The 108,493-nt window shown below is 38.2% G+C and overlaps 1 protein-coding gene across 1 annotated transcript; it reads right to left on the bottom strand.

Moving 5' to 3' along the window:
- Nucleotides 1-33,200: 33,200 nt before the first annotated feature.
- Nucleotides 33,201-98,770, bottom strand: LOC139722949 (rho GTPase-activating protein 100F-like). Its single transcript, XM_071634232.1, has 5 exons — nt 97,178-98,770; nt 42,063-43,103; nt 37,039-37,199; nt 34,769-35,036; nt 33,201-33,822 (listed from the first exon to the last, which is right to left on the bottom strand). Exons 1-5 carry the CDS (start codon nt 98,649-98,651, stop codon nt 33,590-33,592), a joined length of 3,177 nt encoding a protein of 1,058 aa, XP_071490333.1. The 5' UTR covers nt 98,652-98,770; the 3' UTR covers nt 33,201-33,589.
- Between the last annotated feature and the right edge of the window lie 9,723 nt (nt 98,771-108,493).

Below are 108,493 nucleotides of genomic sequence, written 5' to 3'. Positions count from 1 at the left end.
AAGACGGAGCTCCAACCCAGCACGTCCGTCCTCTGGTACCCTCTGATACCCACACACCATGTAAATGTATAATATTCTCATCTTCACAATTAATCATCCAATGCTAATCCTAGCTTCACAGTAAAATGCATGAGTGGGAATGTAGGACTATAACATAAGATGGAAAACATGTATGCAAATGCGCTGCTTGGAGGAGGTCTTGATCTGCGCTCTTAGTGCTTTTCTACTTAAGTTTAGGTTCGTTTGTCTTTTGTTCAACTATAGAGGCGAAAAAACAACAACTTGAGATTGTAAAGCTATGATGTTTATCTCTAATGCATTGGCTTGTTCACGATATAATCCATTTTTGTAATTGATATGAAACATTCATTCATTCATTTATTCACTTATTTCCATATCAAAACATAACATTTACAAAGATCAAAACACCATTGCCTTTAATTGGTACAATTTATACATTTTGAATGGAGGGATCATAGAAAGCACACAAGAGGCTTGTTGGAAATGATCCCCTTGTACAATCAATAGGGCCTACATTTCAACTGAGCACTTATCAAACAAATTCAAATGATAGTAAAACAAAGGTGGAAGATACAATGAAAATAGATGAAAAGAGGCAAATGTGGAAACAACGCATATCTACATACTTATAGTTTCAAGTGCATCAATTTAATCAAAAATGTGTTTTTATATAGGGGCCTATACTTTTGATTGATAGAAGGGTAATGCAAAGAATAGGGCCATTGTAAAATATGGAAGATTAAGTTTTTGAAAAGCAGTTAATGGTGTGCGAATATTTTGAGCATTCCTATAGTGTTGTAATATGAATGGAGCAATTCAGAGTGAATTTATTGTCAAATACTTCAGGAAGAACATGAATATTATAGGCCTGTTCGCAATTTTCCTTCACATTAGGACCCTTTTTGGTATTTTCCATTTAAGCATTTTGCACACGCTATTATTTATGAGTCAATTAACTCAATTGTAAAATATGGAACTCACGAAATTGTTATATTTTAACTACAAAGCATAGTTAAGGCCTAAACTGTTTCAGAATTCAGAGTGATCTTTGAGATGTAACTTTATTCGGCAAGTTATGAAAAAGGGGAACATCGAGTAAAATTTGAATTTATTATACATGCAGATATCATTCTGTGTCTTTCTCTGCATAACAAACCACCGTGGTGAAAACGAAAATTTTGCTCCAAAGTTGTTTCAATATTCATGCAATACTGATTTATAATCAGATCCTGAAGAATTGAGCAGAATATGATCAAAGAGCTTATATAATGAGTATAGGCCTGAGTAGGTATATAGTCAGAAAAATCTCTATAATGTGACGATGGGCTGATGTTGAGTTTTATGAGTAAAAAAACGTATCCAGGCCCGGCACACAAGTTGACAATATTTGTGTATCGATTATGTTAACAACCTGATCGATTATATTATAAACTGATGGACAGTGGGGGCATTTCATGTTTGAAGATTTTGTCCAACAGCTTTGTCGGACAAATTTGCTGTCAGCCAGTCAGACTTTGATGCAAGGATTTCTGTAGCTTTTGTTTTAACAGTTTGTCAGACGAAATATCTGACAAAACGCTTCATGAAATGCCCCCCCCCCCCCCAGGTGGAGATCATATCTATTAGATCGGCAGATGAACACCTTTTGGAAACGAAACGGAAGCCAATGAAAAGGATTTGACAGAGAAGAAGAAAAAATATGAAAAAGGAGAGGAAGAGGGGATAGGAGGAGGAGGAGGAAGAGGAAGAGGAGGAGGAGGAAGAGGAGGAGGAGGAGGAGGAAGAGGAGGAGGAGGAAGAGGAGGAAGAGGAGGAAGAGGAAGAGGAGGAAGAGAAGGAAGAGGAGGAGGAAGAGGAAGAGGAGGGGGAGGAGGAGGAGGGAGAAGAAGAGGAGGAGGAGGAAGAAGATGAAGAGTCGTCGTAGTGGACGTCCAGGACATAGTAGGTCATACGCGTGATATTATAGCGATAATCAGGGAGGTGGAAAGTCTCTTTCCACCTCCCTGGTAGTGAGAACAGATGCTAAGATGCATGGAAAGAGGAAGAGAACATGATCAAAGTAACATTGACGTTATGCTGCATTCCTTTACAAGTGTGTATTTTACTCTTGTGGTCCCCTCCCCCTAAAAAAAAAAAAAAAAAAAAAAAAAAAAAAAAAAAAAAAAAAAAAAAATCTGCTACTTTGCACGAGGGCGGACTCGAGAGGTTTCAGTTCAGTTAAATGCAAGTTTATTTGCATTTCAGACAAAACATAATAACATACATTTCATTCTTTTATATATATCACAAAGGAAAAATACATTATGAAAAGAACAAAGTGTACAACAATGATTGTGAAATATTATCATAGTACCGTGTAATGACGAAACATTGTGATAAATCATCAAGGAGAACAATGGTATTTAGGAAAAACGGGGACACGCTGAAAAGATGTTGCTTGTAATTAAAAGAAAAAGTACTGATATATAACTGGTTTGAAAATCCGCTATAAAACACCACAGACAAGACTGTTATCACCACAACAATTGACAACAGGAGAGGCTAGTAAAAATGCTACAACCAAATTGAGCGACCTGCAGAAGCATATCGAGAAGTGTAGCTGTGGAAAGAAGAAGAAGAAGAAAAAAGGACATGTGGAAATGAAAGACAGAAGTATAACTGCATCGGGAGGGTATGATTTGATAGTAGCAATACAACAAAAAGATTAGGAACTCGAGTCGTGTCAAACCATCTGTAAGTTCAAGTTCAAGTTCAAGTTCAAGTTCATTTATTTGTCTCTCTTCAAGATATCTCAACAAAGAATACACATATTCTTGCAAAAGAAATCCGTGCACAATACAGAAATTAAACAAAAATATACAAGAATGTGGCAGAGTAGAGTTTGAGAGGAAAGAAAGACGATGCAGCCTTGGTTGAAGCAGAGCTTGTATTGTAAGGCTCCTCTGAAAAATACAAGGTATGTGATTTTAAATTAAACCTTAAGTGGTTTAATTAGCAACTGAAAAAAACCGAACATGGATAAATAAAGAATACTACTTATCATAGTACATGCATGCAGTTTAAATAGGCAAGAGTATATTGGCTTAAATAAGCAATCTACACACTACAAACACTATCTGCTTAAACATAAAACATACACTATTATACAAAAGCAAGAGTATAAGAAAGCCTAAAAAAGAAAACATAGATAGTGAAAAAAAGAAGAGATGAAATAGAGATTACAAAGGAGTAAGACTAATGAAAATATTTACAGAGGTCACATGAGCATAAGAAATACTTTATGGGCATTATCCATCCTTTACATGCATGTACGTAGACTTTATAAATTTATATATAAAGTTGAAGTCCTGCAAACATACACAATGAAAATATCATGACTCAACACAATATTTATTTAAAAGACAATATTTTTGTTTACGTTTGAATGCTGACAGACTGCCTGCCTCTCTAAGTACAGAATCAAGAGAATTCCAAAATTTTGGACCAGTAAAAATTAAAGAAAGTGAAAGAAATAAACAAAACAAACATGCTCCGCAAAGCCATTATACACTAGTGTAATCCTTTTGCATCTCAGCTACAAACTAACAAACACCATCTCAACCTCCTCCCAGATCTACTCCTCCCAGATAGACTCTTATAGGCGGATCCAGGAATTCCGCGCCTTTACAAAATTAAAGGACAAGTTCACCTTATACATGTGGATTGAGTGAAGGCAACAATATTAGTAGAACACGTCAGTGAAAGTTTGGGGAAAATCCGACAATCCGTTCAAAAGTTATGAATTTTTAAAATATCTGTGCAATCACTGCTGGAGGAGAAGACTACTACAGTGTATGATGTCACATGCGTACAACGATATAAGGAAAATAAAAAGAGAATTTCACATAACTTGACTTTTTGAATAAAGTGCACATTTCTTCGACTTGTTACTGACTTATGTTAGGGGTAATATTATTCCCCCTGACTTCTGAAAGAGAGAAGTCGAGTGTTCTTTTATTATGTGAGAAAAGTGAGAATATCTTGAATTTTCTTTATATTTTCTTTATATAGTTGTACTCATATGACATCACAAGCTATAGTAGTCTTCTCATCGAGCCGTGACTGAGCAGAAACTTCAAAAATTCATAACTTTTGAACGGATTGTCCGATTTTCCTCAAACTCTCTTTGATGTGTTCTACTAATATTGCTTCATTCTCTCAGCCCACATGTCTATGAAGGTGAACTTGTCCTTTAAAGGGGGGTGCACGCAACCCCTCCATTATTTTCTTTTGTTTAAAAAAAGGGGGGTGCGCCCGGTCCCCCCCCCCTCTCGGATCAGCCACTGAGACTGCCATCTATAAACACAAATACATAGCTATCCTCCTATTGTGTGTTAACATTCTGAGAGCTAATAAAATATATTTTCCTTCATTTATATCATTATATTATTTACATGAATTACACTAAAAATTGCATTCTACTATAGTATTCTATCGTTTCTCTGGTGTTGTGTGAGCCATGCAGTATCTTTGCAAGAGGAAAAAGAATCTGCACTCAAGTCCTATGAATTATTTGCACACAAATCAGTGGTCAATGATACACCCTCAAGCCGGCAATAAGCATCGATAAGGCCGATTGTTGCCGAAAATTTCCGTGTAATTCTGAAGAGTAATGTTTTATGAGCGCCTGACGCTTGGCGTCGTTATGTAATTATAAATCATTTAAAAAAATCAGTACTGTGATAATGATGAATAAATTTAGTGTTTATTATTTTTAAAAGATATATTATAAAATCCATTTATACTTCAGCTTTACGATTATGGTATTTGAATCACTAAAATGTGTAATATAAAATAAATAAATAAGACAAACTCCTGGATGTATGATCTAACTTCTAGACTGGTGCCTTTTATTTCTTGTAAACTCCTTAAGCGTTCTTCTTCGTTGGTTCATATGATAGTGAGACTGAAAAAATCATACACCAATCTTTTAGGTTGTAAACACGCGCGCTGCTCAATTACGGAAATACTGTACTTCCTTGCAGAGCTTTATCGCCGCAGCACCCGGCGCGCCCCGGTTGTGGCAGTGGTTGTGGTCCTGTCTGGAGTGCGCTGAACAGAAACTTGGACGCCGCGCTGGCGTTCCACGCCCACGCCTCCAGGGCCCATCTAACGTTAGTATACCCATCTAACGTTAGTACCCGTACGTTCCCATCTTAGTGCACCCACCAAGCACGCATACAGTCGATTTCGCAACCATCCCCGTCGCGGCCGCGGTCATGTTACCGGTTGTTCAGGAGTCTGACTGCCTCTAGATGAGCTCGTTGAGTGAGCTGAATACCCCACGAGCAGCCCAGGCCGGGATGGACAAGAACAGGGCCTAGGCCAGGCCTACATCTAGGCTAAATCTAGGATCCTACTTGACTGCTGAAAAGCAAGTTGCCACCGGAACTGTGTAATGTTCATTGGAGAGTAGCACACCTGCCTTCTGGGCGTATATAGAAATAGAATGTCTTACTGTTAGTGTTAGTGTAGTGATCGAACGGCAGCTGGCCAATAGGAAGTCTTCAGCTTCCCAAATCTTCAAACATGTCCAACAAACAAGGCCCCGGCGTCCCTGTCACCGACGAGAATTTCTTATTTTGGTTGAACAAAGCTACAGAATGGAGTTCGCCGACAAGAAAGGAGTCGAGTGTAATGATGGACGATGTATCTCGACATGCAGATGAACTTCGGCAATTTCTGTCGGCTCTGCACGACAACTATCTCAAGAAATATGTAAGGGCAAGGCTGCAGGTTCCATCAATACTTTATAGGAATCATTGTTCATTATAAGAATAAGTTAAGCCCCTCCAAAAGGTCATGAATACAAACTTGTTGTACATTAGTAGAATGTATCTATCTGACCCTATAAAAATGTTGTAGAGTAAGTTTTACTACTGTACTAGGCTCTGTAAGTATTTACAATTACATTTCTACACCACATTAATAATAATAATAATAATAGTGAGACTCTTGTAGAGCGCACATTTCTACCTAAAAAAGATACTCAAGGCGCTATAGAACAGAGTACATATTGTGTCATGAGTTTGCTACCGGTACTCGAATCTTTTAAAAGTAACTGTAAAAGTGGATATTTTCGCGCGACTAATTTTTCATGCTTGACTGCGTAAGAAAAGTTTTAAGTGTTTTTATTAAATTCCGCGGAATCAAGACATCAACTACTTGAACATATGGCAAGTAAAAGTATTCGCATGCTTTCATTTTCGTGCTAGCTTCTGGTTGCGCGGAAATTTCCACTTTTACAGTACTGACTACTGTTTAATTGTAATTCTCATTCCACACAGCAAATGACAATGATTGTCCTGTTGCTGTAGACAGTTTTGCAAGCATCATCAGTTTGTTTCTTTGTGGTCTATGCCAAAGATAAGTCTGGTTCCGATTTACAGTGTGTATAAAGTCAAAAAGGATTAGAGGTCTAGAAAATGCAAATATTGCAATAGCTGTTTAATCCAGACAGTTGCTAGAACCCTGTGGTACATTGTAGATGTTTTATTCAAATGTTCCTTTACAATAATTTGTTAACTTTCCTCAAAATTGTTCTATTTTTCAGTTGATCTGCTAACTCTGCTTTCATTTCACAGAATGGACAGACTTGTGTCCTGTCCCCAACTAATTTTGCCCATTCTACACCACCCTACCTAATTTAGCTTATGCACGGATGCACCCACGAAGGCACATTTGGCAAGTGATGGGGTATGGGAGCATATTACAGATCTTGCTCACAAAATGTCTTTCTTTTATAGAGAAAAATATTACAAGGACTACATGTAACTCATGATTAGCCCTAGTTCAGCTAATCCCCATCATAACACAGATGTTTGATTGAATGCGACTATCATTTTGTTATGCAGGAGAGTGTCATGGCTGTGATGAAGAGGTTTCCAAAATTGGGCCATCTGCTGGGCAAGCTGTGTATGTGTCAATATCTTATAACCCATGGTGAGTCATATAACATACACCACATGAAGCAGTGTAGCTCATCTGTTACACAAAAAGAGTAATTCAAATATATACACCATGAACAAGTGTGTTTACACCAGAATAAACACCAAGAATGTGTCAAGAAAAGGGACATGTTGCTTTGCTTGTAGAGATTTTGTTTTTACAGTGACAATAAAGACAGCAAGTATATCTGGAAAAAGACTATCCTGGGCCCCGTTTTATCAAGAGATATGATCGATTATAAATTTCCTTAACACACGTGCTGCCATAGACTTGTGATAGAAATCAAATATGTAATCGATTATAACTCTTCATAAAACAGGGCCCATGTATGTTAAGTTAAGTGTGGATTTCTTTAAAAAGAAGCTATTTCTATGGAAATTATGTCATGTATTTGAAGAATAAGTTTACAGGTATAAAAATGTGTGTATGTGGTTCAGCTGCATTGTGGAATTATGAAAAAAAAAAAAAATTATATGCCTATAGTACACAGCACACTATAGTGAAATACAATGTAGTACTGCTAGGAAAATTATAGACCTCATTTTTATACCAGCATACATAAAACACAGTATATTTGAGTCAAAGATATGAAAATTAAAATTGTAACTTTCACAAAAAGTCCACAAGTTAATGATTTCCTTTCATGGCACATTTTTTTTTTTTTTCACATGCATCTCTGCATGGTATGTTGGTACAATTATACATTTGCTCACTGCCAAGTTACATGCATGGGACTTTAATACACTAATGCATTATCCTTTGCTACTTTATGGTGGTCACTTTTTATGCTGGCATAACTCTAAATTCTTCCAATCTCCTCTCTGAAATATGTGTTGAATTCAAACTATTTTGGTGATAGGGCTCTTGCAAAAAAGCAGCACCAGCATTGTGGAATAATCTCCCCTGAATCATTAGAAACATTACAGACTGATTAATTTAAATCTTTGCTAAAAACTCACCTTTTTGATAATAAATTGTTGATGATGTTATTGTTATATAAATATTGACACTTTATACTCTTGTTTAAAGATGAGAGACTTATCATGTGTTGCTAACAACTGGGTGGTATGTGTGTTGATTTTTGCAGATCCACTCATCTGCAGCCAGCTCCTTCAATGTGTCCAGCTGTTTAGAGTGGATTGTCCCCAGGGCAAGATTGAAAGCAAGGCGAAGGAATGGGCTGAGGTAAATATGTATGGGTCAGTTGTAGCAGTTTCAGGAATGTAGATGGCATTTTCGGGGCAAAATTGTGGCCAAAATGTGGTCAGACATAAGACAGAATGGCATCAACTTCACATTTAATTTACAGTGGGGGAACCCTTTTGGTTTCTCTAAGATATGGGCAAGGTACAATTGCGACATGTGTGTTTGATTACTTGTAGTTTTATATCTGTTCTAGACAGTGGACACACAAGTTGTGTTCAGTAACCTCTTTCTGTCTCATTGTGCCCTCTTGTTTTTGTGTTGACCGGATCGATCAAGGTGTTGCAGGATGCATCTTGCAGTGAAACAAAATTTTAATTTCCAACCTGGTGGATTGATGGTAAATTCTGTACCAACTTTTGTCCGCAGTCACAGATACGCCTCACACTGGGTCTCCACAAGCAGCAGCAGCACCCAAGCTCGACTGTCGCTGAAGCAGTCAGCTACACCCCGCTGGAGTTTAACAAGTTGTCAACAGACATGGTAAAGCTGAACTTTACCCCCATCTGTGCCAGGGATTTTTGGACATTTTGCACTTATAGGGTTTTCCACGCCAGTCGGCACTCAAAGTACACGGAAGGGATAATCTGCAGAGGCAGTTTAATTCAGAGAGACAGAGTACTTGCTTTGTAATAATTTGACAGTTAAAAAAACCCAAGAATCAGTTCTAAAAATTGTTTTCTTTTTTTTTCTTTTTATTCTTTTTTTAAAGATGACAGTCTTTAATTGTTACCACATCAGATATTCATGAAAGTATGAATAAGACAACTAGGCAAACATCAAACTTTTGATATTGAAATCATTCAAGCAAATTTTAATATGACGTTATATTCATCAGATATTGTTAAACACACTCAAAATCATTATGATTAAACATTAAATTCTTCACTTTCTAAAGAGTGTTATCCTTTGAAGGGACTGTGCAGTACTTGTTGAGGTGAGGATTCAGGTTTATAACATTCCTAAGTGAGATAATGAGAAACCTCTTGTGAAATATGAAAGAGCATGTAATTTTAAGGAGGATTCAGCGTTTATTTGATGGAAATTGGTTTTCATATGGCCAAGATATCCCAAAAAGTGATAATAATAAAAGGCGACAGGCCACAACTTTTATTAGGATCTCTTTGTTTCACCTTGTTTTTGGATATCTCAGCCATTTCAAAACCGATTTTCATCAAATAAACTTTTGATACCTCTTAGAATTGCATTCTCTTTGACATCTCATAGAGTGGTTTCTGAATATCTCGCAAAACGTTAAAAGCTAAATCCTCACTTACACCAGAACTGTACAGAACTGTAAGTAATGGAATAAAGTGTGAATCTTTTCAACTATATTGCCATATCATGAGCAAGGTAGAGCTTTAGTTAGTATCAATGACTTGAACCATATGATTTAGTCTGTTCCTGTTTGTGTTGTCCTCTCCATTGTCAGATATCTGTGTATACTGCCAGTGATATGTATATGTTGATTTTTTTTTAATTACTGTTGGGGGGCTTTATTTCACTTCCAGCTAGTCTCATCAATTGAAAGAGACCTTGAATTTTTGGTGAAGCAGCAGCAGCAATGCTTGTTAGGGTAAGTGAAAAACTAGATGAGTTTTGACATTGTGAATTCGTGGAAAGCAAATGTCATAAACCCAAATTCAGTCATTCAAAAGACATTTTGATATTGCAAAATTCCCACATTTTCAGTTGCTGTGTTGTACTGTAAGTCGAATGCAGAAAGTCTGTTCAAATTCCTTAATGCAATGTGCCCTAGGTTGATAGTAAAAGCAGTGTTGTCCAAGAGTAGGCTTCAGTAAAAGCTCCATCTCATGAATGTTTATATCCATTGACGTCTTGGTGATATGGTATGTTTAGAGAATATGACACACCATGGCATACAGTGCTGCAAAGATGAATATGAAATCATAACAAACCAAAAAATATTGTGAAGGATGAAATGTTTTAGTATCAAATGTGAAGAATAAGCAATATGATTCATGACACATTGCGTGAGTGGCAGGATAATAATTTTGGAACTTTGAAAGTTTGACATATATTTAACAAAGGAAATGGTCAGAGAGGGAAAAAAATGTTTATGATAAAGCTGAAGTGAGTTGAGAGATTTTTAGTAAGTTTAAGTTAAGTGCATGATAATCAGTGGCAGATCCAGAGGGGGGCACAACCGGCACACGCCCCCCTTTTATTTTTTTGTTAAAAACAAAAGAAATAAAAAGAAAAAAATGAAGTGAAACCCAGAAGTGGCACCAGAAATATTAGTTGCGCCCCCCACCCCCTTTACAGAATTCCTGGATCCGCCCCTGATAATGTCAAAATCAATTGCAAGTCATTTAAAATTTGTTCAGGCAGCAATGCCATCAACAAAAGGAATGTCTCTGTGATGGTTTTACTTGAACTCTTCAATGCATTTGTTGTTGTTTTTTGCATTCTCTAGACTTCAACCGCAGGGGGCCAGTCTCCACAAGTTATGCGGTCTCTGCCTCCCCCTCCTGACCACGCCTTCCTCCAAGAGGCTGGTGGAACACCTCCTTCGGCTCCATCCACAATCTCAGGCAGACGGCCTCACTGACCTCTTCCTAGAGCGAGTCACACAGATGCAGGCGTCGGCCTACGGTAAAGATTGCACAGGAGGTGAGTCTCTTGAGAAATTTTGGCCAAATATTTGCCATGAACTTTTCTTAGATGTGGAAGGATCATTTGTATTTGGATAATTTCCTAAAGAATTCCATATATTAATAACATAGATGCATAATGGTGATTAGGATACCATTACAATTGGTACTGCAGAATTAAGATTTTCCTTTCATTCCCACATACATTGTATAGGGAGACAAGGTATGAAATGTGATATAGATAGCTTTGGACACAATGGAGGATAGGATTGCAAAAAATTTATGGTGTTCTTGCCTTTCAGGCAAGTTAAGATATTTGATGTATAGAGCAATTGACAGTAATGCATTTTTATGCCTCCGCCACGAAGTGGTGCCGGAGGCATTATGTTTTCGGGTTGTCCGTCCGTCCGTCCGTACGTACGTCCGTACGTCTGTACGTCCGTACGTCCGTACGTCCGTCCGCTTTCGTTTACGCGATAACTTGAGTAATATTTACTGGAATTTTACCAAACTTGGTCCAAGTATGAATTATGATGGGGCAATGATTTGATTAGATTTTGGGTGAAATCGGCTAAAGGTCAAAGGTCAAAAGTCACGGTCAAATCATGAAATTGCATCCGTTTACGCGATAACCTAAGACTGGATGGAGCAAATTTCACCAAACTTTGTTGGAGGATGATGTATGATAGGACAATTACTTGATAAGTTTTTGAGTGAAATCGGACAGAGGTCAAAGGTCAAAGATCAAGGTCAAATCCTAAAATTTATCTGTTTACGTGATAACTCAAAACTGGATGAAGCAGCTTTCACCAAACTTGGTCCAAGGATGATGTATGATGTGACAATTAGTTGAGTAGATTTTAGTGACATTGGCAAGAGGTCAAAGGTCAAAAGGTCAAGGTCAAATGCTAAAAATGTTGCTATTTCCCCCATATCTATGCAATGCCCGCAGTTATTTTCTTGAAACTTAGTGTAGACATGTACTACTGCGTAAAGATTCCCCAGAGAGAGTTTCATGTCATAAGGTCAAAGGTCAAAGGTTAGGTGAAAATGTTGCAATATCACTTTTCTCGCATATGGTTCAATGTATCTTCATGGAACTTGGTACATATGCATGTACTGACTGGCAGAGATTATCTAGGAAATTTAGGGGTCATGGGTCAATCGTCAGGGGGTCAAAGGTCAAGGTCAACTCCTCGAAATATTACTATTTCCCTCATACACTAGTTTATGCAATGATTGCATTATTAGTTTTAAAATTCAATATATGTACATGTATTACTTAATTGAGATTCTCTTGGAAATTTCCAGCCAGAAGGTCAAAGGTCAAAGGTTAAGGGTCAAAGGTCAGGTTTAAATGAAAAAAAAAGATATATTTTGTACTGTAATTACACTCTTTCTTCATACCTTTGAAATCATACTCAATGCATAAACTTATGATAAGGTCGGTCAGAAGTCGAGTAAAAATGTTCAATTCCCCAAATATGTGTACCTGCACTCTTTAATAGACAATTAGAGCAAACCCAGATCATGGAAAGTGAACATTCAAGATATTTCTGACAAACCTGTCATTTCAATATTTTGCCAGTTATGTGAAACTGTCATCACACATTGTGAAGACATTGTACTATACACCTATTGGGAGAATCATGCATTATGGCGGAGGCATCAGTCGCCATAGCGACATTTCTAGTTTTTTTTTACAACTGCTTGATTTATGAGGGATATGTTGATATCATAGGCTCAGAAACAAATTCAAATCTGTATATGAATATGAAGGCCAATCTGTTGAAATGTGACTCCTTAATGCACCGCCACACAGAGATAGGATTGAGTCAGGTCAGTAATCTGGCGACTGAATTGGATCAGGTGTGTTCTGTGACTAGCTTGTACTCCGACCTATGCCAATGTCTTCTTTGAGTCAATGTAACAACAATTTTTGGCGTTGTTTTTGCGTACAGTAGAGTGGAATCTTGCCTATGAGAGCATGGTGTCCCTGTGGCTGAAGTATCTCCCAGCATTGGAGCAAGAAATCTTCCTTCTTCTACGGGCTGCTGTCTGCTGTGATCCTCGGCTGGGCCGGCAAGATGCCTTAGCTCTCATTAATTCAAGGGGACTGGTGAGAGAGTCTATTTCCTTTCATATCTTACTATAGCAGAAACATTGCCTTATCAGTGACACTTGATGTGTGAGGAGTATGACCCATAGATTTTGAGCAGTCTTTGATTGATCGAGTTACGGGGAAAAAAACACTTTACAGTTTACGACATACAATTTGACAGAAAATTAAATGTCAGAAAAATTTTTCGTGCATGATTAGAGTTATCTAACCTCTGAAACGTAGCTTGTGTGAAGTTCTGCCAAAAGGTAGCTGTAAAACCATAAAAGTGAGATGTTTACATATGAGTATGGAGAGAGTTTAGTGCTGCAATATGTTTTGATAGTTCATATTATCGTCATTCAAAAGGCACATCTTTGTGAAACCAGAATGTATTTCTCTGAAAGGCCATTCTTATTCTGATTGCTGTATCAATGTTGTATTTCACAATATCTTTTACGTCAATGCTTTCTCCACTATTTTATCAAGGCAAGAGCGTGTGCTGAGAATAGGGTGTTATATCAGACAGTAGACTCCTGCATCCAGCAGGTTCTTTGGCAGACAGATGGCAGTCAACATGTTATGACGTTCCTGCATATGTTTCAAGTTGCTGTAAATGAGGCTATCAACAACTCATCACAGGTATGTTACAATCCCCATACTAAACACAAAAATGTCCTCTTGCAATACTACCCACATTCATTTCATTTAGATATTTTAATGTACTGAATTGTTGCATGATCCAGTGAATATCTAAGATTAGTTTCATGGTCATATTTAGGGATTTTGGAGCAATTTTGTGATTAAGAGTGGATTGTTCCCTAGCAAATCGAGAAAACAAAGGAAGGGATTTACCAAGACTAAATAATGAGTATATTCACTTTAAACAATGGATTTACTCGAAATCTCACTGAAGATGTGTAATTTTGGGTGATTTTTGTTCTTATTCTCAGATTAGGACTCATTGAAAATCTAAATAGCTTTGAGGTAGTATGACAGACATACAGTACTCAGAAGAATGGAATAACTGTATGACAATGTTAGTTATGTAAATTATGTTTCACCTTTACTTCATTTGTACCATGACCTTTTTTTTTTTTTGTAACTTGTTATTGTTGCTTGATATTTCTATGCAATTGATCCACTGGCATGAAGTTTCAATGGTAATTTTGGCCACTTGTATACTGTAAAAAATTTGATATTTTCGCGCGACTGATTTTTCGCGCTTGGCCAAGTAAGAAGAGTTTTGCGTGTTTTTAATTCCGCGGAATTAAGACATCAGCTACTGGAACACATGACAAGCAAAAATATTCGCATGCTTTTATTTTCGTGCTAGTTTCTGGTTGCGCAAAATGCGCGAAAATTTCAACACTGCGAAAATTTCCACTTTTACAGTAGTCAGATGCATTCTAGTTCATCATTCTCATCTTCTACAAAAAGTATTTGTTTATGTTTGTGTTAATGTGTCATCTCACTCCCCCGTCCCCCATCTTTGATATAGGCTTCAATCCACCCATTGTTTCCACAGCGACTCCTCCCACTCGTCAATTTACTGGCAGTGGAACCAGCAGGTAAAGACATAGGGCAATTCAAGTAGTGGTTTATGTTCATACTTTCTTGTAAGTCTTACAGCATGGCATCGAGGTCTGATATTTGCCCGCCCTTTAATTATTTGCATGAAGATATTCGTTTTCAGCAGTGAAGACACAAGTTCATGATTAATATCTGAAGCATCTCCATACTTAATTGACATTAAATATATGTATGTATATATTCATAGAATATATCATAATTATAGCTTCTCCTTACTAGGTAGTCATATGTGTTTGTATGTGTGGATAAACATTAATCTTAAAGGGAAATGAAAATAAAGACCAGAGAAGTGCTGCTATGCAAATTTTTGGATGCAGACCTTTGTCAAGGAATGACTTTATTGTCCCTGCCGAACGAGTTCGAGCAGGGGACTATGAAAAGGGCTCTGTACGTGTGTGTGTCTGTGTGTCCGTCTGTCCGTCCGTCTGTCCGTCCGTCTGTGCGTCCGTGTGTGATCAAAATGTTCAAAATGCTACTCCTTCGCCATTTCTAACCCGATTTTGATTCTGTTTGCTTTATATGATAGCACTACATGGGAGCTTTGAAACTTCTATACAGAATTTCAGTTGTGACCTTTGACCTTGACCTTGACCTTTGACCTATATTGTACATTTTGCTTCAAAATGCTACTCTTTCGCCATTTCTAACCCGATTTTGATTCCGTTTGCTTTATATGATGGCACTAGGTGAGGGCTTCAAAACTTCTACACAGAATTTTGACCTTTGACTTCTTTGACCTCTGACCTTGATTTTTTACCTATATTGTACATTGCCTACAAAATGCTACTCCTTCGCCATTTCTAACCCGATTTCGATTCCGTTTGCTTTATGTGATGGCACTAGGTGAGGGCTTCAAAACTTCTACACAGAATTTTGACCTTTGACTTCTTTGACCTTTGACCTTGATTTTTTACCTATATTGTACATCGGCTACAAAATGCTACTCCTTCGCCATTTGTAACCCGATTTCAATTCCGTTTGCTTTAAGTGATGGCACTAGGTGAGGGCTTCAAAACTTCTACACAGAATTTTGACCTTTTTTTTTTTTTATTTATTTATTTAGTCATATTTATACAGGGTGGCCCTATCAGTAGTCAACGCACTGTTCTCCCTAGAGGCCCTGTGTCTTCTTTGACTTCTTTGACTTCTTTGACCTCTGACCTTGATCTTTTTACCTGTATTGTACATTTTGCTACTAAATGCTACTTCCGGCGGGGACATATATTACGCACCGCGTAATTTCTACTTTTCCTTGTTGATACTTCAACAATGCACCACAGTGCACACTTAACTTGGTTGCACAACCAAGTTCAGATAATGGCGATGGAAATGATGACACTGATTTTATAGGGATTATGACGATGATGGTTGTCATGATAATAATGTTGACAGCAATGATAGTGATGATGATGATCTTTATGTTGTTATGACAGTGTTCAGGATGACAGAGGTAATTATGAAGATGATGATGGTGATGGTGATGGTGATTATAGTGGTGGTGATGAGGAGGATGAGGATGATGATGATGCTGATGATGCTGATGATGATGATGATGATGATAATGATGATGATGATGATGATGAAGCATTATCGAATCTAAATGCAACTAATCTTTGCTTTCATGCATTTTACTCTTTCTCTCTGATTAAAAATCTTTATGTACAGATTTGCCACCAGAGGCCCACCCCATACACCTCAGCAGCATCAGCTGCATTCTCGCGGCAACCGTCTCCGAGCCGATTGTCACCAACAACCCCCAGGAGCTGTACGCTGTCTGGATGCTTCTGGTCAAGTTCTGCCAGTGGTATCACGCAGCCCTGTGCACCCTGGTTCGGATGTGCGGAGGAGAGCGGGATGGGGAAACGTTGGAGGCTTGCCTGCACCTCATGACGTGGTTCCACCACCCCCTAACGGGAGCCAGTCTGGTGGGCTTCAGGGTGAGAAACATATCAAGGCAGTGGCAGACACTTTCAATAGAAGATACATAGTAGAATGAGCTGGAAAATATGCCATGGACAGCATCACTCCTGGGCTCCATTTCATAAAATATGTGAGGATTGCAACTCTTGCTGGAATGACAACTTCCCATAGCAACAGCCAATCAGGAAGCTGGATTCTTGTTGTTACCATGACAATTACCATTCCAGCAAGAGTTCCTATTACTGTAAAAGTGGATATTTTCGCGTGATTAATTTTTCGCGCTCGGCCGAGCAAGAAGAGTTTCGCGTGTTTTTAATTCCGCGGAATCAAGACATCAACAACTGGAACATACGAGCAGCAGAAATATTTGTACGCTTTTATATTCGCGCTAGTTTCTAGTTGCGCGAAATGCGCGAAAATTTCAACACCGCGAAAATTTCCACTTTTACAGTATATCAACTTTTTATGAAATGGGGCCCAGGAGTCATTTTAAAACTTTTGCCCCTTTAGAATTTCTGCCCCAAACGTCTTTGTTTGCATCTGTAGTTCAAATTTCTTTGTGTAGATATAAGAAAAATCGTGTTGTAGATCATCAAATTGCATTCTGCATCAGTACCAGAGCAGTGATGCCGACTGTTACTTTTTTTCTCAGTATTTCGTACTGCTTTCTTCTTGTTGTTCCATGGAAAATACTGTATTTCCAAAATTATGTTACTACCCATGCCTATTGGAGGAAAAATGAAAATACTGGTTTTTCCACCAAATATATGCCCTTTCAGCCCTCAGAGTACTGCAGTGCTGTTTACAAGTTGGCATCCCTGCTGGAGCATTAATATCTAGGTTGTGCTGTGCAGATGGTACTGTGACTGAATGTTTCTTGCAATCACCAGTATGGTTGGGTATACATTGTACCACATGTCGTCGCCACCCTAACATTCAACCAGTGATTGTAATATCAAAACTGACTGGAAATGTACTCATATTGTGGAGAAAACTCTACAGGTTCCGATGCTGTCCTCAAAATTAAAATTTTAGGTCGCCTTACAAGGATATCACCATAAATCACACGCTGTGTCAGTCTTCTCTCGCTAATTTTTGGTACGCCCTCCCAGAACTTTTACCGAGATTTTGATGTGAAAAAACAATTTAAAAATACCTGATTTTTGCCTCACGAACATTGTAAATACCGTAGGTCCAGATCCCGATCTCGCACACTCATTTGGATTCCACCTACGGAGATATCGTCTTCTAATTGTATTGACTCATTCTATGGCATAGAATAGGTGAACATCTAAGAAAACTGGCTAAATGCCAATTTGAAAACTCCAGAAAATCACAAATTTGAGCAATCTGATGCCTGTTTCCACCTTGTTTCTTAAGGGCAAATCAAACCAATGCATGTTCTCTGCGTATTGCACCCGTCTTACCGCACACTTATTGCTTTGCGCGCAAGCAGCGAATTTATATGCGCTATGACGATATGGGACATGGTGGCGAGATGTGGCTTACCTACCATATTGATACTATCCCTTGCCAAGCTGCAGGCATTTTCTTTGAAAGTTACTGTAAATACAATGTATGTCATCACCTTTCATTGCAGGAACAAGTGTTGGAGTTGGCCAAGACCATCAACAGGTGCATGATGGGAGATACTGTCAAGCTGGACGAACTAAAGATGGCAGTCTCACAGTGCTACAGTTCAAACTGTCTTGGGGCCACCTCCAGACCCATAGCTGAAGTCTGTGTCAGTCTGCTCATGGCTGCCACCCTCCAGATCACATCCCTAACCCCGGAGAATTTACTGGACCTACTCGATTCAGTAAGAACAGGAGAACATTACTCTGGAATAGATACATGAATGACAATATTACTGATAGTCGCCAGTAGTGTGTAATAAGACATGGGTTACCGACTTATTAGAGAACATTTGCCGTCAGAGAACCTTTCTTCTAGAGGTGGCACTATTCAGTTGATTTTTCTTTTTTCTTGTGAGGATCGACTGACATTTATTCTCCCTCATTGTTTATATTTTTGACCAGGGTGTAAATATTGGTGTATGACTTTGCATGGTTGACCAGAGCCTTCTTCAAGAACATTGCCATCTCTGGAGTGAGTGAATATGATGATGGTGATCTTGAGGATCATCATCATCATCACCAACACCACTACCGCAATCACCACCATCACCACCATCACTATTACTGCTATTACTAATTTTTATTGGTAGTGCCATATGCCAACTGAAAACATAGAATAGTGTATGCAGTTCACAAATAATTCAAATGATTGTGTAACGTGTATGAAACCAAATGAAGTAATCCAAGGCAAAATATCTTCCACAGATATTTCCTGCAGTGTCCGTTCCAAGGCACACGACCTCGAAGGTTATGCTCCTCCTTTCTGCTCTGGATGCATACAGGGAGGTCTTAATGGTTTCCGAAGAGGGGTTCAGTGGACTGTCCACAGTGACTGTGTGTCAGACTGTGAAAGCTCTGCTAAACATGGTGGACTGTGATGTTGAGGACAGGGTCAAGTTGAGCATTCTATCAGAACTGACCAGGTGATGCGAGCAGTATCTGAATTTCGAAATGCAAGTTGCAAGCACTTAAAAGCGTCAAAGGTGCTGCAGACTTTTTGCTGACAAAATGTGACTCAAATTGGCTGCGGAGTGGTTGAAGAGTTTTATTGCGATTTTATTGCCATTTTTAAACATTTAAAAGTAAGTCCATCGTCAGAGCAAAATGAAACCTTTCCAGTGATACCTTACTCGTGACATAACAAGGAATATTCTTGAAGTTATGAATAAGAATATCTCATATTTTTATATTATTTTCTTTGTTTATCGACAGCTTTGATGCCAAATATCTCAAATTAGCAAGAATGGACCTAACTCATTTTGGCATCAAATTCTTTGATTTGTAATGTGAGAGACTAGCACAGATATTATTAGAGGATCAGAGTTTCTGAAGAATGAGGGGAGGGATCTTAGAATGTTCATCTTAGAAGTGATATGGTCTTGTGGTAAACAGGCCTTGCTCTTAATCAAGTGGCTATCGGTTCCAAACCCCGGCCAGTATAATGCCAAACATTCTTTCCCCAAGGTGTGCTCATGTGTTTCATCACTCTCTGCCAAAGAGTTGCAAGAAAGTGCTGAGCAAAGGATAAAAAAAAACCTTGTTGTGGAAATCACTTTAATCTGATGTCAGAAGTGACATCTCGGTGTGTACCTGCAAGGCTTCATGTGTTTGTTTCTTTTTTTATTAATTTGTGAGAGTGTGTTTTTCCCCCTCTTCATTGGACTTGCAGTATACATTTCCAAATTGTCGGGTGACCAGTCTGGTGACTGAAATGGGAAACATTTCATTTTTTATATCATGCAAAACTCCTGGCCATGTAGTAGATTCAGCATGTGCAAGGGAAAAAAAAGACAAACTGATCAGCAATCACACTAACAATTCAGCATTTTGTTGCTGGGGTGACAAGACATTGTATCTACAATTTTGGTGAAAATGAGTTGTTGTTTTTTTTTGATTAATGGTCAAATAATCGGTTAAGTGATGTCCCGTGCAAATCCCAACTGTCTTACTCCGAAAATGAAGCCACCACGGCATGTCAAAGGAAAGGCTAGCCCATTCGCCACAGTGCTTTGGCCGCCATGTTTTTTGGCTCTCCTGAACATTTGACATTTTGTAGATACGAGGTTTTATCGCCCCAGCGACGATTTACTTCTTTGTTAAGTCCTGGATCATGATCACAGACCTTACACTCTAATATCACTTTAGAATTTAGTTGATGAAACTTTTGGTCTTTTATTAAACTTGGAGCACAGAAACCACCTTTTAAAAGAATTTTGTGAAATTATATCTCTCCCTGCACTCCCATGAAAACAACTAGCAGCACACAGACAGAACCCTTTCAGATGGCTGAAAGAACTTGTGTGTGAATGTGTTTAGATTTTGTATATGCAAACTCGTTTGTAAACGTGTTTAGATGCACATTTTGTCCTGTTCAGGCATTTTTGTGTGTGTCAGAATGCAAAGCATAGTGACATTTCTCCAATTGTGTTTGGTCAGTGGTGGTCCTGGAAGAGGTGCTGTCCACGTGAATGTTGCATAATCATGAGTGGACATTGGTCATCTAAATTGTTTGACTGCTAAAATGTGTAGCGACGTGGGATGAGCTTACTGTAAAAGTGGATATTTTTCCAGGAGTGACTTTTTGCGCTTGGCTGGGTAAGATGAGTTTCGCGTGTTTTTATGCCTCCGCAACGAAGTGGCCGGAGGCATTATGTTTTCGGGTCGTCCGTCCGTCCATCCGTCCGTCCGTCCGTACGTCCGTACGTCCGTCCGTCCGTCCGTACGTCCGTACGTCCGTACGTCCGTACGTCCGTCCGTACGTCCGTCCGTACGTCCGTCCGTACGTCCGTCCGTCCCGTTTTGTTTTTGTTGATATCTCAAGAACTGTGTGGTGGTTTTACATCAATCTTGGTGTGAGGGTATATCCTTGGGGGATAATACCTTGTGTGGATTTTAGGGTCACAGGGTCAAAGGTCAAAGGTCACAGGTTATTTTGTGAAAAAAAAAATTGAAATTTCATGTTTTTCTCCATATCTCGCAAATGGTTCAAGGTATCTTCATGGAACTTAGTATATATGCTTGTACCGATGGGCAGTGATTATCTAGGGAAGTTGGGGGTCATGGGTCAAAGGTCAGGGGTCAAAGGTCAAGGTCAGCTCCTCAAAATATCACTACTCTCCTTAAAATGCAATATGCCTGAAGGTTTTTTTTTTTTAAACTTGATGTATGGCATGTATTACCCTATACATATTTTTGCGGAAGTTTCTTGCCAAAAGGTCAAAGGTCAAAAGGTAAAAGGTCAAGTGAAAGTGCTAAATTGCACTTTTTCCTCCATATCTCGAAAGTAACTCAAGGTATCATCATGAAACTTACATATTTATGCATGTTCAACCTAACAGTGATTCTCTTTGGAACTGTGAGGTCAAAGGTCAAAGGCCAGGTTTAGATAATGCTATTTTCCCATTTGATACTGAAATTATACTTTTTCTCAATACCTTGAAAATTACTCAATGCATAAACTTATAAAAGGGTCAAAAGTCAAGTAAAAATCATCAGTTCCCCAAATACCTGCACTCTGACATTTTAATCATTCATCCAATTGAACCTAGTTCTAGGAAGGTGAACATTCAGCACATTTGTGTCAAACCTGTCATTTTAATATTTTGCCAATTGTGTGAAACTGTCATTACACATTGTCAAGACATTGTACTATAGACCTATTAGGAGAACCATGCATTATGGCGGAGGCATATCAGTAGCCGTAGCGATATATCTAGTTAATTTTTTAAACATATGGCATGCATAAATATTAGCGTGTTTCTATTTTCCTGCTAGTCTTTGGTTGCATGAAAAATTTCAACATCGTGAAAATGTCCACTTTTACAGTACTTCAATCCACTTTACTGTTACTTCTTTAAAGAAAAAAAAATATGCATCCTTTGGATATACAAACAAGCATATATGTATATTTGTGTATGTAGCATACATGTACTTTTGCATGCATGCTTTTATATAAGGAAAGCTACCCATCTCATTCCCAGGTCAAGAATTTGTGACACACCAGATGTATTGAATATTATATAACGCCTGAAGAGATCCTTATCATCTGATTGGTTGTTTGACATTGATCATTCGGCCCATTTCACTATGACGTCATCATCCGTGCGATTTTGGATCCATACGATTTGCTCCATTGCACGCTCGCTAAGAGCCCGGCACACTACGCGTGTTAAACGCTTGTGTTTGCAGTGTGTGTATGCGACAGCGCGCTAGCGTAAAGTGCTCAGTGAGCACTTTCGCAATCTCAGATTCTCTCTTGTTTCTAAATTGATAAAACATTGAATGACAAGGATCTATTTAGGCGTTATATAAAACAAATAATAAATGTTTTTCATTCGTGCAATGGACAAAATATTTCATTCGGTGAAAGATGAAATGTTTGATCCATTCAACGAGGCTGCGCCTCGTTGAATGGATTAGTTCATCTTTCACCTCATGAAATATTCTGTCCATTGCACTCATAAACATTTATTATTTGTACAAAGTTGTATACTATGGTTTGCAGTGGGCTGGCAGTATCTGAACAGACCCTCAATCTAAACACACCGAGAAATGCATCTCACAAACATTGTTACTAAGGAGATGCTAATCAGCATCTGCCTACATAGATACAGTGCACTCCCGCTATAACGAACACGGTTATAACAAAGTTCCGGTTACAATGAAGTAAAAATTCAGGCCGCAGCATTATCGGCTCTATGTATTTTTATTGTTTATTTATTCGGTTATAACGAAATTTCGATATAGCGAAAGAAAACTGCCGGTTCCGAGGATTTCGTTATAACGGGAGTCCACCGTAGACCCCCACTGGCAGATTGTACACCAAGCTGCAGAATATTGCAACCAGCAGATGATAGACATACAATTGTACCCAAATCTGTGATAACAAGAGACGCTGTAATACCCCTTAACAACATTGTGTAGCGTAGGATGCCATGCATATTTAGACAATGGAGGTTTAACAGGCTTCACAAGTGTGCGAAGTGAGGAGAGTCAATCTGAGCAACACTTTTTATTCTTCTCGGACAAGTGAGCGACGTAAACATTGGGACCATTAAGACCCAAGGACGGCATTGTCTCTGTTTTGGGATAAATACACTGAAGCCCCTCATCCTTCTTTTGATGGTCAGTGTATTGTTGTGAGGGGCGGGTGCGTATCTTCATCCCCAGCCGAGGTCAGCTTATGTCCACCTCTGAAAGCTTGACCATGCAGTGTCTTCAACCTTTTTTGTGCCAGGGACTTTGAACAGTGTATACAATGCTCAGACCTCCCAACCATTCTTGACATGGAGGAAAGACTCTGAATTTTAACCATTCCCAGCTCTTGATTAAATAGCATTTTCCTATTTTTCTTTATAAATTTACTACACACTCTTATGGCAACTGCTCTTTCTTTCCTGTACTTTTCAGCCAAATCATCACTATTTTTCAGTCAGAAAGGGTGGCAGGTCTGAATGCTGTGGGATTTTCTGTTCCAATTGGCGCTCAGAGCACATGAAGCCTGTAATGTTTATAACGGTGCAATAAACGTACAGTGGTCAGTGTTCTTGTTGACAAAACAAGGCACGGTAGGAAAGTAATTTTTGGAGAGGAAAAAAAAACAGTGGTGCAAAGCATCAGTTTTGTGAGAATAGGAGTGAAGAGAGGCTATTGATGTTATGAAAGTCTTAACTTGTCTCATTGTATGTTGATGCACAGTGACCTCAGAATCATGACCTTTACCACTTTGTGGTGGGGTCACTTATGTGTAGCACAGTGTGTTTACTTTAACCAGATCCAACTACTGTATAAAGGGGCATTTTGTAGCCTACAATTTTTACAGGCTGAGACTGCAAGCTGATTGTTGACATAGCACAAATCATCACATTTGCTTCATTCACATTCTTAGAATTTTCCAACAGTGAATAAAGCGACTGAAATTGATGTGAACAATTTCATGCAAATGTTATTTACAAAGAAAAAACTGAAGAATAAGACTGTGTGAATGAATGAACAGAAGAAGGAAAGGTGTGTTTCATTGTCTTCTATTGTGAGTACCTGGTATGCAGCAATCTTCGTCACGGTTTGGGTTCCACAGTATGCCTTTCTCAACACCAAAAGAGTGCCTGGTATGTCAATTTCTGCGTGTACAGGGGAACCTTGTTACGATAGGGGCTCAAAAAAAGATGACAATTACCTTCTTATATCAGGCTTCTAACTGTATCAGGGCACAAAAATATAAAAGTTTGAAATTGCAAAATACAATGAACCTGCGTTAAAGAGGGTTTTACTATGTCTGACCCCTTTATGACGAAGATCGGCTGTATCAATTCATGGGGGAAATTCCAGACGATTTCGCGAGTGGTTAAATTCGCGATCGTGGAGTCCTGTACTGAACGAAGAAATGTACTCGGGTACCTAACGTTCACATCGGGATCAGAGTCAATATTTTCGTGTGTCTTTAATTTCGCGAATAGCACCCAACTCGCGAAATTCGCGAAAATAAAAACCTCGCGAAATATTTGACGTATACAGTACTGTGTCAGTCTTGTGGTTGATGTGTTTATGTAATCATACAATGTAATGTCAACAGGATTTTTCCTGTGGTGGTCTGGAGAAGGGTTAATAAAAGGTTTATGACATCATCACTTCCTCTAATCTGCGTATGTGGTTGAGACTGACACAACTGGTATACATCACTGAGATAATATGTGAAACTGTAGAGTCCTGCTGACTTTCTGAGTTTGTGTCTGATTTTGTTGAAACTTTAACATTCTATTTTGTTTTGTTTTTTTACTATATGCAGTAAAGCTAAAGTAAATATGAGAATGGAAATTACATTTTATCATGACACATAATACCAAACTTATGACTTTTTGTGTTATATTTGTTTTGTGGTTTGTTTTCTGGATGATTGAAATAAGAACTTTTGGAGTAATAGTACAGTCTTCAAAATGTATTCAGTAGGAGCATCGTACCATGTGCAAATGCAAATGAAAGTGAATTTTCATCTTGAATATTGGAATGTACTGCCATGTCTTTTCGTGACATTTCCTGTACACAGCTAACAAATGAAGAAAAAAATCTCCATATTTGGAGAATAAAGGGATAAGTCACAGAGATGGATGTGTATTAATTTTGATGTCCACCTTTCATTAGTTTTTTGTTGGTACAATGAGATGGACTCCAAATGCAGGGCTCAACATCAGTGGTAACCTGGAGCCACAAAGGATTGATGTGGGGCCACCAATTTTCTAAAAAGGTTATCGTTTGGTGACCCAATGAAGCAGCTAAGATTCAAAATGGATTGTTATGTTTCCTTTTATCTTGAGCCAATACATTTTTTTTTCTTTTTTTTTGCGGGCCACCCAAATTTCAGATTTAAAGACTATAGTGGGTCAAACGTTCCACCAGAGAAGAAATGTTCACATTAAGCCCTGCCATATGTATGGAGATGAATAGGTAATCATGATGAGGTACTTTAATAGTTAAAGGGAAAGAATTTTGACAGGAATGTGTGGAAGTATTAATCATTGCTGTCACATGGTTAACTCCAAAATAATGTGTGAGAATCACTCATAAGTGTGTTAACTCACTGGCAGATGCAATCCAATGTTCATCACACCACAGACCCAACAGAAATACAATGTATTGTAAGTCTCTATACCATCAAGTCAATTCCATGAACACACACCAATATCTGACACAAATGGCAGAAAGGATTGGACATGACACCGTTTTCTTTTCAGTGGCCCAGCTAGGCAATTAATTATTCCTTTAATTTATTAGTTTCATATTTCTCTTGAAATTGACAGGCATACACTGCACAGTCCACAAATATTTAAAACACACACTTTGTAAAATTTTCTTTTCCCAGTTTCCTTTGTTGTTTTTTTTTCCTTCCCCTCATCAGCAACGATTTATTGGTAGCAAAATAGGTAATTGTACAAGCAAGAAGTGACGCGACGTTCTGCTCCTTTTCGACCTACTTCGCATCTGCCATCCGAGACGTCCACAAAGCTTGGCACAGATGGTGTGCGCCTGTCGCGTTATGGTGCTATTAAAGAGCTAGGTCACCAAACCTTCCATTCGTTCTGCGGGAATGTGATTTCAAGATCAAACACACTGTTGTCGCCCAGCAACGGCCATGGCCTACGCCCTTCACTACAGCTACGGTGCATACTCGGCATTTAAGATATGATACACAATTTCTGGTTGTCCTTTCTTTTTCCTATTTCCTTCTCGTCTCTTTAATATACATACAAGAATGTGAAAGGTGCACAAGGTTATTTTTCATAACAGTAATTCTTGGGGGGGGGGAGGGAAAACATGTAAGCAGTAAAGAGAATACAGTGAAGATAAGTAGCTTTCAAACACACTTGAGACAAACAGCTAAGGTGGGTTTTTTTTTTTGGGGGGGGGGGGGGAGGGGAGGGTACCCACAGTCTACTATTTCAATGATTGTGATCTTGGTTAAGATGAACAGCACCTAAGACAAGGTTTTGATATCTTCTCAACAAATTGAGTGCAAAGAGACACAGGTAATATCTGGGGGTTGTTTTGTTTTCTACTGTCTTTTCTTCCTGTCTTTCTCTTCTTCTTTTCATTCTCCGCATAGTAAAAGTGTGCACATTTTCTGGCAAGATCAGAGATGGCGCTATCTGGCAAACACAAATACAAAAAGAAAAGCAACGGGAATCAGTGCAAGAAGGATGTAAACATATATATTACACATTAACAGCTTTTTTTTTCTCTGAAACAGTTCCGATTATTTACAAAGATGAACGATCAACACCTGAAGTAGAAAAGGCTGCTGCACTCTATAGATACAAACACATAAAGCTGTGTGTCAGGGCAAACATAACCCAAATCAATTTGATTTTCCTGTTTGTGTTTTTTTTTCCTTTCAGCAATTTCTTCATCACATATAATACACATCTGTGCAGAGAGAGAGAGAGAGAGAGAGAGAGAGCTTAAGATCATGTACACATTTTGCACACTGACGGAGCATTTGAGTTCAGAATACAATGAAATTCACAGGTATTCCTTTGCCAAGACACACGCACACACACATACATACATTTATATATTTATATATATGATAGTTCAAGACAACTGTACAGTAATCAACAATATTTACAAACTTAAATCCAAGTGACTTGGCAATAGAAATCATAACACAAAACCCTCTTTTACCACTGTTGACTACAAGGTTGAAATGCGCTGCATACAGAGTTCAAGGTCCTGACACGTAAAACAAAAACGAAATGACCATGCTGTGCATGGTAAAAAAGATATACAGTGGTACGTAGAAAACTGAGCAGAGAACAATTTAACAACAAAAGAGGAAAAAAAGCAAACAATGCAGAAGCAAATTCAACTTTTGATTTCTGATTTTCCTCTGAAATGAAACAAAGAAACTCTTCATCAGTAGTTAAAGCTCTATTACAGGTTGGTAAAGAAAGCGTATGTACAAGTCATTTCATTTATCGCAATAAACAGCTTAGTCCTGTGTAGATACAGTTATTCTGGTTAAATCTTGCGTCCTTTAACAATACAAACAACACAGGTCTGTGCATCTTTTACACATTTCTTTTTTCTTTCACTCAAGCGGCGTGCAAATGCACCTGATGAGAAAAGTGTTGAGAAAATGGAGAACGACCCTGACTGCTTTTGCTAATAAAACATGTAGCAAGTCAAGAACCTGTCCAAACATGTCGATGATATCGCATCGGGCACCCTGTTCCGACTACCGAGACAATGAACAACCATTTGAATTTTAGCTCTGAGCGAAGTCCAGGATGTTTTTTGTACAATCAAAATTAATCAATGTTGAAAACATGTACATCTCGTGGAGCTGAAATCAGCTTATCACAACAAGTCGTAAAGTATTTCTCCGAAATTCTACCCTAGTATATGTCTTGCCAAAATATCGTAGGAATTCATCCACTGAATTCCATAAAGTTCAAATATTGCACCATCCAACTTACATTTCTACTTTCAATGAGTGAATTCCACTGTCGTGGAAAACATGTTTTACCGTACATCACTCCACTTTGTTTTCCAACAGAAACTCAAAGATCGTTGTTTCGATAATCTATTTGCATGCAGGAGGCAATAAAGGTACAATTGTGCTAGCCTAAGAAGCATATTGACACTATTAGATGCTAAAGCAGATTTGTGAGATATAATATATAACTTGGATGTGGTCATCATAGAATAAACATGAACTAAAGCATATCAAACAATATTACTCTTTGTTTCATTAGCTTCGATTTGTTTATGTGACACCAGCGTCAACTGAATAAAAGAGTTTCAAAAAATAAACTTTTCTTTTTCTTCTCTTAAAAAATTTGTCTACAAGTGAAGCCAGCCACTTGGGAATAAGTACTTATTCAACAAACACATAAGCTTCTTGTAATTCATCTATAAACCAAACCAAAAAAAAAATATAATGACTTACACCATCCGAGGATCAACTACATATACCATCATCTACAAAAGCCACACGAAAGACCCTAATCACACTGGCTAAGTATTGGGATTCTTCTAGCGGGATGAATTCCCCCTACGAGCATCCTAGAGGGCTGTCCATATACAAACTGTGCCAGTGCTGGCACACTTGGTCAAATCGCTCACCGGAGGTAGTCTAGCTGCCCAGCAGGTTCTAAAACTGCTCTTCTGCCCAAGGTAAGAGGGACACAAAACACTCCAGCACTGGTCCATGAAACCCAAAGTCAACAGACGCTGCCACAGGAGCAGGTGAAGACATATATATATAAGACATATGAAACATATGCCACAGCTCTGTGGCTCATCTTTCAGGTGTGAATAGGGTCTTGCTCTCAAAAGTCTCACAGTGAAAAGGTGGTGTGACCCAAACAGAAAAAATAATTGGTACAAAAATAATTGACTTCTCTTAATACTTGGTAGTGACTAAATGTGTCAAATCTTGCTACAAAGAGAGATCTTGTCAAAGGTGTACTCACATTTTTTTTTAATGAGTTGCTGTCGTACAACTACCACTTTGGTAGTCCATTAGCTAAAACAGTTCTAAATGCTTCAGTTTAAGCACAAAACAGCAGTCTTGATGGAGTTAAAAGACTCGATCTATGCCACAATATATGTCTGTACATTAATACTCCTCATGAATACATCAATGATGAGATCTGCTCCATATTCTATACAATCATTTCTCCGCAATTTTTTTTCTTTTTTTTTCCTTTTTTATGTTGACACATATTTCAATTTATCATCAGGTAAGACGCAAACATGCACAGCATGTTGTACATTTTTTTCTTTCTTCATACAAATACAGAATGATATGCTAACATTAAGAATGTAACAAAATCAGTTCTCACATGTTAACGATTACATCTTTAAAAGGACGCATCGACATTAAACTGACTCTTAATTGCAAGTCATAGTTGTTGTGGTTTTTAGTTTTGGCAATTTATACCAAACATACCGGGTTCGTAGCTACTCCAATGCAAAGATGCCTGTCTGGAACAAGGATATTCAAAACGGTCTTGGTTCCAGACCCAACTCGTTTTGGCATGTATCAAACCAGCACAAAGTCTTCCTCCAGCATCAGAAAATAACATACATTCTATGATGTTCTCCTTCCGAATCTCTGTCAGTTTCAGGGGTCTCTACTCTTTCTTCTCCCCTTTAACTTGCCGAGAGCATCATTAAGGGGTCACAACTTTTTAGCACATCTCAATGAAGTCCTGCAGCAAAGTTTGACGTGGGGTTACGCCGGTATGTCGCCATTTTATGCAGTGGTTCTCCCCAAGGTGCGAACAGACTGGGTTTTACACAAGTTCTTCATCATGGCCGTTCATTTTGTTAGTAACTTTTCTGTGGGTCAGAGTTCAACAACATTTTTCTTTGCGGCTGTGAAGATATTAACATGATCCCTCGGGGATCTCCCGCATAAATACACCGTGGGAAAGCTTGTGTGAGCAACAGTTCTGTCATTTCACTCCACAAACCCGAGGGGAAACCCGACGAATTCTGGCAAGGTCACGAAAAGATCCCATCACTCCGCGAGTTTCCGTACAATCATCACAGTGACAAAAATCTGAATACAATTTACGATTAAATTATCTTACACAGAATGTACATACATGGAATACTTTGACACACTGAATGATTTCGACTGCACATGAAACAAGGCTGGGTATATTGCACTACTTTCAGCATTCAGCTCACAAATACCACCCGCATCTACACACTGTACTTTGGCTGGCCTTTACTCTACGCATGACTCTTGAAGATGTCTTACCCGCTATTCAGAGCTGGGCTAAACTCAAAACAATATCCTACCACTTTGATACTACTGAAGTTGATCTCTCAGAACAAGGGGTATGGGAACAGCCAATGTTATTTACCGGTAACTGAAATGCATACTACAGTATGAGGCAAATGTCATCTGCACGTTCAAACCATGTTGAATAGACACAAAGCAGACTCATTAAGATGGTATTGGCATGTCACCGTTTGCATTGGCTGGATGCTTGCAACATGTCAGGGTCCTTTTGCATATAGCACTTTACACTAATTCCACACATACAATAACTGCAGTTACCCATGACAACAGCAAGGAAACAACCAGTCAGTTGTGAGTGTTTATATTGTCGCTATGGTAACTGCAACTACTGCAACTTTTAACCCGTTCCATACCGAATTCTGAAATGGCCATAGATTTAATATGCAGGCCACCAGATTCCCATACGGAGCGGGGTTAAAATGAACTGCAATAACTTCTTGCAGAGTATGCCCATGGAGTAATGTTTCTGTCCACCATACACACAACCCAATCAGGCCAAGACTGCAGCACTCTAATAGCATTCTTATGCATGAAAAGCACATTCTTTTGGGTGATTCCGGACTCCTAAGCGGATACGTACGGACAAATCACTAATCTATCATTTCCCCTGGTAACAGCAAATGCACCATCAACAAATAAATTGGCATTGCAAACTTGTTGAACTGTGGTAGAGACCCCTTGTAACAATTTCATTTACAACAATGAAAATGAAATGTGGAGTCACCAACGCTGAGCGAGTGTATGGAAAAAGTGAAAGTCTGGAGCGTGAGCCAGAACTACTTTATTTTCCCAAGAGAAATGTAAGTTGTCGATTTGGATACAACCAATTTAAATGATTCCTGATCACCAAATGGATTTCATTTAAACATCATGGCAGCTATCTCTGAGTCAATTTTTGTTTCCCTAGCAAAACAAACCTATATGTATGCTACCACAAAATGAAATTTTCAATGGTATTTTGTTCCTGCTTGGTTTTGCAATAGAGATATGTAATGGACAATGAATGCAAGGCCAGAAATATGGCTCACCACTAACTTCAAGAAGTCATTTTATCTAAAAATTTGAATTCAAAAAAAAAAGATGCTTACAGATAAGTTGAGGGTATTGTGGTTGCTGAATGTGCAATTACTGTCTCCCCATGTGGGTAATTGATGACAGTTGACTGCTATGTATCCAAACTGTACCCGGCTCCTCCGCAGAAAGAGCACCGACTTTGATAAGCAAAACCGACGACCATTTGAATCGTCACTGAGAAGATTTTCCAGCCAACCCGCTGTGGCAATCACCCTTCTGTAGGGTCTTTTCACTGGCACACAGCACATGTGATGAACACAGTAATACAGTGACCAATGGAAATGCGTCCCAGAGCAAGTTGTTATGTGCACAGGCACGTTTGACTTGAATTGTATGATTCCATATTGCGTAGCCTGCTTTGCTACAAAAATAGCATTTGATTTGATATGATTTTTGGTTCCTGCATTATCATTGTACATCATTATTAAAGGTTCATTAGAAGCACTCTACTACTCGAGCCATTGGTCATGTATACATTGTACCTATCCTGCCTGATTCATGCGTAACATAAAAGTACTACACTGTTGCAGCCAACAGGTGATTTCTCATGGACCCAACACCCTGCATCGTTTGTGCCGTGGCGAAAACGAGTAGTTCTTTTATCAGGACAAACTGACTCTAATGCCAACTGAATTCCACAAAGCTGAGGGATTTTAGTTGCCAAATCAGCACACCCACAGACAATGCTAATCTGAGCCAGCACTTCCTGGAAAAACAACTATGCATATGGTGAGGCAAATGTTCCCTGATAGCAATAAACTTAGTTTATTGCCAAAAAAAAACTTAGTTTATCGGTCCATAAACCAAGTTTATTTGATTTATGGGACATTTCTTTGGCTTGCCATATATTGATCACATCCTATTCATTTCACTTATCAAATCTGTTGGATGAGAAGCGATCCACAAAGTATTAATAGCTTCAAAAACTGAAGAGCTCCAATCTAGTCTCAACATGAGCACTCCTATATCACTTAAGTCTGCCATCACCACTGGTTGCCGCATTATATTACATGTAAATTCTGGGTACTGAAGAACTTAAACATGTAGTACTACATTAGGGGGAAGGATTTAATATTTCTCAGAATTTGGATGGCACGAGACATTGACACACTATACATCATTACATTTGTATTCACATTCTCTTCTACATGCTATGGGTACACGATAAAGGACCTAATACTTTAATAATGGACAAAAAATCATATTTCAGTGTGTTTCATCGCAGCTTTGAATTTGCACTTTAAGTAGTCCAATATCATGCAAGATGGTGTTTAAAGATAAATCACAGATTCGGAGACAAACCTCGGGTTCATAAAAATCAATGAATACATTGTTTGAAAGCCAAAAAAACTACAGTCCTGATTTAATTAAAAGCGATTATCAGCTTACCATATGAAAAATACTCTTGGATAAGGAGTCTACGCAATGCATCTGCAGCAGCATGATTGACGCAGCAATATTTCTAAAGAGATGTCAAATATAGCAATTTCCTCAAAGATCCGCTCTTGGAGTATTTATCGCTACGCAGGCAGTGACTTAATGAAACCCAACTACGAGTTAATTACAGAGCCTCATGTGCAACACATAAGATCATCATCCCTATGAGAATTCGCAGCCTCGGGATATCTTCGGAGGAGAGCAATCCTCAAAATGTTTTGGCCATTCGTTGAGGTCGAGGTCACTGCTTTAACACTGCTCGCTTCATCTGCAGTCAGCAAAAGTTGTGAATATCTATCCCTCATACTCCAGCTCTACATTTGGCAGCTTAAAATCCATCCACCAAATCGGTGAAGCTTTCATTTTTCTTGGCACAAAGAGAAACGGCCAACCTTGTCCCCCACCCCCCTCAACCAAATTCACGCATATCCTCTCTCCCTTTTGAGGCAACAATTACCATTGAACCTAATGCGTCAGTTTCATTGGCAGTGGCCAAGTGGTATCCACATGCAAAGATGCAGGACTGATCTCTTTAAGGTACACAAACTGCATCTGTTTCTCAGGTTCCACACTATGATCCGACAGAGAAGCGACGCAACATCAAGCTCTCTTTTTCCCTCAGGCTCTCTCTCAGCTCATGGTAACAAGGTACCATGACTTTCAGAGAAATCATCTGCCCTTATTGCTCTTGACCCTAGCAAGCGGAGACTTCCAGATGATCAGCATCCCAGTTGACCTCCGACGCGTCGGACTCCTTCTTCTGCCGATTCTCTCCCTCCGCGTGGGCGGGGCCGTCGTTCAGGTCATCGTTGCTATGGTAACAGCTGTCCTCCTCCTGGTTGTCCGGGACCACTGGTTCGTCTGAGGATGCTTTCTCCTCGGACACCTTGTTGGTTGGGAAGTTATCAGCAGCATCTGTTTCTAGCCCTGCAATGAAGATAGATATATTACAAACATTTTCTGTGTGTGTGTGTGTGTTAAAAAATCAAGTTCACATTAGGATAATACTTGAGCGAAATTGATGATGATGATGATGATGATGATGATGATTATGATTATGATGATGATGATGATTATGACTATGATGATGATGATGATGATAATTACTATCACTTTAAGAATTGTGACCTTGGTAATGAAAACAGTGATACAGGCTGACCCCACTATAATAAACTACGATATAACAAGATTTTATTATTAGTTGCAGAAGAGGGTGTGACTGATTTTGGGGGCTATGATGAGAGGGCCCTTCCACACACACATGAAAGATAAGAATCCATAAGAAAGCTTATTATGAGAAATATTAGAAAATTCTCTTTCTTATTCCGTCCGCATCCCACCCCATGTCTCTCACAACATCATGTTTACACTTGCAGACCAACAAATAAACTGAATATGAATAATACATGTATATAGTCAGGTGACTTCTATATAAGTTTACAAAATACACTAATCTATGTTTTGACAATACTCTAGGTATTTGACACAAGCATATGCCAAAAAGACAACTATCCCTCACCCACACGCGGGGCTAAATGTGTCGTGACCCTCTGTAGTCCATCGTGTGTGTATTCATGTAGGAATCCTACAAGCATCCGTATTAGCACGATTTCCTTATGGCAGTAAAACTCTTGCAGTCTCCAGCACTGTAAAACCAGGAATTTGAATGTTTCTGGTTTTACAATATCCTTTTATAATGGGTTTTGCCGGTAGTACTACGAACAACAGTAATTATAATGTGGTGGTGGGGGGGGGGGGGGGGGGGGGGGTTCACTAACCCCTTGCGTGCTTTGAGTACTGATTGGCACAAGAAACCTCATAGCGTTGTACATACTATCCAAAGTCCCTGGCTTAGAGAGGGGTAAGGACTTACCTCTCCTCACAGGCCAAACATCCAAGAGACACGAGAGTAGCTCTATATGCTTCTCTGCACAGTCAACGCACTTTTCCCTGGAGTCGCCCCTGGCGTCCGGCCGGACATCGGTCGCTCCCCGTGACCCCCGGCCCCCGCGGCCATCTTCCTTCCCCGAGCTCATGAGAACGGGTCCGAAGCACACGGCGAGGTTGTACGGCGTCATCTTGTTGCGTTCGCTGTGGATGATGACGTTCTTGAGGTGGTCCAGAATGTATTCCACCGTCTCCTTTGTGCAGGGAAAGAACGGAAGCAGTCATTGCCTACTTGGCACCTTTCTTGTAAAACGTTGTAGTACTCAAAAGCACTTTACTACAAACTATAACCTGAGCACAGGAATCAAACCCACACCTACAGTTACCTTATACCACTCCTTATGTATGGGAGCATACAGCCTATGTCAGTTTGTAGCTCATGTCCTAAATCCAACCATGATGGTCAAAAGGGGTGGAATTTTGTTTGTTTGTTTGTTTGTTTGTTTGTTTGTTTGTTTGTTTGTTGTTGTTGTTTAGTAATGCCCTGTTCTGGCAAATTATCCTGATATACACAGCTGCAGGGTAAAAAGACATTTGATGAATTGAAGCATTACAATAGCACTGCATGCAAAGAAGCAAAAGACAACACTATGTAATCTACAGTGTATCTGTGCTGCATTTTACATCAATTATGTGCAGTCAAGCAAAGGATTTTCTTTAAGACTACTGAAATGTATTTACATGTAAATCAAACAAAGGCTTTCTTTTTTCCCCTGGACAACAACAAAGTACTGGTAATTTCAAGACAGTGCAACATTCTCATTTGTCAAAACCCACATCAAAATTTACATTGAATGTCATATTTTATCTCTCACCACAAGTGCCAATTGTGCATTAATTTTTCGGATGTCATGGAAAGCAGGACATCTTGCCACCAAAATGTGTAACCAACACTCCTTGAGCAACACTACGTCAAAATACTTTTGCCTGAGCCTGGTCAATGACACTGCAACCTGTCACTCGAAGAATTCCCCAGTGCTCATTCAAGCATGGCTTTTGGCAGCATGCCAAAATGCTGAGCTCATTCCCCATGCACTGTGCACAACATCTTTTTCTGTTTACATTTAACTCATCTTATATCAGTAAAACAAACAATGAAATTTATTCTTTTTTTTTCTGAGGGGGTTGACTCCTCTTGGCAAAACAGCTTTCTATATGTATCATTGAACACTGTCTTCAGAAGGATCTAAAATAAATGTATCACAGAGGATGCTCAAAGAGAATCAATGTAAGAAATAATGACAGTTCTTCTACTCACTCTGAATAATGGTTTACTATGCTTACTTAAGAGTCCGTCCATCAAATGTTGAAATATCCCACACATGGTAATATTTGGATTTTTCCATAAAGTATCATCCCTATTGACTTGATATTGTACTTTCAGCAATGACGGCACTTGGACATACCAAACTGTAAATGTTAATAACTTTTGAATGGCTGTTTGTGTTCCGCTGATGTTTCTGCACTGATTGAATTTGCATATAAGTTTTATAGGTTAATTTACCCTTTTACCAACAAGTCCTGGGGCAATTTTGCTGTGATAATTATCATCTTGAATGAAAGCAAGAGAATATTAATGCAGATGGGTGAGATGTGCTATGACAGATTTTTTCACATCAGTGAACGTTTGGGGAAAATCTGACAATCCGTTCAAAAGTTATGAATTTTTAAAGTATCTGCGCAGTCACTGCTGGATGACAGGACTACTACAGTGCATGATGTCACATGCGTACAACAATATAAGGAAAATATAAAGAGAATTTCACAAAATTTTACTTTTTGAAAAAAGTGTACATTTCCTTGACTTGTTACTGACGCATGTTAAGGGTAATATTATTCCCCTTGCCTTCTGAAAAAGGCATGTCAGGTGACCTTTTATTAAGCGAGAAACATGAAAATATGTTGAATTTTCTTTATATTTTCTTTATATCGTTCTACACATGTGACATCACAAGCTGAAGTAATCTTGTCATCCAGCAGTGACTGCACAGAAACTTCAAAAATGCATAACTTTTGAAGGGATTGTCCGATTTTCCTCAAATTCTACTATTGATGCATTCACTCAGTCCACATGTCTATGAAGGTGGACTTGTCCTTTAAGAGATATATAAATAAATATAATCAAATCACAATTTATATAATCCCATCAAACCACAGGAGTATAGTTTGTGGGATCCAATGGGTTAATAGAACCACCTTATTAGTTCCTCCAAAGTCCTCCACCAAGGAGACCACATCCTCCCCGTTGCACACTGGGTCGTCCGGCGATGAGCCTGTGAGCATGGACAGGAGGCGCTCCACCATCTTGGGGGGCATCAGGGGGTCAGGAAGCTCCCTCAGGTAGTCCTTCAAGACACCTGCAGTGATGATGGTGGTGGTGGTGGAGGAGGGGGGGGGGGAGGGGAGGGGAGAGAGAGGGAGTAACCATGGCAACAGTTATCACCAACATCGACATCGATGAAACCACTCGCATAAAGATGTGCTGCTTTGCACCATATGTCAGTCTTGAGAATAACACTGTAATGCCATGCTGTATATGCCCGATTATTTGTCGAGTCTAAATTTTCGCGAATCTGGACTTCTTGAAGATTTTTCGAGTGGTTAAATTTGCGATTGTCGAGTACTGTACTGTACGGAAAAATGTATACATGTGTGCCACATTCATATCGGGACCAGAGTCATTATTTTGCGTGTCTTTAATTTCGCGAATAGCACCTAACTCGCGAAAATAAAAAAATCTCACGAAATATTCGGCGTATACAATACTTGAGCATTTCAGTCATCTATAGCACAAGTCTGCAATCAAGGCAAGCTGTCATGACGTCTTGATGAGGGGACAACAAAAAACAACAACAAACGAACAACTGAAAATGTGATGGCAAAAGATAATCACATCTGGATAATATTGAGAGAACAATTACTGCCGCAAATTGTCTACATACATTTTTTTTTTACAAACAATACCCTAGAGCATTTACATGGGTAAAATGTAGATGTCAGGATATTGTATTTTCTGGAAGTATTTTCAATAGGCCTATAGCTCCTACATTAAGATTCAGGTCACAAATAATGATTTACTAATATTAGCAAGGAAGAACATTCTAGACCTTTTCCCTATAATAGTTGTCTGTCCAAAGGCTGTTCCCAGGAATGAAATATTTATCAATGGAAAACTGAGTCTGAAAGCTTCACAACCTAACACTACAAATTTGTATCACTTATCAGAGTAAACACATAGTTGAAGACATTCCCCAGAATATTTATCTTTCCGTGACTCAAGTGCAACAGTGCCATAATTCAATCTTTTTTTGAGGTAGGCGATATTTCTACAAGTCATAAATTCTCATTCTGCTGTCAACCTGAAATTACATGTCAACATTACATCTCACAAGACAGCAGTGTGTAACAATTAATGTAAAGTGTGTATGTCTTGACTAATTTATGTTTCTATTAAACACTTGTCTCCCTCCCCCCCCCCCTTTTCATTTAACAGTAACGAAACCACATGTGACCTGCACTCATTGTTTATATCACAAGTTTTTCATCAGTGTTTTGAATGGGCAACAGTGCAAGGCGGCGGTAGTGCAAGAGGCTTGGGCTGCACACGGCTCACACAGCTTGCCGAGATTCTGTACCAGACCCCGCCAAATTGAACACAGCGGAATTATAATGTAATAAAATGCCACACAGGAGCCAGAAACGGACGACAAACCTAAACCACACGGGTGCTGCATGCAGTGAAGGAAGGGAGCTTGGGGGAGATGTTGGCAGGAGAGATGAGGAGAGAGAGGGAGAGAGGAAGGCATGGGGTGCTTTGGATTTTGTGCAATATATGCATGCAGAGAAAAATACACACACACACACACATTGTGTATACACAGGGAATGAATAGGCAAAGGAGGTGGGTAAGGATGCTGTTCATAGCCTGTGCATTGGAAGACACACACACACAAATATACACTAGTCACATACATAAATGCATACACACACACACACATACACATACACACACAAACACACACACTCACTGTGCACAGCCATTAACCTACTAGTACCCATACTCCCCTATACACACTGCTCTGGTCTATGGTGTTAAAAAAAAGCATCCTTCATCCTTTGCTGTACATCCTATGCATAAACCCAACCTGTACCACAACCATGGCCATGCATCTTGAGGGCTGCTTTTCAGTCTTCTATTTCCCTGGCTCTCATCCGCTGCTATACACACAGTGACAGACCTTTTAACTAACGTGTGTGTGCTGAGAAGCTGTCTTGAGAATTTGAAGCAGTTTCTCCTTTTGGCGATGTACAACGTATCCACTTCCTCCTACGTACGTACAGCTTTTTGTACAACAGAATGACACTTCCATGAAGAAACAGCACAGTATTTCTGTTCTTCTAATAGATTTTAAAAAAAATCAGTGTGTATGAGGCCTTTTACTATTATATCCTTTTTTCTTTTTTGCTAAAATACACTTGATACAAATTGCTAGTCACAATATGGTTCATCACTTCAAACTACAGACAGCATATAATGCTACAATACATTTGACACTGTATACTGCATGAACCTCTAGATAATTCAATTTTGTTTTGTTTTTCTTCTCTTTTTTTTTTGCATTTCCAAATGCACAATGTGTTTGTAATGCTGAATAAAGTATATTTTTGCAGATGATTACACTTTGATGGAATCTGTGCAAACCTGTAACTTTCAACAGTGTGATTCCAGTGTATGGAAGGATACATGTAACTAAGAGGTAACAGTGTAACAAGACTTTATCAAAGCTGTGAATCTGATATAACAGCTGAGATGTATGAGATGACGATACACCCAATGAATGCATAATACATGTATGTATATAACATATCCCAACTTTTGCATTTACACAATAAGGTGATGATACAACCAACCCAATGGCCTATATTTCGCATATATGAAGATTCAATATTGTTACTTTAATATGACCTTAATCTTTCACATCAGTATCTGTTCTTCTACTCTTTTTCATACTTAATAATCAATGCAACTTCTTTATGTATTCCAAATACTGCCAGTTAGGTCTACATAGTATTTAAACACATATTGATACTGAATATTTTGTAGCAGATCTTATGAATTGTGCCCAAATAGCACGATGAAGCCATATGATATGACATACATTGTAATATATTCACAGTATCTACCATCTCCCATTGTTTCTACACATTGGAACGACTAAAAAGATAAATGCCCGGAAAGCAGTACATCGATGATGACAGGTTCGAGTCCCACTGGTTCCTTTTTTCTGACATGTTTGTTAATTCATAGATCAGCAGTTGTGATCTCAACAAATTTAATTTGTAGAGGGAGACAAAGTGAAGAAACTCACACCTGGACTAAAAAGATGTCATCTAATAGCTGCACATGCAACAATGTCCTGCAGTATATTCATACTTTTTTCCTTTTTTTTTTTGCACTGATGCCATCATACATGTTCATGCACTACAATGCGAGCTCATAGCATTGAAATTTGCACTGACATGACATGAATATTGAACTACTTTACAATCTACTGTAGATCAATACTGCAGTCTACTTTGCAAGAATTGTACCTAGATTATACACTTGATATCACGAGGATATTTCAGAACAATCCCTGAAAATATGATAAAAGTTTTCCATACACCAGTGTCCACCCTAGAACGTTCTATTCTTGGAGGCTTTGTATGTTTGTATGTGTCTTCATGTTGTGCTTGACATAATTCTACATTATTGCAGACTGGTGACCATGCAACTTCAAAGTATTGTTTAATATAAGATAAACATTTTGAGGGCTAGCGGAAAAACATTTCTGTTTTTTAGGACTGGCAGGACATTTGTTTATCATCCATCAACATCAATAAGCATTACATAAGAACTTAAATCATGGCACCTAAACACACTAACATAATTTTTGACACTGCTGTCTGAGAACTTGGACAATATGAACAAATACGCTGCAGGCGACGTCCCTGACGAGAATTTAAAATAAAGTCCATTTTGTAACTCGCACCATACACACCGTTAACGACAATTTTTCTCATCTCAATTTTGAGAGTGAAACAAGCCAGCCCTTGGCTGTTTACAGAGAGGATCGGTCTGATACTTTTCTAAGCTGCTCCCGAAGAGAGGCATTTGACTAGATTCTGAGCTGCATGATCACTCTTGGGAGATTCAAAGCTATTCATGAGACTTTGCATATAAATCTTTTGTCGGCCGGTAATTCGCACCACATACAATCCAGTGACACTCTGGTGTGTATCACGTGAAAAACATGTGAGTTATCCCTGTGCAAAACTCTGCTGCACGCAAGCTTTAGACTTGAGAGTACACTGCAAATTAATCTTTTGTACTCGGACACCCGAAGAAGATGATGCTGTATTACTGAGGTTATTCACATATGGCCTACTCTCTGTTTTCTATTTCCTCTTTGGCAACACCATCGTGTGAGCCTACCTACAATATCAAGTCAATCAAACTTGTAAGCTTCATTCTTCCTCAATAGGTTTGTTTCCAAAGGTCTGGTGAATTTCTTTTCATGTTCAACTGCTTATAAATGTGCGACGAAAGGGACATATAACGTGTAAGCAGATGCTTTACATCTCTACACCCAAGCAAGTATGAAACAATCTTTTCATGCACAGCTCTCCATCTACATGTAACTTCTAAAGTGTCCTAGAATACTACATTTTGATTACAGTAACCATGATTTCTTTTTGAAATCGCATGTATGAAAAAATTTTAAAAGGGACTTATTCTCATTACTGAATCAAACGGGCATCTACTTTCTCTTTTGTCATTTCACAGGCACACAATCAAGACTGAAAAATAGGCAGTCGTACCAATGATATCATAGTAATTCACATCTAACAACTAAACGTAATGTTAAAAATGTGATGGTAAGGTAGGTAGTCCTATACATTGAATCTTTGGCACCATTTAAAAACAAACAAATAAACAAACAAACAAACTAGGGTTTTAATTGAAATGGTTGTGTCTGAAATAGTATCTACACATTTTTTTCTATTCCTCTACTGACAGAAAAGATAAGAGAACAGATTTGAAAAAAAATAAAAATGCATGGTAAATGGACCACATAAAACTAGCATCACATCTTAGAAGCAGTGGTCTAAATGGTGGAGTTACAATTACAGTACGACACATGCTCAGACTTGTTAGTAGAAATGATAGTGATACCCACCCGTGATGATGTTGATGTCCGGGTAGTTGTCATACGAGAGATCAACGAGTGCGCTGGCCGTCTCAAACTCGTCGTGGAGCTTCTTCTTCTTCTTGGCCGACCCGCACACGCGATATATCCCTATGACATTGATCCCTCGCACCTCTATCTCGTGGATGCACTTCTGCAGGAGGATGGGTATTAACCGCGGCGACCCCTCCCGCCTGACGACGACGTCGAGGGGCACGCCGAACAGGCCCCGCCTGTCCAGTGAGGGCACCCTCTTCAGAGTTGCGTGTCGCTCGGTGAAGGACATCGAAATGTACAGGATTCCCCTCGGCTCCATGCGTATGGCCAGGTTGTACGCGTCGTCCCTCGTTTTGGCGTGGATGAGGATTTGCGTGAGCCGGATGTGGGACTTGTGGCACAGTTTTTGCCGGCCCTCCGTGTTCCAGCCGTAGTTGTACACCATGATGCCCATGTCCTGGGCGCGCTCCAAATCGATTTCGAACCGCTCGTCCCAGCAGAACTCATCCCGACCCGTGACCGTAGCCGTCTGCGCCTTGTGGACAGCGTCTATCTCGATTACACAGTAGAGATCCCGGACCTGGTTGCGTGACGCTAAAGTGGGGGCCATCTTCCTGCCTCCTAACAGGTGAAGCGCCAGGATGCCCGAAAACGGGAGGTGACGATTACGTGTCTTGGCACCAACATCACCTCTGATTTTGGTGAACTGCGTTATATCAATGTCCAGGGGCTTACTACTCGAAATCCGCCGTGACTTCTTATCAGGCGACGGCTTTGGAACGTACTTGTTGCTGTTATTCTCGTCACCTAATGACTCTGTGCTCTGTTCGGACTTCTTGCCGGCCAAGTTTGCCATGCTGATCTTGCGGCCAGGGGCAACGTTGCGCATGAGAGCAGTCAGTTTCTGCTGACTGAAGAGGTCTAGATATGCAGCTCGACCTCCCTGACCAGACTTCCTGGACCGGCCACTGCTGGCCTCCATTTCGGATGTTCGCTGCTCATCAGGGTTTGACCGCTGTCTTGTCATACGAGCATCTGCGGAAGAGATGAACAAAATTCAAAATCATAATACAGACTTTTGACATTTGAAACTTCAGAATGCAGATTATTGCACATCAGCAAAGTACCGCACATAATATGAATCATGAAAGAAGAGGAGATATATTAATACGACATATTATACGTCTGTATGGATTTTTTTTTAAAGGCTGTAAGACATCTTTAACATTGTCATTAGGCCAAAAAAAAAAATTGTTGCATTGGCGTAACATGAGATTTTCAAATAGGGTCGGTCGGGCGGATTTTTTTTTTTTTTTTTTTTTTTTTTTGCTACCTGCATTTTACGTGTAAAACTCGTGCTCAGCTCAGTAAACAGTTACAACTGCTGCACCGAATGTGCTGTGTTCATCTATTCTACAAATCATTTATGAGACCGATATTACTGGAATTATACCCCTTCACAGAATTTAAAGATGTTGAAATCCCTATCCTGAATGTTTTCACTTCATATTTTACTATTTTGACTTAGATAAGATAGATGCAAATTGACCCATATGTACGATCTTTTCATCGCACACGGCGATCTCTATTACAGTCCCACATATACAGATTCGTGTAAGTTCTCCACACAAGAAACCTATGGCAAAACTGTGCACAATACATTGCAGTCTGAATGCTACGTATACACTGAATAAATCTTGTGAGAGTACGCGTCCGTGTTAACATGTTGGAAACAGATGACGTACTGATCAAGGAAGGCTTATGCGAGGCGCTAGATCACTCCCTCGTACACTGATCGTACATCCGATATCCCCAGAGCTGTTTCCACTTCCGGGTTTGTGCGATCGCGATCGCAATCAACAAGATATTTGATATCGATAGCAAAAAAAATAATAAAAAAACATGGGGTCGGCGGAATTTTTAGGGTCGGGCGGGTTACGCCAATGCAACAATTTTTTTTTTTTGGCCTTAGTGTCTGGGACCTCTTCATATATGAGGTCTACCGTATTCTGAGAAATCAGTCCTCAGATGGGTAACATAATAATAAAAGGATTTATAGGATGAAATCAAACAACACGTCTGTGATGTGGACAATACATTTCAAGGAATACTTGTAAAATTACAGACTTTAAGCAAAGCATGATTACAATTCATCCCCACAAAGGAAAATATGGAACTTTAAGGAGTGAGCTCACTCGAATGTTTGAACTCACTCATCTGATAGTATGCATACATAGCAATATTTTTCAGGGCTACAAAATATTGACGTACAGAGGTACACACAGATCAACCAGGGCAATAATATGAAGGGAGATTGCTGCAGTTTGCATGTCTCTTGCTCACATTTGCTTTTCATGTTTCCTATATGTGTGCATCATGTGTGTAAACATGTGTGTGGGTGTGTGCATGTTTGCATTTTTGAGGTTTATCCAACTCGTGTACACATGATCCATTTTTAGAACATTAACGTGCACCTCTTCAACTTTACACTGAACTACAAAATATTCCCAACATAACCACAGACTCAATTTACACCCAAATGAAACACTTTTAATTTAATATATCCATGTGAAACTGGTCCTTATGTGGAACAACAGGGCATAGACAAAGAACTATCATGGTCATGGCAGGTATCACAGATTCCTGCCATGGCTTATAATTTCAGCAGATCAGGATGTGGACAACATACAGCCAAAGAAACAAACACAGGCAGCCCCCCCCCCCTCCCCCCCCCCAAAAAAAAACCCCAAACAAACAAACAAACAAACAAACAAACAAACAAACAAACAAACAAACAAACAAACACAAGCAGCCAAAATGACAATACATACATCCAACTTATGCTCTCACAACTTAAGCAAAGGGTTGCAGCGACGATTAGTTGCATTGTAACCACATCAAACACAATTTAATCAATCCAAGGTTGTCATTCCACATCCAAAGTGTACATCTGACCCCTAGCTCCAAACCTCATATTCATGACAGATCTAGACCAATAATATCCCGGTTTAAAATCTGGTTTCCATGGTGCTTTTGATTTACATGTTGGTGCTGAAAACTAGTCCAAGACATTCATAACATGACCGATAATGAAGCTTACATTTTCGATCAAATCTTCTTGCAAGAATAAGTTGTGTTTTAAAGAAAGAAGAGAGAAAGAAAAAAATGGGGCCCTATACAACAAATAATTTGCCCCGCAAGAATAAGAATTGTCAATCAGTTGCAAGAATAAGAATGCTTTGAAATAAAATTGCCAGGGCACACCAGGCACTTGGCATTTGCGATTTACTGGAAATATTTGCAGATTCTGGCCAGAAACTTAATTTCTCTATTAAACATGTATACATGTAGCTCGATGAGGTGTATCAATCCATAAAGACTTTAATACGTGAGCTCAGGGAAAACTCTGTTGATGAAAAAGTTTGTCACAGTTGTGAACAAATCCCTCCAGAGTCATGCACGGCATCACATAATTACTCATTTATTCATGATTACATCATTTTCCGGGTGTGTTTTTGTCAGGTTAACAGATTCAACTTCTTTGTCTGCCTCATCCTAATGATATCTGTAGACAGCCATTCATCATGCATGCAATCTTTATTGCCCATGTGAGTGAAATATCATTCGGAAAGACACGCATCACAGTTAAACGCCCTCTCTGATACGATTGTCACATGCACAATAAATCACATATTGGAGATGATACAATAACTGCCTGAACCCACTGAAAGTGCATTCTACTTCACAAAACGACACCACAATCGTTTTGTAATTCACAGGGTTGAAATGACATGAACTACTCCAATAAATGCACACATTCTGGAGTATCTTCATATAATTCTAAGCCTGAAGGCACAAGTCTACTGGAAAGAACAGAATTTAAGGGGAAAAAAAATCCATAAATGAAGTAATCATGTCCTTAATATGGGCAGGCAAGGGCCAACATAAATTCTTGCCTCCTTCATAGTGATTCACACAATGAAATGCTTCAGTCCTGTAGGCTGCAACACTGTATATCTGCACTGCATCTTTATCTTATCCAAGCTCCCCTTCCATTCAATCACTTGAATGGAAAGCATTACTTCACACGTTTTGCAACGTACGTTATCACATGAAAGAGGATGAGGACTTTAAACAAATTCTTTCCTGTATGACGCACATTATGGAGAGTAAATCAATTCTACACACCTTCACAAAAGTATGAATATCCAATAAACATGCAAAACTTACAAGCACCAACTATTCAAAGTCTTGTGCAAACTGGTGAGAAAGTCGGCGCATTCCTGCTTCTACACTTTGTACCTGGTATACGAAAACACATCCACAATTGTGAGGTGCGTGGGTCATCATGTAGCGAAGTCAACACTTTCTGACTGTTGTTTATTGTCAGTACAGCAAGCAGTGCTTCCTTTACCTGGTGAAAATTTTAAGACAGGAGCCCAGCTTTCACTGCACACTGCATGGACACTCCTGGAACCTTTCTTTGTTTTGTTTCTCCTTCTATCTTTCACAAAATTAAAATATTCGGACAATATTTATCATATTCACAAATTGCTACAATGATAAGTCAAGGTTTTCTAGCATGGCACTGCAGTACTTTTTTGACAAAGGGAAACGTATCATCTGCATATGTCAGATGCTATTAAACACAGATCTCACTGCAAGAGTACAATTAATTAAACTAATTTGCTGTAAAATTGAAATACCGGTAATCTGCATATCACAGGATGAGGGCTTGACGATGGAAAGTTACTGGCACAATATGGCAGCATAAAATAACAAATCAGAGATGTCTGAATATGCAAACTGATGCCCAGTGCAGGAGTTTTCAAAATCAGAAATGAACAGATACAATGTAGTCCCCAACCACTTACCATACAAGCTCTTGGCAGCAATTAAGAGACAGTTGTTCTGTTTAGAGATGGCTTCTTATATAATTCTTCCACATTTCCAAAATCTCAAAATACTCCACAGGTATCTGAATACCCATCACAAATCTTGGCAGAGTGGAGGCACCTTGTATAAAAAACAATTCAATGGTTGTCTGAGGGAGAACATGTTCACATACCTGTGAAAAGAGGGTAACAGGGCACCACCTTTACCCAGATCTAACCACTCATATCCTCCACCCCCTGCCTAGTCCCATCTTAATTGTCTAGTAATGGTGTTTATGAATCACTGTCAGCGGCTTACAGCTGGGCCCTGGCTGCACCGCACAAAAGTGGGGAAAGTTTTCTCACTCCTCCAGTAACCTCATCTCACACCTCCATGTAGCTGGATTTCCTATACATACTAGGTGTACGCCTGTGGTTAGCCTCCTCTCAGGCTCAATGATTATATCTCTCAGGAGCCAATGGGCAGCATCATGGTAATAAAATATCAATTTATACAGCGCAAAACCTATGTAAATACATTCTTCTGTGCTGCAAAAGCTTAATTACATCCTAGCAGAGCACACCATATCTTTGTGTAAGTTTCATATCATACTACATGTAGTAGATGATTACATATAGTAGAGCAGATAGGTGCAAAATTTCGTCGAATTGTGGGTTTCGTGAAACAAGCATGAAATTTGGTCTGCTGGTAGATTATGACTCAGTGGTGATTTCTAGATATAGGGCCATCGCAGATTCGACCTTGGACAAAAATGGCGGCCATTTTCCAAAATGGCCACCATTGCTACTTTGAAATTCTATGATATTGTGGGTTTAATCAATTCTAGGGGAGCGATTGTTTTCCCTTTGTATTATAAATCACACCGCAGTAATTTTACTGTCCACATAACATTCCAGATTCGGCCTGTGACGAAAATGGCAGCCATTTTGCAAGATGGCCGCCATCACTTATTGAAATTCTGCGATATTGTAGTGTCATTACAGCTATTGTTTTGAAGGGTTTGGGAACCCGTCTGGCACCATTTCATATTTGCTTGCGATATAGGGAAAGAGTCTACCAAAAAATTTAACTGACGCAATTTGGCGGGATGAGGAATTGTTTTGGAGTATTTCGAGATCAAAAATAAAAGTTGGTATACCGGTACCGACTATTATTCCAGAAGGATCCAGACTAACTCGGTCTTGGGAAAACTTGGCCCTATATTATACACGCTGTTCGTGATCGCCATACTGAAGAGACAGTCAAAGACGCTTGATAAACAAAACAATTTCAAAGACAGCGCGTCTCAGGTGATGTGCGTATATACGCTTGAGGACAGCGCGCTGTCCATTTGTTTTGTACTGGGTTAGCGCGCGTTTTCCTGTTTTCAACTCGGACCATACTGTGACCAAGCAGAACGCAAAGCGCAACAGGCTGCTCCCATAGTACAACACAGTACAATCTAGAGGGACAACTCGTTCCGCCGTCAAAGCGAGGCCGAGTTGTCCCCGAGTTCGAGTTTAGCCTGACCCCGAACGGATAAGTTCTGAGACTGTGATTCTGGCGAACCCTTTTGGTTATCATTTCGCATATCTTGTTATTACAGCATCATTCCACACATTTCTTAGGCATACGTGCACATTTGGAAGTGGAAATTGACCATTAAAATGTGAATGATGATTTTCACTTAAATATTAAAAAATTTTGATCAGTTGAATTTACTCTTAAATAACATAAACAAAAAAAATGTGTTGTCGGACTTACTGAGACATGGACCTCTCACAATTTTATTGCAACGGCATGTTTGCTCTTCCTGGCTATCTGGTCCAATTACAAATTAAGTGACCTGAATACACATGGAATAGGGCAGGGCCCTGTTGCGGAAAACCCTTACCACTGGACTTACCGCTCCTTTCTAGCGGTAAGTCTTCAAATTAGCGGTAAATTTTATCATCCTTGATGCTGATTGGCTGTGACACCTAATTTTGACGGTAGTTACCATTGAATTTCAATGGTAAGTTTCATGCAACGGGCACCAGGTGGCTACTTGTATAGCGCACGGGTCCACTTCTCAGTGCTCATGGGGCTTTAAAAATGAAAATATATCATATATATCTTCTCTAATTTTGAATACGAGCTTAAATCAGAACTTACTGTTATGAGTTAAGCTTTAGAGACTCTATACGCTGAATTGGTTATTCCCGGCAACAAAAATATTGTAATTGGAATTATACATAGACCGCCACAGAGTTGTTCTGAAGTCTGTCTTAATGAATTACATGATATTCTCTCGAGCCCTTAATTGAATAACAAAACATTGTTTCTAATGGGGATTTTAACGTAAACCTCCTACAATTGATTTGGAGAAAATATTTGTGTAAATATTTTCTTGAATACTCTTATCTCATTTGCTTTGTTTGTATGATGTCATTTATGTGAACACTTTCTTGAAAACTCTTATCTCATTTTCTTTGTTCCCACTCATTGATAAGCCAACCAGAATCACTGATACCACCTCATTCTATATTCTTTACAAATCTACAGCCGATTCCAACAGGAATCCTAGTAAGTGACATTTCAGATCACTTTCCTATATTTTCTAGTTTATCTCTAAAGATTGAACGGTATGAATTTTGCAAAGAATATATACAAAGTTGCAGCCCTGAGAATGAACAGAAATTTTAGGACGACTTACTGCTAAAGAATGGACCTCTGTTTTGAGTGAAACTGATGTGAACAAATCTTTTGATAATTTAAGGCAGATAATAACTTTGTTATTCAATGAAAATTTCCCTGTGCTAGAAAAGAAATCCCGTAAGTCTAAGAAAACTCCTCGCATGCCTTGAATTGCATGTTCTTTAGTGAATTTAATAAATACGAAAAATAGTTTTTTTTTAAATAAATATACGTATAAAAACACCAGAATTAGAGCAAAAGTATACTTGATCTGATATAGGAATATTCTTACTACCACTTTGCGCAGTGCTTTGTAACCGGCATGGATCCATGCAAACAGGCAGTGGCGTATCTAGGGGGGGGGCAAGGGGGACACGTACCCCGGGCGTCACTACTTGAGGGCGCCGAAAACGGAAAAAAACGAAGAAAAAAAAAAAGAAAAGAAGAAGGAAAGAGAAGAAGAAGAAGAAGAAGAAAAAATAAAAAACTTTGCCGGACCGGGGGGTGGGGGGCAGGGAGAATGGGGGAGGGAGAAAACCAAATCAATCACTAAAACAAAAAATGACAATGTGTTCACACAAGAATTCCATGTTTTGTAAGCTGAGATTTTGGCTCGCTCGCTGCGCTCGCTCGCCAAAATTTATATACACATGTATATAAAAAAGAAGATAAGATCAAAACATTATGATGACGCGAACAAAATGACAATGTATACTAGCATTGTGTTCACACATGCCATCTTTAGAAGGCAAAATGTTACACAGAGCACCGGCTGCAATTTTATTTCCTTCGTTCTGAAGCGATCGCCCATTGGATCAAACGAGAGCGCCAAAGGTGTCGAACATAATATGGGGGGGGGGGGGGGGAGGGGGCAAAAAAAAATCAAACAAGATAAGAACAAAACATAATGATGACTCGGCATTATACAAATTTCGGCTCACTAGCGCATATCTTTTTTTTTTTTGGTTTAAGTCCTCAGTTTGTTGGTATAAATCGTTATCTACAAGGTCGTCACTTAATCTTGATTGGAATTTTAAGATTTAATAAGCAAAATATGACAAGAATTCCATGATTTGTAAGCAGAAATACAAAAATGTTTTGCTCGCTCGCTGCGCTCACTGCCAAACTTTATATTAAAAAAAGATATTAACAAAACTTTATGGCGCGGAAATATGCAAATTTCGGCTCAATCGTGCTTACTAATTTGGAGTATTTTTTCCAATTCCTCAGTTTGTTGGTGTAAATCGTTACCTTAATAAGGCCGTCATTATATATGTTGATTAGAAATGTAAGAGTTAATAAGCCAAAAAATGATAAGAATTCCCGATTTTGTAAGCTAAAATACACAAATTTTCGGCTCGCTCGCAGCGCTCTCTCGCTAGAATTTATCCAGAAAAAGAAGAAAAAGAGGAGATTAAAGGGTGTGTACACTTCTGGTCGAGGTGAAGATTTAGCTTTTAACGTTTTGTGAGATATTCAGAAACCACTCTAAGAGATGTCAAAGAGCATGCAGTTCTAAGGGGTATCAAAAGTTTATTCGATGAAAATCGGTTTTGAAATGGCTGAGATATCCAAAAACAAGGTGAAACAAAGAGATACTAATAAAGTTGGGGCATGTCGCCTTTTATTATTAGCACTTTTTTGGACATCTCAGCAATTTGAAAACCAATTTTCATCAAATAAACGTTGAATCCTTCTTAAAATCACATGCTCTTTCATATTTCATAAGAGGCTTTTCATTATCTCACTTAGGAATGTTCAAAACATGAATCCCTACCTCAACCAGTACTGTACAGTCCCTTTAAAACATGATGATGATGCCAAAAAATGTATTAAAAAATTCGGCTTGCTCGCTACGCTCACTCGCCAAAATTTATCTGAATTTATTACATTTAAACTACCCTCAAAAGACCCCTTTTAAGTGCTTGAGAATGCAGATCATGTGAACGTTTCTGAAGTCCCTACCGGGATGGGGTTGGGGTTGAACTCTAACTTTTTCAGAAATTATAGTGGCGCGATTTTCGCGCTTGCCCCAGACGCAGTTTTCCGTAGATACGCCAGTGCAAGCAGGTTATTTTTAAATTTCTTGAAAACCAACTACTGTATGTGCTATTTAACCGTCCATTATCATCCTTGCCAGGCCATTATTATACTCTCTGATAATGTGCAAATAGACAAAGTCACGAATACAAAGATTTTAGGCCTACATATAGATGACAAATTGAATTTGAGAATTCATATATTATATGCTACTTTGGTAAATTTCTTTCCAGAAATGTTGGCGTTATCAATAATATAAAATCTATATTTCCAAAGAATATAGTGCGTATACTACTGTATACTCAACCCTTGTACTACACTATCTCAATTATGGTGTTCTTGCCAGGAGAAACTCAGTAAAACTTTACTTGGATGAATTATTATTATTCCAAAAACGCGCAGTGAGAATTATTTTTCTGGTGCAACATCACGTTCTAACACTATTGAGCTTTTGTATGAAAATAAATTTCTAAAAGTACATGATATACATTCTATGAATCTAAGGTCCTTTATGTACAGAACGAAGGATTCTGAATTTCCACAGGTTATTTCGTCACTTTTTGTTATAAATGAAAAAGTGCAAAATAACTACACTCGGCAGTCTTCTTCTTACAACTGCCATCCATTAGAACCAACTTTAAACACAATACATTTGCTTTGGAAAAAGGTTGAATTTCAGGGGTTATCAGGATAGTAGGACTACTGATGTGTGGTTTATAACATAATGGAAAAAGATTTCCACCCCAAAAATTGATCTAACCTACAATATCAACAACTTTCATGTACAAGCGATAGCGGCCATTTTGGAAAATGGCCACCATTTTTGTCACAGGTCGAATTTGAGATGATGTTGTGTGGACAGTAAAACTACTGAAGGGTGATTCTTAATGCATGAAAAAAGATTTTCATCCCTAGAATTGATCCCACTTACACTGAAATGTCAACAATTTCTAACGAGAAATGGCGGCCATCTTGATATATGGCCGCCATTTTGAAACAAGTCAAATTTGAGATGTTACCTAAACAGTAGAACTACTGATGTGTGGTTTATAACATAATGGAAAAAATTCCATCCCAAGAATTGATCAAACCTACAATATCAATGACTTTCATATAAGAGATGGCGGCCATTTTGGAAAATGGCTGCCATTTTTGTCACAGGTCGAATCTGAAATATTGTGTGGACAGTAGAACTACTAAAGGGTGATTTTCAATGCATGAGAAAAAATTTTCACCCCTAGAATTGACCTCACCTACAATGTCAACGATTTCGAATGAGCAATGGCGGCCATCTTGAAAAAATGGCCGCCATTTTGAAAAAGGTTGAATTTCAGGGGTTATCAGGATAGTAGGACTACTGATGTGTGGTTTATAACATAATGGAAAAAGATTTCCACCCAAAGAATCAATCTAACTTACAATATCAACGACTTTCATATAAGCCATGGCGGCCATTTTGGAAAATGGCCGACATTTTTCGTCACAGGTCGAATATGAGATGTTTTGTGGAACGTAAAACTACCGAAGGGTGATTCTTAATGCATGAAAAAAGATTTTTACCCCTAGAATTGATCTCACTTACACTGAAATGTCAAAAATTTCTAACAAGAAATGGCGGCCATTTTGAAAAATGGCCGCCATTTTCAAACAGGTCGAATTTGAGATGTTATCTGAACAGTAGAACTACTGATGTGTGGTTTATAACATAATGGAAAAAGATTTTCATCTCAAGAATTGATCTAACCTCCAATATCAATGACTTTAACATATACGATGGCGGCCATTTTGGAAAATGGCCGCCATTTTTGTCACAGGCCGAATCTGCGATGGCCCTATATCTAAAAATCACCACTGGGGCATAGTCTACACGCATGCCAAATTTCATGCTTGTTTCACCAAACCCACAATTCTTTCACCTATCTGCCGTACTAATACAGGTAACATGGTCTCTTGTTACAAAGTATCATTGACATTGATACATAAAATAATGTATTTTGATGATAAACTAACATATCGGGCTTGTATTGTATGAAGTTGTCGACTGCACTTTGCTGGTATTCCAACTGTAATGATATAATTTTTTAATGCTGAATTGTTTAGACTAATCTACAATAGATAATTACAGACTATTCTCCATTTGATGAATAATAAAAACTCACAAAATTGTTTCTAAAGTTCTATTTTCCTGATATCAAAGGGAAGAAAAAGAGTGGGAGTAAAAGTAGAATGTAAACAAATTCTTATTACTTGCAATGGACATTTAAAGCACATAAGGACATCCATGTACTATCATGACCTTTTGAATCACCTGACTTCTCCCAGTTATGAAATGTTACAATTTGAACTTCCAACTACTTTCACGTGAGCTTTCTCCAGTGGTTCAACTGACATTTTATATAGCCCTGCGTCATTGCTGACGAGGGGCGCAAATAATGATGTCAAAAGTAAAACAGATTGCTGTCGTGCTGTGTTTGTATGAATGGTCACGACAATGTTTGCTCTCCGCTATATCTATACACGGCACACCTCTCTATCTCTTATCTTCTGAAATAACACGCATACCATATCAATCATCAAGTCCTATGTACACATTGTACACATGGCTAGTAGACTGGGCAATATGGCTATCATAATGCTTGATGGATGGCAAGCAAATCAAATGCTTGTTTTCTGTCATACAAGCACTGTACCACGTGATTTGAAATGGAGTCCACACAGCTACATGTATGGAGAGTTCTGTGGAAGCCCCTTGGATAAAAATGGTATATTTTGCTGCTAAAGAGCGTTTTCTCTAAAAATGTGTTGGCTTAATCTGCATCAGGTATCATTCAGGGGATGCGGAACGTTTTTCGGGAGGGGGGGTAGGGGTGTCAGAGGTCAACAAGGTTAAATGGTATTTGGCTTCTCTCATTCATTTTGATACAAATTAGAATTATATGATTCTTTGCAGACAAATGAAAGATTATCTTCCCCTCACTACTTACCATCTTGCCCAATTGATTCCTTTAAAATACCAGGATCTTGACTACATGGCTTCACCTGAACCAGGTTAATTCTGTTTGCTCTGCCGGTACATTGACAGAGCTTCAGTCACTCTGTACACACAGGGCAAGAAATTACACTACAGATGTACACAATCCCTTCACGAAATACACCAAGTGCTGACGTGTATTACACAGGAAGACAAACTGGTTTGCCTACGTGCTGCAAACAGAATTACTCTTTCTAATGCTATTTTTGCTATCAGTACAAACTGAGAAAATGAAAACAAAAAAGGTAAAACCTTTCATGAATCAAATCAAATAGACAAGCCAATATCTAGATTGTTCTTTTGATCCTTATTTCAAATGTAATCACTAATTTGGTCATTTGTGTGCAGTACTTCATGGAATTGCATTGTCTACATTTTTTCCTTCCAAAGTAAATATTCCTCAGACTTGCATCACATCCGTCATCATAATCTTCAGGTTAGACAAATGGGGTTTTCCCTTCTATTGTCACAGCAGGCCAAATACAATCCCGGAGAGGATATTATTCCATCTGCGATTCCCTGGCATTTGCACGCTCGGATATACATGTAGATGTAGCATGCAGGAGGTTTGACAGTGGGCCGTAACGTCCATGCTTTGGATGTCAGAGGCTTTTAAGCCGCCTTGTCTGTGCCTGCATTAATGACTAGCCCGCAGCAAGACTCCAGCGGCTCTCTGCTGATCTTCTTTTCAATTAGCCTCAGACTGAATTTTCAACTACAGGAAAAACTTCAATCTGATGACACCAGCCAGAACAAACAAAAAAAAAGAAAAAAAGAAAAAAAATCATCTCTGATTATGCAAGATGAGGCTTCGGGTCATATTAAAAACATGCACAGCAGTCGGCGTAATAGTGCTACACCCATTTGCATGACGTGCTCGCGGCACAGATGGAATGATATTCCATACTCGTTGCAAAACATGGAACAGACAAAATGCAAACGACTGCAGATTGACCAATGATAAGATTCTCTAGTGTGTACTCACTGACTTGATAACATCATGGCGGGTCCACAGAGGATTACTGCTTGTGTGTATGTTGTAGACAAGTGTACAACTAAATCAAGGTGAATCCTTGCATCTCTTACGGCATCAGCAAACCAGAATATTAATGCATTCAAATTCATGCCTGATCTTTTCCCTTGATGACTTGTGATGAAGTACAGTACATGTATTCCATTGTAGTTGTAGTCGTTGTTGTTTTCGTTTTTTGCCTTACTTTTTGTGCATGTTATTCTGTTTCTACAGTCAGGCCCAATTTTGCATTGCATCAATTTGCTGCTTGGTAAGAAAGCCCATGGATAACCTTCGTGATGGAAGCATTGATAAGTTTCGAGTAATGTATCATTACAGATTAGATACCAGTCTGTGTCTAGATTGCATAGATTGTGTACATGTAGCTGGACATCACATCAAAAATAAAAATAAAAAACATATTTTCTGCGGGCAGACAATATGTTCACATGACTCTTTTCTCTTTAAAAAAAAAAATAATAATAATAATAATAAATGCATTGCCAAGAAGAGTACATAATAAGTGTATGTCACAATGAATCTAAAGTTAACAGAAACATTCATTTTGATATACTACAACATTCTTCAATCAATTTCTTTACCTCTATTGTGCTACAATAGTGTAGCTCTTCGAAAAGCCAGTCCTGCTTTATGAAATCACACCGAAGCACCCTCAGCAGATAAATGCCAAATAAATTAAGATAATTGGAGGGTACGCTATCAATATCTGTACTACTCATTCAACATTGTCTGATCTAATCCGTCATGTATGCACTGTTTTCCTTGTAGCTTTTGACATAATCTGTCCAGTGCTATACTCCAGGTTCATGATCAAGATAGTCATTTGCTGTACAGAAATCAGTATTGCTATTATCCATATTGTATGATCATTATGACAGGAACTATGAGAAACAAAACTTGATGTTTCTAATCCATATTGAATGATCATAAGATATGGCACGAACTAGTATGAGAAGCAAAACTTGATGTTTAAATTCTGCTAGAAGTTAAGTTTCTTCTGTAACACATCTAATTGATACAATACCCATGTACACTTAGTTAAAAGTCACCTAATACCTTTTTACCTGAGGTACAAGTATGTTGCCTGAAATTTTAAAATGTTGACCCCTAAATCAGATCTTTGACTTTGAGCATCACAACTTCAATGGAAATTCATATTCAAAAGGCCACATTTGTCAGAGCCAAGTCTGGGTTTGTTTGTTTATTTGTTTATTTGTTTGTTTGTTTGTTTGTGTGTGTGTGTGTGTGTGTGTGTGTGTGTGTGTGTGTTTTTGGGGGGTGGGCATCATAAGTCTTAAGTCATTTTATCAATAACAATGATTAATAAATGATGATAATAATATCATTCACAGTATAACAATACTGTCATGCATTGCTACATAAAATAAATAAATGAATAAATATAAAATTATCAAACAAGAGTTGAACAAAAATCAAGATAGATTACATGGGCACAAGCAAAAGTCCCAATATAAAGCATTTACATGTATACCCTGTAGTTTATGAGACAAACAAGTTTTGACTCTCATAACCTTGCAATCCTGTTTCAAGACGAAAGAAATTTAATCTAGCGCTCTCCATATTATCATCAGCTACTTAATTCTTTAATCCAGACATTCATGGTACATTTGTGCCAAAATCACACCTACATTGTATGTCACTTGCTTAATCAGGTTGACATCATCTCTAACATAAACGACATCAGTAAAAAAAAAAATAAAAAAAAGGTCAGTATTACTTGAATGTCCATGTCACAGCTCCTAGAAGCCAGCTTCACTTCAGAAATCAATCAACAGCATTCTGATTTCTACTTAAGTTGGAATATTAACCCGTTGAGGACGAGTCCTTGAGCATGCTCAGGCAGGGGTCTATTGGAAATGCGTGTTGAAACAAAATCAGCCCATCCTCAACGGGTTAAGGGTGTGTTTCTAGTTTGCATTTTCACTATTGAGCATTCTATTATAATGGGGAAAGGGGTGTTACTCAGACAAAAGATCACCGCTCATGATGACTCATATTTCCCAATCATGAGAATAAATGGATATCTATCATGAGAAATTGAATAGAACAGTTAGTGGGTGCAGCTGAAAAGTGGTAGGGATGCTACAAAGAGCTTGCCATTCATGTTTACACCTGCTTTACAGCAGACACTACATCTTTGAAAAGATTTATCGATTTTCATCTTTTGCGAGAGAAAATACGCCAACCACATACCAGTTGTCTGATTTAAAGAGTCATGGTTGGAATCATAAATATTATTCTGGTCAGACATTCACCAGATGAACAATGACCCACGTCAAAAGCATCATTCTGAGGTGCAGCGTTTTCCCCCGCAAACGCAGTCCACAATGAGAGCATGAAATGCATTGAGAGAATATTGTAAGAAGATGAGTATCTGCTCGGAAGGGTCTGCTTCGACGGAAGAAAATCCCTGGGAGGAATGCACACAGACTTTTGATAGAGGGCAGACCTAATCCTATATGCATGCGAGCACAATATACTGTGTGTGTGTGTGTGTGTGTGTGTGTGTGTGTGTGTGTGAATGAGGAAGCGTCTGTGTCTCAACATCAGCTCTACCGGTAGTGATACACACTATGCCCAATACACTACACCCACGGATTCTCATGGAATGAAAATGGGGAGAGGTTTCCTTGCACAGGGAAAACGGGAGAAAAAGAACCATCATCCTTGTAAATTGCATGGGTGGGGGGGGGGGGGGGGCATAGAGAAGGTTGATGAAAAAAATAACCGAAAGCATCTATTTCCAGCACATTCGCTTCAGGATTGTACATCGAGCTCGCGTCTGTTCTCAAGCCTGCCTTGCTGCACAGCGACCAGCGCCTGTTGAATGTATGCTCCGCCACTGATACAACATTATTAGCCGCGAAATGCCAGCGACAGATTTGCCAGCACGCTAACACTCGTGGCATATTTTATGCATGCACACACCTCTGACAGTGACTAGTTTATTCCCAGCCGAACTTTTTTTTTCCTGTCAACTTATATACAGTATTTCATTCTTGTTCCACATACAATGTATTTTACCTTTCAGAGAGCCAGCTGTCACAGTATGCATTGGAGCAAGGTGTATCCAACACAAATGAAGGTTGTTGGAAATGCTGAATTGAGAGAAACAAAACCTCCACATTCATAAAAAGACTGGACAAATATTTGCAAATTTCTAGTACTTGACCACCTAAATGATCCACAGTCATCTGACATAGTATGTGTATTCTACTAGCACTCAGCATTGAGTTGGTCATCTCAAACTGACCACTTGAGTGATCATTCTTGGCCTCTCTATGAAATATTGTTATTCAAAATTATAAAATTAATTCTAAAAGAATCTTTCTCCTCTTCAGATCTAAATTCAAGATATTGTCACATCATATTGCTAAATTTAACATTATGAGTAAAATGTGATTCCTTTAAATAAATTCAAGGAAAAAAACCTCATATTATTCTGTTTGTGTATAAGATCAATGAAGATTTTATTTTTTACTTCCAAACAATTAAATTGAAAGCTGACATTGCAAACTGTAATATCTTTTTCAATACACAATCTTACTTTATAATAAGAAAATTTGCAGACCAGCCACTACGATCTTTACATGTTGTATAATATCCCTTTCTTTTGGAAAAATAGGCATTTCTAACCTTTTTCCCCTCCCTTATTCACAAAATATTTAGGTTTATTCGATCACACGATGTGTAGAATACCAGAGATTGGCTATGCATCAATTTACAAAGTATTTGCAACAAGAAAATAAGCATGAACACATCTTATTTCATTTGAATGTTATTAACCTTTTCTGTATCAATGGGTCAAATGTGCACAAATTTCATACACAACCTTATGGAGAGGAAGTTGATGTGGTACACAGAGGGTTATTAAAGGGATCGTATAGTTTTGGTTGAGACCTAATTTCAGGTTTCTAACATTTTTTGGTGAGATAATGAGAAACCTCATATGAAATATGAAAGAGCATGTACAATTCCATGAGGAATTCAACTTTTATTTGATGAAAATTGGTTTTGAAATGCCTGAGATATCCAAAACAGAGCGATTCTAATAAAGTGTGGGACCTACATTTTACTACGATCGCTTTGTTTTACTCTGTTTTTGAATGTTTCAGTCATTCCAAACCCGATTTTCATCAAATAAACTCTGAATTCCTCTTAAAATGGTATGCTCTGTACTATTTCATAAGTGTTTTCTTGGTATCTCTCCAATCTCACCAATACTGTACCACCCCTTCAAAGGGAGACACTGTGATAGATGAGAAGCACAGACAGTGTGCAATTTCCGATAATATCACCGGTTATACAACAGCCAATGCACTAATGATATGCCTGGCGGTGTGTACATGGTTTGGTGTGCATTCACTGTTTTCACGGTATGGCGTGCCGCTGCACTGGCATTTAATACACATGTTGCAATTGCTTTCATGTGTCTCCCAATCTCAGTACAAAATTGTAGTTAGTCATGCAAACATTGTACAAGCACAGCATCATACAGCTATGTGGAACAGTTGGTTGGGTACTGGCGACAGGGCGAATACTGAAAACATATGGTACATTCGCATGCAAACTTCTCATTAGGGAGGAGTATACATTTGATCTCCTACATCGATTTGACCATTTGTGGACAAGGAATATATCAACAGAATGCATGAAAACAGACATCTTAAATGTGTAATATTGTATTTTGTGGTAAATTTCTCTTTGAGGTGATTTCATTTTCCAGCTTTATGCGAGTGGTCCAAATTCATAAAAAGTAAACAAAATGCAAAAATTTTTGCTGCCTATACCACAAATGAAATGTATGTTGTCTCCAACATAGAGAATCACTAAACTTTGCTTCTGGAAAATGGATAACACATATATAAATTTTATTCTCATTATTCAGTTGTGGCTCTCAGTCATAAATTCAGCCTCTAATGAAATACAGCCATACTATATACCGTAGAAAGGATTTGATGTCAATTTCCAAAGCTCAGAGTGGAAAGTCAATAAAAATGCATGATTGGCACACTGGACCTACACTGTAAAAAGACACACTCTACAGGTGCCGCCAATGAGTTCCAAGCCATCACATTGCAATTGATGCCTTTCCCCAAACGCTGCCCATAAAATCTCAGAAGCTGCTTTCCAAACAACGTCTTGAGAGGAGACTACTCTCCTGCCCCTACACAACATTACAGTTTGTACCGTCGCTGCATGCATAATGAATGATTGGATCGAATTCCATTACACGGCTTGCGTTGAACTTGGTAGATTTCTACAGGCTACGGCATTGCGCTGTAAAAGCACAAAGCCTTTTTGTGCGCACAAATGAATACCCAAACCACTGGTAAATCATACAATGACTATCTCGCAACCAAGATATTCAATGAACAGACATGTATAAATCTTAGAAAATGCTGCAAATATGAAAATAAAAAGGAATTTTCAACCTTCTCAAGTACATTACTGTTAGCTGGCATTATGTCTTCATTATCACAGCTGTGATGGAGCACTTATTTCACAGCTTACATGGTAAATACTGCTTAATCCTCAATTTACTGACACCTGTACTACTACTATTATTAATTGCCATTATTCTAATTCTAATCTATGTAATCCTCATGTATAGTACATGACGCATGATAAACAAAATTGTAGGTTTCCTTGTAATGACCAAGAAAAGTGTATTTCTGTAAAAGTTTCACACTACGACTTCACACTCTCAATTTGCAGCATACAGTCAGTTGTACACATTAAATACTGTATCTCTCTACATATATCGTGTCTGTATCTATGTCTAGATTCCTGTGTGTGTGAGTGTGTGTGCCATTATATCCTTATCCTGATTTTTTCTCTCTCTCCTTCCCTATCTCTTATCTGTCTTTTCCCCCTTTAATCACATTACATCTGCTCTGATGAGCAAATGCAAATTTGCATTGATTCTGAGCAAATTTGACCAAAGGTATAATAATTGCTAAAGTGTGACACGCCACTTGTTGCATTACATGTTTCATAATTCCAGTCACTTTTCAAGGACAACTACTGTATGACTCACTAAAGCACCAATTAGATATGTCCAGCAAATTGTTCTTTGTGTGTGTGTGTGTGTGTGTGTGTGTGTGCCACCTTTTGTATGGTTATCAGAAATCTAATTGATTTTTTATTTGTACAGTAAGCTGCCCACAGAGCCAATGCAATACACACTGTAGATTAATATATGAGTGTGTGTAGCATTGTCAGAGTCTTTGATATTCACCGAGCTGTGGTGTTGCTCCAACCATATCACAGCTTTCAATATGATCCTCACTCAAGCATTATACCTGACTTTGCTAACCACTAACTTCATTTCACTAATTTCATTGCAGGTATAAGACGATATTTGAGAAAGATATCACAATACTTCATAAAGATTTATCATATTTCCAGGTGTCTTAGAAAATATACCATAGACAGTCAAATCTATCAACAATGACCACTCGAGGGAAACATTAAAAGTGGTCACTATAGTCAGGTGGTTGTTGTAGATAGGTTTAATGTGGTAGCTTTGAAGTAGACACTGAAAAATGATTACACATATACCATGATACTACTATGGTAATACATTTTATAACCATTTATTATATATATTTACAAATTTAACATATACATGATACATGTACAACATACTTATTTGTGTTTGCTAGCTGCCTTCTCCTTTAGAACAATCACTAGTTGCATTTAGCCATAGACAAGTTTCAGCCAGATTTATGAGATGCAACCAGCCAACAAAGTTTAAAGCTGGTTGCTCTGCCATAACGCACCACTGAGCGGTCATTGTGAACAGTTCTTAGTAAGTTGTCTAAAAAATTCACAAAGAAATACAAAACATACAAATTGATACATGGCCAGAGTAAAGTTACTATAATTTCTCCTTATAGGTGGAAAGTGATTGTCTTACCAGTACATGGTTTGTTTGGAACAAAAAAGACTAAAACAAATGGGGACTGAAATACAAGTACATGTAATAGTTTAATATCTGATGTAGATATCACTGCACCTATATACGCTTCTAGGTTTTTATAATGAAAATATTGAGGCTAATGTGAGGTTGATTCTTAGGTGTCATTAATATGTCTGGATATAACTAATTGCAGCCATTGAAGAGTATGCTCATTCACAGCTTTCAAACTCAATAGCCTTTTCCACAGTATGGTACAGGTACAGCTGTTAATGCCATGCTTCAATTTGCAGCAATAGGCTTCTGGGAGAAAACCACAAAATATAAAGAAAAATCAATGTGTTTCCACTTTTTTTTCCATTTTAATGAAAATGCACTCAATTGCATCTCTTTTAGAAAGCAGAGGGAAAAGCATTAGCCTAGACATATGTCAGTAACAAGTCGATGAAATGTGTACTTTTCATACAAAATTACATTTTGTGGAATTTTTTTATATTGCCCATACACCACGTAATGAACTGTGGCAGTCTTCTTATTCAGCAATGGCGGCACCAAAACTTTGAAATTTCATTACTTTTGAATGAATTTTCTGATTTTCCCCAAACTTTCACTGATGTGCTCTAATCATATTGCTGCATTCACTCATTCCACATGTATAGCTATGAAGGTGAACTTGTCCTTTAAGTCTGCGCTCCAGTGCAAGCAGCAGCACTTTGATATACGAAAGAGAACAAAAATGAAATAAAAATAGCTCTAACTCCTCTCCCCCACCCCCCCCCACCCCAAAAAAAAGGAAAAAAAAAAACAATTCTCCACACTTGCTTCTCTAATGGCCTGTGTCAGTGCCTTCCTGTCATGCTCCATGGCTTTTTAATAACAACCAGTTTGGCGCATGTTCTTTTGGCAGAGTGTGCAGCAATCTCGCACTAGCCACGACTGACCGAGCAAGTTCTGGGTTCTGCCTCATTAGAACATCCCATCGTGCACCTTGCTGATTGAGGCTACACATTGAAGTGGCAATGTTTTCATTTTTTCCCAGGTTTGTACTGGTTCTCGCACTTGCCATCGCACAGAAACATAAGATGCTGTTAGTTTTGTTTGTTTGATATATGCAATGTATTTACTTTAAGATATCTAAATGTGTTCTTTATGAAAAAACAGGTTTACAAAATATGACAACCTTAAAAGAGAAAGAGAAAAAAACTCAATGAAGGGCTGCTCACATGTTTTCAATTAATGATTGTCATCATACATGAAGAGTGGTGGTCTGTTGGTTAGGACACTTCACATTAAAGACTCCATTATGTGCCTGACAGAGGTGTGGATTCAACTCCCACCATCTATTGAACTGCCACTTATTGCACCTTCAGCATGTCAATCTTTCTACAATACTACTCTCTACAAGTGTCCCAAGAGGATAAGAATTGGTCACAGTTATACCGTATGTCCCCCCAAAAAAAATTACAACGGCACCCTCCACAACAATAACTTTAAAAATAGTGAATTAATCCAAACACAATTTCAGGGTATGAAACTATAACTCATTGCCCACATCTTACAGAAAACCCCGATTCAATTTGCTTCAGTGGTCGAAGAGAAATGAGGATTTTTGTAGAGCATGTCAGGAATCCCTTCCCTCCAAGTTCTGTCTATTGTGTTTACACATTGATATGCAGTTCCAAGAGCATCCAAGTGCTAAACTTGGAAGAATCAGACTCGTGACATGCTTTACAACAATCTACATTTCTCTGTGACAGCTTAACCAAATTGAATGGGGTTTTCTGCAAAATAGAGCTAAGATGTTATATTTTAAGACCCTAAAGTAGCATTTAGATGGTTTAATCATATTGGGTGTTATCAATGTAAAAATCCATTTGTAATTTTTTTTAACATACTGTATGATGTATTTTCTTTGTTTAGTGTTTATTATTTTACAAAAATTTCAATGACCAATGCACACACAGTGAAAATAAAGTAGCATTTTAAGACGAAGAGTTGCAGAAATTAGAAATCACCTACTGAAATTTCTTCAGTTTTACTCTTGCCTTCTTGAATGAAGTTATGAGGGCTATTCCCTAACTCTTCTGTTACTGTGCGTGTGCATCCACAGATTTATCTGGTAGTACAAATTGCATGTACATTAACGTGAAATACGACTATGACGAGATAATGCTTCACAGTTCAGCACTCTCATAACCAACAAGACATTATCCTATGATACTATAGCCCTTTTTACACTTGTGTTTCTTAACCCCGGACTTTCTCTGACCCAGGACTATCGTTAGTCCCGTACCAATTTTTTCAGCTTTTTACACTCGCCAATTAGTCCCGTACTATCTCTTGTCCGGGGCTAAGGAAAAAACTGACCTTTTTACTCTCGTATTTCTTAGCCCCGGACTTTCCAAACCACATGAATATTTATGATTACGCTGTGCACTGTACACGTACACGCACGCACCGGCAGCACTTGATTACCTCATTTCTGATTGGTCAGTGGGGGTCGGACTTCGTCTCCGTCGCTTAGCCCCGGATTATTTTTTCGTTCTGTTTACACTCACCTGCTTGGCACCGCAATTGCGGTGCTAACCCTGCTATTTTGCAGGGCCAGATAGTACCGGACTAGCGGTGGGGCTAGCCCACTTTGGCAAAAACGAGTGTAAACAGAAAGTGGGCTAAGGATAGTCCCGTACCAACGGTGGGGCTAAGGCCCCCCCTTTGCCCCACTACGGGACTAAGCAAAAATTTACAAGTGTAAAAAGCCCTTAAGATCTCAATATATGCTGTCAGCTATCTATATTTATATACATAACCCAAGTGTTTATCAGCACACTTCCCAAAATCATTTGATATCACTGCCTGCTATCACTCCTAACATAAACATGCAAAGTATTGGCTCAACGTTCAGTATACCTCACAGTCTGCTGTGTTATTAAAGGGGTTGTATAGTTTTGGTTGAGACCTAACTTCAGGTTTCTAACATTTTTTTGGTGAGATAATGAGAAACCTCTCATGGAATACGAAAGAGCATGTAATTCCAAGAGGGATTCAATGTTTATTTGATGAAGTTCAGTTTTGAAATGGCTGAGATATCCAAAACAGAGAAATCCTAATAAAATGTGGGACCCTCCTTTTATTAGGATCACTTTGTTTTACTTGGTTTTTGGATGTCTCAGCCATTCTGGAACCAATTTTCATCTAATAAACTTGGAATTCCTGTTAGAATGGTATGCTCTGTATTATTTCGTAAGTGATTTCTTGGTATCTCACCAAAAGTTAAAAGCCCGATCCTTATCTCAACCAATACTATACCATCCCTTTAATGGACTTCAAAGCTTTCTTGAGGTCAATGTCCGTGTTCAGTCCATTTTCCTTTATTTTATTTTATTTTTTTTAACAAGACCTACAATGGGAAAGAAAGTACCTTTCCATGAAGATATCACAACCCGAGAAAAATAATTCTGGTAAAGCATATAGCTCTCTGTATGAACCATCTTGTTCTGCCTCTAGAAAAACTACTTCACTTACTTTACATCGAAACTAACCCAAGGTGAAATTCACATGAATTTGAAATCCACATGATTTCTGTATAAAGGGTTCACACTAATATGCAAGGTATAATATTTTGAGTGACATGAGTGACACAAAAGTGACATTCGTCTGCATGTAATATCCATCAGTTAAGTGTAAAGTGCCAATCGAAATTGAACTAAATGTTATAGGAAGAGACATTATGCCATTCGTAATAGGAGTCCATTATTGTGTACCTATCTCCATTTGGTTTGTACATCAAAGTGTATATTTTTCCTGAATCCATATTCAAAATAATTAAAGATAATGTGGCTGTCCTTTCATGACTGTCTTGCATTTGATCTTAGGGCTATCTCAAGCAGGCTTGTATTGGATGAAGTGCAGAAATGTAGTGTTAATTATCATAATTTGGAGCTGAAAATGGCAAATTTCAAAGCAATGACACCTGGTTATTAGTGTTTCAGTTAGCCATTAATGAAATCACTGTCACATGACCAAGAACACATCACATGATTAGATAGTCACATGACCAAGAATACATCTCATGATGAGACAGATGAGACAAGACTAATAAAGTCAGCCAGGTTCATCCATCCAAACAATGCCACAGTTTGATATGATTGGATAATATATTAATATTTCACTGGTTACACCTTTTTTCATCAACTTGATTATTAATGGCATATTCTTAAGGTTGAGCTGCATTCTGTGTTTGTGTATATGTGTGTGTGTGTGTGTGTGTGTGTTAAGAGAACTAGCATTTTCACTTGTAACTTCATCTTATTAACTCTCTCAATGACATTTATGTTCCTTTAATAGACAAAGCAATCAGGAACTGTCACAAGAAAACTGTTTTCACAAAGAATGTGCAAACTCATTTTCATCTCACGAAATCGATGTCACGTTTCGAGGCAAGATGGCTGTGCTGCATTGTCACACATTTAAAATCTATTCCATTCAGAGTTGAGCCCTATTTTCTAATTATAGAAGGCTAAATGATACATGCTCAGTGGGTTTTGTGTTTCTTCAGCTCCCTCCTCGTTTTCATTGCCCCCACCCCCGGGTTTCGATGCAATAACGCGGCCGGCTTGAGCGCGGACGGGTGGCGCAGCTCCTGAGACTTATTGCACAAGATTGGATGGAAACCTTCAGGGGGATCGTGGGCCGCTGATAATTAAATAATCTGGGTAATTTTGCACAGAGACAAGGCCGAAGTGTTTGCCAGTACTGGCATATAGAATGGAAGGGCACACTATAGGCCAACTATTACAGTGCACATACACAGGCGGAAGTATGATATGAAAGCACAAACTGAGTATGAGACAAAAACATTATGTAAGAGTATAATGAGAAAATGTAAATGTATGGCAAAAAAAAAAAGGATACAAATAGATATTATGCACATTTTTACTCCTTGATATCATTTAAACCAAAATTTTATATGGCAAAAAAAAACAAGTTTTGTATTTTCTAATGATTGTAAGCTCATTGCCATGTTCTTCACACAAAACATGTAATGACCTACACCATATTGCATGTTTCATTGTCTGGAGACATGTCAATGATCATGATGAGTATAAATGCAATTGGTTAATATCTCTAGTCGTTTCTTGGAAGTTACCATTAGGTAAAATCAGATTCTCGTATTCTCGGCAAAGGGCCGACAAAAACAGTCAGCATGAATGAACCTAAAGGCGGCACTCTCATCCTTTATCTTTCTAAAGAATATGAAGAAATTTTTAGGCCGTATCTAGAGCAGAAAATTTGTGATTACAACCATCCTAGATAATGGTCAACCCCATGAGTGGTGTACATGCATTCAAGTCTGATACATCACTGGCTATTGTTGAACTGACCCAATGCTGATGTTGAACTTGGAAGGCCATTGTAAAATCCCACAGCAGGATCCTGCCCGCTTCATTACCCAGCCCAGTTTACCCCTTGCTATGCCAAGCCAAGCCAAGTATGTGTGATCTCCTCCACAGGTAGGATGCAGCTAGTCTCACAATCTAGACTCCAAATTTCCTGCTGGGTAGAAGAGGGGGCATTCAAATCATCCAGATGTCTGAAAAGCTTTTTCTTCTTTCTTTCTTTCTTTCTTTTTTTTTTTCTTTTTTTTTTTCCTAGGCCCGGATAAACAACTCTAGAAACAGGTAAGATAACTAAATCAATGGCAGATTTCTTGCATTCCAAATCATGACACAGTACCTTCACGTAAAACAAATGATGCATAAGAAGGTTTAGGGTTCAAATTCTGCTAAGGATAGCATCGTCCATCTCAAGTTTCATGACCTCATAATCCATGATGGATTGCTGGAGCCCATACCACTATTGCAAGAGATGATAAGAGTACTGTGAAAGCTGTTGATTTTGTGAGGGCTTGATTTTAGCAAATTTTGCAAATCACTGTTGGGCAGCAAAATTCAATATCATGCAAAAATATCGCTAACTGATCTTGATTGCCTTGAATTTATGGACAGGCACTCATGCCCTTAGTGCCAAATCATGAAAACAAAATGTCTATCACCTCCTCATTTGCAAAAGTATCTGCATGCAAAAATAACAGCTTTTTTGTATCAACCTAACCTATATATTTATGTTTACAGGATACTTGCATGTGAAGAAATGTGTGACAGTTTTACAGTCCATGGCATTTAATGGCCTCCCTGCGACAAACCTTGGCTGTCTTATATTCCATTCATAAACAAAGTCAGGCACAAGAGTGCAGCACCTGAAGTGCTTTAACTTCATATGCATATAATTTGAGTTAGTTCGCACAGAGAGTAACCGCCCTCAAAGATGCACACGAAGTGGCTGCAAGAGGCATAACTGCCCTGGTAACCTTAAACATTACACAGCATTCCAATACTTAGGTTCACATGCTGTTCCTAAACTTTAAGTTTAGGTCGAAAACTTAATTCTTGATGATTAGCTTGTGGTTTAGCAACGTGTGGATGCACTCGAAAGTTATAAATCTTAAAGTTTCGTCTATGATTAGAATCACTAGACACCTCAGGGCTTACGCTCTCTCCACGAGCCATGAGGGGTCCCCACTCATAGTTTCGCTCCGTGTGGACACAATAATCAACGAGCTTCTCGTGCGCATCCGGGTCAACCTCCAGCTGTGCTATTTTGTATCTATGGGCATATTGGACACCCAGCAAAGACTGTGCACTTCCGGTGTAATCTTTGAGTGGGATTCGCCTCGTAAGTTGTAACTTTTATGAGCTTGTAGTTTAGGTGAACCCGTGTCGTGAATTCATGAGTGGAGCTAATCACTGACAGTTAAGTTTTCAAACTAAACTTCAAGTTTGGCAACTGCATGTGAACATGTATGTTTCTCAGTTGCAGCACACTACTTCCAAGGTGCTCTAGAAAACATTAATGACTGGTTACACAGGAGTTACAGCCCTCAAGGGGCTCTCCTGAACCTGACCTTGAGAGGACAAGGTGCTGTAGAGCCACTTTGTCTGTTCAAAAAGAGTCTAGAGCGCTTTAGGAGTAATCCTGGAGCGCTCTTTATACTCTGTATAAATGGGATATTAGCCATGATTGTAAGCAGGTTTGAAGTGCATGGGAAGTAGTTTCTCAAATTGTACTCTTCAATTATAAATATTATTTATCATTCAAATTCTGGTTGTATATCTTTTATACATTCATTATTTTCATATACATTGATGTGACTTTTTCCTTCATTTTACTTGATGAACAATATTCTTTGTTTCATTTTGCATGATCTGGTGCATACTTACAACTTGTATTTTCAGTGCATTTTGTGTGGATCAAATCAATCTGAAGTGTAACAGCATGTCATGTGAAAAGATCACACGTTGATGTGAGAACGATGCAACTTTCACTCTGGGCCTGGTCTGCTTTCAGATCAGCTCATCACTGGATCACAACCCTGCCTGTGTCAAAGACTAATCTCGCCAAGTGCCAGAGATCACTGGAATACATTATGCCAAGAATCAGTGGTTGGTCAATTAGGCTGGCTTTTCAGAAACAGGAAGCGGTAACAAAGCAAGTATAGGAACCCCCCTTGACACTTCCAAGAGCTGGTCAACTGAATTGGGGCTACGTGCAAAATCAACGCTTGACAGGTTGAGATATTTATGTACAATACATTATTCACATGCACATCAGTGTTGATTTTCACGTCACCTACGCGTTTATCAATTTATGAGCGAAACCAAAACTCAAGCGGTGAAGCATGTATTGGTTGTACATATTGTATATTGGTTGGTGAAGAGATGTAGTCTATGTATCAGTGTCAATAATAATAGATAAACAGGTAAATTCTCATTTCATTTGCAAGATATCGCACAAGAATACAATGTTTCCGTAATAACTATGCATCCTCCAGGACAACTCATTTTTGTATGTTTCATTCACTTTTTCTTTTTTACCAGTCAGACTGAACAACAATATTACACGCATCTCTTTCAGAACTACACATACAACTTCTGGATGATAAAAGATGAAATGCAGCCATCCAAAAACACATAATGTTTTCTCTAAAGTTAATTTCTCCCTCTAGCAAACATACATGTGGATTACAGTATATTCGTGAAAATTGGGTTGCATGGCATAATATTCTGTTGCCAACCAGGAAACCTCTAAAGCCTTGAGGATGAATGCCATCATTACTTGACGACATAAGCACTTCACGACATGGTTAGTAACACATGTGATATCCTTTAATTAAAAAGATACATTTATTGTACTACTTTTGAGCCTTAATTTAGTTTGGTAATTCAAAAAAAAAGAAAGAAGATACATGTATGTATTTTGATTACAGACAATTTGCTTTTAAAACATAAGCTATCATAAATATGTTCCTTTAGTATTCACTGTTAGTATAAAAAGAATCTAAGACTTTTTTGAGTTATCTAAACAAACCATATATGTGCAGGATTATTAATGTGGAATACATAATGATGATCATGATATAATATATACTGATAATTATAATGCATTAACAGTGAAACTAAAAGAAGTATGTAACTTTCTGGCCATACACCATACAATCAGAGTAATCTAGTGATATCTAGCTGAATGCTGACATCCATCAATGTATTGTATTGATGTTTTAAATATTGTAATCTATTTTGACCACGGACCAAGGTCCTGGACCTCGGACTATCAAAAAAAAAATAGACCCTGGTTGTTTAAACCTGTGACATCCTTGTGTCTGTCACTCACTTTATCTTCATTTTCTAATTTAAGTATAACGTTTGTGTCTGTGAGCATTATAAAGTTATTATACCTGCCATGTTGCTGCAAGTAGCTTCAAAATATAGATCAATTTTCCTTCATTTTTTATCACATTATCTCAATGTCCACTGCTAAAATAGTGACTTGTGAATGAGAATTGATTCACCCTCCAACATCAAATTGCAGAGGAAGTTCTCCGTATCACTTAGGAAGAGCATGACAGAAATCATACTATTTCCGGTCTCCATTTTCTCTCATCACAGTTATTTGCGTGAATTCAGAATAAAGTCACAATTATCATTCCTGCTGCGTAACAATGAAGCAAAATGAGACTAAATGGAATAATGAAGTCACTGGAACTCCACTCATTCAGGTGATTAGGCTACATACAATAATTACAGCGCCTACTCATTGTCTCCAAATGAAAAACGGATCAAGGACCCAAGTCATAATTATCCTCATTATAGTTAATTGCACTGGATATCTCTGCATTGGTGTACACTTTGTATATTACTAGTCACCTTCTAAACATAAACATCTGTTTGGTGCCACCTTGGCACACAGAACTAGAGATGACAGCAGTCCTTATAAAAAGTTCTTTTTTTTTCTGTTCTACTACTAATTTTAAACATGACAATTTCCCTGTGTTTTCATTGCTTGCCCTTCTGGGAGACACTTAGTTTTATTTCAGTATGTGGTCTGGCTGCATCCTGTCCTTTTTGGAGGTAGTTTCTCCTCGAGAAGATTTAATTGGGTTTTTTTTCCTTTCAAAATCTGAGGACAAAGAAGATTTGAATACTATCAAGTGAGGCAAGGCAACATCAACGAATGCAGCTAGTTTCTCATCCATCACAATACAATATGTGTGTGCTCACTGAAGTCTCCTCACATACACCAGGGAGGCTCACCTCCCTGCATACACAGTATGAGGTGTGACTGGCACTCCTTGCTTTTCGATGCAAGAAGGTCATCGGAGGAAAAACAGTTCTCCTCTACCGTGAATTGAATCTCTCTCCATCCAATTCCCCATATTGGAAAAAAAAAATGCACTCATGCATTCACTTAATTTAATTTGAGCTATCCTTTTTAAATAAGGAACGAAAATAATGGACTCACACCTCCAATTCCGACCCACACTTCCAGCTAACCAGTGCACTTTCTTGCTGCAACACCTACAGAGGTCACACACAGGTCAAACCATCCCACATCCCAACTGTGCTCATACCACATCTCGTTATCTACACATCTGCACTACTCACTACAACTTACAGCGAAAATATTCCTCTTGAATCTATTTGACATTACCTATATTGACAGGGTACGCCGAAGGCGGAGGGAGGATATCCTATAAAGATGAATTTTACAGAGATGGTAACATCTATTAAATTGAGGAGGTCTGTTGGAAATTGGGTCTGAAGTTCAGTATCAACTAGGAGAAACTTTTAATACATTCACATGACTCCATTTACAGCTGTACAAAATGAGTATCAAAAGTTTAATCAGACAAGCTAATTTTCAGAGCTGACTTGAGTTTATGTATCAGAGAACCTTGAATCATGATGATGCACTCCCTTTAGGGGTCCCACCACAGGAAATTCATTTACAGGCATCCTGGAAGGAGTTCTCTTCAGAAATGTGCTAATTTGTGACTTCACCCCATGCTTGTTGTGCATGACTTGTGTCAATTCATCTGAACACCAGCTTTGACTTCTGGCAGAAATGCATGCAGAGTTTGATTGCAAAACAAGTTCATTCCATTCTTGCAAATTTGAGATGTTTACTTGCTGTTACAGCTGCTAGAAAAAACAAAGAAAATATCAAGAAAATATAATATATGCCTTGATTTTTGTCATGTAAAAAGTGAAGCATTACTGAAAAGGTTTTATTTTGCTCTGTCTTATGATGGACATACGTCAAAATGTTCATTTTGCAATAAAACTCATCATATGCTTACACCGCAAAACACACATACACAGCATTCTGTTACAATGTATGCAAATGTACACACATACATGTACACACACACACAAACAAACAAACACTCACAGAGACACATCATGCATATTGACAGACAAACAAACAACATGGTGTAGTATTTTGGGAGAATTCCTCCAGGAAGCTGGTTTGATGGATGACATCCTGAATGATGTCCACGCAGGCCAATGCAGGAAGTTCTTCATTGCATGGCCGCGGATTTATGAGCTCAAGTTCATTTCCGCTGCCACTGCATTAATCCTGTGGAGACCTACACACACATACTTGTACATCCGGGGAGAATCCATCTGTATTCCATCATCGATAAAACTAAATAAAGAACTTTGTAACAGGTGTAACATTCCTAGTGGCTGTTTTGTATCAAGCACAGATGTTTCAAACTATAAGCCCTAGCTGGCAGTACAAGCTTTCTGAATTATGCAACAGAGCATCCTAGACTCTTTGCTTTTGAAGTACAAAATGAAATTGTTGTAGAGTCAAATTCTCTCTTTTTCTTTTTCTGACACTGGAAGAAAATAAATCTGATAAACACACATGATGAATATCAATTTCACATGACAAATATCTCTCTTTCCATTCATTGTGAGTTCCTTGAATTTAGGAAGCAGGTAGAGGAAATTTCATGAACAAAGTGTGAGGTTCGTCGGGCCTTCTTACTATTAAATCACATATACAGCACTGCACACTGGCAGTGGTCTGATGGTTCAGGACCAGTAAAATTTACTGTTTGACCAGTAACTTTTTCAGAAATGAACCAGTCAAAAATGAAAAAAACTGGGTACCTACTGGTCTGACAGACGGGCCACACCAGTAGAAACAAGAGACCCGGGGGGTCTCGCACTCACCTGAGTATCACAAGTTCATCTTCCATGCATTCTTGCAGACTCTTACCTGAGAAAATTGGAAACTTGTGGTGGGGGGTAGCTTCGAGAGCAGGGGACATGGTGTTGATTGCATATTCCATCACACTGGTAAAAATACTTGTCAAGTACATTGTACTTTATAGAATGTTGGACTATGCATTGAAAAAAAAAAGACTTATAGCCCTATCACTTTTGATTCTAGAGAAGAATATTATTGAATATTCCTTACAAGGAAAGCATGGTGCCCATTCACACACTTTGAGATCCTATCCCCCTAGGAATGCTACAAGTTTGCCAAGTTTGGTGAAAGTCCATTATGTTGTTTTCAGCAAGAAGATGAAAATTTAAGTCCGCATTTGTCCCCCCCCCCCCCCCGATTTTTGGTGGGGGGGGGGGGGGGGGGGGGCAGCCCTGGATCTGCAATGAACAAACTTGGAACTACAGTCATCAATGTACAAACTCAAAGTAACTTTGCTTTATCACTTCTGGTTCTAGAGAAGAATTGTAAATATTCCTTAATGTTGAAGGGGGGATTGGGCCCCCTAGGGGCCCCCAAGGGGAGCATGGTGCCCTATTGAATCTTATTGATCTTAACCTGCTGGCATGCTACCTGTCAAGTTTGGTGAATATTCATCAAGGGGTTTTAAATGATTATGAACATATTGTACAATGTACATCACCATTTGAACCCATCCCATCCCATTCCCTTGGGGCCCAAGGGAGGGGGGCATCACTGTTTCTGCCATGAACAAACTTGAGACAACAGTCATCAATATAATGAATCACTGTGTTAAAGGCGCAGAGTCCCGGTAGTGTAGAGGGCGCTGTTGATGATACTGCCGATCACCGTTAGCACTGATACGAAGATTGCCGAAGTTGAGCTGTCATCAAGAGTAAAGCGCGTAGGTGTTGCTAAGTACTGTAGTCTTTGTTGTCTTCTCTGCGCATCACGCAGTCTGTAGTAATGCCAGGGTGCGTGCACATACAACGTGTACATGTGCTTCTTACATATTATGACATCACAAAAGAAGTTTGCTAAAGCTGTCATCCCCCTCAGCCAAATCATGAGCCGAACTGTGATCGGACCACCGACTACAGTTGATCGGACTTCTTCGGACTCGGTGAAATGGGTCACAGCGTAAGCGCTAAAGAGGAGTCAATAGCGTAGGTCTCTATAGAAAACTTGCGCCGTGCGCCCGCGTATGCATTTGACTATAAAAACACCGGGACCATGTGCCTATAACTTAATAGCTCTAACACGTCTGGTTCTAGAGAAGAAGAAGACATCACAGACAATTCCCTATTCTTACTTCTATACATACGTGTAGGGCCATTTACTGTATGCAATGTTTCTTCGATAAAAAGATGAAGAGATAGCATCAAACTTTCATATTCAAGTTCTGCACTTTATGTACAAAGTAATAGTCCTATCTTTTATGTCAATACCTTACTGTTGACAAGTGGGTTTCTTCAGAGCAGGGATATCATTACTATTTTTAGAATTTTGAATTTAAATAATGATTTTGATATTGTTCCCAACTCTTTACATTCATCATTTAGTCACTCATCTTTAAGCACTGTATACAATGTATGAAAATATCATTTATCAATAATTGCATTAAAAACATCACTGGTCTACAGTTTGATATTGTTTCCATCTCTTTACATGGAAAAGACATCACAGAATGTCCCGCCCACAGGAGAACAAATGGCACACTATATGATCATGTTTATCCAATTACTGATTGACTAACCCATATTGTACAATTAAATAACACATCCCTACTTTTTCTTCAAAATAAAAGCAACCCCCCCCCCCCACTTTGCCATGCTTTTTCCCATTATGAGAATCTTCATTCATTCCAGTCAAATTGCATTGTGTGAGATATCTCTACAATGAAGGCACTGAACCTTTTCATCATACAGTCTGACACCACGATCATGCGCTCATGTCAAAGTGCACTGGGGAAAGGGAGTTGGTGGGGTGGGGGTGATTCTTTATTAATACAATATGCATTGATTTGTAAAATCTGACTTAGAATTCATTCTCCAAATTGATGCAAGCAGAGGATAACCTGAACATTTCAAGTGCTTTTAAAGCCACCTGTTTCTGTATGATTGCATTTATCTCTTTTACATAATGCCACCAAATCTCCATTGCGATTTTTTCTTTTGACACTCTACAACTTACATGTATACCCTTTGTATATCATTCCCTGACATTTTTCAAACCTCATTTCAGAGCCAGTTTTGTAGTTAATCCATGCAGAGTGCCTAATGTATGCAGAGCGATTCAATCTGTGTAAACCCAAACGGTGCTTGAAGTCACACGTACGACGACGGACGACAACGCAACATTCCCAGATGTGGAGAGGAGTCCGTTCGTTGGAGCGTGACAAAGTGAAGGCAGAGCCACGGCAGTGTGACACTGCACTTAGACACGCTCCAGTTAAAGTCGAGTTCAAATATATCATCCGTTTTCACACACACAAAGGCTCTGCATGAAATTAGTGATGACTGTCTCTCAGTGTGAAACGTAAACAGCCTGGGAATCTAAGCTTCCCGACGATATTTGTTTTTCTATTGTTTACATTATAGGTAAAGTTTGTTTCATGGGCACAACTTGAACGCAAAGAGACAAAAAAGCAGCCTTCATGCATTTCATATTCTTTTTGAGTATGAAAATGGACACATGCTTTCCAAAGTTTGGTTAACATTTGCTAGTTTACTACTTACAAACATCCAACTAGTACCAGATTTAAAGTTTCAGCAAATTTACCATTTCTGGAGAGTTGCATAACCTTGAACTTGATATTGGAATCTGATGATACATTGTACCCTCTTGGTGTTTCTTACAATGTAGCTAACTGCATCTCTATGTGCAAAGCAGAACCAAACTAAAAACAAAGCTGTTGACATAGCTACAATGTATACAATGTACTCGCTATCAAATAGTTTCATATTTTAATTTTAATAGGTTACAAATGTACACTGAGTGCTCTTTATGACTGCATGAAACTTGCACTACATGCTATCCACATTTAATTTCATAAATCATTCCTTCTACAACAAGACCAATCACACGTCTCAATTGAAACCGATTTAAAGGCTACATAAAAACTTCAAATGTTTTGTCCACTTCAACTGATAAGTCTTGGTCTGATGTTGATGTGAGAAAAAAAAATGTACAACAAAAAACATGGCATTTTTTTACAAGTTACTATGGATAATTACAATAAATTGATATGAATCTCTTCATCATATAAGCCATATCAACAGAAAAATGCCTGAAAAAAAAGAAAACCAATGAAGGACAAATGTATGAACCCAACCTGAGTCAAAATATACTTAACTGATCTAATGATCAATAAACTTAATACTGTAGATTATCAATTGCACATTTTCATTTCATCAATGGCATTAATTGTAATCAATCTGAAATTTGCATGTAACACATTTAATTTATTGCACGAATAACTACTCAAACAGAATTAACAACAGAGTGCATAGGAAAGGAAGCATACCTGTACACCAGGTAACTGAGCTGAGCAGAATCTTACAACTCAATTTATTAAACACATTATAAGCTCACAGGATGATCCTGCATACATTATGTAAAGTTACACATGTACAAGCTACAACATGTTTGTCTGGCTGAGTCATTGTGTACCATGGTGATGAATGCAATATCCAGCATATTACATTGACTAATAATGATTCCAAGTTTTGTTTCCTACCCAAAATCTGCATCTTTACCAGGTGTACACTATCACACATCATGTAATGGTAGCCAGACCTACAAGATGGAATGGCTTTACCCATGACATGCACAGCACTGGCATTCCTGGAGGCAAAATTAATCTAAAATTCATTACAGGAAATAGGGTTAGCGAAAAAACACCCCCCCCCCCCACCCCTTCCATCCCATACACATCATAATACACACACACCCATCCTTCTCAACGATGAGCGATGCACATACAGTACAGACACAATGCAAGCACTGCCAGGGGGTACACTCCATGTGCAGTAGAGATCCCCCGCATCCCTGCGCCACGGCAGCGGACATTAAAATGCAACACTTGAAAGAGATCTGTGAATCCATTGACCTTTGGTATTTACATCAATACGCGACCGTGTATGATTTGAAACGGGAACTCCGCGACATCTCAGTACTGCATGGCCTCTCTGATTCGTCGCCGGAGCACGATGGCGGCATGTGCGTGTCTGCTACTGTACTTCCCATGCTGCAGTACATATACTGAAACAGGCCAACTTTTAAAATTGGTGAAATTTCTGCACATCCTTCTCTGGCTGTTACAAATATCAATGCTGTCCAGTACAGTAATTACAGGCATATTAATACAGTATGATATCAACAGAAGGCTACCAACTCCAAAGCAGCTTGACGGATTTATAGCTGATATCATTTTAAAAAGAAAATTCTTTTTTCTTTTAAACCACTCCATAATGTGTCTATTACTTGCTTCTCTCTGAGATATCATTTACCTAGATCGTTTAAACTTTTTATATTCTCCTGGTCCATTCACTCTATGCTAGATCAACCTCTTCTGTTGACTTCATCTTAAATAATGATTTACAAAACTAAACCGTGTCATAACACATAGATTTAAAAAACAAACAAACAAACAAACCTGCATGTCATTCCTGTATCTTCATTTCTTCGTGGCATCATAAATTATTTCAGCACTAAATCACCCACCAGGTCTGATCTCTGCTGCATATAATGCAAGTTTTGATTGTATGTTCGTTATAAACCGTTTTTATTTCTAGTTATGGCATACAGGCATACTGTACATGTATATGCCGAATATTTCGCGAGGTTTTTATTGTCACGAATTTCACGAGTCAGGTGCTATTCTCAAAATTAAAGACACGCGAAAATATTGACTCTGATCATGCTATGAATGTGATGTACACGTATATATTTCTCCATTCGATACAGGACTCCACAATCGTGAATTTAACCACTCATGAAATTGTTGGGAAGTTCCGATTCTCGAAAATTTAGACTCGCTGAATATATGGCGTATACAGTAGTAGATGTGCTGTAAATCTTTACAGACCATACACAGGTGTACATTGTGTAATTTGTGAACTACCACATCATAACCTGCCCTTAAATCTCAGGAAGGTCCTTGGATGACCTCAGCCAAGTCCTGACCCAAGATCTGAAGACAATAGAGGAGTACTTCATCTTCTGGAGACTTTACCCCAACCCTTCATAGACTTTTACAGCCTTCCATCTTTAAAAGTAACCATCTTGCCGATGCTATCACGCATGAGGAGCTTCCCAAGTACCTTGGAGTTGCGTGGGACCGCCCTCTGTAGTACCGAGAACACCTAAAGAGAGTTGCAGACAACTTGAAATCACAGGTCAACAACATCGGGAAACTCACAAGCAGTAACTGGGGTTCAAAAGCCAGTACTCTGCGAACTGCAACACTACCCTTCGCTTTTTAACTCAAGTGCAGAGTACTGCTCATCTTCGTGGGCCAACAGCTGCCACAAGAAACAAGTTGACAAGGTCCTGAACTTGGCAATGCAAACAGTCTCAGGCACACTCAAGATCACCCCTCCTTACTGGCTGCCTGTTTGACACATCACTTCCCCCTCCCTACGCAGGAAGGAAAAGATGACAAGGGTTGCCAATGTCATCAATGCAGACCCTGACTTTCCAATCCTGCAAGCCAGTCTGGATATCCCTCCTGTCAATGTAAAACTTTGACTCCAAAGCTGAATGGAACAGATGCTGGTCAGATGCTGTCTCCAACACCACTCAAGTTACGTGCAACACCATCACTGACCCAACAGCAAAGCCAGAGGGGTTCAACTTCCCTCAGAAATAGTGGCTCAGCCTAAACTGCATCCGAACCCTCCATGCAAGGACAGACCTTCTACACAAATGGGGGTTCTTGGTTAGCCCAGCATGCAGTCATCCTGAATAAACCCTGTGTTATATCGTAGAAGACTGCCACCTGCGGAAGTTTCCAGGTGGGCTTGAAGAACTTGATCAAGCGAGTGATGCTGCCCTGAACTGGATCTGCAGCTTGGATATAAACCTAGGAGGCTATAACCCCTGCTCCCATCCTGTTGTACTGCATCATACGACAGAAGAAAAAGTCTTCACTGATTTGTCACATAAAGTTCAGCAGAGGGTGAATACTATTACTAAAAGTCTGATGTAATCAGCCAAATGAAACATTTATTTAATGGGCAATTCCGCAGTTAGAGGGACATGACCATAAAATTTCAATTTGGTTTTTTCCTTGATTTTTGTGTTTGACTTCAGAAAGAACACATTGATAAGTCAGGAAAAACTATTTTTCAGGGTATCTTGATAGTTTTAGGTATTGAATTCGCCAATTTTGAACAAGTAATCTTTCAGATTGAATTTCATCAGCAAAATCTCCATAATGGCAAAGAAGATAGCTAGTCAAGTTAAATGCCATTTTCTAGCCACAAATATTGAATTCATAGAGGCAATGCAGTGCTTTCATGGATAGAAAAGTAAAATCAACTTACGTCTTCGAAATGCAAACATGTGTGCATTTCCCCAACCATTGGACAGTCATGTAACGTTACTAACCAAAAAGTGAAATTATTTACCTCCAGAGAGTATAAAGTGCCTATGAATGATAATATTTCAATTTTTCCTGCTGTGTCCAATGACTAACTAAAATATAAAAATAAATATTACTTATCATTATAGAAGTTAGAAATAACAGCAGTCAAAATGTGTAACGTTACTAACCACGTAACGTTACTAACCACAGCCTGTGTGTATTGTAACGTTACTATTAACCATGAAATAAGTGAATAAGACTCCAATGGACAGGTCCTGGTCTGGCAAAATTTTGCCTGACGATAGAGCGAGATGTCAACTACAAGATTACGTGGTCATACAGTAAAAAGATATTGGCTTCTTTTTTTAGTAAATTAATTATGCAAATTTACGCATGAAATCATATTTTCACCTATAACTCCATAAAAAACACTGAAGGATTGCTAAAGTTTTGTGTAAGAGTTCCTCAAGACACATCAAACAATTTTCTTGCAAAAAAAATAGCAAAATCAAAATCAGTTTCTTTTGTTTTTTATTGTTTTGTTAATTTCTTATGTATTTTAATGTTTTTTTTACTTTTTGTTTTCTATTGGTTTTTTTTGGCCAAAATTTGTTGCAGGCACTTTTTCAAGCTTATCTACATTACAATTGATTAATTTCACTGGTCAAAGGTTGAAACAATCTAATCAATATCAAATTAATGAAAAAACACAATTTGTATTGGATTTGCGCACGATATCATGAATTTGAGCTGTTTTCAGGTCGACATGCATTTATGCAAAACATTACATAACTGCAGAACGGTGTACCCGGATGTCGCAAATTTGGTCTCAAAATATGCGGGAGACTTCAATGAAAAAAGTCATGAGACGATGCGGCAAAATCTTTGCACGTTGGTGAATCGTGGCAGGAAATGTTGGGAGAGGGGTCTACAGCATTCGCATCACTACAGAAGGCTCACAAGGTGCACATTGAGCAATTTTTTTTTTAAACACTTCCCATGTGAAGGGGCAATTGATGGAATCTGTGGGCCAGCAGGGCATTTTGTGTGGAAAGTAGTGTTAAAAACAATTGAGGCCATCACTTCAAATTTTCTGTCCTAATTTGAAATTATCATACAATGGTTTGTCGGGGTTAATTACGCTTCAGGTACAGCGAACAGACTTGTTTTCAGAACAATGCAGAGATTAGACATTTAAACTGGTCTAAAAGAAAAAAATACATGTTTCTAGACTTGAATAAACATGAATTCAACTAATACACTGTATTATTTGAGTTAATGTCATATGACTTAAACTACTTTCACAATAATATAAAACATTGCATTATGCTGGATTCCTATTGTGCAATGACAACGCACACCACAATTGGCCATACACTGTACATACTACATACCGGTACATTAGTTTTCTGCTCTTTGATTTGGGTCATTCCATGGGGTTGGGTCTTCTCTAGATTTTCATGTTTGTAGGGAATAAAAGTCATATTCTGAAAAATTTATCAAATAATTGTCCGTGGTTTGCAGTTATTCTTGGAGAGAAATGTGTGAAGAATTATTTGATGAAGAAAAAACAAGCCTGTGTACAAATGTATTTTGTCTATGACTGTTTCACTAATGATGTCCCATGGTTTTTTGTGGTTTATGTTGTGACATAAATATATGCCATTTTCATGGCAATGTAAAACAGGAATATACAACCTTTCAGCATTATGCCTATCATAATTAAGAGAGGCAAGGTGACTTCTACAAAGACTATAAGGCACATAAACATTTGTAACAAAATAAGAACACCAGAGCATCTTCAAGCAACCTCATACCTATGTTACAAACGATGTCCATAGCAATTTTTGTTGTAACATAGGTATAACATGGTTTTACATACACTTCCAATCATAATATGATTAGAAACTTTATTTCTATAATGAGATTTATATTTCAGGAGTATTCTTATCCAAAAATTAGCATCAAAATCCTCCAAATAAACGAGAAAATACGGAACATATCACTGTACTTCAGTGCGATGTCCGGCCTCTTCGTGTAACGTAGGTAAGGAAAGACGCGTCTCGCGATAAAAAGAAGAGCTACTAACTTCAGCAATCGTATTCATGTCACTGGCAGTCCTCCCCCAATGGCAGAAAAACTACTCACAGCCAATATACACCTACCTGGACAGCGCAAGATCTGTTTTTCTGCCGTTGTCCATGTAACGTAGGTACAGGAGTTTTAATGTTTCTGATGTCAATTGGTAAGCTTTTACGCTATTTTACAAAAATAATAACATTTGTCATATTCTGTAACTCTATTAGAGGAAAAAAAACGACATCTAAACCTCTGAATTGGCCAAAAATACTGTGGACGATGATACTGTAGTCCCACATACTGAGATATTTGTTACAGGTACATGTTCATAATTTTGATTGCCAAATTTTCCGTCCATGCTGGTCTCTGCAAAAGGAGCATATGTTCCTCTCTTAGAAAACCATGCAAAAGTATATCAGTGTATCTTCACTGCAATATAACATTGTTTTACCTCCCGATTATTGTGAATTTTTGGACCCTTTTGTCATTAGGTATCTACCAAGGTAGACGTGCTAGAGTTAGTATTAATCACTATATACTAGTTGGAAAACGTAGATGTCCAGACTGCATCTGAACTAGAGAAATAGAGTTTGCCTTATTTTGCTGGTGATATTGAGGGAACTAGGAGCTGTGAAATTCTTTCTCTTTCACAGATTTACTTCGAAAATGTCAATGTTTTCCATCCAAGATTTCACTGACCTGTTAGATGCTCTGATGAAGTTGTTAACATTTCACAAGGATTCACCATTTCCATTCCATGTTCACCCACGTGTGAAGTCTCAAAGCTAAAATGCCAGTGTCCTATTCAGTTTGGGTGGGTAGTGGGTAGGAAAGGCTTCAATAAAATTATGAACCTCAATCAAAATTGGACTATTTATTGCTCTACACTATCATTCAAAAAGAGGGCGACAATTTCAATGGGGGATGAATATAAAATAGGGCCTAGTATTATTTTGGGAGTCTATTGAAAGGACCATAACCGTAACCGTAACCCTGACCCTAGCCCTAACCTTAGCTAGGACACTGGGGGCAGCGACCTGCCCTTCCTACAGTGTAGCTTGCACCCGAAAACAAGTTTTTAGCATAGAGTATGAAAATGATATTTTCCTATGTTTTACATGCTATATTATTATTATTAATATTTACATCATTTTAAGCATAACCCATTTTTTTTTTCAATTTTGGTGGGAGGTACACATGGAACTCTAGCTAATGGGTATGCCAAGAGGTAGAAATGTAAGCAAAATTGTTAAAATTATCTAATTCCATTCATAAACACACAGATACATCAACAGGAATATATAGTCAACCCCGACAAAAATTTTCTTTTAATTTTTTTATTCTATTTCTCTTTACACCTTTTGTTCAGTTTGTTGATGAATCCGCCATGGCTCCTCCTCTACCACCGCTACGTGTTAAACTACATGAAAGAGTGAAAAGGACACATCCACAGCACTCCACAAACAGAGAGGAAGCCGACAAAGCAACACCCAAGAAGAGCGAATGTAACAAACTAGACAAGAAGAAAACTGCACAGAGGGAAAATGGACAGAAGAAAAACAAAAATCGAGGGCTAAATGGACATTGGACAAAAGAGCAGAAATTAATTTCAAACAAAGAACATGGAGAAGACAAGAAGACTTGTCTGATTTCTCTTTATTAGTTTTCTTAGTTAGTTGACAACTAGTTGATGATGTTGTTAGTGTATATTAGGTCAAATTGTGTAAAGCTTCACTTTCTTCTTCTTCTTCTGATTAAGTCTGCCTTCTTTCATATCAGAGTTACACAGAATTGAAGTCTGTGTAACATAGGTATTGTTCCACAGGTGTGCAGTAGATAAAATTCCAAAGAACTGTTACAATAGTGTTATTTGTGGGAACATACATAAAGTCTATATGTGTAGGTTTTAACATCTCACACCACAGTAAAGGAAATCAGTTGATATGTCGTAGTGTACCTATGTTACAAAGACATACTGTCCGTGTAACATAGGTAGTACACCGTGGGCGAGGTTGTTGTCTGAAAACCCCTGATATAACAATAAAATCATGTTTTCACTTGAATACCCATACAAATCACTTGCTTCAATTGTGGTGCTTTTAAGAATATTGTCATTGTGTCACTCTTGATGAAAAAGTTAAACCTTTGATTGAAATTGTTAATGGTTTGTAGAAAAAAACATGTTAATAAAAGTGGCTTGCAGTTGACATCAGAACATACAATCTTACTAATAATGATCCCATGCGCCTGTTAAATAACATGTTGATGTGCTATGGACGAAAAAAACGTGGATGTGTTCATTGTTATCATTTCAGAACACAAAATAATGAAGGATGTCAACAAATGAAGTCCGTGTAACATAGGTATTTTGCCATACCTGTTTACCCATGCTGACTGAAAGTGTGCGAAGTAATAAACAGATTTCTAGTGGAATATGTTGAAGAATGGAAGTAACAAATCAGGGGGAAAAAGGAAATTTCAATTTACCCAACTTGAATTTTCAACTTGTATGTCACAATTTCAGTCCCAACCCCATGGAATTACCCATTTCTTTCCCCTTTATTAAAGGTACTCTTGAGAAGGAACACATTAACTGTTTTGCTCAATAAAACAGGCTGCTTTTGTGAATTACTGTGAGTCATGATGAACAGTGATTGGCAAAGTTATGAAACTGTGGATCACTTGACCTAGTCTTTAAAAGTGGTACTTTTTTTTTAGTTTGTAATCTATGCAAACTTTTTTTCTAGTCTTTTTTAACATGTACAAGTACAATGGTACTATACTGCATGAGTTTGATGATTGAAATAAGAGTTTCATGTCTTATCTGATGTTTCTTAGCTTTAACTTTGCATTCTCATGGGGAAACATGTAATAATTTGAGTTAACACACAATTCTGTAATCACTGGACAAACCGTAACGTTACTAACCGTAACGTTACTAACCATGATTTTTGTACTTAATTTTCAAACAAAGTTATAATGAGAAAGGATATTTGGGGTAGATATTGCCCTTAAAGCTAGAAATGAAAAATAAGTGTTGATATATTTCAAGCTATACCAGTTTTAGCAAACTTTTTGTTCAAAGATGCTCATCAATTTTTTATGTCCTTTTTTTGTAACGTTACTAACCGGCATTAAAAGCAGACCTTTCTTCTAAAATAATTCATGAAATGATTTCATTCTTTGCTCTGTTCTAGGTCTACACTAGAATGATCTCTGGTGACATTAATGAGACTTCAAATCCACAGATAGAGAAATGAGTCTAATCTAAATCATGAGAATAACCCTAAAATGTAACGTTACTAACCGCGGAATTGCCCTAATGAACATCACTCGCTTCACTGGGGCTATCAGAGTTTGACTTTTCTGCCATCATTTTCAGCTGTTGTTTTGACTACTAAGGCAAGGCTTGAAGGCTATTAGCGAGAGTAATTTCAATTCCTAACCCCTACATGCAACTTCTATTATAATGAAGTCCTTGGGACTGGCAGTTTTCTTTTGGTAAATTGAAATTTCATTACAGTCAAATAATAAACTACAAAAAGATATCTATGATAACTTTGAGACATGAATTTCTACAATGTAACCTTTTTATGAGATTAGTCTCGTTATTTAACCATGTTCGCTACAATGGGAATGTGCACTGTACTAGCAGTTCACCTCACAGACACTGATTTTGGTTCCAGTGATTTTGCATTATCCATAAATTGGAGCAGAAAGGCATGGATGCAATTGGTCATGTGTAGATTTTACACCCTCCTTGCTCTCAGAGGGTGATGAGACATGTAGACTCTTCACATGTGAGCTGCCGTATTCTGGCAGGTCATACTCCAGTGGTTCGAACAATAACAAGGATTAACTGAAGCGCACATCCTCTACCAAATCAGCTCACAAATGGACAACAAGGTCAATAGGAGAAGCCTACCTATGCCATGCAGCATTGTTCAGGCAGATCGGGCATTTAAATTTTTTTAAAAAAAGCAAACTACTCATGGACAGAGCAATGCCATTTCTTCTCTCATCTTCCTAGACTTGCACTTTGCAATGTGGAGAGCCCCTTTAGTCTTGGGCATTTGCTCAACTTTGTGGGGACATTTGTCTGCACGGCCCTCAACAATTGCTGACATTTTGCATAACAATCATTTTAAATCCCATTCACAGCCTGGCTGTCAGCACAAACAAGACCCATTGTGCAGGAGACAAGAAACAGTTTGCACAGACACCTGCCAGAGTCACAAGAGAAGCCCTCTATATTAAAATCCTTTTCGACAGAGTAATCCTACATTAAATACTTCAATACTCTGTTTGATGAAGTACCTAAAATAGAGTCTATCTTTGACACCTTTCCCATGCAGAGCATCCAGTGTGCCCTTGCAAAGGGAGACTCATTCACAACCTGCAAATAATGGACAAGTTATATGTGACACACATACACGGTGTAGTCCTACCCACTCTGTAGATAGTGCATGGTTGAAGGGGGTGAGGCTCACAAGACTATGGCTGGCTCCCTTTCATACAATGTTTCTTGATAATGATATTCACATGAGAGTGAATTGTACGCATGCTCCTCAGGTACAGATTACTGTACACACCAAACACATTGTATTTCATGAGGTTTTTATTTTCATAAATTTGGTGAGTCAAGTGCTATTCGCAAATTTTAAAAACATGAGAAAATGTATCACTCCGACCCCGACATGAATGTGATGTGCACACACACATTTCTCCATTACAGGTACTGTACTCCACAATCCCCAATTTAACCATTTTCAAAAAAGAATAGACTCACTAAATATATGGTATTGGTCTATACAGTGCCCTTGAAAAGAATTGTGTTCAGCACATATTACAAATGCTTACTCTCACCAGCTGCTATTTTGGTAGGCCTTATAGCATACAACATGTACACACACATGTCATACAGAGAGATACCAAAGCTAATACACACTGCCAGTGGACAGTGAAATGTCTTAGATCTATTGAAGATTTACGCAATATTTAAATGATGAGAACAACAATGTGCTACAGTTCTTAACCTCTTTTTTTTCTCAAGCAAATCATTCTACAGTTATGCTATTTGATCCTCACCATTTCCAACTTTCATGATCATTAATGCATCCTCGTACCCATTCACAGAGTAGACCCAGTAAATGTCACATATCGGGCAAGGGCACATCTGGGTTACAAGTGTTAAAAAATAATGACAAACAATGCAGAATCTTGCTTCTTCTTCTCCACCCCCCCCCCCCCCCCTTTACAACAGCCACAAAACACAGGACATTCTCCATTCATGGCATATTAAGGTCACAGCTCAGACAAGGGTATATTAAAAGCTACACAACTGCCACAACACCACCTATCTTATGTTTGCTCAATGGAGCAGGAATGAATCTATTAAAGCATTCCTCACAGAACACTGTGCCGTTGGTGGACTTTGAATTTTTTCCTGGCACATTTTTTTTCCAAGTAATAGTATGACATGCAAAAGTTCTTTCCCCTCCTCCCCCCCCCCCCCAGACAGCAACAAAAGCTTTTATTAATGGTTGCTTTCCTGAGTCAACATGCAACTCTTGTATAGGACAGGACATTATGATTGTGTGCCTGCTGTGCCAAAAAAGGGATTCAACCAAATACTCTGTTTTTATGAAACTTAAATCATAGGCAGACACACACACACACACACACACACAAAGACGACAGATACAAAACAGCAAATGTAAAAAATTTGTAATACTTTATAGAATACTACATCATTAAAAACAAATGAGATCTGAATATTAATAAAAGACTTTAGTAGTGAAATATTCATGAGCAATTTGGTACTTGTAAAACCCAAAATATTGAACAGTAAATCCATTTTTTTCAGTAGGCAGGCCTGAAAATGTTAAGAAATAACTTTTTGCTACAATACACATGACATGTAAGCCCTACTTTCTTTTGAAAATATGATGCAAGTCTAAAAGAAACATTTGTAAGTACTGCAGAGTGCACATTATAACAAATTAGTTATATTTAGAAATATCACTAATAGATAATGAATGGTTTCACCTTAATCATACATGGACCAATACAATCCAACCACACAGTTCTATTAAAAGCAATCAGGTACATACATTGTAGCATGTGCACAGATTCAACATGATTTTTTTTTTTCTGACAAGTATACCATTCCACATAGACCACAGCCTAATCATAGATGACTTTATACAGAACGTATTTCAAAAACAGATTTCCAAGAATGAAACCTCAACTACATACATCTTCAAGCAGAAACTCAGCAGGAACCATCACCTATTTTAAACAGTGCATCTGTATTTGTAATGAATCTTTAGAAAAGAAAATTGACATGACAGCTTTTTTGTCTGTTTTTCATGGCACAATTTTTTTCTCTTTTCTTTTTTTTTTCTTTTTTTTTTTTTGCAAGCGCTCAACACAGTAGAAACCATGTACTGCTTATTCATTCATGACAAACTTGAAATTGATTTCCAGGAGAAGCAATTTATGTGCTTTCTGCAATTTAATGTACTATTCATTCTGCGAAATTGCCATGTATGAAGCTAATCACATCTTCTTTCCCCTGGTATCTGGTGGTAAATCTGGTTCACCAAGCTCTGAGAATAATATGTCTACTCAGAATCAAACTGTCAAGGGGTGCGTTTATCAACTCTTTTTCTCGGCAGAAACAGGTTTTCCAAACGGCTTACAGGGAATTTTTACGAGATGATTAACGCAAAGCTGTTTTGATAATGGGGTTCGGAAAGCCTTTTTGAAAGCTGCAAATTTGTGCTTTCAGAAACAGGTTTCCAGAAACCTGTTTCTAGAAGCCCTTTGAAGCAAGATAAACGCAAAGCTGTTTTGAAACGGCTTTGTACTGCGGTTACAGCATATGACCCCTTCTCCTTTTATCAAATTGCGCAATGTAGCTGCGAAGTGACAAGGCCAGTTTTCGTGTTCGCGATGAGTTGATAAAGGCAACTATTTTGGAAGCCATTAAGAAACGGCTTTCGAAAGGGCTTTGGAAACGGCTTTTGAAAGCCCTTTCAAACAGGGGAAAGATGATAAACGCAGCCTTTATGAGGTCACACTTAAGTTCAAGAAAACTCAATAGCACTAAATCAGGGACTAATTTAAAGTTAGCTTTGAATTGTGGTAGCTTCTCCAGAACATTCTCTGAAAACAAGAGAAAACATAGAATTAAAGGGTAGGATGCACGACTATCTGACATGAAGGAAAAACAACATATTTATTCATGAATGCACTCCAAATTCAGCTTCCTGCTTTCCAATCGCTGGTCCAATAAAGTACAAACCATGGTTCAACACTGACAAAATGTGCCCATATGTGACATTCTGTAATGGACAAAATGCAGCCGTGAAATGATACATCTTGTGTATCTGTTCTATACCCATTAATGTAAATCTGTTGCTGGCTTACGATGTTTACAAATGTTGTGAGTACAGAGATTAGGAACAGACAGAGCAATCAGCAAATAACCTCCACTGGCACTGTCTGTGTGTACATTCTTACATGACCTTGCATCCAACTCCGACCCCCCCCCCCCCACACACACACACACACACACTGGCTCCATTGCTACAAAATATGCTGTGGTCATTTGAAACATGGAGGTGGCTGAATTATTACCGATTTATGAAGAGAAAATGCTGTTGAGGTGTCACAGTGTGATGTACTATTGCCAGTTCAGAGTTATGAATATATGTACATAAAACACATAGACCCGATATTAAAGGGGCTGCAGAATGTTTTCTAATGTTGGGGGGGGGGGGAAGGGGGCTGCGAACCATTGAGGGGGGTGTTCAAGGGTCAGTGATCTCCCCCCCCCCCCCCCTTGACATCAGAAAAAGTTCCAAGCCCCTTTGATATTTATACATAACTAAACTGGGAATAGTTTGATTAGTAGGGGCCTACATCACACTGTGACACCTCAACAGCATTTTCTCTTCATAAATCGGTAATTAATTCAACCACCTCCATGTTTCAAATGCTTTGTTGATCATGGAATTCAAGATTGGGTTCATGTTTTCCAGTTCCATGAAAAATGAAAAAAGTTAAACAAATGTGAACCTCTTTTTTGTTACTTTACTCCCTCAGATACATACATTTGTAAATACGGTGTTATTTTCGCAACATGAAACTTTCGTGACTTGGAGTCGACAGTCTTTTTCGCAGCATGAAACTTCCGCGAATTGCCACTGGCATTAAATGCGTTGTTTAGAATTGCGCGCATTTTACTTTCGCGAACATTAGCTCCTCGCGAAATTTGCGAAAGTTTCATGCCCACGAAATTTTCTGCAAAATGAAATTCAGCATTTATACCATGAAAACAAAAATTTTACAGAGGGCTCCTACTCAAATATCAATGAGTAGGTCCTGAGGGGTCATCTCTCCAAATTTGGTGCTTTTATCCACCCTGCCACCATGTAACTGTAATGTCAAGTGCTATTAAAGCAACCTATTTTTTGACTATTTTTGACAAGAGACTAAATTGATTGTCTCACAGCCAATCCATCTGCATTAATTTTCATCAAATAAAAATAGATGATAAATATATTTTCAATTAAGACTAAGAGTTCAATAGCACAGACTGCATTATGAACTTCATATGATTACAGGCTAGTCAGTTGTGGGTAGCCACTGATAAGTTCACATATTATAATAGCAGCTGAATATCATTTCACAGGAAGATGGTGTCTGCTTGACAAGCCTAGACACATGTACACTAGACACATCACCTTTAGTCCCAGCTGCCATATGTCCGTTTAACTGTCACTACATGCACTCCTTGCATAATAGCTTGACCTCATTGTGGGGTCACAGGGGGGACTGTAATGGTAGGAATTGGGTCAACACTTGTCTGTAGGCATTGATAGACAGCTGTCAAACTTGAAGGCAGGACTCGTTTTCTCCCCCCCCCCCCCCCCTCCATGCATGAGGGATGAGAGGTGTATGAGCGATGACCACAGCATGGGCAAACCACATTCCATAGCTGCATTCACACACACAAGGTATCTGTTTTGTACTGCAAGTGCAATGTGAAAATTTGATTTTAATTGCTACCTTTCATACAAGAAAAACAAAAATCACTCAGCTGCAAATGAAGTGCTCTGAATCTCCTATTCCATCCAGACCCTGGGCACCAGAGTCCGTGGACCCAGAGGGGTGAGTTAAATTATGGGATTAAAAACATTGATGGTTCCTTTGCACACCGTTCACACATGCCGTGCAGGGGAAATTTTTGCAAGAGTTTACAAAAAAATTGAGCTGGACTGATTTTCACATCGCAATGCATATCGCAAGAGTATGCACACACAAGAATTAACAATATTCTCATCATGTTGCAAAAGCTGATTTTCAAAAAACATTCATTTTGGGTGTGTGTGAACGAGACTTTATGGTTCAGTGAATGTGCCTCTGCCATTGGGCAAGCGAAGTTAATGGGCACAGTCAGTGTTTCTAAAAGCTGAAGTGTAAACAATTGGCAAGGCTCCTGAACTTTCCCAGTATACTCCTCTTTTTCCTCCCGCCCTATTGGAATTATAAGCCAATACTAGTTTTAAAAAGGCATAGAATGCACTGCAAATCATGCCTACAATGTTTGGTTAGCAGTGTGCACACAGTAGTTTGCACATGTATACAATTATACAATGGGTATAGTAAAGACATGATGTACAAATATTTAACTTGTTGAAGAAAGTTCCAAAGTTCACAAACTGCACACTTTGAATTTACACTGAAGTTGAATGGTACACATGACACTTTTTTTCTTCCAAAAATCATATGACTGCAGTATATGTGAGAAATGTAAGCATTCTAAAACAATGAAAATACTCTATACACATTTGATATAATGTGTATTCCTGCATTCTCCAGAGATTATAATATTCCATATCTCATATGAGGACAGTGTACCGTTAACTCTGTATTAAACAAAGACAGGATTAATTGCAATGCTGTGTATAAGGACCTTGAGGTGGTAGTACATACGTAGTCAATGGTGGAGGCACTGTCACGGACCTGACATTGATCAGCGCACATTTCATCTCCACCTGCGAGTTCACCGAGCTTTACTGCACAAAAGAGGTATGGGGATTCTGTAGTCAAACATGTACCTCAGGAAATGTTTCCTTCCACATTCCTGAATTAAATACATGCAACCTTGCAAATAAATGAAGGACTACGCATCATACTTGAGTGTTACGTTCAACACATGCAATTGTCATAGCCCCCTTCAATTCAGCTCTGATACTGTAATGTACACTGCATCCTGGGGCTTCTTTTCTTCCCCTTGTATTGATTTCTCCCTCAACACAATGTCCCACCGGCAGCACTCCCCGCCCCATTAGCATACAGGTCATTATGCACACCACACAACAGCCCAGGGAGACACTGACCAAGCAAGCACTGGATATAAATGTACGTCCATGTTAGTATGCCATTACCACAATATCTGCAGGGATGTCCTTCTTTTTAAGAGCAGCGTACCTTTACACTGTAGCAGCATTGACCATTTTGCTTCAGATGTTTCTAACACTATCACAATCTGTGGCAGTAACTGCACACTCTATTTAAAAAGGTCTCTTCTGGCCTTGCAAGATAACGAATTTGTTTTTCTTTCCTGTTTCTTTTCTTTTTAATTGAATTGAATTGCATACTGTTGTCCACAGGAAATAATTGAATCTACACGTGTCACATATGATTGGGAGTAACCATCATGTAAAAAACAACAACAACAAAACAACAAACAAATAAAACATGTCAAATAATGCTAAGAACAAGGGCAGTGGTAACAGACAAGCTCGGGAGGGGGACTTTAAGTACAAGTGGTCTATAAACATCAACATCTGTGTATTACACTGATGTAATGCATAGAAATATCTAGTATGTAAAAACTAATACATTGGACTAAAAATTGTATTGCTTTTATTATGAAGATTTCTTTTAGAATCAATCTGAACAGCACAAATTTGAAATGATTTTCATTTTCATTTTTCACAGAGCTTTCAAAATACAAAAATATTAAATAAAGGCATAAAATATAGGGTGGACAGCATTTCCAAAGTGGAAAAAAAAAAGATACTGTATGTATTCACATATAATCAACTTTTCTGCGAGAAAGAGATACACAATGAGATTGATTTGATACTGATTCAAACAAATTTCTATAGAAGTAAAGACACCCGAATAAGCATCACGTTTCCTATTCAACAATGCATCCAAAAGGCTATTCATATTCACTGAGCTAAGAGTCAGGCATTTTTGCATCAATGGTTCATGTCCTTTGAGGGAGTGAGAGCATTGAAAGGAGCTACAAAGACCTAATCCATTCAATCCAAATATTACAATTGGACTTTTTGCCTACAGCAGTCTCTTATGATAATATTCATACTGATTAGTTAAATAAAGAGAAACTTCTTATAAAAAAAAGCAAAAAGTTCTTCATTCAAGAGGGAGCAACCTTCACAACTGACTCAACAAATCAGTGCTATTTCACTGCTTTTTGGAATGTCACTTTAATCATACAGCAGACTTGAAAACGAGTCAGACTAAACTTTTCTCTCAATTTGAAGCTTTGAAAGCATCAAAACAGATCAATGCAGAAGAAAGGTACTGTCTATAAAAGAAGTTGTGCGAAGCTGCATTTGTAGTCATACAGGTACATGTACAATGTAGTTGTACCTGAGTGGAGATAATTGAAATCCATCACACAATTAATGAAGACATAGCTTTCAAATATCAAATGACTTTGAAAAGTGTGCACATGTTCAATATCTCTTTAGAGACTGAAGTATGCAAAATATGCGAGGAGTTGAAAAGTTTGTTGTGCTTGGCATTATCATCATCCGCAGAAATTATCACTCACTTGACAACACTCTTGCTTCAATATTTGAAGACAGTGATGCTGGACTAAGCTCAGTAACATGCACTGTCTTTAATTATAAATCAAATCCCAAACCAACATTCTGTTGTTAAGTGCTAGATCTTTATTCATCTTTTACTATTCAGGTACATCAAGCTAATTTTCATTTTAAGCCCTTTCTTATTCACATAGAATTGTTTGTTGAACAGTTTCAGAATTTGCAAGTACTCATTATTCAATTGAATTTGTATAAATTCTTAAATATATTACTATTTCTTAAATAATAATGTATTCTTCAAGATTTAAACTCCTGTTTCTTTATGAAATTGATTTATTGCATGAATTCCTCTCTGATTCTGTGCAGATCTAGTGAATTTAACCAGTTCTAATAACCTTTCTCCATTTCAAGATGCAGTAAATTCAGAGCAGCGCCAATTTTTAAATGACAATATAATTCATCAATGACTTGATCGGATTTAAAAAAGTAACAAAAATTGCTCCAATGGTGTTAGTAGCCAGCATTATCTCCAGCATTAGATGCAATGACATCGTACTGGCAGGCTGCTGGGCTTGCAAACAAGAGGGGCTACGTGCTGCAAGCCCCCGTCCGCACATAAATAATGCAGACTCTGTTTGCAGGGCAGAAGGAGAGGCTAAGAGGGATGCGTGGTGCATTGTGCATCGCCGCAAATTATGCAGCATCTTGTCAGGCCCTCCACTCGCTGAACAAGGCGAGCGCTGCGCTGCACATGGGAAAGGCATTGGCGAGAGAAATGGGAGGACAAACTGTTTTACTGCATGGCGACAAACGCAGTGCACAGCTTGTAATGTGTGTATTGATCACCATGTATCCGGGTAGTGATGATGTTATCAAATTGAGTACCATAGGTAGTTGGGACTTTAATAGCAGCGACCAATTACTTATACAGAATCAATGACGGAAGATGGAAATGTCAACAGATGGATTAGCTCATACTCGAGTCATCTACATTGTACATACAAAGCGTAGCTCACAAAATAAATGTCAAGATATCATTCAGACCATATTGCCATGAACTATGGCCTTGCATGCTTTATCTTATGAGTAGTTTCCTCTGCAGCCTGAAATCATTGAAACCTTCATACTACAATACAGTCTTAATGTGAAGCCAAATATTTCAAAGACCTCTGGCTACTCTAACAATAAGAGTAAGGCATTCTAATATATTGATCACCAAATCATTTAGAGCACTATGAAGACCACTTTTATGAGTGTCATGATTTATCAAACTCATTACCAGTACTTTAATATGGAAAATATCATTATTCACCACAGGTTCATTGTGTCTGAGCAAGTTCCATACAAACTATTATTTATTAGCATCCAATGGCAAAAGAAGCAGATTTCAAAGCCAACCAACCAGAAAATCAACAGGATATTCAGTTCATAGATGCTTCACAAATTCAAGGTTTCCTGACTGCAGGTAAGATATGACACCACTCACAGGTTGTTTGCTATATCATATGTCTTTTATGTCATATGTCATATGTCATATGTTTTTGTTATTCTTGTTTGCTCTGGCGGTTTTTTTTTTTTTTTTCCATTTTGGATAAATCATGAATGTATTGTGAGAAGGTTCAATCATAGGAGCATTCAACAAATCTTTCACAAAATTTATAATCTACTATTTTTCTGTAAAACTGACTTTTTTTTAACATTCCACTGGGACCATTGTGGGCAATAGAAGTGGATATTTTAGCACTGTTCATCGGAGAGTTGACAGTGAAAGAATCCCTTTAAATTTATTTGCAAAAAAGATGCATTTTTCTTCAGTTACAAAAATGCCAGAAAAAATAAAATTATTAGCTATTCTGTCACCTCTTCTCCGAGTCATACACGGCTAGACTATGCCCACTTATAAGCATTTTTGGGGGGTCAATCTTTTATTTTTCTTTCTTTTTCATATAAATAAAATACAAATTACAATCAAGTGTAAAAGAAGGATACACACACAGTCATGAACACACACGTGTATACTCACATACAAACACACACTAGTACACGTTTCACAATGGATTTCACACAGTCACACTACATGTAGATTGGAGTTTTGTAGAATGATCTATTAATAATGTTATGACACCTGTGTGTGAGGACCAATACTACTGGTCCATCTTAAAGAACTTAGAGCTCTTTATCCAAAGTTCATACAGCAACAAAATGGCTCCAGATTAGCAATTTATACAAGAAGACAATCCATAAACTAAAGATAAAAAGGAGAACATCTCTGTAATTGTCATACTTGGCCCTACCTGGCAACAGACCTATCATTATGTATCTACATGATATAGAAAATAATTTAAACAAACTTTTGATCGCTTGCTTACCGTGAGAAGTTGGGCGTTTCCTTTCTGCTGTATCACCCTCCGTCCAGCTGCTGGGTGCCACAATATTATCAGAGGAAGATGAGGGCCTTATCTTGGGCACTGCATCAGCCGACTTCACAGACAACAAGAGGTCATCTTCCACGCCTCTGTCGTCCAGGAGTGAAGGGTCCGGTGGGATGTGGGTAGAGTACGGTCTCTGCTGTTGGTGGTGGCGCTGCGTGGCCGAACCGCGCACAGGCGCGCTGCTTCTAATTCCGTGGATGTTCTGGAAGGAGGAGCTGAGCGAATCGTCGAAGTCCTCGTCCACGAAGACCATGGAGTCGCTGTCCTCTTCCGGCTGTATGCTGGGATCGAAGGATCCCGGCCGACTCAGGCGGGGTTTCCCGCCAGGACGCTTGAGATTGATCTCTGACTGGGACTCTGGGAATGACTGAGCAAGACTAGGGTCGGGAACGGGACCATCGTCAATGATCCCTGTCGTGGCACTCCGATTTCTCGAGAGAACGCGCTTCATATGGGCGGTCTCCACATCTGCCTTGGTGGTCTGGTGAGATTTCTCACCTGAAACCTCCTCCTTCTTGGGATAGTATGCACCCTTGGTAGATTTATATTCTGTCTTCGTGACCCTCGTTTCGATGACCTCGCTCTCTGCTGGTACCCTGCCTGCCAATTTCACTGAAAATTCTTGTCCATTTTTCACAGGGTCAAACAGAGATGAAGATCTATTAGATTGTCTATCGGGATCTATAATACTACTAAGAGCAGCAGAGTGTCTTCCTGGACTAGCAGGAAAGGACCCTGATTTGTCGTATCTTGGAGAATGTATTCGTGAGCTGGAATGTCGGTACGAACTGCGCCCACTCTGCCTTGACTTTAATGTGATCAGCAGGCGAGTAGGTATCTGCATAATCATGTACACTTCATCTAATGTTTTATATGAAACGTCTACGTTATTCACGTACAAAATCTCATCACTGACTTTGATCATGCCCGAATCTTCTACAAGTCCACCGAGCATCAACCGTGACACGAAGATGCCATCCACACGTTCGTATCCATCTCCTTCTCGTATGTAAAATCCCAGTGTTTCGCCAGGAATTTTCATAATCTCTACCGTCCGCAAGAGGTAGGCTCCTCCCTGTATCCCCCTCTCTTGAATAACGCTTATTCTAGGCTTACCTCCGTTCATTCTGCCATCTAAATGCCCTATCAGCCGGTCTAAATTTTCAAACTCTTCGGCCCTGGAAAGATCGGCAAAATGTTCTCTCTCCGCCGCCTGGATGGCATGCACGGTGTCATTTGTGATTCCACCGACATGTCTAAATCCCGCCGGTCCATCGATTTGCAACTCGCGAGCCTCCTTCCGAATTCCATCCTCCGAGCTGGAGTGACTTCGGGTCTGTTTTCTCGTTGTTCTGACGCTACTCTCGACCTCAAAAGAGTAACCAGTCGCTCCTTGGATTCGGTCCGTCATTTTGCAAAGCCTCAACAATTGGATCCTGTACAAAATCGCAGATTTCACTCCATTTTACTGCTTACATGGCATGATGTTCTCTGCTCAATCACTTGCAGTAACGCGAAATCCGCAGCAGACGAATTACACCTCTACTGTGTACGTCTATTGTGTGTTGGATGATGTGCGCATGCTAGCTCGGAAGGAGTCTCATCTCGATCGGGCTTCGAATTCCCAGTCGAACGAATCAATCGCCGATTTTCACGTGAACTTATTATGCGTAACCGTAGGCGTGTGTCCAGTAGTTGATTTGCGCCGTATTAAAAGACGTATGGATAATGTCCTATCGGCTTGGGCATGGTGTGTAGTTATGGACTATGCAGACTGTAATCAAGACTAGGCCATACAAATTGCTTGACATATCTGACAAAAACTGGGCAGAAACTACTGGAATGCTATCTGACATGGGCAGAAACTACTGGAATGCTTTCATACTTGCTAACATAATTTTGATCAATATTGACATGAAGATTATTTATGGCTTGCAGGGAAAAATAAAACTCTCTATGATTCGGACATCCCATAAAAGTATTCAATGACTACTGAGCTAATGAAACTAAAAATAGGCCTAACTGATCGAGTGATCAGTCAAACGAGTTGAAGGCGAATTTAACACATAGGCCTAAATCTGCATGCATACTAAAAATCTTCAAACTTTGAGACTCTAACTGATACCAGTGCTGAGGTTTTCACACGCCCAGTCTAAACATGGGATGTTTGCACCGTGAAGATCTGTTTATAGTTCTTTAGCCCTAACTCCTTTCCACGGGTGATCGATCAGGTGTATAGATCGCGCAATTATTCGAGAACAATAGATGTTCAGATCTTCACGAATGGTTTATCGATCGAATGTCCTTTCAGCCTTTACCGCAGATCTTCTGAATGAAAAAAAAAAATACAAGAAAGAGAGGGAGAGATAGAGAACAACGAAAAGGCGCAATACGCGTCAAGAGAAAGTGGGATTATAGTCCACCTTAGTAAACGTGAACATAGAAAAGGGAAAGCTCTGTGATGAACATTATTACCATTTTAATGTGCTGAGGACAAAATAAGCTCCATCTTTGAATATTCATGATAAAGGTTACTAATTGCGGCTCTGAGGAATGGTGAAAGGCTTGTCCCCCACTCTAACCCCCCCCCCCCCATTACTGAGTATACTAAATACATTCGTTGCTCTACTATCAAGAAGAAGTACTGAGTATGTACATTCAGGTATATTACGGGAATCATATACTGTATTTCCAACCGATAGGCCTAATGATGACTAATTAATGATGATGGTGACAATGGCGGTATGTGCTATAATACTGCTATGTTGCAATATATTTCATTTACATTCTAAAATGAGTGATGTTGACAGTAGCAATATGGTTGTATCATAAGCATTATTTTATCAATGATCAAATGTACAGTGGTACATAGAATTTCACATAAATACATCTTATTTGTATATCGGCGTTGCTGTTGTTTTCGTTTCAGCGTTCCACGTCCTACAAGCTTATAATGAATAACTTTTTATAGTTATGGCACTTCATTTATGTTACCTCAAGGTGCGCATTTGTTCCTTTTTTTTTCTTATAATACCATTCGTGCATATATTTCATATTGTCTTTCCCAGCTTGATGAAAGTCAAATTGACACATGTACCTCTTTGTATCATGTATTTTTCTTTTGATGGAATTGAATACTGGTAAACTATTGAATTGAATCGAACTGAATTGATATGGATATTGTTTACTTCAAATTACAAACTATAATGAAGAGTACGGAAGATGTTCATCATCGTGGTAGCAACTGAAGGAAATAAAGCTGATCTTCTGTCGCACGAAGCGAGGTAAACACGAAAGAATGAATACGTTTCGGCTGCGAAATCTGCTAGCCTTTTTTCTAGGCCTATATACTTTGCCAGACGAAGGCTAGCAGATTTCGCTGCCGAAACGTCGTATTCATTCTTTCGCGTTTACCTCGCTTCGTGAGACAGAAGATCAGCTTTATAATGAAGAGTTTATCATGATCGCAGAGATAACTCACTTGTTATAGATAACAACGAGTATTCTTGAAGTTATCATTGAAAAAAAACTTGTTTTTTTTTCTCATATTCCTTGGGTTTTGTTTTTTTACCAGCTTCAATCGCAAGCCAGTATCTCAAATTAACACGCTGAATGGAGTTCACTTATTTTGCAATAAAATTTTTCATACAGACCTATAATGTAGGCCTATGTGATAAATGATTATGATTACATAAATAGTTCTGATTGGACGTCATCAAATCCATCATATATAGTATAAAATGATAAGTAGACAGATAGAGAGGGGGAACGGTGGACAGGTGTAGGGAGGATGAAAGAGGTGAGAGAGGAGGAGAGAGAGACATTTAGAGATGGAATAACCTCACCGCAGGATCCTTTGTTATGAAAAGATTAACCACAGAAACCGCTCAAGACAATTTTGATGAACCTCGCCGAACGGAGCACTCTCAGATTTTTGTCCTTCTTCCATCCGACAACGCCTCCTCATTATTCTAATTTGCAGGTTTGTTTCCTCCTCAAATATTGTTTGTTTTTGTTTTTTCCCAAAACAATGCTTTAGACAGTGATTATTGTTGCTGTCTGAAAAAAAAAATCACAAACAGCAGCAAAATACCATTGAAAGTATAGCCTATCACTGTAACAAAATGTTTATCAATACTTGAATACTATACTACTACGTCACTGTCATTAATAATGATGATAATGATGATAATGATGATAATATTAATAATAAAACCACATTGTAATAATAATAATGATAATAATAATGATAACAATAATGATAATAATAACAATAATAATAATAGTAATGATAATAATAATGATAATAATAATAATAATAATAATAATGATATACATACTATACTTCTGATTTGATATCGATCCTAATACTAATGCTTATACTAACATCATCATCGATATTTTATTGTTTTCATTTTAAAAGTTGATAAAAAATCCTGTCCGTTTGACAAATTATTCATAAAGCTCATATAAGTTAGGTCCTGGTAACGCAGTTATCCCTATTTTGATAATTATTGTTACAAAAGGTGATTTTAGTAGTTAAATTGCATGATTGAGTGGTTTAGATATTGAACCGAAATCCTTACCCCCTCCCCCTCCACTTCCCTCCTCTAAAACCCATCAAACGCTCATTTCTCGCTCTGGCCTCCTTGAGCCAAATATTTCCGACATCGCCGAACAACAAAATAATTACGCACCGGTCCGTTCATCACGGGCACGGCTCAAAATTGGTTCCGTTTCATCCTGTATTATAAATAGGAAGGAAACAATTTGTTGGTGATAATGAGCGCGCTGAGTGATTGTATCGCGAACGGTAGCACGCCGAAATGAAGTGTCCTGTAGTCAAAGGGAGCTCTACGGGTGGGTTCCAAATCCATCCAATTTTTTGTTGTCTATTCTTAGGCTGTCGATTAGGCTACCATCATGAAGTAAAGATAAACTCGTTGCTTTTTCTCCCCCCCCCCCTTTGCTATCTAATATTGATCCCGCTTTTTTCAATATGATGGACTTTATAGAAACAAAAAGAAAAAAATGAAGTAAAGGTCAAGGAAGAAAAACGGAAGAAGTAAAGGTATCAAGAAATAAATGCATAAAGATAGATAAACATATATATATATATATATATATATGATATATATATGAAGACTTTACTTGCAAAAACCGATAAGTCCAAATTTGCCAAATGGAGATATTTGCGATTAAAGGTCAAGAAAAATAAAGAGAATAATAAGAAAATTTGTGCTTCTTTTGACCATAACTTCAAAAATATACCTTTATATGTAGTGACCAATATATCATTTAAAAGGTATTATTTTGTGCTTTATGACAGAGATCGTACTTCAAAATCTTCATACTTATCGGTTATTATACATATATATAATATGATATAATATAATATATATATATAATATAATATAATATAATATAATATAGTATAATATAATATAATATAAAATAAAATATGATATAATATAATATAATATAATATATAGGCATATATGCTTGTTACAATGATATTCTATATATAAAACATAAATAAAGAGAGAGGGAAAGAGAGAAAGAAAATATAAAGAGGGAGGGGAGAGAGAGAGATGTATATATAATTATAAAGGTAAAGATTATACAGAATAGATATGCAAAATCAATAGATAAACCACATATCGAAACATGGTCCTCGCATCACATTTGTATCATTTTTTTTTTTAAGCTGGTGGTCTTTGGAATGAATAGAAATATTGTTTATGAGGTTTCAAGCAATTATTTGCATTATCTTTAAGAGAAAGTTATCATTCGCTTAAGGCAGATTGGAATCATACGGCAGTTTTTCCTGTACAACGCGCATTTTGGTTGTAAAAAATAGCAATGATGTATAGCTCCCTCTTTAGTTGAATGTATGCATAACTGATGCAAGATGATACAAGCACGGAAACACCTAGCAAAAGGAAAACCTTTACACTCTCCAAAACAAAGACGCACATAGACACACAGACAGACAGACAAACACAGTGGCACACATACCACACACTCACATTTTATGTTAATATAAAAGATCAGGTCAGGAAGAGGCATGTGCCGGATTATCTTGATTTGTTTCATATTGAAATGATTGAATGTCAAAGGATGGTATGAAGTTAACACTTCTGCTAAACTTCAATGATACAAATTTTATTGGGAGTAGAATTCAAAAAATCATGCACCATCTTTGAAAATATCTATAGACTTTACATCTTTTTGAAAATTGTGCTTTTGTTCACATGTGTCTATTGAGATACGAAAAAACACACTGCAAAATTTGTTTTTCTTCCTCGCACTTTTTTTTCTCACAGTACCTGTAGCTACTCAGTTCAATACACACACCCCTTTCTCTCTCCCACTCTCCCTCTCTCTCTGTATGGATTATGTGTACAATATGAATGTAGATTGTGACCCGCTACAATAAAAGGATCCTAAAGTCGATGACGGGCGAGCCAATCATGGCCCAGAAAAATGCTATTTTCAGGCCTTTCCTTTGATCATTTAGCTTCGAAATTTCGGCAGATGATAGACGACACATTAGACTACAAAATTATGTTCAAAACAGAAATCCAAACGTTTTAACAGATTTTGGTGATCTGACTTCAAACTCGATTTTCTCGGCTCACCCGTCAGTGACTTTAGGATCCTTTTGTTGTAGCGGGTCACATGGTTAACAACATTCTGCCATGCGCACAAAAGTGCGCTAACAACAATCTGCCATGTGCATGACGACATATGTATGTATGCATACATGTATTTCTGTATGTATGTATGTATACATGCACTTATGTACATATCTCATATATAGAATGAGGATTTTAGTCCATGTGTTGGTTCCAGTACATGAATGATAAGAGGTTGTAATGCATTATTAGCATCAACAACTTTAATGGTTGCACCAAATTTTCAACGTCATGCATGACGTCTTGAAAATTCGGTGCAATCATTACAAGTTGCTGGACACATATAATGCATTACAATTCCCTCTTTCAATCTTCTATCTTACATATACATTATATACATATACAGTATGTCCACCAAAAAATTACAATTGGATTTCCACATTAATAACTTTCAATATGATTAAACTACCTGAATGCTATTTCAGGGTCTAAAAATATAACATCTTACCTATATTTTGCAGAAAACCCCATTCAATTTGGATAAGTGGTCACAGAGAAATGTGGATTGTTGTAAAGCATGTCATGGGTCCATCTCTTACAAGTTTAGCACTTGGATGCTCTTGGTACTGCATATTAATGTGTGAACACAATGGACAGAACTTGGAGGGATGGGATTCCTGACATGCTCTACAAAGATCCACATTTCTCTTTGACCACTGAAGTAAATCACATAGGATTTTCTGTAAGATGTGGGTAACAAGTTATAGTTTCTTACCTTGAAATTGTGTTTGGATTGATTCACTATTTTTAAAGTTATCATTGCGGAAAATCCTGTTGTATTTTTGTCTTAACATACAGTACATATATGTACATACACACATAATTATATCCTTTCTTTCTTGAATAGACCACAGCATGCCAGCATCCGAACAGTGAATTTACAAAAAAATAATGCACATAAACACAATTGTAGAACACACAAAATACATGTACATGTATTAGAAGACTCTCACAAAATACATTATACACAGACTCTTGATGCTGATGCTAAAATACCATAAAATTGTTGTATAGTACAATGATCATAGTCACAAAACAATTTCAGCACATATTTCCAAACCAGACATATAATCTCATTATAGTCATATCTCATACAAGATGTATTACATATTTACATCAATAGCATCAAGCCATAAATGCTACCTTATACCATTTGAGAATCACTTTACCAAAAAACAGTAAATATAAACAAACAAACAAATGAACAAATACATTCATTCCAGCTTGCAGAGCAATGTTTCATTGTAAATCTCTTGTTCTTGTAGGATACACTTAACACTTTGAATACAATAATTGAAGGCAGGCACACATTTGATTTTGGGGGAAATGTACAATTATGTGCCATGCCCTAATAAACCTTGATACACAGCTGATATTGCCTTTTTGTTCCTGTCTTCAAATTGTGTACTGCCTTTAGAAATAGAAAGGATCAAGAAATGTTCGCAGTTCCTCTGTTATTCATAATGAATTCACTATTACAATTCACATAAATATTTCACGGAAGTGGTATTAGTAATTACCCAATTTGAGCAACATCTACACCACTGATAAAGATCACAATGAACACAGAGCTTATATCTAGTACACTACATCTGAAAGACATTAAATGATATCTACATGTCAGTGTGACAACTTACTCTTGGATCAAAGTTATAATGTTTGTAAGGATATACAGACAAGAGTGATTTAAAGACATAAAATACAGGAACTTTAACTGCCCATGCTAAACTATATAAAAAAAAAATAACCCAAGCAGAATTAAATTTGACAATTTGAACTAGGGAAGTACATTTTGATACTTTATTTGTATTGGTAAAATTTGAATTCATCTTGCAGTGGCATGTATAATTGATGTTAATTTGTTTCTTGACAGCAACAAGCATGTACAGTATGCATATCCAACTTCAACATATTTATACCCAACTTTCAGCAGATGGAATTTGAATCAATCCACACGAATGCCCCATCATGGTTCATGTATGTCCTTGCGCAAAATTTGCTTGAATTTGATAGCATGCTTTGTAAGTTATTGTACAAAATGTGAAATATATGTTCTGCAAAGTTTCATTTGCACTCAGATTTTCACATATTGTGTTTGGTAGCTACAATATATTATAAACACATATTTTGGAATCACACTCCTATCATATCATATTTTTGCCTGTAGTTCATACTGAAGTAATCTTGGCTACTACACCCTATTTTAAAGACAACTTACATTTAAATAAAACTATATTAATCTGTATATTAAATATACAATAAATGTAGTATTTACTCAAACTACTAAAGTATTTGCTCTTTGAAGGTAAAAGAACATATAAACTGTATAATTTTTCATATAAAGTTTCTCTGTCATGTTTTGAACATTTTGTAAACCCTCTGAGAAAAAAGAAAGCTGATCTTGATCTCAACATTGCATTAACCTGCGCATGTTACCAAACACTTCATGTTTCATATCAAAGTAATGTACAAAAACATCTCGTAAAATTCAATAAAAGTTGGCACGAGGACGTACCATGACAGGGCATATCTTTGCTTTGATTATGGGTTGAATTAGCTCAAAATCAAATTCATATGCACTACAGTTTAACATGAATTCTGTAAGAAACAGGTTCCTTTGATTTTTTTTTAAAATGTCAAACAAGCATAGCAAATGATATGTTACAGGCCACTGCAAAACTATTTCAATTGGTTTATGAACTTCATGCTTTGCAACTGTTGTTTCAATGTACGCAAGATTCTTCTCAACATGCACACAATATTTCACAATGAACAGCTGCTTCCCGCTACCCTTGATTTATACCGGTATAATCTGGACGAACAGGCAGTTAGTGACTGACAGTATACTTTGTGCAGATTGGGGCATGGTTTCCTTGAATGAAACAAGTATCTATACATGATTGTCTGTCTCATTTTGCACAAGGCTTGCAATCTTTTGATACCTCCAGAATCACTTTGTAACATTATGCTATCACTTGCCTGTACTAAACTCATAACAGTGGGCAACCACACAACATACAATACCCAGACTGCTGGCAAGTTTGTGTACGCTACATGACATTGGCAACACACAAACAGCAAGACACACACTTGAGACTAATTATTTGATCTCAATGACTTCTGCCATCGTCAACTGTGATTATCTACATGTACACTCACCGAGCTATAAATAATAATGTTGTTACAAGGTGAATGTGATCTTACTGCATCGCACACCAGCACACGAGATCTATTAAAGCAAGCAATACCAGTATCTGGTCATGTTTCTACAGTATAACATGCATGAAGGCTCATCACAAAATAATGAACGTACCCTTGTGTGTCAAATGCATGTGGAAGTATCTACTGCTTTGCCACAAACAGTACTTGACGTACTTCCCATGGGGGCATTTTTGTTCTGATGATGGGAAGGCAGTGTGTGTAACAGAGTGCATTATACGAGTCTGTATGTGCACATGTGTGTGGAATAAAAATGGCTTTGGAGTTACAGGCAATGACTAAAAGAAAATGCATCGGAAATTTCTTCTTTGAAATACACTTGAAATTTCTTCTTAAGGGGTAATTACAACGGTCCAAAGTGGCCGTCTAAAAACTATCCAGGATGACAATAGATTTCTTGACCATTGACAGTTTTTATTCACTGTGATTCAGAATAATGAATCTGAAACGGTGAAGATGCTCCACCATGAGCTGTTAAAAAAGAACACACATACTTTCTCCTGTACTATATACACTATAACAAAACGATGAAGTAGATCCTACTCAAATGATTTGTTTGGAGCACACACGTGACCCGGCATTTATTTTGCCTAACATGTGATCTTGCTTCTGACCAGTGATGGGTAAAGTATAATGACCGATCATTTGCACTCTCATGTCGCGATAATGACAAGGCATTTTAAGTTTGATGCAGATCTAGGAACATACAGACACTGTGATGAGGGTGATTTATCAAATGGTACAGATCTGCTCCATCATTCTATAAAACCAATATCACACATTTTGTTTGGGCATGAGCATAATTACCCACACTTGGTACCTTTGAGACAGTCTAAACTCCCTAGGCTATATTGCCCTGAGCATGTAAGACTATTCCAGAGGTACCTTGCATGGGTAGTTTTTACTAATGCCCTCAGTGATGTGTATTATTTGTGTACTACCTTAATATTCCCTGAATATACAGACTCAATGGCCCGAATTCACGAAGGTGGTCTAAATTTAAACCATGATGGTTTATGTATATTTCTTCTGCGTATTTGTGATTCACAGATTGCGTACGCTAACAGGCATCCAGTAAAAAAACGTGCATTGATGCGCGCATGTATTGGTATACCTACTTCACGCTTATTTTAGACCATGGTCTAAATTTGTACCATGGTTTAAGTTTAAACCACCTTCGTGAATTCGGGCCAATAAGACTGCTATAGACCTCTATCTATTATATACAAGGGTCAGTCTGCAAAGAAATCTGATGTTTGAAGGAAAACAAGCAAAACATTTCTAGCTACCACTGACCAATGCTCCAGTCACAAATAAAAGCTTTCAGAATCAATTT

This window comes from Diadema antillarum, unplaced genomic scaffold (assembly GCF_040938485.1).
Source record: "Diadema antillarum isolate AM-2024a unplaced genomic scaffold, OU_Dant_1.0 scf00000178, whole genome shotgun sequence".
Classification (NCBI taxonomy): domain Eukaryota; kingdom Metazoa; phylum Echinodermata; class Echinoidea; order Diadematoida; family Diadematidae; genus Diadema; species Diadema antillarum.
The sequence above is the reverse complement of the archived record's forward strand: the minus strand, read 5'-3'. Positions and strand labels throughout refer to the sequence as shown.

Bases quoted from the DNA above. Each gene is read 5' to 3' on its own strand.
- LOC139722949 (XM_071634232.1), bottom strand. From the start codon at position 98,651: ATGACGGACCGAATCCAAGGAGCGACTGGTTACTCTTTTGAGGTCGAG. The intron at 37,200-42,062 runs GTGGGTATCACT...TCATCACTGCAG, and splicing joins GGACATCAACATCATCACGG to GTGTCTTGAAGGACTACCTG. The intron at 35,037-37,038 runs GTGGTTCTATTA...CCCTGCACAAAG, and splicing joins ACTTTGGAGGAACTAATAAG to GAGACGGTGGAATACATTCT.